The sequence below is a fragment of the Pinus tabuliformis genome, chromosome 3_1 (genome assembly GCF_031772625.1).
Source record: "Pinus tabuliformis cultivar Carrire ecotype Pingquan chromosome 3_1, CPIR1, whole genome shotgun sequence".
Classification (NCBI taxonomy): Eukaryota; Viridiplantae; Streptophyta; class Pinopsida; order Pinales; family Pinaceae; genus Pinus; species Pinus tabuliformis.
The window spans coordinates 754,631,186-754,775,364 of record NC_142301.1 but is presented as its reverse complement, the minus strand read 5'-3'; the positions used below and the strand labels follow the sequence as shown (position 1 = coordinate 754,775,364).

At 38.6% G+C, this 144,179-nt stretch overlaps 1 pseudogene; it reads right to left on the bottom strand.

The window, feature by feature from the left end:
- Positions 1 to 67,907: 67,907 nt before the first annotated feature.
- On the bottom strand, positions 67,908 to 141,030 carry LOC149189568 (uncharacterized; annotated as a pseudogene).
- Between the last annotated feature and the right edge of the window lie 3,149 nt (positions 141,031 to 144,179).

The window sequence follows — 144,179 nt, the reverse complement described above, 5'->3', positions numbered from 1 at the left end:
GAATGAATACCATGGGTGAATATATACCATGGGTGGATGTCACTTACAAGACCATTGGTTATTTCCATGGGTAGATAAATACCATGGGTTGATGAATACCATGGTTGGATGCCACTTGCAATACCATGGGTAAATTCTATGGGTGAATGTATACAATGGGTGGATGAATACCATGGGTGAATGCCATTTTCCATTCGGGTCATTTCTCCCTTCTTAAGAAGAAATGGTCCCCATTGCATGAAGTTCCTCCTAAGAAGCCTTTGTTGAATATGAAGAGCCGTTGAAGCGAATGATTTTGTGTGGTTAACCCATAACCATGATGAACAAATATCTGAGGATAGAGATACTCCATAATTCTTGTGACCAACTGTGATACTGACAATGTGCGACCTAGAAAATGGACTTCGATAAAGTGTGGGTTTATGGATGACCCATAACCATGAAAAATGAATATTTGAGGATAGAGATACCATGTAATTCTTGTGACCAACTGTGATACTAACAACGTGCAGCCTAGAAAATGGACTTCTATGACAAGGATTTTGTGCCGCTAACCCATAACCATGATGTTGACTTTAAATGAAGTAGCAGGTGCTACATAGCCTGGGGTGGGAGGGTACATCTCTAAAGAACCTAAGTCAGATGCTTCTATGTTGAAACTGATGAATGTGAATTAGGTGTTTACTAAAGCGGGGTGGGAGGGCATGTCTCCAATGGCAACCCACTCTAAATGCTTCTCCAGATTTAAAATGGACATAACTTGGTCAATATAGCTCATAATATTTATTATAACCTTTTTTTGGAAACAAAATGACCATTATGAATCTTCCCATATGTTTGAAATGCCTATAGTGACACTCTAGAAACTGAGATTCGCGTTGCAACTTTTCTGTCGTCACGAAAGTTTTGAAAAAATAGTTGATTTTAAATCAGCGATATCTCCCTCATCTGAACTTTGTTTCGACCAATGTTTTTTGAAACTGGGTGATATTTAGAGAGGAGCTCAGATCTATAATCATGTTTCTGATATTATTCACAAAAAGCTACAAAAAAATGATAAGAGATTCACCATCCACGAATTGTCATCAGAATTTTTTTTACAACATAATTGATTTTAAATTAGTGATATCACCCTCATCCAGACTCTGATTCAGCCGATTTTTTTTTTAATTTGGGTATTTTTTCACAAGGAATATAGTTCTATTATTTATTTTTGTAAATTTTACACCAAAAGTTTCAAATCAGGTCTACAAACTCACTGCCCAAAAAAATTCTTGCAAAAAAATTAAAAAAGAAAAATTCTCTCCTCTTTGCCCAAGAAAGTGCTATATGGAGGCTGTAGCACGTACCTAAAGTTTGTTGAATATTGCTTCAAAAAATTGAAACTTAAATATGCATAAAACCCTCATTCCCATGGAATCATAACCTGAATCTGATACCACTAATTTGGATCTTGGGGGGCGGACCCTAAGATCTAAAAAATTGAAATGGATCATCTTAGGGGGAAGGCCCCCAAGATCTGAAAAATTGAAATTCCAAAAGAAAATAGTAGAACACACATTAAACAAAACCACTGATATTTTTTTTTATTAAAATAGAGAATAACTATAAAAACTACATTGTGGTGGACAATATGTCCTTTTACAAAATGCAGCTTGCTACTTATAGCATTTTTTTGTTACAATAACACAGGGAAATTCCATGGGTGGGTAAATACCATGGGTTGATGTCACTTATAATACTATGGGTGAATGAATACCATGGGTGGATGTCACTTACAATACCATTGCTTAATTCCATGGGTGGATAAATAACATGGGTTGATGAATACCATGGGTGGATTCCATTTACAATACCATGGTTAAATGCTATGGGTGGATGAATATCATGGGTGGATAAATACCATGGAGGAATGCCATTTTCCATTCAAATCATTGACCTAGGTGTAGAAATAAATGTCATGACTATGGATATTATGAAAAAGTTGCAGTTATAAGGCTTGAGACCAACCCAAACACTATTGGAGTTAGCATACAAATCCATCCTTAAACCTACAAGAAGCCTGAATGACATAACAATCACACTAGCTTCCTAGGAATATCATGTGGACTTCTTGTGATCCATCTGAAATCTTCCAAACCTAGACATCAAGTAGTACTGGGCTGACCTTGGCTAGCCACAGTGGATGCCTTTATTCGATGTAGGACCAGAGAGATGATCATTTCCAATAGATGTAAAAGTAAAAAAATTACCTTATTTCCTCTTGCCTAGCCTGCTATAGACATCCCCTTATGGAGTGAGGATCTATATGGAGAGGAAGAATGTACTGAACCTTTGTTAACAGTTGAACAGTATAAAGGTCTTGAAGAACAAACTGAAGATCAAATCTTGAACTTGTTCTTAATGAGACATATTGATTTTCCATAATGTGAAGTCTATATGGATGACTTCACAGTATATGGGGAAGATTTCTAACAAGCTTTAGATAACCTAGAGAAAGTTTTAATTAGATGTCAAGAGACCAACCTTTCCCTTAGCAATGAAAAATATAGAATGATGCTTACAGAGGGTGTTGTTTTAGGCCACCATATTTCTGGGACTGGGATAAGGGTAGGTCCTATTAAGATCAAAATAATTGCTCAAATCAAAACTCCTAGATCTCAAAAAGAAGTTAGAATCTTTTTAGGACATGCTGGATATTATAGAAGATTTATTCAAAGTTTTACAACAATAGCCACCCTTATGTTCAAACATTTAACCAAAGATGTAGAATTCCAATGGGATTCTTAGTGTCAAATTGCCCTTGAAACTCTTAAACCAAAACTGTCAACTGCTCTAGTTATAAGAGGACGAAATTGGGCCCTCCCTTTTCACATTTGTACCGATGCCTCAGACACAACTTTGGGGGTTTCTTTAGGCCAAAGAGAGAATAAAATTCCCTATGCCATCTATTTTGTTAGCAAAAATATATCTCCTATAGAACTAAATTACACGGACATTGAAAAATAATTCTTATCAGTAGTTCATGCCATTAATAAATTTAGACACTATATAACCGAGTATGAAGTTTTTGTACATACAGACCATTCAACTATCATATTTGTAATGAATGAACCTGTCACTAATTCCTGTGTTACTGGATGGTTATTACTCCTCCAAGAATTTAATATTACTATTACTAACAAATCAGGAAAAGATATCTTGTCGCTAAATTTATGTCTAGAGTTGTCTATACAGGTGACAATGCACCAGTTACCGATGATTTTCCAAATGAAAATTTATTTACTATTTCTACTTACACTCCTTGGTATGAAAATGTAGCTAATTACCTGGTTACAGGAAATATGCCACAAAATTTGTCTTCAAGGGAAAAATAGAGAATCATACAACTTAGTGCTAAATATATGTGGCATGAGGATTGTTTATACCATACTGGACCAGATATGGTGATCAAAAGATGTGTATGAGAAGATGAGATGCAAGACATTCTAAAAGCTTGCCATAATGATCCATGTGGTGGACATTTCGCCAGCAAAAGAACTGCACATAAAGTGTTACAATCCAGGTATTACTGGCCCAGCATTTTCAAGGATGCAAAGAAATATGTGGCTAGCTGTGATGATTTTTAAAGGATGGGGAAACCTGTCCTAACAAATGAAATTCCTCTTCAAACACATGTAATCATCGAACCTTTTGATAAATAGGCATTAGATTTGGTAGGACCAGTTTCTCCTATGTCCAAAAAGAAGAAGTTTATTCACGTATGTATGGATTATGTAACCAAATGGGTAGAGGGTAAATCATTATATTTTTCTAATGCAAAATTTGTTACTAAATTTTTATTTGAAGAAATATTTACCCATTTTGGTGGACCAATTAAAATAGTAACTAATCAAGGAACCCAATTCACTTCCAAATTGGTCAAAGATACTTCAGAGCAATATCAAATCAGACACCGAAAATGTACACCTTACCAACCCTAAGCGAATGGACAGGTAGAGTCCACTAATAAAGCAATTGAATCCATTCTCACCAAGACAATACAACTGCATCTCAAAGATTGGGTTGATAGGTTACCAGAAGATTTGTGGCCCTATAGGACAATTTGGAGGAGCACAACAGGACATTCTCCATATGAGTTGGTTTACGAAAAATAGGTTTTGCTTCCTATAGAATTCCAAGTTAAAACCTTCAAACTTCCATGCAGCTGGGAATGGATATAGATGAGGCAAAAGAGCAAAGGCTAATGGAATTGAATGCATTGGATGATATTAGACAAGATTCTTTTCAAAGGATGATGATTGTTCAGGATCATAGAACCAAATGGCACAATAATTTTATTAAAAATAAACATTTTCAACCAGGTGACTGGGCTCTACTATATGACAACAAGTTTAAGGATTTCAAAGGAAAATTGACAACATGGTGTCTTGGACCTTATGTGATAGACACATTCTATGACAATGGCTCTGTCAAGATAAAAACTATCGATGTAGATCAAAATTCCTTTGTTGTGAATGGACATCGGTTGAAAGTTTATCATAAGAAATTGTCTAAAGAGGATTTCACCAATCATGTTCTTCAAAATTCTCAAAATGCAGTTGGTTAGGAGGGGGAGTTATCCTCTTGTTGATCCAGTACTATAAGTTGTTGTATAATTTAATTTGATTTTGTACATATATGTATATAGGTGTGTAGATAGATAATAAAGAAGGAAATTTACCAGGTGTAAGTTTATTCCTTTATCCAACCCTGGTAAATTATTTATGGAACCTATGGAGTTTTCTTTAATTTTTTCAAACTCCTTAAAATTTAAAACACTAGCAAGCACAAACTAGCCTGAGCTTGAGAAAAATCCACGGGTAAGTGAAATGGATTTCTCTTTAAGTTTTTAAAACTCCTTAAAACTGAAAACACCGATGAGCACGAACTAGCCGAGCTCAAGAAAAATCCACGGGTAAGTGAAATGGATTTTTCTTTAAGTTTTTCAGACTCCTAAAAAATAAAAAATATCGGCGAGCATTAACTGATCTGGGCTCGGGAAAAATCCACAAAACAATAGTAGTTAGGTTTATTTGTCAATAAAATGGAAGTGGCAACAGGAGCAGTGGTTAGTGTGGTTCCAAAAAGAGGTTTTCCACCTACATAATACATTCTTGTTACAAAGCTTGGAGCATGATCATTGAAATCGTTTGCCTCACTTTCTGACACTTCTGCTGCAATTTCAAAGTTCCTTTACCAGTGTCTTGTTTGTAGTTTTTCTAGTGTGATCCTTCCAACAGAAAAAATTCACAAGAAATATCAGTAATCACTAGAACCTACTCTAACTCGACCTTCAAAACATGTTAAGTTAAAAGGAGCAGCCTATAGGATTCCAATTTGAAGACTATGCATCAGGGAATCTTATTAAACTTTCATCCGGTACTGCAAAATTGTGTTCATCCAGTACTAGAAAGAAGTTACTGTGTGCATCTGGTACAAAAAAAAAGTTTTCATCCAGTACTAAAAATATTTCATGTGTAATCCAGTAATAGAGGTATGAGGTCAGTATTTTTTTCCGCTATTAGGATTCATATTAATCATGTAATGAATATCTATTTATCCTCATTGTTGTACCTTAAGAAACCAATTTCCTAGCTATAGAGAAATTGTCCTTAAGACATTAATAAATATTATTTACTGTCACTTGTTTGTCACTTAGATATATGTTGTGTTCTCAAATGAAGGACTTGGAGACTTGGTTTTTACTCTTAATACATGTGTTGGGAACCAAATTGGCATATCTTTTCCCTGCATTTCCACTCCTCTTTTCACCTTTTTTACATTCATTCGCATATATTTGTTGTGTAAAATTATGAGGTAATTCCCCTTTATGGTCTCTTGGGATATTTAATTAATGAAGTAGAGTCATGAAGGTTTCTACCTACACAAACCTCTAAAACTTGTGATGACCACAAATTATGGAGCATAGGTGTTGACCACACAACATATTGCAGCAGTTCCGTGATTCACAGCAGTTAATCGACCACGACGAAACAACATAACTGATTGCAGCTGCTCTCAACCCGTTTTTGACCATTCTTGTTCTTGGCTCTCTTGGCACTAGTGCTGCGATACAACTGATGTATAGCTTTGGGCATATAGTTGCCAAGTTTCGGGGAGAATTATTCTCCTTTGTATTGTATAAAAGATGGGTAATTCCTGTATCAAGGGGACCCCAGTATGGTATTGTAACAACATTATTCATATTAATAAGATATAAACCCTTTTTGTTGATCTATCACTCACTGTGAGTAACACAACCATGATCAGAGAGCTAGGCCCACTCTTTTGATCGGGTGTTGTGTGTTCCTTGTGTTGTGTGTATTTTCTATTGCTATGTTTTTATTGTTGTTGTTATCAATCTCTTAGATCACTGTGAATACCTTTTTACATTCTACAGTTGAGTTTTACTTCTGTCTCAGCAATGTTTTGATTGCTAATCACGAACCCTTGGTTGAGGGCAGATCGTAACCTTGCCCTTGCATATACCTTGCATGTGGCCTTGAAAATAATACGCACCTGGATTGATACATTAATGTAGGGAAAAGGAGTGGATGATTTGTTCATACATGGACACCAACAATTTGGCACCATTGTCGGAGAGGCTAATGAGGTGCAAGACACGATCTATGTTAACCAGAGGGTCAATCTCTTGTCCTGGGGGGAGAACAAGATTTCTCACTCTGCTCCAGGTACTGAGTGCAAGTATTTCGTTTATTTTGAGCTTTTATTGTTTTTTTGTTTTAGTAGGGCCAATCTCTTGCCCTAGGGAGGGAGGAGTCTTTTAACGCCCTGCTCCAGGATTTGAGCTTAGATTTTTCCCTAGCATTTTTGTTTTGATTTCGAGAAACCCAATCTCTCATCCTGAGGAGGGAAGGGTCCTCTGACGCCCTAGTTCAGGTATTGAAGTATTAAGGTTTTCTCATGTGTATGTTATTTCTTGATTAGGGTCTTGTTTCAGAGAGGGAGGAGTATTTTAACGTCCTACTCCAGGTCCTGAACCCTAGGTTCCTGTGTTCTTTTCTTTTATTTTTTTTGTTCTGTCATCAACTACCCTCTCTTCAAAGTGATCTCTTTTCCTGGGGAGGGAATGGTCTTCTGACAACCTACTCCAGTCCTTGAGAATTGTGGTTTGATTTTTGCCGCCACACCAACTTGTATGAATAGAGAGCCAAATAGAAGGGGCAAAGGGAGAGCCCCAAAGAAGGGAAGACAGTATTTGGGAAGGAACTCCTACATCTAGCAAATCATTGCAAAAGCTCAGTCGAAGGCATCTTCCCGTGTAGCTATGAGGCCAGGTGCATGAAAAAAATCAGAGGGAAAATCCATAGATCAACTAGTACTGTTCACAGCACCCCCTGCCGGGTCGATACAACAGACCCTTCCAGCAGCCAGAGAGACAAGCAACAGTACGCCTGCTAAAGAGTCCCATTTCTTGCAACAGAAGAAGGAGTTATGAGTAAAGCATCCATAGGAACTGTCCATCCTAGTAGGGAATAATAAATTGCAGAGAGGAGATCCAAAGGGTCTAGCCATTATGAAAGGGGGGGAAGAGATTGTAGAAACATTTCTATCACCAAAGGATAGAGGAAGTGCTATTAAGGCAACTCAAACCCCTGTGATAAAAGCCCTTCCTGCGAAGCCAACTAAAATCCCTAGTGAGTATTGGAGGATATTCATGGCACCTACAACCTCTACTATTGACTTCCCAATTGAGGATTTGGGGACTGGTGCACCAACAAAGCCCATCCCTTTAACAGCTTTACCCAGTTTCCATGGGCTTACTTCAAAAGACCCTAACATGTTTTTGTTTCAATTTGACATTGTGTGTCAAGGATATTATTACATAACGGATGCTCAAAAATTGAAAATTTTGCCTACTATGCTAAAAGGGACAACCATACAGTGGTTTATGGGTCTTGTGGGAAGGTCTATTACCACATGGGAAGCAATGAGAACTACTTTCTTAGAGAATACCAAGACTACTATAAATCACGGGATATTAAAGAAGAGATTTTTAAATTTACACAGAAAGAGGATGAAAATATGGAAGACTGTGTGGAATGCTTTAAATACACATTGCAGAGGTCAGGTCACTCTGACCTGGATAAAGATATTTTGAAAATTATCCTTCTCCAGGCCTTCCAAGAAGACTCTTTGGAATTGTTGAATATAGTCAGAAATGGGGATATATCAAAGGAGGCCTTTGATACCATCTGTGAGTTGTGTATTCAGTGCTCAAGAGGAGTTACAAGAAATAAACAAGGGATTCAATCAACAAAGGTATCTAGTGGAGGTGTTACAAAAGTAGAAATTGGGAACCTGTTGGACAACGTGAGGACTGATATCCTCAGTACCTTGTCTGAACAGATAGACACACTACAGGTAAAATAAAATAGCTAGAATTGGAAAGAACTATGGTTGTATTTTGCCCCACATGCAGAAAGAAACATCCACAGAGGGAATTTCCATTGAACTTGATAGAGGAGTGTGCAATTTGTGAACTGAAGCACGTGACAAGTTCATGCCCATCTTTGCCAGGGCTAAAAGTGGTTTTTTAGGGAACAGGAGAAGATATGGAGTATCTGTACTTTATGGGACCTAAAAAGTCATGGCAGCCTCAGTCGTCAATGGGAAATCAAGGTATGTTTCCAGATCCATCTCAATATTTTAGCAATTTCAATATGGGTCCCCAGACTATGCCTTATCTGCCTGTATGGCCCCAATACCAGTTTCCACCTTGGCAGCAATGGGCTCCTTAAGCTAGTTCAAGCTCCTCATGGGCTCTGAACTGGTGAGGACCTTCTCCTCCTGGTCAGTTTTCCCAGTCAATGCCACAACAATAACTTCAATTGCCCTCTAATGTGCCCCCTGACAATCAGTCTATTCATCCTAAACTCCCTATCTAACCCATTCCGAATCCTAACAATAAAGGGGTTCAACAAGCTGACACCCTCAACCTGCGTTCATACTGCATCTCCACTAAGGAATTCTATGAGATGCATTTACAATCTAGGCAGCCCATAGGTGCTCAGCCCTCACCAGTTATCATTGAGCAGATTGAAAGTGAGGAGAAAGAACCAGAAATGGTTGGAGAAGAACCAAACCAAGTTAACAAAAATCATACACCTCCTCAATTGTTAGCCACTCAGAAACACCAAGTTGAACTGCCATATCCCGAAAGGTCGGCTGTGAGTAAACCAACCCCTCAAATGGAGTTTGACTTGTTAGGGGAGTTATAGAATTTATTTGTCAAGATTCCCATGCTACAAGCCATGAAGGACAAACCTATATATGCGAAGACTCTTAGGGAATATTGTGCTAAGAATCCCAAAAAGAAATCGAGAGATCTGCTCACCATTCATGTAATGGGGAAACTATCAGATTTCATGATGGGAAGGTCCATGCCTGTAAAGTATGGGGATCCCGGGAACCCAATTTTGATTGTGCACATTAATGGGGTAGAAATTCCAAATGTATTGGTAGATTTGGGCATTGCCATAAATGTCATCACTGCTGAAACCATGCATGCATTAGGACTTCGTAACTTGAAACATACACCTACAGTGTTATAACTGGTAGATTGATCTACAGTCAAACCAGTAGGGAAATTAGAAGATATCACGATTTCAGTGGATTCATGGCACTACCCTGTGGACTTCTTAGTACTCCAAATGCAATCTTTAGCTGAAGGCCATCCCTTGATTATGGGAAGACCGTGGTTGGCAATGCAAATGCTTATATTAGGTGTCAGTCTAGGCATATGATCATATCAAATGGGCAAAACACTAAGATTCTAGTGTTACATCCTCTCGCAAAACCTAACCCATTAGCAAAACTAGCAAGCCACAAGAAATCTGTACACAAGAAAGAGTCTGAATCAGAAAAAGAGGAGTTAAGACCAGTTCTCACTATTGGGCAGGCCCTCTAGTTGAAAGACAAAACAAAAGATGACGCAATTACTACCTTTATTAGTGATCCTTGTTCTGATTCAGATTTGAATCAGCAAATCCTGGAGTCTGTCTTGAGTTGTGAGACTCAGGAAAGTATTGGAGCAGCGGATGGATTCGAGGAGCTACCTACAGCTACGCCCCATGACAGTGTTTCCATGGAAATAGAACCAGGAAAAACCCTGAATATCAATCCAGAGCTGTCAGATACCCAGAAAAAACAACTCCTGCATGTTCTTCAGAAACACAAAGAAGCCTTTGCCTGGGACTACTTAGATATGGAGGGAATTCTTGCTAATCTGTGCACTTATCACATATACATTAAGGAGGACTATCGCCCTGTAAGGAAACCCCAGAGAAGAATGAACCTTGCCCTGAAAAACATTGTTAAGGAAGAACTCTAAAAGTTGCTGGACATGGGATTTACCTACCCCATTTTAGACAACCAATGGGTTTCCCCATTGGTAATGGTCCCTAAGAAAAATGGTAAATGGCAAATATGTGTGGACTATAGAAAATTAAACAAGGCAACTTAGAAAGACCATTTTCCGTTACCATTCATTGACCAAGTCTTAGATACATTAGCAAAGGAAGAAGTTTTTTTTCCTTCCTAGACAGATTTAGTGGGTACAACCAAATCCAAATAGCTCCTGAAGATTAGGATAAGACCACATTTGCATGCCCCTTGGGGACATTTTTATACAGAGTCCTCCCATTTGGTCTCTGTAATGCACCTACAACATTTCAGAGGGTAATTTTGGGGATTTTCTCTGATCTGATGGATGATAGTGTTAAAATCTACATGAATGATTTCACGGCATATGGAGATTCATTCGAAGAAGAATTAGGAAAGCTAGAAAAAGTTCTCGAAAGATGCAAGTAGTCGCATGTCTCCTTAAGTATAGAAAAATTCCATATGATGATGAAAGAAGGAATAGTCCTGGGACACTTGCTTTCGGCTGCAGGAATTCGGATGGATCCAACCAAGATAAAGGTAATACAATATTTTCCAATACCCAGCACACCCACTCAGGTATGTAGCTTTATTGGTTGTGTTGGTTATTACAGGCGCTTCATAGAAAATTTTGCTAAAACAACACATCCTCTTTTTCAATTACTGATAAAAGATGCAGACTTTGTGTGGATAGATGACTGTGATGCAGCCTTTGTGAAGATCAAGAAACTAGTCTGTAGTGCTCTGATCCTTAGAGGACCAGATTGGCAATTACCATTCCATATTCATGCTGATGCTTCCCAAACAACAATTGGGGTAGTTCTAGGGCAGCAGGTGGATAAGGTACCATATGCAGTTTACCATGTTAGTAAGAACTTGGCCTCTGCCGAGTTAAACTACACAGTGACTGAAAAAGAATTCCTCGTTGTCATCTACGCCATCAACAAGTTCTCGCACTATATCACTAGTTACCCCACCTTTGTACACACAGATCATGTAGCCATCAGGTATCTAATGAATAAACCCATTACTCCTGGTCATATTACAAGATGGCTTTTGCTAATTCAAGAATTTGATATTACCATATTAGATAAACCAGGAAAGAACAATGTGGTTTTGGATTTTCTATCTAGATTAGAGAACAATACCAAAGGTACACCTATCGAAGATAGCTTTCCAAATGAATATCTTTTTGCAATTTCCGCTAACACTCCGTGGTATGTAGATATTGCTAACTGTCTTGCTACAGGAACGATACCTCGTCATTTGTCATACAAGGACCAATGGAAAATTATTCATCATAGTACCCGATATTCATGGATGGCAGGATACCTATTTCATACGGGAGTGGATCAACATATTTGGCGTTGTGTATCAGAGGATGATATCTATGAGATATTGAAGGCCACCCATAGTGGGCCTTGTGGAGGAAATTTTGTAGATAAAAAAATAGGCCACAAGGTGCCGCAAATGGGATACTACTGGCCTTCTATCTTTTGAGATGCTAGAGATTATGTCCGAAGATGTGACAGTTGTCAGCGTATGGGACAACCTAGGAAATCAGATGAAATACCATTACATCCCCAGATAGTCCTAGAACCTTTTGAGAAATGGGCCATCGATTTTGTTGGACCCATCAACCCACCTTCCCATCAGAAGGTTCACATCCTCATCTATACTGATTATGTGACTAAGTGGGTGGAAGCCATAGTGGTTGCAAAACCAACAGAAAAGGTGGTGGTAGACTTCCTTTTTGAAGATATTTTTGCCCGATATGGTACCCCGAGAGAAATTATTTCAGATGGAGGAGCACAGTTCACATAACACATGATAGAGAGGCTTATGCAGAAATATGGGGCCCAACACAGAGTGAAAACTCCTTACCATCCCCAAGCGAATGGATAGGTAGAAAGTACAAACAAGGTGTTGGAGAATATCTTGACAAGATTGTAGCAAATCATCGCTGGGATTGGTCACAGAAACTTCCAAAAGCTCTTTGGGCATATAGGATGACATGGCGAAATACAATCGGGTTTTCACCATTTGAGCTAGTCTATGGGAAATCTCCCTTGTTTCTGGTTGAATTCGAGATCAATACACTCAGAACAGCTTTGGAAGTGGGATTCAACTTATCAGAGGCCCAAAAACATCGGCTGGAACAACTCGATGAGTTAGACGAGATTCATTCAGAAGCTGTCCAGAGAACTATTGTTGTCCAACAACAGATAATGAAATGGCACAATAAATTTATCAAGAATAAGGTGTTTCATACAGGGGACTGGGCATTGTTATATGATTCCTGGTTCAAAGATTTTAAAGGAAAGCTTCGCACTCATTGGATGGGACCCTATGAAGTGGAAGTTGTATTTGCTAATGGCACAGTTAGATTGGTTACAGTAGATAAAAATCGCACTTCCTTCCTACTGAATGGACACCATCTAAAGTTATACTACTGTCCAACGTCTAAAGATGCCTTCATAAAACATATTTCTGATACATCAGATTTGATGGTTGTTGGTGCAGAGAATGCTCCCTCTGCCCTTTAAGAAAAATAATAATAATAATATGTTGTTACTACTTACTTGTTTGTCTTTTTTCAGGAATAAGAACTGAATTATGACAAGGAGAAACAGAGAAATTTTTCAAGTAACAGTCGATGTTGTTACTCCACTGGTTGTTGTTACTCCGTTGGTGCTATTACTCCACTGTTGCTGTTACTCCACTGGTTGTTTTTACTCCGTCGATGTTGTTACTCCACTGTTGCTGTTACTCCACTGGTTGTTGCTACTCCGTCGGTGTTTTTACTCCACTGTTGTTGTTACTCCACTAGTTGTTGTTACTCCGCCGGTGCTATTACTCCACTGGTTGTTGTTACTCCGTCGATTGCTATTACTCCGCTGGTGCTGTTACTCCACTGTTGCTGTTACTCCGTCGGTGCTGTTACTCCACTATTGCTGTTGCTGTTACTCCACTGGTTGTTGTTACTCCGTCGGTGCTGTTACTCCACTATTGTTGTTGTTGTTACTCCACTGGTTGTTGTTACTCCGTTAGTGCTATTACTCCACTGTTGATGTTACTTCATCGATGCTGTTACTCCGCCGGTGCTATTACTCCATTATTGTTGTTACTCCACCGATGTTGTTACTCCGCCATGTTGTTACTCCACCGATGTTGTTACTCCAACGACGCTGTTACTCCACTATTGTTGTTACTCCACTGGTTTTCTTTGCTGCTACTCCACCGCCAGGTAGGTCACCAAGTATGCCTTCATTGACTCTTATGGATTTAATTAAAATATTCCAAAAAGAGACTAGTACATGCCGCAGATGGCTGCATTTAAGTTGGGGGGGGGGGGGGGTCCCGTCATAAAGAGATGATAGCGTACCTAAAACTATTATCATATCACATCATTACTAAATCCAATGAAAATGGAAACCAAAAAAATTGTGCGATTTTGTAATCATGATTCCCACGCATTGGAATTTGAAATCGTACAGCAAGAAATTTACCAGTGATTTCCCCAATACACTGTATTCAATTTCCATAATCATTCACCTGTACTGCCACACCCTGCCATTAATTGCTGTATTTTTCGAGGTGTACCAGTCATTATTATCCTTTCACTCCATGGCCACCATGCTAATAATATTCTCATCATCATTTTGGTTGTTGTGACTCTCTCCCTACCAGTTGACTATACCCATCGTGTTGATCTAGTTTTTACAGCGATGGGTGGGCTGGTTGTGTGCCATGAGCCGGAGGGCACGACAATGGTCAGAAACAATCTAGAGGTATGGTAGGTCTTCGAAAATGTAGGGTGGAACATTTATTTTGATAGGTTGCAAGGATTTAATGAGGAAATTGCAATTGAATTCACACTCAATTTAGAAGAAGAGAGCTCTCGGGTCCGGGGGATAGAAATCCCTATCACAGAAGAAACCATTGTAGAGGTCAGTGGGCTACCCCAGTAGGGGCATAAATGGTTTTCACAGAGAACCACCCTTTCGGAGTTCCTCGAAGAATTCTTACAGGCTAGAGAAAATGTTGTTCAAAAGGGCTGGGGGTACGACCGAAACTCATTACCACACCCATGGGGTGAGGTAGTAGGTTTTGTAATGAGATACATAACCTGCGAGGGGAGGTATACCACCATGTTTAAATACCATTTCAAAATATTGGCTCACCTCTGGTTCCCACAAGCGGAAGCCTTCTCATTGAATATGCCTTTCTTCATATTAAGAAGTCTCCATCTGATAGCGTACTCTGCTCGGCGTTCACGAAAAGTGGCAACAGTCATTACCAACTGTGGCCTGGTCCAAGTACTAGTCATGCATGCAATTGTTCGATTTAAAATCTTGTGGGAAACATTCTGGGATTCTACAGAGGAAGAAATAATGGCTGCTAGAGTTGCTAGAGAGGAAGAGCAAGAAGAGATGGAGGAAGGAACCAGAGTAGGGGATGAATACATAGATCAAGAGGAGCCAGAGGAAATGAAGATGGAACTTGAAGAGCGGGAACAGAATTAGGAGTATGAACTAGGAAGGACAGTCAAGGCTACTCCACAAGAACTAGCCTCGACCTCGAAACCAATGGAAGAAGAAGTGTTGCAGCAAGAGGCCAATATAGAAAGGGCCACTAGCACCATGACCCAGGTTGTCCTTCAAGAATCAGCCTCGACTATAGAGCTAGTAGAGCAAATCAACACTACTATAATAAGCAAAGAGGGACCACATCAGGTTGAAGTGGAGGAATTCATTAATATTGCGGCTAGGAGTGTCCCACAAGAACCACCCTCAACTGTAGAACCAATAGAGGAAGAACTAGAATGAGAAGGGCCCGAAGCTGAAAGAACTATAGGGCCAACAGAAGAAGAGGATAGGGGTTTAATGGATGGAATCGATGTGATTATGCAATAATCCATCTGGATCAATGTTGTGCTGGAAGAAACAATGCCAGCATCATCTATTCAAGAAATGCTAGACATGGAAGGTGGTGTCCCACAAGAACCACCATCAACCTGTCTGACTTTGGAGACCACAGAGGAATTAAATGTCGGGATTGACGTTGTTCCACAGGAACCAACGTCAACCTCAAAATAGGGGACTGCATAGGCAGGGGTTTTAACCCAGAGTAGAAATGCTGTAGAAAAAGGGAAAAGAGCTCGAGACCACAATTGGGGCCGAAATAGATCAGGTAGGAGAATTCTTTCAATTTTCCTCTTACTTCTCCATTCCAAAAGGGGCAAGGGTGTCTCGCTCTGCCCGACATACAGAAGAGGAGGTGGTCATTCCGCCGATTTTGAAATATGATGGGTCGAAGAAGGGACCAACTGCCATAGGCTTGTTGGCCACAGATCTCCACAGAGACCTCTCTCAAGGGCCCAAAACAGAGGAAGAGGCAGATGTTTTTGAAACAAGGGAACTTGGAAAGGAAAAATTGGCTGAACCACCGATGGACGTTCACCGAGTAAGCTCGCCACCTATCGAGATAGCTTCACAATAGGGTGAGGTAGGAGACAGTAAGGAAATGGCCACTGCCCAAGAAGAGAAACCAAGCAAAGAAGCCCCATCGAGTAACCCTGTGGATACTCCCTCGAGTAAATCACCACTTTTTGAACCAACTGTAGTACTAGAGGAGGTGTTGGTTAAACAAGAATGGGTGGAGTTGTGTGATCAATGAAGGCTGCCTATGAAGTAGAAATATCAGCTTCAGTTTAAAGAAACGATGTGACTCAAAACATAGGTTAAGAGGCTGAGGAAACAAATGCACCGGTTGAAGAACCAAGTGAAGAAATATAAGCGGTGGGCTAAGAAGCCCAAAACCATGATGACTGAAGTAGGGACACAGGTAGATGAAGTGGCAACAACTTCTGTTGCCACTCAGACAGACCTGATAGAATATTTGTTTGAGGGTAGTGAATTTTCAAGGAATTTAGACTTCTGTGATCCATAACATTGTTTAGATAGTCTTCGAAAAAATCACATAACCAATCTTTTGTCGACGCGTTTCGAACCAGCCAGTGTGGTTCATCGTCAGACAAGTTGAAGAACCAATCCGGCTTAGCTGATTAAATAGAGTGTGCAGAGATTCCAACGGCTATATTGCTAACGGCTAATTTTGACCTAATGATCTTAGTCAACACTAATTTAATTATTAACATTCCTATAAATAGCAAAAACAGGTAAATAAATGTATATGAATAACTAAAATTAAAATTCCTTTGATAATAATATAATATCCATATTTATTATGGTCATTATATCTCGTATAATAGTTCATATTTATTATGGTAAATATGAACTATTATACGAGATATAATGACCATAATAAATATGGATATTATATTATTATCAAAGGAATTTTAATTTTAGGTATTCATATACATTTATTTACCTGTTTTTGCTATTTATAGGAATGTTAATAATTAAATTAGTGTTGACTAAGATCATTAGGTCAAAATTAGCCGTTAGCAATATAGCCGTTGGAATCTTTGCACACTCTATTTAATCAGCTAAGCCGGATTGGTTCTTCAACTTGTCCTGACGATGAACCACACTGGCTGGTTCGAAACGCGTCGACAAAAGATTGGTTATGTGATTTTGCCGAAGACTATCTAAACAACGGTAGTGAATTTTCTTTGTCGACTAAGGTACAGACCTGGAAATCCACCGCATCACGATATTGGAATGAAGCTAAGAAAGCCCAAGAGCAAGCATCCATGGTTATCTTTGAATATGTAGAGCGCATTGATATAATGTGACTAAGGCATGCGAAGCAGCAATTCAAGGTGGAGTAGCTAGAAAGGCAAGTAGCAAAATTAAAAACCGATAAAGAGCAGATGCTCCATTTAGCACAGGAAGCCATGGCATGTTGCCCTCCTGCTTCCTGTTACTCTTCATTTTTGCATAAGCGCTTCTTTTATTTTGTTTGGAAAGCATCTATAAAGAACTTAGTCACGAGATTGAGGATGGGGTACAGTTCCTCCAGATATTGAGAACCCATGATGTGCCAACTCAGCACTTGATGTGCGAGCTTTATATGCATGGGTATCTCTTGCGTGTTGAGAGAGAATTTAATCCGGTTCCATATGTGGAGGAAATTCATTTAAGGGCCCTCACCTATTACACTTTTAATCAAATAAGTTGGCAGAAGGCTTCTGACATGTTCGAGTCAAATCAGGCCACAAAGGCTTTTATGGTAAGAGGAGAACTCAAGAGATCAGTGACTATGTATAATAAGCATACTACATTTTTGGAAATTATGGAAAATAAGGAACAGATGCTGAGGACACAAAAGTGGTGCATCGATCTTCGTGTCAAACAATTAGTCACGTTTAATGTTGAAGCCCTGGATAGTTGTCAGAAGAGGTGGATAATGTCATCCACATCTGTTCGAAACAAAGAACCATTTGGAGCACCAAATTTTGCACGGGCACTCAGCAGGGTGCCAAGATATGTGGTGTGCATCCAAACATGTGGGGTCCGATGGATGGGAATTCGATTCCAGTACCCTATTCTATGGCTGCCAGTGGAACAATACACCCTAGCCTATAATGTACCAAATGATTGGTGGAAGGAAGTTCTCCTCTCAGAAGGATTCAAGGTTCCAGGAACAGAAATGGCCGAGGAATATGATCTCGCTCGGCTTCAGGAAGCACATAGCATATCCAACCCAGACCTGTGGAGACGGTGAGCTACACGAGGGTGTGCAGAAGGCTAGTTGGGGGGAGATGTTGGGCACCAATTGGCCTATCTTTTCCCTGTGTATTTTCTATTGGCCTATCTTTTCCTTGTGTATTTTCTATTGTTGTGTTTTTCTTGTTGTTGTTACCGATCTCTTAGATAACTGTGAATACCTTTTTACGTTCTGCAGTTGAGTTTTACTTCTATCTCAGCAATGTTTTGATTTCCAATCATGAACCCTTGGTTGAGGGCAGATCGTAACCTTGCCCCTGCATATACCATGTGTGTTGCCTTGAAAAAAATACACACCTATATTGATACATTAATGTAGGGAAAAGGAGTGGATGATCTGTTCATACCTGGACACCAACAACATGTATGACCAGAACATCTCAGAATGCCATTTGTTGCTAGATACAAATGATGAATGAAGAAAGCTTGAGGGAAAAGTTAAAGATAATATGCCGATCTTTCACAAAAACTATTATCCGTCACTTAGAAGAATTATGAAAATGAGAACTGAATCATAGACAATATGCTGCTTAACACAGAAACTACTATCTGTGACCCTTGGAGAAGTTAAAGATAATATGCTGGTCTTTCACAGAAACTATTATCTATAACTTAGAAAGGAAGATGGAAACTTCAAGTATAGGAGTGCTCTTTTAAGGAATTTTAACTTTATCTACATAAGAAAATAAAGACCTACAGCTTCATTACTATACTTGAAAGAAGAAAACACAAGATGACACATAATAGAGAGGGTTACAAAATTATACCCAACAATTCATGGAAACCTCTGATTCTTTCATTAATCGACAATTATATCAGGAATACAGCAGCCTAGTCTTTGGGTTCTACAAAGTTCGAACCCTTTCTTAGTAAATTTTCCTGTTTTTATACATTGTGGAACAGTTGTTGATTTCTGAAACTGCCCAAATTATCTAACTGCTTTTATAACTATATGAAGTAAAAACTATTATAGAATTTTACAAACGGTAAAAGACACCTAAAAGAACATGAAATAACAAGAACACAAGTGGATTCAAAAGGGTATGATAACTGCTGGCTTGCTCTGTTGATCCGCTACTGAATTCCTCTGTAAATGTGCTAATGATGCTTAATTCATTTTAGCCGTAATGAAACGCATTTAGTTTGTATAATCCTGGGCTTACATGGGCATTTTAATTGGCCAAAATACAAAGAAACATACCAGATTGTCTTCCTCTCCAGCTTCAGCTCTAACCCTGGTTTTCCACTTTACACAGCAAAATTAACGCGAACCTCTAATTAATACGGAACTCAAAAGAGTTAATTCTACTTTATAAACCTGTCAAATCTGCTCGTTCAGTGCTCCATTGACTTCCATCACAAATCTCAATCGGCCTGATATATCACTGCAAAATTAACTTTATGCACCCTTAAGCCACATAACTATGGTAGTGTTGGACTTATGCATAAATCCTTCATATTCACACTTTTCTATTATATACCTTTTATAATGAAAATATGCCATAAGCATGCTTTTTCTGCTTTTAATACAGACTCCGCACAACTATTGAGGCATACCTTTCCCGCGATAGATTCCTACCATAGATCTATGCTTAGCAGATCAGACGGTCTACAAAGATTTTGGGTGGGACATAAGCCCGGAGAATACCCGCACGAAATGGGTGGTTTTCTCTCTCGACCCAGCTGCTACATGTTGAACAATAAGTGGAATAAGGTGAGTTCCACTAAAAACCACTTACCCCTTTGCATCTGCCCGAAATTTCGCCTTTTAGCTTAAATTCCACCTTTTCATACATCTCGCAGACCCGTCGAGGCTTATAAATCATAATATATATACGCTTCAGGTCTGGCCTTTCTGTTATAATCCTTTATAATAGAAATACATATAAAATTGTGTAAACAAAATATATATGAAGGCATTTTGATATATCAATAAAAACCTTTACAACCCGTGATAAGACGGATGTAGCCATCAAACATTCCCAGCAGGTGGAACCTCTGCTAGCTCACAAAGACAAGAGCTCGAAAGACAACAAAGTGCAGACGTATCATCTTTCAGACCACCAGGAAAGGATACTTCAGATATCAAGAAGACATTTATGGAAATAAAAGCCAGAAATGATCCATTGAGGATTCAGGTTTATAATCAATATTTGAAAATGGCTCCTATAGTTAATCAAAATAGATTGATGTCAGCCTATGACATCGAGGAAGGAAAGATGATAATGATTTATTTCAAAACTAAAGTGAAACAACCTCAATCAGCAGCAGACTATCTTAGAATGAATTTTGAAGTCATGGCAAAGGATATTCATCCTTTGGATCAAATTGAATTGCATAAAAAAATTGGAGAAATTATTTATTCCACCTTGATTAGTAAGGCTATGATGGCCCAGAGGTTGGAAAACTCTTTGAATAACACAACTGCCCAACTACAACTGGAGAAAGCCTCCTCAAAGGCTAAAGGCAACAAGATCAAAACATTAGAAGAATTGATCATTGGGTTGGGTCATGATCCCAAAGATGTGAAGGTTGCAGAAGCCTTAATAAAAAATAAGGATGAACACATTGTTGCTTTGAGAAAGAAGCTGAAATTACCACCTTCAAGACACCCGCAAAAAACTGAGGTGATACTACAAAGAACTGAAGAAGAGCTGATGGACTTAGTCCTAAAACTTAATGAGCAGCTAAAGGAAACTGAACAAGAATTGGAGAAATCATTGAAGGATAAGTAGGGAGAGTCGACCTCTCAGCCTCCTAACGTGATTACAGTAGTTTCCACTACAATCCCTTCCACCCTTGGAACAGCTCTAGCACCTAAGGTTCCAACAGTCACAGCAGAGGCAATAACAACAACAACAACAACAACAGGTACAACACAAGTAGGAATTACAGGTCTTAGCCCATATGAATTAGTAAAATCAATGGAGGAATTGAAGCTCCAAGTTACAGAGCTGCAAAAGGTAAAAGAAAAATATGCTACCTTGGAGCAAAGGTATGATCTCTGAAAGATAAATGTAGCAGAAAGGACAAGGGAAATTAAAGGATTAGAACAGAGAGTAAAATCATTAGAAAAGGATCTCACATTTGAGAAACCTTTGACAGAAACTAGGAAAATTCTTTGGGCCAACATCATTCAGTCAATAAATGATGTTTGGCCATCAATCCAAATAATTTTTTAGCAAATTGATTTAGTAAAAGCAGCTCGAGAAGAAGTTCAAAAGGCAAGGGCAGAGTTAGGAAATATGCCCGAGGAAGCCACCAGGGTCATACAATTTTTGAATACCAAGAATAAGTACTAGCTTGAAGAACTGGTCATTCAAGACAGAACAGGAAAAATTATAGAAGTCAAAAGGGTTTTTACTAAAAGGACTCTGATGCAAAATTTAGAAAGAAGGTGCCATGACATGCAGGAAGAAATTAATGCTTTCATGAAAAGATTTGATATTTTGCAGAGTAAAGGGTTGCCTAGTCCTTTAGTTATTAATGACAAACTAATGAGGCATATAGACTATGTGGAGAAATTGAATCAATATGCAAGCAACCAAGCAGGTCCATCAACAAGTGCATCAACATCAAAAGCATTGCCTACAGGCAGAGTTCTCTATGACAGTCTAGAGAACTTATTCTATGTCGAGCATGAGATAAAGCACTTGTTTCCAATTCAGCCTACCTTTTTCAGGTACACCGAAACTGATGAGACCCTGAGAAAACTTCAAAGAACCAGAATACCAGAACCACAATGGTGGGAAGAAATGTTAGAAATTTTGTAAATTATCCTTGGGTAAATTTTGGTTATTTACTACAGTAAGTAATGGTAAAGAGGATAAACAGAGATCAAACAGGTCAAAGAGTATCAGAGCAGGTAAAGAGTATCAGTAAAAACAGGGCAGCCAAAATAGAATTACCAAGAATATGGCAACAAGCCAAATCATACGGCCTACCTCCAACACACTCACAAGAATAGGAACAACACAACATCATTTTGCCTTTTCTTCTATCTACGAGACCACCTGTCTCTATTTTTCTTGTAACTTATTCATAGTCATCCTAGAATATATCTCACTCTGTTATGAGATATTTTTGTAAAATTCTTTGTATAAATACTCCCTCAATTGGAGTATTGAGGGTGGATTCTTAGACATTGCTGTAATACTGATTATTTTGGAATAAAGTGTTGTTGGAAAAAAATTTGTATGGCTAGCTGGATGAAGAATTGATGCAAAGGACTTTTCATAGGATTCATGAGTGAGACACCGGATCAATAAGTCTTCTATATCTCATGTTTTAAAGTTTTATTGTTTATTATATCATCTGTGTTTCATATCTGAATGATAAACGAAAAAGAATAATTCAGAAAGTGCTTGAGTGCAATCTGTTTTCAATCGTTATTATTCTTAATGTTTTCCTCTAAACTGGCATAAACAGTGAATTCTTAATTTCTCCTATTTCCTAGTTTATTCATTTTGATTATTTAGTAAAGAATTCTTAATTTCTCTTTATTGGTAATCATTCAAGTTCCCTCTTTCAAATATGTTGAAGGATTCTTAATTGCCCTTCATCCCTTTTGAGTCCATTCCATCTTTTTTAAGTCTCTATTTGTTCCTTGTTTAACTATCTTTCCTTGTGAAACCATTCCTTGTTAAGAAACCAAATCTAGTTAAGCCATCTTCTTTAACTCCATTATCCCAATGGCCTAAACTACTTAGTCCTACCCCTCTGCTATTGAATTCCACCACCAAACACAATCAAAACCCCTAAACTTTCATAACTAACCTAATATCTTTCAAAACAAAGCTAAAACTTAAAGAGAGAACCCTCTCTGGGTACAGATTGGCTAGATTATGTACCTAAAAGTTGGTTTGTGGTTACCTCGGACCCCTTTCCTCTTCCCAACAACTTCAAGGAAAATTTGAGTGATAACATAGTGGCGACTCCACTAGGGACGAATAGTTTGTTTGTTACTATTGTTTACTTTATAAACTACAGACGGAGCTTGAAGTTAGCCAGGTAGCCTTTGAACTTCTCTTTCTTTGCAATTTCATATTAAACGAATGCTGATTCAGTCTATCTCTAGTCTATTTTATGGATTGAACATCTGGTTTCAAACACTCGACCAATTCCTCTTGTCAAATAAGTCTTTAAGAAAGTTCAAATCCCATATCTAAAACCTCTTAAAGGAATTGTTGAAGTTGTGCTGTTAATCTCATTTAGAGAAAAACCAAAAATACGCTTAGAAACCTGGCTTCAGAAAGGACTCATTACACCAGAGCTAATCCTGATCCAAATCCACCACCTATGTTTGAAAATCCTAATCTGATCCCCAGAATTCTTAGGAGATAGGAAAGCCAAGAAAGTTCTACTAGTTCTCGGCCCATCTACAAATCAAGATCCTGCCTTGTAAAGTGGATCTACCTTGAGGATGAACCCTTTGATGAGAAATTTGAGACCTCTTTATTTGTAACATTTTCTGACTCTGAGTTGGTCCGCTTGGTTCAAGACCCAGTATTTATTGAAGATTTACAACTTGAAGTTGTTACTTCACATCTTGATAGACATTTGCAGAACTCCATACAATCTGATCTTACCTTTGAAGGAACACCCAACCTTTCTGTGATCACTACTGCCTCTCCAAGTTCATCACCATTTCCTCAGACATTTCAACCTCAAACCACCCCTTCTACCCCTCCATCCTCCTCTCCAACCCTAGCTATTGTTTCATCACTACCTACTACAATGGCAAACAGATATACTCCCTTGGTGTTACCAACCAATCCAGGGGCTATGCCCCAAGGCTATCAAATTAAAATCACTCCATTCGATGGTTCTGGTACTTACACTACACATCAACATACCAAAAAAATGACTGATTACTTTGAAATATATGAAATACATGTAGATGATGTAAGAATGAGAATATTTGTTCAAAGTATGACTGGAGAAGTTAGAACCTAGTTTAGAGCCCTGCCTACAAACAATATCAGTGACCTAGAAGATCTTTATAGACAATTCTTGAACAGATGGGAAAAGAAGAAAGATCCTCTCCAAATCTTATTAAAATATGAAAACTTGAAGAGAGGAACACAAGAAACTGTGCAAGATTATTGCACTAGGTTCAATAATGTTTACAATGCTATTCCTCAAAACCTCAGACCTCCTCCAAATTTAGCATTAATCAAATTCCCTGATGAATTTGATTCTGACATGGCATACCAGCTTAGGGAAAGAGCTCCTCAAACTTTAGAAGATATGCAAAGTATAGCTGTCAGTGTTGAAGCCAACCTGATATCTAAATGAGCCAAGGCCAGAAGTGAAAGGAGGATATCATTGAAAGAAGAACCCTCAGCCTTTGAATAGAAACTGGATGCTATTATTAAAGGTATGGATAGGCTAGGAGATAGAGTAGAAAAAATTGAAAGGAAATCCTTTTGGGATGGTCAGCTGACCACTACTGGAAGAAATCCAAATTTCAGGAAAAATCAAAACCAGAACACTCGAAAGATTGGTCCTAACCAAAAAATTAGGCCCCCATTCCAGGAAAATTATGCTGAAGCCTCAAATTCTGATGAACCAATAGAAGATACTCAAATAAACTTGATGGGACTCAATAATGAACAACAAGTTTTCTTGACCCAAGAGGATCAAGAAGCTCACATTCTCAAACAATTCCAAACTCAGTAAGGTGAATCATTTGACTTCAGGGAGGAATATGATACAACCATTTATGATGTCCACAAGTAATATAATCTAAGGAGCAGAAGAATTGATGTCCCTGAAACCAACAAATAGAAAGCTACAAAACAACCCATCAAAGGTAAGACCAATACTACACCTGTACATATTCTTTCTAGATCAGATCCTAATCCTGCTAATCCAATTATTGAAGATGTGTCCGATAATCAACCTAATAACAGACAACTCTCCACTTCTCTTCCTCCCAAACGAAAAGTAGAAGAACCTCCAGAAGTTGATTTGAAAACAACTTCAGCTCATAACCCCACTCTTGAGAAGGAGAAAAACACAAAAAATACAGAAGATAAAGAGAATCCAACTATCCGAAATACAAGAACTCAGACTGAAAAACCTTTTAATCTAGAGACTGAAGTATGCAAATTAAAAATAGTTGTTCCATTGTCCGAGTTAGCTAAACATGATGCCTACCAAAGCCAAATCAATAGATCACTCAAAATCACTAGGAATGAAGACTCAGTAAATGTTTTTAATGACCAACCTGAATTAATCTTTGGCCCTGAAGTAAATGGAAAACCCTTAGATGGAGGAATTCCTCCTTTCTACGTAAGTTTAAACATACCTGAAAAAATACTTCATAATGGCATGTTTGATTCTGGGGCATCTCACAACCTAATGCCCAAGTCTGTAATGGAAAAATTAGACCTAGACATCAGCAAGCCATACAAAACCTATTTTCTTTCGATTCAAGTCAGGTGAGATGTTTAGGATTAATAAAAGACTTGTGTGTTTCACTGGTTCAATACCCTGCAAAGACAATCTTAATGGACATAGTAATAGCAGATATTCCACCAAAGTATGGCATGTTATTGTCCATATCTTGGGGTGCAAAGCTTCAGGGATCTCTTCAATTGGACATGTCATATGCTACTATTTCAGTTTTTAGCCAACCTAAGAAACTATACAGAGAAACTTTAATGAAATATGTAGTAAGTAGTCAAGAGAAACCCCAAAATTTCCCCATATACTCAGTACACTCTTATATGGATTCTTTCATTCTTTACAATGCAGAAATTGATCCCTCCAATGAATTAGAAGTTTTAGCAGCAGAACCAAAAGAAATTATAAAATAAAAGTCTAGTGTTCAAATCCAAGAAATCTCTAAGAAAAATGAAACATTAGATACCCAAGAGAGACCAGAAGAAAGTAAAAAACTAGATCTCACTATTAAACAAATTCTCGATACTCCTGATACCAATTACAAACATGAAATTCTCTGGCACTTAGAATTTGATGGTTCAGTCAACAAATTAGGAGCAGCAGCAGGAGTTTGGGTGTACAATCTTGAAAATGACCATGCTAAAGGCCATGCCTACAGATTATACTTTAAGTGCACCAATAATATGGCAAAGTATGAAGCTATTTTGCTAGGTCTTAAACTTGTAAAAACATTAGGGGCAATTAGAGTGTCTGTCATAGGAGATTCTCATTTAATCATTCAACAGATCAAAGGGAAGTATCTAACAAACGATCCCAGATTGAGATACTACAGAGGAATAGTTATAGATATTCTCAATACTTTTCTAGAAACTCAGCTTGCTAAAATCCCAAGAAAACACAACTTGCAAGCCCATAGTCTGGCAATGTTTGCCAGCACCTGCAAATTACCATTCAAGCCTAATCATCAGTTCATAGCTAAGGTTAGACACAAACCAGCCATACCTGACAATTTAAAGAACTGGAAAGTGTTTGATAGTGATAAGCAGATTAATAATTTCTTGATTTTAGATGAAGAATTTTCTAAAAGTCACATAGATGTAGATATAGTTATTGAATTTGATCAAACAAATGAGGTAGAAACAGACATTTCAGAAGAGAATACAATTCAAATGCTTCATCCCACAAAGTTCACCAACAAAGAAATGCAGGACCTTAAACAAATGGATGTTGATGAGATTATTGAAGGAGAATCTAAAGTCATTAATTTAAAAGACAATCATTTGCCTAAAGGATTAACTCCTTTAGAAGACCTCTTTAATTCTGATGACATTCCAATGAAACCTAAGATGGAACCAATAAAAGCAGATATTGAGGAATATAACTTGGGGACTGAAGAAAATCCAAAAATGATAAAGTTATCTAAATCTTTGCCCCCTGACAAAAAACTAAAATTTGTTGAACTAATAAGAGAATTCCAGGATGTCTTTGCCTGGAGCTATGAGGACTTGAAATCATATGACACCTCTATAATTCAACATACAATACCTTTGAAAGAAAATCAAAAACCATTCAAACAAAAACTCAGAAGAATTAACCCTGTACTGCTACCATTGATTGAAAAAGAAATCAAATGTATGAATGAAGTAGGGATAATTTCTCCTATTAGGTTTTCAGAGTGGGTGTCTAATCTAGTACCTACTAGGAAGAAAACTGGGGAAATTAGATTATGTGTTGATTTAAGAAATTTAAATAAGGTTTCTTTGAAGGATAATTACCCTTTACCTAAGATGGATCATATTTTACAAAGGGTAGTAGGTGCTTCTAGGATTTCACTTTTAGATGGGTTCTTAGGGTATAACCAGATTCTGGTTCATCCTGATGACCAAGAAAAAACTACTTTTACAACACCATGGGGCACATTCATGTACATCAAAATGCCATTTGGACTTAAAAATGTAGGAGAAACCTTCCAAAGAGTAATGGACATATCATTTGCAAAAGAAATTCATGATTTTCTTGTTATATATCTGGATGACTTAACTATTTTTTCTAAATCAAATCAGCAGCATTTGGATCATCTCAGACAAGTATTCCTCAAATGCAGAAAATATGGTATCTCTTTGAATCCAAATAAGTCCTTGTTTGTTCTAGAGGAAGGTAAACTCTTGGGCCATATCATTTCTAAAGATGGCATTAGAATTGATCCTGCTAGAATAGAAGTTATTCTGCAGATACCTCACCCAAGAAATATCAAAGAACAAGCTTTCTTAGGAAAGATAAATTTTTGAGAAGATTCATATCTAACTTAGCTGAACTAATTAGATTGATTAATGATATGTTAAAAAAGGATTCAAGTATTAAATGGACAGTAGAAGCCAAACAAGCATTTGAAGAAATTAAAATGGCTTTAACTAGAACACCGGTCCTTACTAGTCCACAATTTGATAGAGACTTCATAATATTTTCATTCGCATAAGAACACACTATAGCAGCTATTTTATTACAAAACGATGATCAAGGATGTGAGAAACCTATAGCCTTTTTTAGTAAAGCACTTAGGGATGCATCATTAAAATACAAAATCATGGAGAAACAAGCTTTTGCAATTGTAAAAGCCATTAAAGACTTCAGAGTCTATATATTGTACTCCCATGTGATGGCCTATGTACCAAATGCTATTGTCAAAGACATCTTAACCCAGGATGGAATTGAGGGTAAAAGAGGTAAATGGGTTGCTACCATATTATAATATGATATTGAAATAAAACCTATAAAGCTAATAAAAAGACAGGGATTGGCTAAGCTCATGACAGAAACAAATTATCAAGCCCTGGACATTAATGAACTGGATAACGAATAGGAGATGGCAACTCCACAAATCAGTCAGGTCTTCTTAGATTCACCTTGGTATGCTGATGCAATTTATGTACTATTAAACATGTAGGCTCCTCCAGGGTTATCCAGAACAAAGAAAAGGTTTTTAAAGATGAAAGCTTCAAAGTTTTGTATTTTAGATAATGCTCCTTTTTGGAAAAATCATGAAGGAATTCTATTGAATTGTTTATTAAAAGAAGAAGCTAACAAGGCTCTCCAAGAATTTCATGTAGGAGACTGTGGTGGACACCTTTACTGGAAATCAACTGCAGACAAGATCCTAAGGGCTGGATTTTATTGGCCAACCTTGTTCGCTGATGTAAAGAAATTTGTCACTGCTTGCCATAAATGTCAAATTTTTTAAGGCAAGAGAAAATTGTTACCTTTACCCCTGAGACCAATTTCCACTGAAAAACCCTTCCAACAATGGGGCCTTGACTTCATTGGAGAAATCCATCCTCCCTCTTCTGGCCAACACAAATGGATTCTCACTGCCACAGACTATTTCACCAAATGGATAGAAGCCATTCCTTCTAGACAAGCCAATGACACAGTGATCATAGGATTCTTAGAAACCAACATATTGTCTAGATTTGGCTGTCCTGATAAAATCATAACTGATAATACTGCTGCCTTCAAATCTAAGAATTTGATAAGTTTCTATAACAAGTACCATATCACCTTAGGCCATTCCACAACCTATTATCCTCAAGGTAATGGACTGGCTGAATCTTCCAACAAGAGCCTCATTAATATTATTAAAAAATTATTGGAGGAGAACAAGAAAAATTGGCACAAGAAACTGACAAATGCACTATGGGTAGACAGACTCACCACCAAAACATCTATTGGAACTAGTCCTTATGATTTAGTCTATGGCATGGAGGTTTTATTCCCTTCATCGTTAGGAGTTCCTATAATGAAATTACTTCAAGAAGCTCAGGTGGAACCTAATGATATTCAAAGGAGGATAAACCAGACCATCAATCTGCAGTAGACCAGAGAGGAAGTGTATCAATGATCCCAAGTGTTGCAGGAAAATCTTAAGAAGATATTTGATAAAAGAACCAAAGTAGATGATTTCTACCTTGGAGACAAAGTGTTAAGATGGGATTCTAGGAGATAGGATAAGGGAAAACATGGGAAATTTGACTTCCTATGGAAAAGACCTTATATTATCTATGCCTTACAAGGAAACAATACATATTATCTAAACAACTTGGATGGCACAAAAATAGAAGAAGGGCCAGTTAATGGTCGGATGTTAAAACATTACTTTGATCCTACTTATTAATGTATCCTGATTTTTAACATATACATACTATATCCTTTGTATTGTCAGAGTTTTGATTGGATAGTAACTTGTTGGAGTTGAAGCCCAAAGAGAAGGCCCTAAGCTTCAGAAGTATCACTATCATACATACAATAAAGAAAAAAGCAGAAGAAAATTCCATAGTTCAGTCAAAATCATTCGGAGGCCATCTGACCTATTGTTCTTGACTTTCCACCAGAAAAATCCATCCCCAAGTGGAGCTAGTGTTATGCTCCTATACCAATAGGTGTCATATTTCATGATTGACTTGATGAGCTATGAATATGTTCATACCTTTTCTTGTTGCAAAGTTTTTCCATATTTTCAAAAAATCAAAAAATTTTAAAAATGTAAAGAGGGTATACCCTAAAAGGAAAATCAAAGGGTGAAAAGAATAAGATGGTCAAAAAAGTGAAAGAAAATGAACCCCACCAAAATAAAGACCAAGGAAAATGTGCAAGTCTAAATGCCACTACTTTTACTCTTGTGCAATAAACAATTGTGTGCAGCTTGTAACTTATGCCACAATTGATGAACAGTGAAACAACTTAAGCTTGGCTAGTTCATATTTGAATTTTATGTTTTAGAGATAGAGAATAAAATCTGACCAAACTGTTTAAACTTGGCAGATAAGTAGATAGGTAGAGTGAATAAAAGGAGCTCAATAGTTTAATCTGAGCCCTTGGATGTAATAAGGTTAGACTTAGATAGATATCTACATGTAAAAGAAAAGAAAGTGTGATAAGGGTTTGCCAGTTTAAGTGCACCCAAATAAAGAAGAAAAAATGTTAGGTTAAAGTAGGTAGGGTAGGTAGATGATGTTGCAGAATTACATGTGATGGATAATGACTCTAAATGTGTTAATTTTTACTTTCATCACAAGTGTAAGGCAGACATTACACTGGAAGCATTTCAAGCAAGACAAGGTCAAATAATTAACTCCCCTTCTCATTTTTCCTAATTATTCACTAATTTCCCCCTAAGTACTAAGGTATTTGCTAAATTGGAGGGGCTCAGAGCATTTCTCTGACTTCTGGAGGGACTGGACCCTCGGCCCAATAATTTATAAGCCTAAGTACTTAAAACCATCCATAAATCAGCCATTCACATTCATAAGTCTTTTCCTAAGTAAAATCCTATTTTACTTAGAAAAAATACACAATATCACATAAAAGCCCCCCACTTTTTTTAAGCCTAATTTAAATGCACAATTCTAATGTTTTTACTTAGCGCTTTTTCATTACATTTTTCATATTAATTTCTAACTTATATTATATAAATCCCGTACATATTCACCCTTTTCCCGTATTATTTAAATATACTAAAAATCCCCAAAAGTCTATATATCCTGCCCCTTTGGTTAATTATAATCATAAACACATGTTAACCAGGATTAACTAGTTAATAGCCTAATCCTCTTGCTGCATGAAAAGAGATTAATTAACCCTCATGGTTAATTAATAACCTCCCTGTCCATTCACAACAACCCTGATATGATTAATTAATTCTTAATTGTGTTGGGCCCGCTGCTGTTAAACCCTGCTGCATCGCGCCTCCCGTCAGCCATCCGATCGCGCTCTCCACATCTGACAGTTATTAACGATATCATGCGACCCTTGGCGACCGTGCGTTAACACACGATCACCAAGCAATTTCTGCACAGTGCCTCCACCACGCGTCAAGCGATCTGTGGAATCGCTGGCTCCCGGCTAAATACCGCCCGTCCCCAAAAGCGGTGCGATATGAAACTGCTTACCGCCTTCCCACATACGACAAAAATGTCACTTCATTCCCCACTGACGTCATTCATCCTGAAACCAAAAAACCCCGCCAACCTATGACTTTTTTAATAAAACAAATGAATGTCGTTTTCATTGTTTTTTACCGTAAATCTCTGCTCCCATGCAGAGAATGTCGAGGTCAACTGTCTGAGGTTTTCAATCACCAACTTGCTCAAAAACTTGTAGCCTACGCAGCCCAAAACCTATTAGCCACTACTAGCACCTGTTAATTCACTGCCCATTCCCCAAACACAGGTATTTATCCAATTTGCACATAAACCCTGCAATTTCTCATTTTACACAATAAATTCCACATAAAAAGACCAAAATTGGTTACAATTTAGTCTTTTCCTTCATTATATATGTTCCCAGACCCTCTGTTTTGCCCATTTTTTAGAGAAATGTTGTTTCCATCTGAATCCACAAGAACCAGACATGGAAACCCCTGTGACCCTAAGTGTTGCACCCTTAAATGCTCCCCACAAAGATTTAGACTATTTGGCTTTGGTAGATAAAGACTTCCAGATAAAGGACCTCATCACTGATAAAAATCACCTGAAAATCTTTTGCCAAAGCAAATATAACTACCTAAATGGTTCTGATATCATAGGATTGTGGGAATCCAACCTTCCTATGTATTTTCTACCCTTAGTTCGTATTTTCCCAGAAATAATTCATCATTTTCATGCCAATTACGACCCTAATCGCTGAGCAGTCATGTCCCCGAGCCAAACAATCCTCTTTCCCATAATTGTTGAATCAATTCATGAAATGTTACAGTTTCATCCCAGTCAAGCCTTGACTCCCCTTTCCATGGGAGATTTACTTGAGAAATCAGTTAAATTATCCCAAGAGAAACTCACTCGCCTCTGTCAAATCTTCATGTCACCAAAGCATCAGCCTGATGTCCCACCTCCTTACATGCAAACTTTCTTCACAACTATGGGACAAATCATAATTGACATGATATCATCAATAATGGGTTTCAATACTAGTGAATTTGTTGATGAATTAACCCTAGTACTATTGTCAATTTTTACTCCTGGACAACCCCCTGCTATCAAATATGACTTTGCCTCCTACATTGCTGACAATATTCATGACCAATTCATGAGACTGGAAAATGAAATAGTTTTCAAGTACTCCACCCATATATACCATCTTATGCTCTTTTATTAGTTAGACAATTTCCCATTCCCTATCTTGAAACTTGACACCAGAGGAAAACCAAGGTCTATAATCTTCTGGTCTACAGTCTTCCATAGTTCCTTTTAAACTCCTTACTCCTACAATGAATTCATTGACCTATTTATTCACCCAACAACCACCTTGTTGATAGGGGTTTCCCCTCCTAGGATCAGTGGTGATATTAAAAAGACCCTTCAACTTTCCAAGCAGTATGAATTGGGAGACTGGTATCTATACCAGAACTTCACAGAATTCAAAATATATGGCTGTGAGCTTGCCCCCTTCAAGTTCCCAAAGTATGTTCCAATGCGACTGTTTGCATTGGAATACTATAGGTAGATATGTAATGCAAATTTGATCCATTTTACTAAAGCCAAAAAGAAAGCACAGCTAAGGATCAAACATAAAATAGGCCCTTTTGTCTGCAACAGTAGAGAAGCAGGAGAAGCAGCAAAAAGAATTCTAGAAGACTACCTTAGATTACAAAAGAGTTTTGGTTGGACCCCATATGACCCTCAGGGCTTTATCTATGATAGAAGAATGAAGAATAGGTTGTCCCCCTATATGCATCATAGGATCCCTGAAATTGAACAGTTTGCCAATATGGATGAATGGAGAGAGGGGACCTTAGTAGCTGCTGACAGTGAACATGTTAATATTGAAAATGTAATGAGAGATATTTAAAAGACTCTTGACTTAGATTCTTTTGGGCAGGTATCATAGGATCCCTGAAATTGAACAGTTTGCCAATATGGATGAATGGAGAGAGGGGACTTTAGTAGCTGCTGACAGAGAACAAGTTAATATTGAAAATGTAATGAGAGATCTTGTAAAGACTCTTGACTTAGATTCTTTTGGGCAGGTACATGGTAGTTCTCAGAAATCGTTATCAGGAATAAGTACTTCAGTAGCTAGGACCTCAGAAAGGAACTCATAGCAAACTAATACACCAGCCACAAAGACCTCCAAGGGCAAAGAAAAAGAGACCACTACACAAGCCACCAAGAAATTATAATGTCAAAACAGCCAGAAATTCCAAGGAACAGGCCCAAATGCAAACTCCCCCAACTCAGGGCAATGTGGGAGAACCTCCAATTTTGCAGACTCCTGTGAATGAGGAAAGGAATAAGAAAAGAGACAGGGAATTAGCTACCCCTATTAGTGGACCCTCAGTGCAGCCTGGTGCAAAAAGACAAAGGTTAAATCCTCTATCAAAGGAAGAATTTCTTGAAGAGACTACTGATAGTCAAAGGAATGAAGGAAAAGATAGCCATCAAACATTCCCAGTAGGTGGAACCTCTACTAGCTCACAGAGACAGGAGCTTGAAAGACAACAAAGTGCAGAGGTATCATCTTTCAGACCACCAAGAAAGGATACTTCAGATATCAAGAAGACGTTTATGGAAATAAAAGCCAGAAATGATCCATTGAGGATTCAGGTTTATAATCAATCTTTGAAAATGGATCCTACTAATCAAAACAGATTGATGTTAGCCTATGACATCAAGGAAGGAAAGATGATAATGAGTTATTTCAAACCTAAAGTGCAACATCCTCAATCAGCAACAGACTATCTTAGAACGAATTTTGAAGTCATGGCAAAGGATATTCATCCTTTGGATCAAATTGAATTGCACAAACAAACTGGAGAAATGATTTATTCCACCTTGACTGGGAAGGCTATGATGGCCCAGAGGTTGGAAAATTCTTTGAATAACACAATTGCCCAACTATAGGTGGAGAAAGCCTCTTCACAGACTAAAGACAACAGGATCAAAACATTAGAAGAATTGATCATTGTGTTGGGTCATGATCACAAAGATGTGAAGGTTGCAGAAGCCTTAATAAAAAATAAGGATGAACACATTGTTGCTTTGAGAAAGCAGCTGAAATTGCCACCTTCAAGACACCCACAAATAGCTGAGGTGATACAACAAAGAACTGAAGAAGAGCTGATGGACTTAGTCCTGAAAATTAATGAGCAGCTAAAGGAAACTAAACAAGAATTGGAGAAATCATTGAAGGATAAGCAGGGAGATTCGACCTCTCAGCCTCTTAACGTGATTCCAGTAGTTTCCACTGTAGTCCCTTCCACCCTTGGAACAGCTCTAGCACCTAAGGTTCCAATAGTCACAACAGAGGCAGTAACAGCAACAACAACAACAAGTACAGCACAAGCAGGAATTACAGGTCTTAGCCCAATGAATTAGTAAAATTAATGGAGGAATTGAGGCTCCAAGTTACAGAGCTGCAAAAGGTAAAAGAACAATATGCTACCTTGGAGCAAAGGTATGATCTCTTAAAGATAAATGTTGTAGAAAAGAGAAGGGAAATTAAAGGATTAGAATAGAGAGTAAAATCATTAGAAAGGGATCTCACATTTGAGAAACCTTTGAAAAAAATTAGGAAAATTCTTTGGGCCAACATCACTCAGTCAATAAATGATGTTTAGCCATCAATCCAAATATTTTTTGAGCAAATTGATTTAGTAAAAGTAGCTTGAGAAGAATTTCAAAAGGCAAGGGCAGAGTTAGGAAATATGCTTGAGGAAGCCACCAAGCTCATACAGTTTTTGAATACCAAGAATAAGTACTAGCTTTAAGAACTGGTCATTCAAGACAGAACAGGAACAATTCTATAAGTCAAAAGGGTTTTTACTAAAAGGACTCTGATGCAAAATTTAGAAAGAAAGTGCCATGACATGTAGGAAGAAATTAATGCTTTCATGAAGAGATTTGATATTTTGCAGAGTAAAGGGTTTCCTAGTCTTTTAGTTATTAATGAAAAACTAATGAGGCATATAGACTATGTGGAGAAATTGAATCAATAGGCAAGCAACCAGGCAAGTCCATCAACAAGTGCATCAGCATCAAAAGCATTGCCTATAAGTAGAGTTCTTTATGACAGTCTAGAGAACTTATTATATGTCGAGCATGAGATAAAGCACTTGTTCCTAATCCAGCCTACCTTTTTCAGGTACACCGGAACTGATGAGACCCTGAGAAAACTTCAATGAACCAGAATACCAGAACCACAATGGTGGGAAGAAATGTTAGAAATTTTGTAAATTATCCTTGGGTAAATTTTGGTTATTTACTACAGTAAGTAATGGTAAAGAGGATAAACAAAGATCAAACAGGTCGAAGAGTATCAGGACAAGTAAAGAGCATCAGTAAAAACAGGGCAGCCAACACAGAATTACCAAGAAGACAGCAGCAAGCCAAATCATATGGCCTGCCTCCAGCACACTCACAAGAATAGGAACAACACAACATCATTTTGCTTTTTCTTCTATCTACGAGACCACCTGTCTCTATTTTTCTTGTAACTTATTCATAGTCATCCTAGAATATATCTCACTCTGTTATGAGATATTTCTGTAAAATTCTTTGTATAAATGCTCCCTCAATTGGAGTATTGAGGGTGGATTCTTAGACATTGTTGTAATACTAATTATTTTGGAATAAAGTGTCGTTGGACAAAATTTTGTATGGCTAGTTGGATGAAGAATTGAGGCAAAGGAATTTTCATAGGATTCATGAGTCAGACACCGGATCAATAAGTCTTCTATATCTCATGTTTTAAAGTTTTCTTGTTTATTATATCAATTGTGTTTCATCTCTGAATGATAAACAAAAAGGAATAATTCAAAAAGTGCTTGAGTACAATCTATTTTAATCGTTATGATTCTTAATGTTTTCCTCTAAACTAGCATAAACAGTGAATTCTTAATTGCCCCTCTTTCCTAGTTTATTCATTTTGATTATTTAGTAAAGAATTCTTAATTTCTCTTTATTGGTAATCATTCAAGTTCCCTCTTTCAAATATGTTGAAGGATTCTTAATTTCCCTTCATCCCTTTTGAGTCCATTCCATCTTTTTTAAGTCTCTATTTGTTCCTTGTTTAACTATCTTTCCCTGTGAAACCATCCCTTGTTAAGAAACCAAATCCAGTTAAACCATCTTCTTTAAATCCATTAGCCCAATGGCCTAAACTACTCAATCCTACCCCTATGCTATTGAATTCCACCACCAAACACAATCAAAACCCCTAAACTTTCATAACTTGCCTAATATCTTTCAAAACAAAGCTAAAACTTAAATAGAGAGCCCTCTCTGAGTACAGATTAGCTAGATTCTATACCTAAAAGTTGGTTTGTGGTTACCTCGGACCCCTTTCCTCTTCCCAACAACTTCAAGGAAAATCTGAGTGATAACACTTTCCTTCATAGATCCACCTCACTCAACTTCGAATCCATCCGATAATCCATCTCAATCAAGACATGAGAACCCCATCACACCATGGCCATCCGAAAATGGCAAGGCTAGGCTAAAAACAATGCCACACCTGGAAAAACCCATGCCATAATAGAAAAGAACCATATGCAATACCATGCATGTCAAATCTAGTAAGGAAATCACACATGCAAATCAATACCCACAAAGAAACTTGTTGTAGCTGCTTGATCCTATTCTTCCTTGCTTTCTCCTTCCTTACTCTTTCCTTCTTTTCCTTTCTTGATCTAATGCCAAAGTGCTCCAAGAAAAATCTAAGTTCCCAGGAGTGAGAGAGAGAGAGAGAGAGAGAGAGAGAGAGAGAGAGAAATGAGATAGCTCCAAAACTAAACTAATAAAAGGTACCAACTAATCCTCAGAAGCCTTTTATTAATGAGGCCTCTAATTTCTTCAATTTTCCATCATTTTCCTCCTCACATGCAACATGTGACCTTTCACCTTCCTTTTCTCCTAATTTCCATTATTTTCATAAATAAATTTGCCAAAAAATGCCAATTTTCCTTTCCAAAGCCTTTGCCATTTCCTTAGCCATAATAAACCAATGAACACCCACATTAGGATGTCTTATCCAAAATTAAGCTTGGAATAAGTGTCCCATAACCCATGGTTATTATTTTTCCTTTATTAACTTTTATTACATGGAATTTTCACTAGGGATGTTACAAAACCTTCGCCCTTGGTGATCAACCACACCTATACCTCAACAAAACTACTAAAAATAAAACATATTGCCCATGGAGCTTTTTAACTTAGCTCGTTGCAATATTTACAATGATCACCCTACTAAGAATCAAACGAACATGACAACATAACATCATAATAACATGACACCCATACTGCTTTTTTGAGCTTTATAACTTAGCTCATGATGGAATTTACATCGACATACATATGTGTGTATATCTATATATATCAAAACATCACACACACATATGAAAAAAAATATACTAAACATCATACCAAAATTTCTTTTCTTCAATCGGCAAACAATAAAGGATATATAGTCCGCATTTGATCCTCCATCTCCCATGTAGCTTCATCAGGCCCAAAGTGCTTTCACTGCACTTTAACCTGCTCGATTGCTCGGTTTTAGAGTATGAGCATCTCTCTTTGTTATATACATTGTGGTTCTAGTTTGAATTATCCTTCTATCTCCACCTGCAATACAAATCAGTCAATCAAATGATCAACATCTTTAACATACTTATTAAGCAATGACACATGGACAACATCCTAGGATTTCACCGTCAGAGGAAGTGCAAGTCGATAGGCTACTCATGTGCTCCTCTCAAGAATCTCAAAATGTCAACAAAACCATGGTGCGAGCTTTGCAGATGATCCAATCCGCAAGGAGCTCTTCTTCGGTTTGATGCGTAAGTACACTTGTTCCCCAACTTGAAACTCCTTGAACACCCTACTCCAATTTTCATAGCTCTTCTGCTTATCCTGTGCTACCTTTAGATCCTTCTTGATTACCTACATTTTTTGTTACATGCTTGCCAACATGTTCAGTCCAATCAAAACCCTGTTCAACAGATCACTCCAATTGATGGGTGTATTCCAACTCCACCCATATAATGCCTCAAACAGACTCATCCTCAAGGATTCCTGATACCCATTGTTGTAAGCAAAGTCTACTAGTGGAAGATACTCCTCCCAGTTCCATTGTTGATGCACCACATAAATCCTCAAAACTTCCTCCAATATTCTGTTGACCCTTTCTGTATTTCCGTCAGTCTGTAGATGATAAGTTGTACTGAAGGCCAACTCTGTCCCTAATGCTATAAACAACTCCTTCTAAAACTTGGAAGTGAACTTAGCATCTCTGTCTGATACAATCTTCTTTGGAACATCGTGAAACCTAACCACATCTCTAATGAATACATGTGCTACATCGCTAGTTGAAAATGTAGACTTCATTGGAATGAAGTGCACAACCTTCATCAACCTATCCACCACAACCATGATGGAATCATGTTGTTTCAATTTCCTCGACAAACATATAATCAATTCCATGGAAAAGACCTCTCATTTCCATTCTAGAATCATAATCGACTATAGCAGTCCACCTGGATGCTTACACTTTGCCTTCACCTGTTGATAATCCAAGTACCTAGCCATGAACTCCTCTACATACTTCTTCAAAATCAGCTAATAATAAAAAACTTATTCACTATGGTCAATGTATCATGATAGACTGGGTGACCTAAATATGGTTTCACATGAAGCTCCCTCAAGATCACCATCTTGAGGTCAATGTTATCTGGAACATATATCCTATCTCTAAATCTGATCAATCCATCTGTCGTAACACAATAGTCCACATATTGTACACCTACACATGTACCTGTACCACTACATGTACCCGTACATGCATTATGTTGTAACATGTGCCTAAGCTCCATGTACTTGGCATCCTATTAACCCGCCTGCAATATCCTATCATGTTCTGTCCCATAGGAACTCCTAGCTGCTATATGATTTATCTGTATCCACCTGCTAAGAGCATATGCAACCATGTTCTCCTTTTCTTTGATGTATCTGATCTCAAAATCGAACTCACTGATCATGGTCAACCATCTAGCTTTCCTGGCGTTCAAATTCAACTGGTCAAATAGATACCTCAATCCACTATGATCACTCATCAATACAAGCCTCTTACCAAGAAGATAGTGCCTCCACATCTTCAGTGCATGTATGATCACTGCTATCTTAAGATCATACATCAGATAGTTCTGCAAGTGATCATTCAGTTTCCACGACTCATAGTACACTACTTGTCCTTCCTGCATAAGGACTCCACCAAGTTCGCTCTTGCAAGAATCTGTACATACTACAAATTATTTTTCCAAATCTTCGCTCTTTAACACTGGAGTATGTGTCAACAACTGCTAAACTGCTCAAAAATGGCCTCACACTCCTCTATCCATTCAAACTTCTTACCTTTCCTTTGCAATGATGTAATAGGATAACAAATCTATGATATGTTCTTGATGAACCTCTTATAATAACTTGATAATCCCATGAAGGATCTCACCTCTACATTTCTAGGCGTTGTGCACTACATGATAGCTCTTTCCTTTTATGGATCCATTGTTATGCCCTCATTGGAGACAACACATCCCAAGTAATGTACCTCAGTCTGAAATAAACTACACTTACTGAGCTTAGCTTACAACTGATGCTCTCTCAACAACCTCATCACTGTTGCCAAATGCTCAACATGCTCTTCCTCATTTTGAGAATAAACCAATATGTCATCAATGAACACTAACAAACTTGTCCAAATGGGGACGAAACACACTATTCATCAAACACATAAAGATAGCTGGAGCATTAGTCAAACCAAATGGAACTAAAACAAACTCACAATGCCCATACTTGGTCCCAAAAGTTGTCTTGTAAATGTCCTCCTCTTTAATGCATACCTGATGATATCCGGATCTCAGATCAATCTTCAAGAAAACTGTTGCTCCCTTCATCTGATCAAATAAGTCATCAATCCTCGGCAACAGATACGTGTTCTTTATGGTCACTTTGTTCAACTTCCTGTAGTCAATGCATAACCTAAGAGCACCATCCTTCTTCCTCATAAACAATATCGGTGCACCCTAAGGCGATATACTTGGCCTAATGTATCCTTTTTCAAGCATATATTTTAGCTGCAATTTTAACTTTACCAACTTCGGTGTGCTCATTATGTAAGGTTCTTTTGATGTTGGAGCTGCCCCTGGCACAAACTCAATAGAAATGTCTACTTCCCTGTGAGGTGGAAACTCTGAAATATCTACAAGAATTGCATCCTGAAAAATGTTGTAGAATTGGGTACCTTCTCAAAACATTTTCATCGTCAACTTCCTTACCTATGTCACTAGAGATATGTACTACAAATAACACACACCTTTTACTACAACTATGCTTGGCCTGCATAGTTGTCACCATCCTAACTAACGTGGCTTTATTATTTCCTTGTAAGACTCTTGGTACCCCATTGTCATCTAAGCATTCAATGGATTTGTCATAAAAATCCACCTTGGTCTTGTGAAGGTATATCTATTCCATATCCAATAGCATACTATATGATCCCAACGACAATACATTCAAGTTCATTGATGTAGCCATGCCATTCAACTCAAATGCACAAGCTCTTACCTAATGATGAACTCTTTTCTTTTTACCTATAGCCAACATCACTAACTAAGATTCTACATGTACTTATTTATTAAAACCACACTTATCCACCAAATCAGGACTAACATAGCTATAATTAGATCCATGATCAATCAAAATAGAAACAACTTGATAAAAAAGCCTACCATCCATCTCAATGATAGATGCTTGATGGTCTAATTGTCTGTTGTCTAACAATGAATAGATAGAGGAATGCTATGTCCAAAATCCCCAATAGTTTTCCCCTCTTTGCACTAAAGATCTGAGGCCTACCACCCTAATTTAGTGGACAATCTCTCTTAAGGTGTTCCTTACCGCATGTCCAACACTCCAACTATCCAGTACCATCACCTCTATGCTGCTCCTGTGATCCATGTCCTAGGCTAGCTACATTGAACTTCTTGTAAGGTTCCACATTCTTTTTCTCTTCTTCATTTTGAGGCCTTCCTCTTTTCGGTTTCCATTTACCCTTACCTTTATCATTATCCTTCCCTTTCCATCCTTGCTGATATTCATTCTTACGCTTTGACTATTCACAACAATGTTTCAATTTCCAAATAACCTCCTCAAGTGACTAATGCTCATCATACTCAATGCGATATTTAAATGCTAATGGCAACCGACTGACAAATCCCTAAATTTTTCTGTCTCATCTTTAAGATACTATAAATAACTCAATAGCTTTAGGAACTTGGGCATATACTCCTCACTTGTCATCAATCCCATCTTGAGGTCATAGAATTATTTGCCCTTACTATCACAGTACCTTTCTAACAAGTACTTCTTCCTGAAATTCCTATTGAATTCACACCAACTCTAGTCCTATGTCCTTATGTCTCTAACCCACTTGACATATTCCCACCAGATATATGCTTTACATTTTAGGCTAAAGATAGCAATTTTGGCCTTCATTTTTTTTGTGTACTCATGCAACTCAAAGAACTTGTTCATCCCAAATATCCAAGCCTCTGCATCTTGTAGTTTCTTCAAGTCTCCATCAAAAGTAGGTGGCCTTTCTTTCTTAAAATCATCTGGCAAGTATCCCCTATCACTCCTATTGTAAGGATGATAACGATGACGATCATGATGCCTGTCAAAACCAGAACTTGAATAATAATTGTATCCATCACCTCTCCTATCCGGAGTATCCAACAATATTCCATCTCTAACTGTGTCATCTCTATATGACCTGTTCCCACCATGAAATCTATTTCCATATGCCCCATTAGTTCTATCCTCCTGCCCATGGTTGATCCGAAGTGGCCCCTATCCCTGCAATTCTGACAAACTCTAAAGTATCACTGCATTCACCTTTTCTTGTTTCTCATGTTCCTATATGATTTTGTCATTATTTACTTTGCAACTCTTTATTTCCACCTTTAAGCTTCTCAGTGTATCTACTAATTCAAAAGTATTCCCAACACCACACTTCTCTCTTGACCTATAAGGAGAATCTCATGAACTATAGTTTACCATTATGTTATTTATCTTTGATATTATTCCTGCAAGGTATATAATGTCAGCTAAACCAAATCATAATAAACCAATGTACTTTAGCATAATTCAGGGAGGATACCTCGTCTAAAAGATCAACCAATCAACGTAATACACGTATAATATAACCATGACAACATATATGCATATAATACATAAGAATTTAACCATGTAACCATCATTCTAGCTAGGGTCCAGTCATCAGTGCATGATCATATCAACTACGCATACCATGACCTCATGCATGAAAGTAACAACCATATCAATGCACATTTGACAACATGTAAGCACTTCCACACATAGCAATGCATAACCAATCATACACTCATGATGACACACTTCACAACAACAACATCCTCTTTCACATGGTGACATAACTACAACCATGAATCAAACCACACATATGTAAGAAGCATATATACCACAGGGATGATTAACACATGTGCAACCAACGTGAATGCATGACCAGCACACACCACCCATCTAGTCCAAGAGGTGAACCATGCGTTGATACCAATCTGCACCCTCATCCCACATCTACCCAAGTAACCGACCAACCCGGGTAAATATGTGAGGAGAGGCCACTATAATGGGATTAATAATCCTAGGTCACCTTAAGGAAGTGGAATCAATGGAAACACACCACACAGACCTTCCACATTAGCAACAGAACTCCCAGGAGCCATCCCAACCACTTAGGTAACCAACCCCTAAGACCAACTGAAGTTTTAGTGCATCAAATGCCTAAACGCTCCCTTGATATGGACAAGGGTGAATTTTGGAGGCTCCAGAAGCTCCCAAAACAGGGGAAAGGGAGTTTCAGGGGAATTTTTTCCCCAGTGCTGTGCCCATGACTCTAGGATTTGTGCCACTTTTTTAGGCCCAAAGCCCAGGTCACTGCTCAAAACTCAATGACAGGTTCAGAAATTAAATTTCACATAAGAACAAAGATACATTTGCAAAAACATTGACAGGGAATAGACTAGACCCCTACTAACCATGACATGTATTTCGTCAAACATGTCACAAACATGAAAGCTACAAGTCTTAACAGTAGAATCGATCATAGGGGTCTTATACTTACCTGAAACTTACTATGAGGAATTATTTCCTGATCACATTAGCTGCATTATCATCTATTAGGTCATAGGTTCATTGCTCATTCAATTACAAGTAAAAATATGATGAGAACCATACATCACCACTATCATAATACATATTCATAACCAACATAATAACAATGGAAATACCAAGGAAACAACAACCATACAATCCACATATGAGCTAGTATAATACTTATGAAATAACAAGGAGAAATAACCTCATATTAATGAATGCAACAATCAACGAATTTTGGGACTTCCATGAACCGCCTGACCATAGATTAGTTAAACCAAATCTTTATTTTAGCTAATCATCCCCGTGCCATATTACAAGCATGAATGTGGAACTTAAAACCAAACAACAGATTTCCCTTTCAGCCTAGGTACAACTTCCTATACATCATTTTTCATTATTGATTCATATTCTTCAACCATAGCATCCTTCTAAACTTGTTCTTCTACAACTTCTTCAAATGTGGAGGTTCAACTTGAATTATAGTACTCATAGCGGAAACATATCTCTGATACCTGGATGGTTGTTTCCTTTCTCTGAATGATTTTCAAATGGGGACATTTCTTTTAGTATCCTGTAAAGTATCATAGATCCAAAGTGATCTCTTTTTAGAGGTAGGATCACTCAGAAGAGGATATAATGGATCCATAGGCTCTATGGGCTCATCAGCCATATTGGACTTAGGCATGGATGCACCATCTAGAATATCCCAGTCATCATTCTCTTCCTTGGGAGGAGGAGGTGGAGGAAGATATCTTGATTTTCCAAGAGTTCCATCTTCATCAAATGTTACATCCCTACTAATCTCAACCTTCCTTTGACCAGGAATATAAATTTTATATGCTTTAGAATCTTCACAATAACCCACAAATGTTACTTTACTAGTAGCTTCCAGTTTGTTCCTTTTGTCTTTCGGCACATGAAAATATACAGGGAATCCAAATATATGAAGATGGTTGATATCAAGCTTAATACATGTGAATATTTCTTAAGGAATATTTTTTTCTAAAGTTTGATGAGGCCCCCTGTTATGAACATATACAACAATAGATGTCGCTTCAGCCCAAAGGAACTTTAGCACCTTTTGATCACGAAGCATATCATGGGAAGCTTCTAATATAGACCTGTTATTTCTTTTGGCTAGACCATTCTGTTCAGGAGTATATGCCACGATTTTTTTCTTCTTGATTCCTTCTTTCTTGCAAAATGCTATGAATTCTTATGACATGTATTCTGCTCCATTTTCAGACCTAAGTACTTTAATTCTCTTTCCAGATTGATTTTTGATCAAGTATTTGAATTCCTTGAAAGTTTCGAAGGCTTCATCCTTGTGCTTAAGATAGTATATCCATGTCTTTCGTGAGAAGTCATCAATAGAGGTGATGTAGTAGAGATGACCACCAACATAATGTACATGCATCAGACCATATATATCATAATGAATGAGATGGAGGATGTCATTTGTCTTGTTCTTACTAGAGGGAAATTGTCCCCTTGTTTTCTTTCCACTTGCACAACCTGGACAAACTCCATCATGATGAGCTTGAACATCAGGAATACCAAAGACCAATTTCTTCAATTTTGGAAGTGCTTCATAGTGAATATGTGGTAGTCTGTGGTGCCATAATTCACTCAAATGATTGGTATTATGAACCAATGCTAGAATAGGTCTTCCAGTGATTCTATAGAGTCCTTCAAATATCGATCCTAATGTGAATTCATCTTTCATAGGTGAATCGGCAGGCTAGGTTAAAACATTTCCTTTGATGAAGGAAACCCTCACCCTTTTATCTTCCAAAGCAGATATAGACACAAAATTCTTCATTAATCATGGTACATACATAACATCATGTAGCATAATTGATTTCCCCATATTCAATTGGAATTTGATGGACCCAAAGCCTTTCACAGGATGTGTAGAGTTGTCTCCAGGAATGATCTTTAGCTTAGTATCCCTCTCTACCAGATTAGAGAGGACTTCCTCATAACCAGAGAAATGATGAGTGGCCCCACTATCAACCAACCAACTATCCAATGAATCCAATGGAGAAGAACTAGTAAGACCAAAAATAAGAATGTATTCAATTTTGTTTACAATATTACTTTCATACGTGGGAGCCTTCGATTTATTTTGAGGAGGACGATTTTCTTCACGGTCACTTGAGGAGTCTCTTCTTCTCCTTTCATATCTCTTATCATGGTTCTTCTTTTGATAGTCCTTTCTTATTTTGTTATTAAAATTGTCTCTAGTGTTGTAGTGATGGCTTTTGTTCCTTTCGGGATAGTCACGAGCGTAATAACCTATCTTGTGACAATTGAAGCATTCAATATGAGATAACGATTTGTCATATCTTCCTTTTGAATTCTGAGAAGGAGGCTTCCTTGATGGACCTCCTTTTTCTTTCTTCCTTTTTCATAAGAGATATATGTAGTGGGTTCCCCCTCTTCATGTTTTTGACTCCTTCCTCTTGCAATCATTCTTGACTCTTCTTGAGTGATATTTCCAACAATTTCATCAAATGTCAGAAGGAAATTGTTGTTACTAATTGTAGTAATGGATATTTCCCAAATAGGAGGGAGACCTCTAAGAGTCACAACTATTAGCTCCCTGTCAGGCACATTTTCTCCAACTCTCTACAGTTGATCTTTGAGGTGAGAGATCCTCATAATGTAGGATTGAACAATTTCCCCTTTGTTCATCTTAGTTTCCTTGAGGTGATGTTTTAGACTGATTGGCTCATTCAAGTTTTTCACTTCATACATGTCGACTATCTTGTCATACATATAATTGGACTTTCTTAAATTCCCTACATATGCAAGTAGATGATCTTGTAAGCCATCAACTTGTTGTAGCGGCTACAACCACCCTCCAAAAATTTTCCTTAGCCTATTTTGGAGCCTCCCTACCAACCTTACATAGCATCTTTCCTTGCTTCATTGAGTCGTCAAGCTTCAGTGTCTTTCTTGCTCAAAGGCAGCCTATCGATCATAGTTTGATCTTTTCCTTTCACAGGCTACTCACCCAGAATTGGTCTAGCTGCAGGCTAAGGAGATTCCCAGTGAAATTTGTGCATTTCTAGAGGGAAACTAGCCTTTCCCTCCAAGAATTGCACAATTCCCTCTGAAAGCCTTCTGGGCTAATGGATTGCGCAATCATGCTAGCCAACCCTCTCAGCAGGAATTATGCAATTTTTCCCATCAACAAGCAGTTCAGCCTAGGATTTACATAAAACTAGGCAGCAGTCAGTTGTTGGGCCTACAAATTGCACAATCCCCTTGGGCAGTCAGCCCAACTTACAGCCAGGAATGCTCATTTTTCCCAAGAAGTTGAGCACTGGCATGCATGGACAGTCTGGTTGACCAGCTCCACCTGAGACCGAGGAAACATGACTTGCATGCATGCGTGACTTGATCTTCCCTAAATATTAAGAGGCAACATTCAAAAGGCATCCCATGATTTAGGGAGCTATTTTTATCAACCAGGGGTTACATGCAAAGTTGTTTTAGAAGTTTCCCTCCAAGTGTCACTTTTTCCTAGATTTGTGGCATGCACGTCTTGAGACCAAACTTAGTTATTAGACGCAATAGAGCTCATTCATTCACATCAATCTTGGAGCTCTAACATCCCACAACACATCTAGAACTCTTTAACACATCCATCTTAGCTATTCATGGGTAAGTGGCATCAACTTGTCTTTTTCAGCATTTTTGTCGCTTTTTGTGTATTCGCTTGTGTGAGTGCTTTTTGCTTGATTTCTCTGAATGCATACTATCGTTTACATATATTCTATCTTGTCCTAGCTCTGTTTCAATTTCAGTTGCTATCTCACTACTGTCGCATACACAAAACTATTTTGCACGGACGTTCACCCAACTGACGAATGGCCTCACCCACATGCATGTTGATCTATTTGCTCAATCTTTCATTCATGTTTTTCATGCACTGTTTATCACTTCTTCTATCACTTAGCGTCGCCATGCATTTCATCGACTTACTCGCTTTCAGTTTCCCGTCAGCGAGTTGGTCCAACCGTGGTCTGGTCTCTGCCTTCACCAAGGTTGCATTGCACAATCCGGAGAAGGAAGATTCACCTTCCTCTCTAGATTTGTGCATTATGGCCCAACGCTGACCTCCTGGACTGAATTGCACATTTTTGGAGGTCAGTGGCTGCTTGGCCCAAAAATTTGCACAAATCTGTCCCTGGGCCAACAGTCTTTCCCAACTGGAATTGCGCATTGCGCAATCCCAGCAACCAACTTCCCAACTGGACTGTGCATTGTGTAGTTCCAGTAGTTAGTTAGTCTCCTAGTAGCCTGGACTATGCCTTGTGCAGTCTTGGCAGTCAGTCTCCTGACCTCTTAGCTGAAATTGCGCAACCTTCATGATCATTCACATAAGTATGTTTCAAGTCAGTTCGCATGTTCATTTTGGTTTTCGACTGATAGATTGCTTGCTATGAGTGTTTCCATGTCCCCAGGTATCACAGGTGTTCATCTGCCTCTCAAAAGTACAGGTACAATGGTTTCCAAGAGAGAAAATATGAAGACACCATTCAGAGAACACTTGGGGATGCAGTTGATCAAGTCTCCATGGGATTACCTACTCACGAAGACATCAAGCTATTTGTGGACAAGGACATCAAGTAGCAACATCACAATGAGAAGCATCATGAACAAAAGATGAAGGAAACATACCGAATGCAATGAATGCAACAAATGAAGCAAGCGCAACGAATGCAAGAGGAAGGTTGTTAACAACATAGAGGCAAAGAAAAGTTGCAAGATCAAGTAGATCCACTGATAATGAAAGCAACTTTGGAGACTCAGGCCATGAAGTGACGACGCAACATGAAGATCGTGCGAAGGCAGAAGATGGAACAAAGAAGGAGTTGCATGTGCTGAAGTAGCAACTCTAGAAGAACATGAAGCTTCATGAGTTGCCGTAGGAATAAGAACAACAGTGGGCACAACATTCACTCACAGATGAAACTGAGCCAGTACAAGTTAGGGATCCATCCCAACAGTTGACACAGAGCAAACATGGGGAGTAGCGTTGTTAATCACATGCAAAGGATCCAACAACATGCATGTCATTGAGTGCACTCATGCAATCCAACCCATTCAACACACTCACCAAGGCGAAGATAAGAAGCAAGTCCAACTGGGGCTAAACATGTACTTCGACAAGTTGATGCACATGACCACCAGAACACACTTGGAGATCAGCATGGACACTATGCATCAGTGTGTTGCCGGTTCAACCATACCCAAGAAGACCATGCACATGTTAGCTGATGAGTTAGATGAAGGGGCCAAATCAATGCACCGGTTGCAATGGAGGCAAGAGTTTGCTTGAACAAGATGTCACCATGAGATGCACACACATCATCATGGACAACCAAGCTTGGCATCAGCTCACCACCTTCACCATCACAAGCATGTCAAAGAGTTGTTCTCAACACAACGAACTGAGTGTCAGTGATTTCTTGCAAGTCTTACTCAAGCCATGCTGCCTCACATGAGTACATGTGCATTGTGATGTTGAGTCATGTCAAGTGTAAATCAAGTGTCAACAATTGGATGTAACAGTCATAGAGTAGGTGAAGAGTCATGAGGGTAGTTGAACTTTTCGAAAGGGGAATGTCAAGGGTCACCCCACCCTTTTCTATAAACAGTCCCTCATAAGTCATTGCAAGGGATTTTCATCAGCCAACATTCTACTAAAACTATCTTGAAGAAGGCTTGGACAGTATTGTAATGCACCTTGGCTTCTGCACTACACGGAGCTAGTACATATCTTTGGAGGAGCAGGCGGATGTGGCTGTAACGTTCCACTGATGGGGCTAGCAGGTTTACATGGTGTATTGTATGATTGTGACTTACATTTCTTTATATAATAAAAGCCAGCACATATTCATGCATATGTTGTTATTGTAGTTGGACTGCTCCGGTTGCCTTAATGATATATGTTGTTTAACTTACGTACTTGTGTATGAACTGATTCACATGCAATTATATGAATCTTGTTGTTCATGTGTTGCATATGTTATTAATGTTATCACCATCCGTGTCGAATGCTCTGTCGTAAATTAGACAGACCTTTCTCTGAACCTTGTTATATCAACCGTCACACTCATCTCGAACTGATCTATGACTGGTGTTCGTATTATCTTACCTTGTATGTTGGGACTGCCGAATCCATGTCAACCGCTCTGCCAGAAGTTGTGCATGTCCTTTGTGTTGTGTGTTCCTAGCCAAGTTGGGATTGATCCCTTTCAACCTGGAACTCACCTTCACCTTCCTCTCCCTTTGAAGTGTTGGAAACTCTCATACTCATTCCTTGAATCACTGCATTAGTCACACCTTTTTTACTGATAGAGTTTTCTTACCTACCTCTGTGCAACATCGCGGTCAAGGAATTACCTTACGACCCACTGCTAGGACTCCTACACCAAAAGGTCTGAGGTCTAATTGGGACTTCTTACCGAGGAGATCCATTTGACATGTTGGCAGGTCTAACAACGTCAACACAACTATGATTTTCTTTTCTTTGTACTCACCTTTCTTGTACCTATTATTGAGGGAATCAGAATCATTTTTTGGAGACTTGAGCATTCTTCCTTGGATGTATTCCAGCACATCATTGTTGTCAGCTATGATGTCCAATCTGAATTTTCATGCAACAAAGTTTGATGCATCACCCAGCTTTTCATGCTCCTTGAAGGTAGAAGATGACATCTTGACCTTGACCCATTAATTTTCTATCTAAAAGAGAGGGCTTCAATTCTTGTCTTGTTTTGGGCTTGTCCTTCACCTTAGCTTTGATACCATGTTAAATTTTCTGATTGTTCTGTGCTATATCAGTTACTTTAGCCCAATATATATTTTCATTAACAATGCATCCAATTATTAGCAGTATAATCAATCATAAAGTATCTGAAGAAAGAACAATGTATGCAGTGACAAAGAAGACAACAACACAACCATAAGAGATAGCAGATTGGTCCAAGACTAGGGAAAAACCCCACTAGGGGGAAACCCTTTCAAATATTCTTCTTTAGTAGATCGTCATAAAAATATTTCAGTGGAGAGTAAAATGAGCCAAATACATGTAATTGTAGTGGATAATAACAAATTAGATCTACAAATCTATGTAATGGTAGATAGAAATCTAGATATACCAGATCACTGAAGTTGACTGAAGCCAAGATGTCAAAACCCTAGATCTGAACTGGGTCACCCTCCTCAACACTATCTGTGAGCGACTGAAACTTTGGGTCACTCTCACGGATACTGTATGCCAATGAATGTAACTACTGAGTCACTCTTAGGAGGCCTTCATGCATGTGATTGTGGCATAATACAACTCAAACCCAAAGTTGCTACCTTCTTGTTGCTATGCGTGCAACCGAGATGTCAAGGTCACTCCTAGGGCTACTATGTGCGAACGATCGAGGATATGAACCTTCTGATCTACCTTTGAACCAAGAGTCACTCCCACTGAGCTATCTCTGAGCGATCGGAGAGCCAGAGTCACTCTCTTACCTACTCTGTGCCTGCGACCAGGGATGAAAATGTCCTGATCTATGCCAGCGACTGACATCCAGAAAACCCAAACTAAGAGCCAACCTTTCACCTGTAATTTCAGACCCTGTGCAAACTTGTTCCGACATACCTGTGCGATCCAAGAAAAAATAGACGAATAGACTGATGATGATGATGTGTTGAAATGAACTTGAGTTCGCTTCCTTTTATAGGCTTCCCTGAGGGTTAACTTGCGGTTAAGATTGACCCAAGAAGTTACCCACGTGGTTAGGTTTGACCCATTTCATAATGTATGCATGAATAAAATAATTCAAAAATTCATTTCTAATGAGATCTATGCTCCCCTTTGGTCAAGGATCGAGGCATTCTCAACAATAAAATCTATTCATCTAGAAGAAATATGGAAATCAAAGTAGTCTAAGAAGTTCAATAAGCTCTTGGAGAAATCGATCTCACAGCCTAATGAGTCTAGTTTCTTTCATGGTCTTTCGAGGAGAAAAATTAATTCTAATCAAATCTCTGCTCTGCGATCTTGGGTTGACGGTGGCCATTGAGGGTGAAGCTGGAACGTTCTCATGTGAGTCAGATTCCCTCAGGTTCTTTTTCCATTAATTCTTCTTTGGTTTCTATTGGTTTCGAAAATAGTGGAAGTGGTTCTATTAATAATAATTTTTATAGTATTCAATTGAATAATAAGAATAATAATAATAATAATAATAGTGACTGCATTTTCAATTCGGATAGGAATAATAATATTAGGAATATCAATAATAATATCAATCTTGATGATGAGTCTTGTTCTAGACTCAAAGCATAGACAACTTGAAAATGAAGACTCTGGAATATCTGAATTCAGAATCTCAAATAGCAATAATACTTTATGTTTTGATAATAATAATAACCAAAATAATAAAAATTTGTATAATAATAATATCACTAGGCTTAATAATAATAATAATAATAATAATAATAATATTAATAATAATAATAATAATATCAATGAGGTTAGTGACTCTGTTTTCAATTCTGATAATTGTAATAGTATTAGGATTGGTAATAAGGCTCTAGGTTTAGATAATAATGTTGGTTCCAATTTTCTTTCCTCTTTTAGTAATAAGGTTGTCAATCTCTCTAGCTTTTCTTTTGATCCCCTTGTCTTTAGTCTTTTGGAGAAAGGTTTAATTTTTTCTCTTGCTCCTAGAAAGATCCTAGTCGATGATATCATTTGTGACGTTAAATATGGTATTAGAGACTTACTAGATGTAACTAAAGATATCATTTGTGAATATTGTATGGTTGGCCTTAGAAAGGCAAAGCCCCTCAAGAATAAAATCAACAAACCTGAGTTTGATGCTCTGAAATCGTTAAACAATAATAAGAATATTGTTGTTCTCAAAGATGACAAAGGTCATGCTATGGTTATTATTGATAAAGATGGTTACTATCAGAAGATGTGGACCACCTCCATAATAGAAGGAACTACACAAAACTCAACAAGGATCCCCTGAAGAAGATTTCCAAAAGTGTGGCTCTTGCTATAAAGGTCGGCAACTTGGTCAGCTTGTTCAGTCATAATATTATCGAAAGTTTCCCTCTTACCCCCAGAATATATGGCCTGCCAAATATTTATAAGGAAGGGGGTCCTCTAAGACCCATTGTCAACACGATAAGAGGGCCAACTTATCTTCTTGCTAAATATTTAATCTAGAATCTTAATACCCTTGTTGGCCATATAGAATCCTTCGTCAAGGATTATCCATCGTTTTTCAATGAGTTAAAGAGTTTCAAGCTTGATCCGAATGAAAATATTGTGAGCTTCGATGTGGTCTCCCTCTACGCTAATATCCCTATCAAAGAGGCCATTGAAGTCACCAAGAACATTATGAATCTTGATACAGCTAATTTAGTTGATATTTATCTTACTTCTACTTTATTTTCATTCAATGGGGAATTCTATGAGCAAACTTGTGGTGTCGCCATGGGTTCCCCCCTCTCCCCTGTCATAGCTAATCTATTCATGGAGGATTTTGAATCAAAGGCCTTATCTTCTTCTCGTCTTCTACCTAAGATGTGGAAGAGGTTTCTGGATGACACTTGTGTCATCTGGTCCCATGGTAAGGAAAAGTTGGAACTGTTTTTCCTCCATCTTAACAATCAATCTAGTTCCATAAAGTTCAGCATGGAATTTGAAATTAATGATAGTCTGCCCTTCCTTGACGTCCTTCTCTCAAGGAATGATGATGGCTCTTTTTCTCATTAGGTATTTTGTAGGAAAAATCATACGAAACAATATCTTCATGCTAATTCTCATCTTTTCCCTTCTCAAAATCTTGGTGTTCTCAATGCCTTAGTGACTAGAGATTTAAGAGTTTTTTATGACAACCATCTCAATGAAAAGAAATGACATCTCCTAAGTGTTTTATTTAATAGTAAGTATAGTAGACACCAATGTACTAAGTCTTTCCCTCATAACTGAAAAAGGTCTAGTGCTAAGAAATATACCAAGGATCGATTTTCTGGTGTTCATCTTCCTTTTATCCAAGGGATCACTGACAAGATTGTGAGGATCCTAAGGAAGCATAAGGTGGCTTCAACCTTTAGGTCGTTAAATACCACATGGAGCTCCCTTAGATCTGTAAAAGACACAGTGGACACCAATAATATGAAGGGTGTTTATCTTATCCCATGCTCTTGTGGGACTCCCTACATTGGTGAGACATGTCACTCGATTAATCAAAGGATTCGTGAGCATGTCACTGACATCAAGCATGGTAAGACTTGCTCCTCTTCTTTGGCAGAGCATGGAAATGAATCTAAGCATCACATCTACATTGAGGAGGCCCTAGTTGTTTATAAGGTTAGTCATTTCCATCATCGTAAATTGAGGGAGGCCCTAGAAATTGAAAATAACCCAATAATTTGAATAAAGACGATGGTTGGATTATTAGTAGAAGTGGGGTCCCTGTCCTGTCCTCCTAGTTTTTTAGGTTTATTTTTGGGATTTTTTTTGTTTGTTTATTTATCTATGTAGGTAATAGTGTCATTTTTATAGTATTTGTTGTTGGTTTATTCTTCATTTGAGTTTATATTCTCGATCCTTCGTGTTTTCTTATTTTATCATCCTATTCGTTCTTAACTCCTTTTAGTATTTATTGAATTGAGGCTTCTGTGATCCATATCAAATTTTTGAGACAGGTTTTTGATGATAATCACATCAAAATTCATTTGTCGATGCGTTTCGAACCGACAAGTGTGTTTCATCGCCAGGACAAGATGAAGAACTAGATCCAGGCAACAAGTTAAATAGAGAGACCGATCATTCAAACAACTAGAAAAAAATAGTTATTATTGACCAAAGGGAATGGGTATAATTGATAGGAAAACAACTATATTTGACTAGTCCAAGAGTTACGGAGATTTTAGTTAATTAATTAATTAATTATTTAATTAATTAGTTAATTTGTTACATATATTTATTTCTAAATTCACATATAACTAAATATATCTAATTGTAATTTTTTTTATCAACTAGGAACTATAAACCTAATAATTTAATTATCCCCTTTTTCTTTACTAATAATAAAAAACTAAATAAACTCATAATAATATAGGGAATAAAATATTTTTTCATTCATTAAATAAATAATTAGTTAATTTTATTACTAGGCCTATTTATATTTAACCAAATATGTATAATTTTCTATTAAAAATAAATAAAATATATAAAATCATAATAATACCAACCTATGAGGTATTATGGTACAAACTAGAATAAATTTATAAATAAATGTTTATTAATTACTAAATAAATTAGTTAATTCGTTTATTCAAATTATTTATTTATATTTAAATGAAAGAAAAATATTATGGGAGCAGTAATGATTAAACCTAAATTTTTATCGATAAATCAATTAATTAGTTGATTTGTTATCTAAAATAAATGTTTATAATTTCAAACTTATTTATTTATATATCAAATTAATAAGTAAAAATATACTAAATTTTTTTAGAACTTAAACTAAGAGATTAAATAAATGATAAGGGAGGCTTTATTATCCTCTTATTTTCAATACAAAAAAATGAAATATAAGTAAATTTATATGAATAAAAAAAAATGTCATAAGTATCAAAAAACAACAAAAAAATAGAAAGGGAAATTCAAACAATCCAAAAGACGAGGGAAAAATTCAGAAAGGAAACAAAAAGGACAAAGAGGGGTAAAAAAGGAGGGGGGCTAAGAGGAAAGGGAAAGGATCCAACAACTTCTAATCTTCCAGCCGCCATCCCCATTGAGATTGCTCGGCCTCCTTTCAATTTCTATGGCCTCCCTAAACTTCTGGTGATGAAGATGAACAATCTTAGAAATAACCTTGGCCTCCTCAATACATATATGATGCTTAGTCTTCTCCACGTGCTCTGCTAAGGCTGAAGGCAGGGTCCCCCATGCTTGATGTCAACTGAGTGCTCATGAATCCTCTAATTAATAGAGTTTCCAATTTCACCAACATAGCAGGTCTCACAAGAACATGGAAAAACATAAACACCTTTCATGTCTTTGGGGTCAACAGTGTCTTTTACAAATCTTAGGGAGTTACGAATGGTGTTGAGGGGTCTAAAGGTTGAGGGAACATTATTTGTTATTTGTCTAATGCACCTCAGCCCCATATTTATTGTTGACCCTATTGTATTTATTGATTACTTTTCTTTGAATATATATATAAATATATATATATATCTTTTGACTTGTGTATATTTTTGTTTTATTTTATTTATTTTCCATTAATTAGTTTTATTTTAGTTTGTTTAATTTCCATTAATTATTTTTATTTATTAAATGATCTTGTCTCGATTAGGGTCTTGACTCCTTTTTATAACTTTTGACTTCCCTCCTTGTTTGGAGTTTGATTTTTTTGTTTTTGTTTGTTTTCCATTAATAGAATTTTAATAATATTTGTTTAAATAATATTTTTCAAAAACTAGCCGTTTAATATACTTATTACTTATTAATATTTGCTTTTAATATATTAATAGCTTAATATCATAATTCCAATATTATTGTTCAAATATAGTTGTTACTTGAAATTATGGTCTCTACATTGCTCTCTATTTAAGCCTCTACCATGGTCTGCCTCTTCATCTGGTCCTAATGATGAACCACACTTGTTGGTTCGAAACGCGTCAACCAAAAATTTCTCTTATGTGATTTCTACTGAAAGGCTTTCCTTAATTCATTATGGATCACAAAGCCTGAATTCAGAAACTTAATTTCCATTTAACCAAATTAGGTTATCTTTAGGTTAATTTTGGTCCTCTTGAAAACAGGAATTTAATGCAGACATCATCTTGGTCATCTAAGTTGTCCAACGTGGAATTTGATCGTAGTTTCAAAAATTAACAATTGGTATGCCTTAAATGGGTTGACTACACCATTAAATTTAGCAAGAGAAGAGAGGACATGGTCATGCCTCTCTTGGAAAAAATTGTAAGCAAGAAAGGACACAAAAATTTAAGAGGATGGATGCATTGTTGGGAAGGTCTCTAATGGTTGAGCGCACATCAAGGAGCTGGAATGTCCATTGTAAAAATAAAAGTGGAGAAATGTTTTGAGAGAAGACGAGATAACCATGTGGTAGCGTAGCAATGGCCAAGGAATTCGTGATAAAACAAGAAAACAAACTGACAAATATATTTCAGGAATGAAGGGGGAAAAATCATGGGGGAAGGGGGAATTGGAAAAAATTAAAATAAAGGGAGAGTTATAAGAAAGAATATGGGGTGGAGGCATTCAAAGAGAAGGGAGCACAAAAAATGAAACACATGAGCCATCACGTTGTATCACGACCTGTACAGAGAGAGTAAGGCCCAGTGAAAGATAACTAAAAATAATAATAAGGCTCTATTATTGCTAAGAACGCATGAAGATAAGAGAATAATTCCAATGGAGCATTAGAAGAGTTGGGCAGGCATATCTCAAGTGAAGGGAAATAGTCTCTAGATTCCCTATTGGTTGGATGGCGGAGATGGTTTAATCTTTGGATTCCCTCGAACAACTAAGGTGGAGGCCTACTCTTTGGATTGCTAATAAGGAGTATCATAGAGCCTTCCTTGCCTTTTTGGTTTATTTTAGGATGTTATGGACTCCCAGTTTTGGATGGAACCATTAAGAATATCTATCTAAGGGTGGTGATGGGGTAGCATCTAGATCCCCTTGTTTGGTGATGGGTGGAGACTGGGTAGTCTTTGGATTGTTTGTTTTAGCCAAAAGGGGTGGAGGTGGTGTAACCTTTTGACTCCCTTTATTTTTGGAGGGTGGAGATGGTTTAATCTCTAGATTCCCTATTTCACCTAATAGCACTAGTTTAATTCCTTTGAGCACTCTTCCTCAAAATTTGAAATTTGATAGAATGTAAGAAAGACTACAATGCAGACTAATATAAGGTTGGGTAGAGAGTTGAAGTCCCAATCTCAGTTTTCAAGCTTATTTTATAGAGATAAGTGCCCTTTTATGCTCTTGTAGATGGATCGTTATGTGTATGCGTACTGATTTAATGGCTATGCTAATGCTAAGGAATGTGATTTCCTGTATGAATGAAGAATGTTAATTTCCTATGTGATTCTTGAGTAAATAGTTGAATTCCAATAACTGCTTATGAGCTTGAATTGTGTTATTTTCCGGTCTTGAGAGACATGTAAATCTCTATTAAATATTTAAATGTATATTTTAAAGGGATTTGAATATTAGGCATGGTATTTATTTATAATCTAGGTTTGGACAAACCTATATATATATATATATATATATATATATATATATATATATATATATATATATATATATATATATATATATATATATAGCATACCACACCAAGGGGAATAAGTGTCGGAAAGAGATGGAGTTACCATGTTATGATTAGCATCATTGATGCTTGGATTCACCAAAGTTGTGGGATGGATGACCCTAGGGGATTCCCCTTTGTGTGCTAAATGTTTTTGCCAGGGAAAAAGGGCCAGGGTAATAAACCCCTTGAAAATTCCAAAATAAATTATAATGGGGAAAATACGTTTTGCAAGGGGCCAAGATCCTAGTGGGAACCAGGCCATGGTGGCAGATGCCGTGGAATAGAGGTGATGTGGTGCTAAGGTGGTGAGATACGTGGCACACAGGAATAACCTTTTGGTAGGGCCAATTGGGCCATAAATGATTGACACATGGTACTAAGCAAAAAATGATTGACTCATGGCACTTTAGGAGGATGCCACATGGATTGGAACGTAAGAATGACATTGCCATGGGGTGATGTCACCCCAACAGTTCCAAGGGGGAGCATAGCAAAAAACCTTGAGAAGTTTATGTTTCAGGGAATGGAGATATTCTTATCATATGACATAATAAGATTCTGTTTTAGGGAATTTAAATGGTGACATCAGTAAGCAGAGGTCCCTCCATCACAAAACGTAAATATTATCATCCATGGCATGGTTCTGAGAGGATGGAATGTTGATGAGGGAACCCCCCTTCTGTGTACCTAATGGGAATTACCAGCCTCATTCTATCAATATACTTCAAACGAGTATCTATCATTGATTTGGGGGAATTGTTATGAAATCAGCTCACAAAAAGATAGAAAATATAGATAAACACCTTCAAAATAAGCCTCTTATAGGGGGAAACCTCCTTTACATTACACAAATGAACAATTCTTGGATGCTACAAATGACAAGACCTCCTTTTTATACATAGGAGTCTAAGGGGTCATAATATAATCAGAGCTGACATAACAATAATAATGTAAGGGCATAATAATAACAATAGTGGGCTTCTATGGGACACAATAATAACAATATGGGGACTATATGGGCACAAGAATATAATAAGGGGGTTGTACTAATAACAATAAGGAGTTACACTAGTAGTATAGGGACCTAACATGCCCCTCTCCTTCAAAAAGTGTTGTCCTCAACGCTTGAGTAGTTCTTTATGCTTCTGTATAAAATTCTTGTCCTCCCATGTGGAATCTTCAATGGTTAAGTTCTTCCACTTGATGAGATACTATGAAATTAATCAATTTTGTAGATGTCAGGTTCTTGTTTTTGTGACTGCTCCAGGTTCCAATATGATTTTTCCTTCCTCTTCAAGTTTTGGCAATCTTGTTTGAACTGGGATCTTTTGCAACTTTTGAATGAGTGGCCACACTTCTTCGTCCTTATTCCATTCATCTCTTGCTTCATTTATCCAATCTGGTTGGATAATAGAAATAACACAAAACAATGCTTCCACATCCTCATCCTTTCTTGAGAGTGCATATGCAACAACATTTTGCTTCCCTTTCTTGTAGATGATTTCAAAGTCATAACCCAACATATTTGTGACCCATTTTTTATGTTCTTCTAAAGATAATCTTTTTTCTAAAAATTATTTAAGACTATCATGATCCATTTTTACCCTGAAGTGTCTTCCCATTAGGTAAGGTCACCATTTCTTAAGTGCATGTAGTATTGCCAACATTTCCTTCTCATAAATATCTTGCTTGAGATGTAGCTATAAAAATACCCAATTGCCTACATCAAAACTTCTTTCACTGCGATGTTGATCTGCTTATTGTTTCATTCGATTCTGCACCAAAGTGACATTATCCTTTAAAAGTAGGAGAACTTGTTTTTGGATTCATTAGAAGATATGGTTGGATTCATTTCTTGATGCTCGATGTGATCTTTCACTTCTTGAACATTTTTCTTCTTGATATGTCCTTCTATCTTGTTAGTTTGAGGAGTGGTAATTTCATCCAATGCATTACAAGATATGGTCGGATTCATTTCTTCTTTCTCAATGTGATATTTCACTTATTGATCCTAAAATGGATCCTGGATAAACCTCTAACTCTAAAAGACTTCATGCAAGAGGTAAAAGGTGCCAAATGGCACAAAACCTTTGTAAATCATAGGAAAATGAAAATCGCAGGCTCAGTCTCATTACAGAGATCTTCTCATTCTGAATCCAATGAAACTTGAATGGGCAAAAATGGACTTCAGATGAAGAAGTTATCATGAAGAGAAGCTCCCCTTGTTCCTTGAGAAAAGAGGCTAAAAACATGAGAAAATAGAAAAAAGTGAGCCTATCGAAGGTCAAAGAGGTAGTGAACAGGAACTGTTGGATCTGGCAAATCAATGGTCCAGATGTGATCAGCAATCGCAATCGGTGGTGGTAGTTGGCAGGAAGTCAGAAGCATAACATGTGAGGGGACTAGGCCGATGCGATACTGCAATAGCCAATATCGGTGGATCACAATCGGCGATATCACAAGGCAGAGGCGAGACCCAGGAAATGTGATGGTGTGATCACCGAAATCAGTGGATTGCAATCGGAGCATTACAGAGGAACGACCATATGTTGTATATATATATATATATATATATATATATATATATATATGCTCGATGCGATGGCCGGACTCGATGGGGATCTAAGCTAGATTTAATATATTTTGAAGTTCGTTCAATGGCATTGTTGCATTATTTTACATGTATTAACGTATTTTAAAAACACAAAGGGGAAACCTATGGACAAGCCAATTGCAATATGCGATAGCGACTCCCAAGTGGACCCGATAGCGCTATAAAGTGGGGTTATGGGAATTTCAAGTTCGGATGAACAGTGTTCTGTGGATTCTTCTATGTTTTGCAACATTTTCTTGTGCTAACAGAGAACGACTGCTTCAAAGGATTGCAAGCACCGATTGCCCCTTCCATTACAGTATAGGTGGCATCCATCCCCAAGAGCGTTTAGCAATGATTTCTAATGCTCAAAGAAGGGATTCGAGTGAACCAGAATAGGAAGGAAAAACGACCAGTTTCCCATGCACCGGTCCCTTTCCATTGGAAACCGCCATTACACCTGTGTGTTATGAACCTCAGAGAGCCACAGAGGCACCAAAAGAATGCTTCCTCATGATTGCAAGAAGAGGAACAGACAGGGAGCCGCAGAGCCGGGAGGATTCCTCAAAGGCCGAGAGTCGACAGTGCAGAGAAAGGGAGGCTGACAAAAATGTAGCAGCCAGAGTGCTAGACCGAAAGCAGAGAGCGAGAGCTCACGCTGTCACATCCCTAGCTGCAGAGAGCTGAGTAGAAGAAAAATCCACCAGAGGTTGGGGCGATTGCAAAGGATGTGTCCTCAAGATGAGGAAGGGATAGCAAGTAAAGGGACAAGAGCCTGAGAGCTTGAAGGCCAGAGAGCCAGAGAGAGACAACTATAGACAGCCAGAGAGCGATAGCTGCAGAGAGCCAATAGCTACAAATACCTAGAGATTGATGGCTGTAGAGAGATCAATTGAGAGGAAGCAGAATGCTGGAAGCAGTATCAGAGCTGAGAGGGTCGAAGAGCTACTATGCTAAGCAGCTGAGGAAGCCTTTGGGGTCACTTGAAGTTCATGTGAAAATCCAGGGAGCTGAAGGTTGGAGAGGGCCAAGAAGCCAGAGCCAAAGAGCTAAGAGCCAAGATCCAGAGCCAAAGAGCCAGAGTCAGAGCCAAGAGCCAGAACTAGAGCTAAAGAGCCAGAGTCAGAGCCAAGAGCTAGAACTAGGAGCCAAGAGCCAGAGCCAAGAGCCAGATCTTCAAGAGCCAGGGGATAAAATGGTGTCTAAACCCACTATTTTTGTGTAGAATAGCAGGAGTTGAGTCAAAGACTTGTAAAAAAAGAAAGATTTATACCATAATCCCAGAGAGCCTAGTTGAATTAACTAGAGCTCATGGAGATGTAGCCCAAGAGTTGTGGGTGAAATCCTAATTAATTTGTTGCCTTATGTGTTTGTTTTTACTGCTGCATTATTCACTATTATATGCATTTATATATCAATTTAAGCACATTCACATATCAGCACAAACAATAGATTTTAAAGAAAATAATCAGCTGAAAACAACTACAAGCATACACCTATATTTTCAAGCATTTCTTAATTATGCATTGGTTAATCATTAAAGACTTGGGAATATTCAAGCTTTGGAAGTGGGATAGGTTCTTGTAAGCTAGACAAGAAGCCTAAGTGCCCCATTTTCAGATCACTTCTTGAACATTTCTCTTCTTGATATGTCCTTCTATCTTGAGAGTTTGAGGAGTGGTAATTCTTGCCAATGCTTTACAAGATATGGTTGGATTCATTTCTTGTTTCTTTGGGGTCGGTTCTTGGTGTATATCATCTTATTTTGATGTTTCTTGATCCTTTTCTTCCTCCTCTTCATAATCTATGTAAAATAATTTCTTCTCAACACACTTATGACCTTTAGTGTATTTGCTATCACAATTGTAACAAAGCCCTTTTTCTCTTTTTTCTTCCAACTGTTGTGGTGTAAAACTTGTAGGTTGAGGAAGGCTAGGAGAAAAAACACTTCCATAATTATAGTCGTGAGTGGTGGGATTCCTTGTTTCCATAATTTCACTTTCAATTTTTCTTGCCAACCTGAATGCCTTCTCCAATGAATCAGGTTCTCAAAGATAAACCTCATGTTGAATGTTGTCCTTTAAAGTCCCTATGAAGACATCAATCCTTTTCTTCTCTAGAATATCATTTACCCTTATCTTCAATTTTTGAAAGTCCTCAATGTGCTCTGCCATTTAACCCTTTTGTTTGAGATTTATCAATTGGCTAAAGAAGGTGTTTCTCTTTGTATCCTCATAATGTGCTATCATTTCCTCCGTGAAAATTGACCATGTGACAAGTGGTTTATGAGAACAAAGCCCTTCATGCCATAAAAATTGATTTAGTTCTAAATATAAAGATGCAATACATACCTTTTGTAACAATTTTACCTCATGTATATAAAAATGTTGCTCCATCTGTAGTATCCAATTTAACGGATCCTTGCCATCAAACTTCTTCATATCGCCTTTTCTTGATTTTAAGAGATCGAAATTGAAATGACTATAACTCTATAATTTCAGATCGCCAAGTTCTAAAATTGCGTCCTACTCTAGACCTCTAGGTCCTCTTTCTAACCTCGCAAGTTTGATCAAGATTGGATTCTGCAAGGAAGAGTTATGTCAAATCTCCCACGATGACTTGATTATAGACTAGTTCCATAGAGAGAATTTGTATGAATTTCCACGTGTCACTATTTCAACCTTAGGACATGATACCTATACAAAGAAAACTACAATCCATCCTATTTCTATAGCTTCTTACGACATTTCAATCTGATTCTCATAGAGAAAGTTATTACGATTTTCCCTAGGTCACTTATTTGGGATGTAATTCAGGAGTCTGCAGAAACCCTAACTGTCTTGGACTGTATCTACGAAAATATAACAAAACAAGATCTGAAATTCAAGCCCGAGCTTCACCAAGTTTTTGGCTCACATGGGTTTTAATTTCAGAGTTTGAAACTTTGCAGAAGAAAAGTTAAAGTGAAAATTCCACGATGACCTGTTTGAGATGGAATTCTGGATCTTGCACAAACCCTAACTTCCTTAGATCATATCTCCAAAATTATAGCGATACAAGATCTGAAATTAGGACCCAATGTTCAGCGAGAGTTTGTCTCACATGGGTTTCTTTTTTAGCTTCTAAAACTTCATAGAAAAAACGTTATAGTGAAAATTCCATGATGACATGTTTGGAGAAGTGAAACCCTAGAATCCAAAGCTCTGATACCAAATGTTATGAAACTAGCTCACAAAAAGATAGAAAAGATAGATAAACGCCTTCAAAATAAGCCTCTTCAAGGGGGAAATCTCCTTTACATTACACAAATGAACAATTCTTGGATGCTACGAATAACAAGACCTCCTTTCTATATATAGGAGTCTAAGGGGTCATAATATAATCAAAGCCGACATAACAATAATAATATAAGGGCACAATAATAACAATAGTGGACTTCTATGGGGCACAATAATAACAATATGGGGACTACATGGGCACAACAATATAATAAGGGGGTTGTAATAGTAACAATAAGGGGTTGTTATGTGGATTGATGATTTGTGTTGCCTGTTGTATTGCTTGCAATATATGCATATAGTATGTTAGTACTGATTTTGACATGATCTATTATTATGGATGAAATAATATGAGGTGTAATATTTTAGCTATACTTTCACTGATAGACTCATAATAACGAGCCAAGGTGATGATTTGCATTATGCATCTATTCATTGTTTAATCTAACAGTCATCTGTGTGTATGAAAAAAATTAAGGAGACATTAAAGGACAATAAAAGAGAAAGGCATGAACTGTAGAATGGTGAAATATAGAACTGACAGGTCATAATGTGGACATGAAGAGGAAGAATTAATTAAGGAAAGAAGAGAGGTAGACTGTCCTAATTTGAGGGATACCTTAAGGAGTATAAAGGATAAAATAATGAGTTGCAGAGCTGATAATGAAAGGTTGGTTAGGGCACAAAAGAGTCAAGTTGAGGTAAATGTAGTCATATTGCAAAGCCTCTCAGAATTATAAAGAAACAAACATCATGATTTAGGAGCTAACCATAGGGTTGGGTGGAGCTCATTAACACAAGGAATACAGGAAGAAAGGATTGATGGAGAATATGGAAGTGTATCCAAGAAAAGGTACTCACCAGAAAGTGAATACATAGTAAGGGGTGGTGCTCCACTGAGTAATCTAGGGAGAAGGACAAGCACCCATGGGTAGTGATATGGAAATACTCATAGAAGGTATCATCATCATCATAGGAGAAGGAGGGAAAAGGACCATATACTGGAAGAATTTAAGAAGGAAAAACCTCCTACATTGTATGGTGAGGTAAACAAGGTAGGACATGTTGAGGCATGGTTGCTTAGAATGAAGAATTTCATAAAGTACATATATACTCTGAGAACATGAAGGAAACAATGGTCACTTTCAGTTCAAAAGGGAAGGACGATATCAAGTGGGAGGATTTAAAGAATGTGAAAGGCATATGAGAAGAATAATTGTATTGTAAATAATTTGAGGGGTATTCCATAGATAAATACCTATTTGGTAGATACTTTGACAACAAGGCTAATGATTTCTATCAACTCATGATGGAGAAAATGTCGGATGAGGAACACACCACCAAATTTCTGGAGATGCTAAGGTATGTTCCTTATCTCAAGGACAAGAAGGCAAATGTTCAGAGGGAAATTAGTGGGCTTCAACATTAATTTAAATACCAAATTGAGTTTTATAAGCCACATACCCTTGAGGATTCAATTAGGAAGTTAAAGCACTAATATGAGTAGTCAAGGCATAAGATAGAGTTTAAGAATGATGAGAAGGCAAGAGGCAATCTTAAAAACAAAGGAAAGGGTCATAAGAAGGAGTGGACTAGAAGAGCCCTATCTCAAGATATATTCTTTTAAAAAATACACTGCATAGATTACATTTTTGATGTTTAGTTATCCATTTTATGGGAATTTACCAAGATTTCTTCCAAGAATCCAAGTAGTTTTCCCCTATCTAAGTAAATATTATGAATTTTTTATTCCAAGTATGGAAGATTTCAACTAGAAAACAGTCAACAAGAGACATAACATAGTTGTTCTATCTTTCATCTAGCCTAGTAAATGCAAAACAAGCTTGCATCAACCTCTTCAATAGAATTTCCACTAGCTCAAGTGTTTTTTAGTGAATCCAATAACACTTTGCCTAAAATGTTATGTGAACATTTTTTCCTTCATGTCTCCATTTCGTAATCAATGATTTTATTCCTACATATAAATCATTAGTACGTATGCAATAAGATCTAATGCTTGTATGTAGGTTCTTAGATGATATTATGTAGGTAATATGATGAACCTATATCTCCCAGTTTCATCGGATAATCTGACGAATTTTTTGTCGTCAAATATCTGACACCATTTCATTAGAAATAAGCATTAGATATTCAATGAACTTTCATCATATTATCTGATGAGTTCTATTGTAACTTTGAAAGAATTTCCGTTAGATATTTGACAATATTTTATCAAATTATCAGACGTTCTCTATTGGAACTTTGATGGACAATTCGTCGCATATCTAACTTATGTTAGACAAACATTCATCTGATATCTGATGCTTATATCTGAAGAAATTTCATCGATGAAACTAGGAGCTATGGTTTGTTGAATATTTGACGAACCTGTAGCTATTTAAAAATTAACATTATGTAATATTATGTATTTGGTTTCCCTTGTGATTGTAAAAATTTGTTATATTTTTGGTCACGAGTTTCATTATAATTATACTTGACTCATTGTAGTCATGACATTTTCTGCACATGATGATATGTGGTATTAGTTCCAGGCTTGTTGAGCATTAGTTAAGGAATTTGATGATCTAATTAAGTACTGATGGAGGCAAAAATGATGGACCCAAACCATCCTCAGGATGAGGATGGTTTGGGTCCATCCTTTTTTCCTCCATCAATACCTAAGATCACCCAAACTCTTAACTAATATTGAGCAAGCATGGAACTAATACTACATATCATCATGCACAGAAAATGTCATGACTACAATGAGTCAAGTAGAATTCTAACGAAAATTATGACCAGATATATCACAAAATTTTACAATCACAGAGGCAACCAAATACATAATATTGAGGAGAGACTAATTAGTTTCATAAACTATATTACGATGTTTTTGAAATTAAATTAAATGCAAACATATTATATCCTTTGTTTAAATTGTGTTGAATTATGCAATCACAACCATTTGAAATTACAAAATATAGCTCACTTTGAATCCCAAATTATTGATAGCCCCATCAACCCACTCACAAAATCATCTATACACATGAATTCCAATCCAAAGAGAGAAAACTTTGACATAGAACACTTAATTTAGTAACCATAGTTACTATATATTGACTTTAATTTATAGAGAATCTATTTGCTAGGGCCTTAATGTCAACATGCAGTTACATTTGAACCTTCATGAGATTCAATAGCTCAAAATAAAAATCAAAATGCAATGCAAATTTTTGGCCTTATTCTAGGGCCTAGGCTATGAAGACAAATCTAACTCAGGCCAACATAGGGAACCAAAAAGTTAGAACATCTTTCAATTGCACTTCTGAATTTAAATTGCATAAATAAAACTGGAGAATGCATGAAATGTTTTAGGATAAGTAATATATCTCTTGAAAGAAGCAAGAATAATGAACTAAAAGCTATCATTTTCAACATTGATTGTAAAATGTTTTAATATAATTACAAAAGATAACAAGTTGTGGCATGATAGAAAACATATCTATTGCTACATCAAAAGTATATGCATCATTTGTGTTCAATACACAACATAAACATCCTAAGCAAATGCATTTTGACCTCTTCTTAGGAATATTGCAATGGCCTTAAAACAAAGTACAGTGGTGAAACTATCCTACATGCAAAGTTACATGCGTCTTCCTCTCTTTAAATGAACCAATGTAATTTCTTAGGTAAGATTTGAAAGGGGAGAAACCAAAGGAAATTTCATTTTGAAATAATGTCTAAGCCTATGCATGTAATTCTTCTAGAAAGAGCATTTAGAGATGTCTTTTATAAAACCATATCCTTGTTTTGGAGAAAGTGTTAAGCTTCAAGGCTTATTTCCAAACAAGAAAGGAAATTCCAGATTATGCTAATTTAATTTTAGCCTTAGAATATCTCTTCAATGGTTTAAAAATGGGTTTTTCAGGTGAAATAACGTTTTGCATGTCATATTTAATAGCAAAAAATGAACACACCATGGAAAGCAATATTGTGGGATAAACATACCCAACCTTTTCTGGAGGAGTGTTGACATGTTTTCCATGTAAAATCTCTTTGATCATACCTCAAATTATAAGAATAGTACCAAACATACTCATCACCTTGGCTTCAATATGGCTACAAAAGCACCTACAGCTATGAAGTGACTACTTTCTAACACTTCAAAGAAAACATGGAAACTTCCATTAACATAAGAAAAAATGATAAAATACTGAGGTATACAACACAAAAATACAATTGATGTGCATATGTGTCATGTATAAACTTAGGTACTAAGCATTTAGCAAAGATACACATCCAAATGAGATCATTTGAGACAAGGTGGCTATCATAAAAATATAAATGTTGCCCAATAATTAACTCAACAAACTTACTACATACATCCATTTTGTTATATCGTCCTAGGAATTAAAAAAATAAAGAGTAGCTTACAACAACATACATCAAGGTGCTAAAGGTCAATGTATTCCAAAGATAATTGTCCATTGGTTGAATTGCATTGCATTAATAAGCCTTCCCAACTTGGAAATGACAAGTTGGTTGCAACAATGTGAACAAACACACCAGGAAAGAGAAGACTTTCACTACAATTATTTGGAAATATGTCACTGGAAATTAACTCACAATATGTTACTACCAAAGGTGTTGCACACATCCGATACCTACACTGAACCCTAAAAACAAGGTCATAGTCAAACAATAAACTTATATCACAACTAAAAGGACCAAAACTTGAAAAACATAGTAACTCGAATTTCAAGTATTTGGATTGTTTCATAACATGAAGCATAAACTATTTTACATATTTTTATATGTGAACCGAAATACTAATGCTTCACCAATTGACACAATTATATGATTTCTAGATTCAAGAAGAGGATCACTCGAAGATGAATTTAACGAGAAAAAGAATCTTGATACATTATTAGACATATAAGAAATGGGAAAGGAATTGACTACCATTATTTTTAAGAGTGTGTGTGTGTGTAATGTATGAAGTCTAAGAAATGATAAAATAATAATCAAAGTCCAAGGGTGTTCGTGTGCATATGATTGAATAGTAACTGATAGGTAATTTTGGAATCAATATCATTTCTAGAATTTAATGCTTGAAATTCTATAGATGCAACTAAGGTATGATTCTGCCCTTTTCACCATCCCATTATCCTATCTGGTCTACATTAACCTTTGTTGGCCTCCTGACACCCACCATAGGGCCTAGAAATTTTTGGCTTTAGCAATGCCCAAATATAGATCAATTGATCCATGTTCAACTTTGATAGAAAATAATAACTATTTCATTGAAGTGGCAAACACAATGGTTCCCCCAATGGCACCACAAAAGTTAGTGCTAACGATATAGCATAAAGTAATGACTATATGGATTACTGTATTGAAATCTATGTTTCTAAATATGATAACTTATGAATGCTATAGAAAAACACATTTCCCAGGTACTATGTTAGCTGCATGCCCGTAGAGGACACCGACACATGTGAATGGTGTATGACAACCACATGGATTGCACTGCATAACACCTAAGCCTAGCCAAGAGATTTTTATTTTTTTCCTTTTCTAAACGAAATGAATGCACTATCATTTCTAAGAGACTTAGTTTATAACTTTGAATGACCCAAATAAATCCAAATAAAAAATAATCAACCACGTTGTGGTACACCTAGTATAACTTTTAAAAGGGAATCAAAACAATTCTTAGAAGGATTATAGTGGATGAAGGCCTATCTAAGTCTTGATTGAAGCAACACTCTTGAACCACTAGATTATATGTTTATTTATCTCTTTTGGAGATGCAAAGATGAATATGCACAAGACCTGTTTTCTCCTTAATTCTTACCATAAAGGTTTGTAACCTATTACCTGTCTAGTGTGAACACATTTGGAATTTTTTATTGGAAGATGTTGTTTCTTGCAATTCCTCCTTTGAGGGGACATGTTAGCATATTGCCTCAGTTCATTGAAAAAATCATAAATCCATCAAAGATCAACTTAAGTAGGTTGGCAAACATCTACAAATCAACCCCTTCGATGAAACATAGGCCAAGGACACTAAGCTTCAAAATATTCCCTAAATTGAGGAAGCTAGAATTAATAGAATTAGTGAAAAATATAATGTCAAACTAGTGAAAGAGAATAGATGATTTGCAGGACACTCTCTAATTTTGATAATTAAAAACACTTTGAATAACAAGCATGATACTTACACTCATTTCCATATGCTAATTAGTTTTGCTGATAGCTTTGAGCTTAGAAAATGTGTCCTTTACCAGTTTCCCAATGTGTTATCTAGTCTTGTGCTTGCAAAACATAAGTTCATAACAAAGTTATTTGAAAGGTAACTAGCAATCACTTATAGTAACTCTAGAGCAAGGGAAAATTATAACATGTATACAACAAATTTGAAAATTATAACTTAGAATAACTAATTGAAAGTAAACAAATAATATTCCAAATTTGAGCCAACGCTTGACCAATAGTACTCCACTTTATTTATCTACTCCAATAATATCCAAAATAACAAGAAACACACCCACAATTTCTCACCCTATCCTATCTAAATAACATAATAGAGCATATCCATTTTGGTTTGTCTCAATAGTTCCATTCCTGCTGGGTGGACAAGGTTCTATGATCATGATGATAGTTAGTGCTCTTATAATTTTGGCTTGCTCCTATGTGAAGGATTATTGTGCTTCAAATTTAGAAGAAAATAATAGAATAGATAAAAATCATCAATCGGATACTGAGAATGTTGAAGTAAGTGTAACTATGTTTGGTATTTACAAATGTAATTTTGATCTTTGTACTTATCAAGAAAAAGAAATATTATTTTTGTAAATTATAAGAATGAGTTTCTTGCTCATTCCATAGGTCTAGGAAAGTGAAAGAGTCAAAGACATGTGTAAAGAGATCTTCTTGAGCATATTTGTAATGAATATAAGTCTACCTAGTGACTAGATTAGCCCTCCAAGATAAGCACAATCTTCTTGAAAAGAGAAACAAACAAAATGATGCCAAATACAGTTAAGTTGGCCAGCAAAATGACATAAAGACTAGTCATGCTGGCTCAAATGAAGTGACTCAACACTTCATTGTCACGTTGACTTATTTATAGAGACGTGACAAACATAAATAGTCTGCTGAGGTCACCACATAAGCTCAGATTTTTGGATAAGTCTCTGCAACTATAGATGGGTACATGAGGTGCACGAAGATAGTTTCGGATAACGTTTTTTGGAGGCATGTTCATAAGTTCGCAACTTCGGATGAGGACAAAATCTTAGTCTAGTTATAGGGTCACAATGATACAGTCTCATCGTAGTTGTAGCAGAACACAGTGCAAGGAGAATTTGATTACAGTCTCAGTGAAAGTGCAGGAGAAGACACGGTCATAGTCTCATGTTAGAAGAAGGATCTCAGGGATAATTTGTCTCGTCATAAACACAGTCACATAGATCACTCTCTCACACTCTTGATGTGTTCATGATGAAGAGGATCTCTATGATCATCCTGTCTCAACATACCTACTAAACACTGTCATGATCCAAATTTTAATCATGGTCTTTGTGGTGGTCTAAAGAAGATCTCGGTGGTAATGTAGCAAGGGTGCAATAATGATGCAATAGTAATGATGGTGTAGTAGAGATGATCTTAGTAAGAATGCATTGAATATGGAACAATGATGAAGCATCAACAATGAACTAAGTACAGATGGAGATATGGTGCAAAAATCATACTCTATTGTCTTGAGGGGGCTTGGACCCAGGTTTAGTGCTAGATGCGCTAAGCAACAAAACCCTACACTAAAGGGCCTTTCAGCAACAACCCGCATAGCGCAGGCTGCATTCTCACCTAAGGCAGTATTGGGGGATGCTAGAATCAAGTTTTTGCATCCAAAGTACTACGTGACATGTTTATGTTAAACTTAGGGCTTTATCCTGACCCTCACGAACCCTAACCCTTACAACCAATAAATTACAACAACCAACAATTAACAACTTTAAACCCTTCACCGATTACGCTAAACATTCATAAAATCATGTAAATAAACAAATCTACCCCTTTGTGGATCTATTAAGTACTATTCATGATGAATTGCATTAAACAGATCAAAACATACAGTAAATTCATAGATAAGCAATGATACACAGATACACATATAATTCTTCAGAACAATCTTTATTATGCTTAGATCTTCAATTACAGACTCTTCCAACCCTATGCACATAGCTACAGGGGCCCGTACACTCAGTTGTCGACTTACCAAGGTCTCCGTGCACACAGTTGCAGGAGCCTTCCCCTTCGCCTAAGTATATTAAAAAACCCAAATCTCTCACTTCTTGCTTAGATCATTCCTTGATTGATTTATATAACTCTCTATTAATCCTTTTGTACAATTTTCTATTACAATACCATGGTTCGCAAACCATGGGCGGGTCACAAAACAACTTGAATCTTAACAAAATAAGGGGCTTTGACCGTCCTGAAGCCCCTTTGACTCCTATCGACCTACGCTACTCGCACTCCGTTCCTCAAAATGCGGATAATTTACAATATTTACCAAAGCATTACAAAATTTGACCCCAAGGGACCTCATCCCAACAGGCCCCCAACACAAAGTCATGACTCATCCCGAATCACTTTGCTGGTGTTGCCTTGATATTTTCCTGTAGATCGCAGAATTCTATCTTCAATGCTTGAATATCTGTCGTTCCCTGCACAATGGCCTGATGAACTTCTTCAACCAGTTTCTCTGTGGTTGGACTTCAACTGTAAGGCCCATGGTCCTCTGTATCTGCTACATAACCTTGAAGTTGCTTTGCACTATCTGTGAGAGTTGGCTTGCCTCATCAGCCCAGGGATGCATCCTTGAGGATATGATGGAAGCCTTCCAATGCATCTCATCAATCTGGGTCTGGATGAACTTTCCCTCCTCCAATTTGGTAAACCTTTCCACTGGTGCTAAGGTCTACACTGTTGCCCTGATCTCGTCAAACTGCACCCATTTTTCTCAAATGTCTGCTTCAATTTTCAGCAAGTGTGGGTCCTCCTACAGTGAGGTCCACATCTCCATCATTTTCTCAAACAATTGGCTGCAATCCTTGACTACAGATCCTAGAGTAGTCATATCCTCTTTAATAGTAGCCTCTCACTATTCTCTAACTTCTGGAGGAGCGGTTGGACGCAGCTTAAGTTGAAGCTCGTATATCTGAAGCTACAACTCAAAGTGGACCTTGCCAATTTCCTCCGTTGACTCTTTCACCATAGTAGCTAACTTCTTCATTTTCTCGGTGGAGGACACTTCTGCTGGAATTAGGAGCTCGGGAAGCTCAGCGCAGACTTGCACTATCACTGCTTCTAGTTGCTAACTATGCACAACGACCTCTTCTCGTTCTTTGAGTGGTTGTGCCTTTTCCTCGAACATTTGCTAGTTGTTAGGTTTGACTTCACTGATAACTAGTAATACCCATTGCTCTCAGACCCTGAGCTCATCTGATACTCCTTGATGCAACTCATTCAATGACTGAATGGGGAGCACCGCAAGGTTAAGGCTCAAATTATTTAGCTGCAATAGGCGCACCCTGTCCTCTGAAGTCTCAATGTGCAAGGATCCCTATGGTAACTAAACTAAGCGGAGGTATGTGGTGATCTCTGCAATTGAGGTTGTCACACTCACTTTCTTTAGGCTCGCTTGTCCTATGCTCACTTGAATCACCCATGTATGGACTTGAAATTCCCTCAGGCCTTGCTATACCTTGTCCAATGCTTGATGGCATTGGTCCTAAATGTGTCCCTAAATAGTTTTTGTGGTGTCACGGATCACATAGCCGATCTCATCTAGGCCCCCCTCTCTGAGGACCAATGGTGTCGCACTCATAGACTTGTTAGACTTTTGCTTCTTGTGAGGTCCCATGGAACTTCGCTTTTGCCTCCTCTTGGGTATGAAGGGGGAATCCAAGTCTGCAGCCCCTTCCTCTTCATCTTGAGTCTTGACCTCCACATCGGTGCACTCTCTTTCAAGTTTGTTGAGGTCAATAGTGTCCTATGATGTGGTTGCAATTTTATCCTTTGGCGCTTCCTTCTCTTTCATAGCCACCTTCTCTTTCAATGCTTATTTATCCTTTGTAGTGGCATTTTCTTGATGCTCAACTTGATCTTTCTATGCGGCCTTTGCAAAAGCCTTATGTGCTTCTTCCCTCTTGTCTTTCTCTATTGTTCTCGTAGTTGTGGTTTTCCCTATTTCACCTTCAACAGCCTTACTGGTTCCTACACCTGCTTCAAATGGGGTGAGCCATTTGCTCAGCAATTTATTGATGACCCCCATAAGATCATCTTCTATGACCAAGTATGGAAACTTATGCCATGTGCCCATGGAATCCTTCTTTGTGCAGATAGATAGATTGTGAAAATCTACCTTGAAATTTGCAATATTAGCATTTTGTGCATGTAAGCTTGGTGATAAATGCGGTCATTGGTTGATCACCACCAGCAACTCCAACTCAAACAAGACCTAGAATATCTTTGTCTCCATGATGCATTTAAGATCTTTCATCACCCATAGCGAGATGGATTTCACAGCCTCGTATAAGTCAAGATCATGTTGCGGGAACTAGCTTTCCTTATGTATCCTCCATGCCACCAAAGCAGTCAAAAGAAGTAGCCACGCATAGTGGAATGCCTTGCCATCATCCTAGGCTTCGCGGAAATATTCCAAGAACTCATGACAGAGATACTTGGCCCGATCATATTGGGACCCTTTTCTACACTGCACAACCAAAAGTACTATTGGTGTCAAAACTTCATCAGCGTGACACTTCCTCATTATCTTCCCAGCCAATATTTGTGCAACAAATTGCACAGTGCCATCCAATATGGAGCTAATTGCATAGTTGTGCGACTTCTTCACTAACTTGAAGTCACTCTTCATCTGGTCTTCTAGATTCTTCTCCTATGATTTCCCCACAAAAGAATCTGCAAGGTTCGGTGGATTAACATATCGGTAATTGGAATGGGCCCTCCCAACCAAAGTCACCCATCGTGAATGAGCGTTAATAATTGACGCACACAGACAATGTTAATGGTGTTGTGGATAGAATGTGGCACCCATGACATATTGAGAAATCCCGCGTGCTCAATTCTGGTTGCCCACTTCATTGTTTCAAGCCATGTAACATATGACTCCTCATAGTAGACCTTCTTCAGATATTTTCTTGGTTCCAATTGTGGGAACTTTACATGATCACACAAGTCCCTATCCTCCATCTTCAAAAATGGTATCTAGGCCAACAAATTTCCCTCAAAAGATACCTCCTCCTGTAGTAATGGTGTGGAGACCTGGAATTTCCCTAAGTTTGGGTCCTTAGTCACTTTGGTTGTTGATTTCATAAGGGGTACATAAGGTGGTAGCCGAGTAATTAACACTTCTTCATCAACATCAATCTCTTCAACCCCCATAGTTAACTCTTCCTCATCTAAGTCCAAGGGTTTCATCAATTGCTTTCTCCTATCCATCCGACCCTACTGTCTGACCTTTGTTGGATTCTTGTGTGATGATTTCCACACCGATGCTTCCTGGGGATTCTTTTGCTTCTTCTCTCCTGTCGCAGAGATAGTGGATTTAGGCCTCGATGACCTATGCGATGTGCTATGCGCTAGTTGTTTAGCAGTCATTCTTTCCCAAAATATTTCCTTCTACCACTCAGTTAAATCTTCCTCCCACCCAAGTCCTTGTTATAAAAAATTCTCTCGAGTCACCTTCCAATCCCCTCCAAATATGCATCAGTTGTCTTGGCACACACTTGTTGGAATTATGGCTAAAGTGTTGTCCTTGATGGCAACCCATTCAGGTGATAGATCACAGTAGCAGAGATTGATGATCAGCTATCAAATATTGAAGAAAATAGGGGGTACGCAGGTACACCTTACAGAAGGTGCGTACACGCAGGCCAATGTTACATAAAGTGCGTACATACCCGCAGTTATCCCGTTCAGGAGGTGCGTACCCCCAGTGCACACATTTCAAGGCAAAGAAATTCACATGTGGGGTTTCTTATGTTTTACCCTTGATATTTAGCCGACAGTATTTGTGTTATTATGGTGTCGGCCCGTGGTATTGATCCATGATTTAAGGAAGAGCTTTCCTATATAAAGCAAAGGAGATCATTTGGCTTGTGCAAGTTTTGGGTTGAACATCTTATGAGAGCTAGATCTGAAATATGATGATCTCTTGGGAGTAATGTCTAGATCTAAATAAGGCGAATCTACTGATGGATTGAGATCTCTTCGGCGCATGATTAGATCTGTAGATCTGACTGTCTAGGTTATTCTTGAAGTCTTGAAATCATCTATGCCCGAAGGTACGTAGGTACAGTGAAAGAAAAGTGCGTACATACGCAGGAACGAAGCATTTCAGGTGCGCCGGTACACAGGCACAAAAGGGTTGCAGGTGCGGAGGTCCGCAGGCAGTTCAATGGACACAGAGCGGAGTAAGCAGGCGAGCAGTTGAGCAGGGTGCGTACGTAAGCAGGCGAGCCGTTGAGTAGAATGCGTACGTAAGCAGGCGAGCAGTTGAGAAGGGTGCTTACGTAAGCAGGCAATACATGGGTGAAGCTGCTTACTTCTCTTAAAATCTCTGTTTATCATTTTTATGATCTGGGTTGTTGAAGTGATGTTTGGTTCTAGTATTATGTTCAGATAACATCAGTGATTGAGTGAATGATTATGATTAACTTCAATTTTGTTGGATGAATGGATCGGTTTAAAATGACTTATCTTCATGTGATCTGATGTACTAGATCTGGTTGATAACTCTCATAATATTATTGTATATGTATGGATTTGGTGATTGGGTGATTCAGAAGGCTGTTTGATTATGAGCTTCAAAGTTGTTGTTGGGTCCAGTATGAAAATTGGATGAAATGTGGCCTTTCAGATTATGTGTTGTGCTTCAGTGTATCCAGTCTGAAAATTGATGAAACGTGGTACCTGGAGGAGAAAAGATTGTAGGTCAGCACCTACGTACTAGTATCTAAGCTAGTACAAGAGCTAAAGGAAATCTTTGGAGCATTGTAGCAGGTAGCAGCCTGTGTACTAGTAAATGGATCGGCTAGTACAAGAGCAAAGGGGGTTGTAGCTCCCGTACTGGTATAATACTGCACCAGTACAAACATTGTAAAAGGATTTTCTTATTAAGAAGAAGATTGAGATGACTTGCAGCAGGTGGTTTTCTCCCGCATTGGGTTTCCACCTTATATCATGGTGTTCATGTGTGTGCCTTATGTGTGATGATCTATTCTATGTTACTGCATTTGTTAACTGATAATATGGTTGATAAGTTCTAATGCACTCATTGAAGATTAATTAACTTAATCATAAGGAGTTGTGGAAGTAGCATATATGAATCTGATTATGAAAATGAAAAAGTTTTATTAATGTGATAATACTGATTCACCCCCCCCCTCTGAGTATTATTTCCAACAATTGGTATCAGAGCAGGTCCTTTGATAGAAGCTTGATCGCTTGAAGGAGATCCGTGGAACAATGGGAAAGAAGCTTAAGAAGAAAGCATCTAAGAAAAATAAGTCATCTCAGAAGAACTATGACAGTGGGAGAATCGATTGGGGATTAGGCATAAGAGGCTCTTCAGATTCAGAATCAGATTCAGAATCATTATCAGGTATGAATGTCTTATCCTCTGATGTTCCAGATATATTCCCTTGTGAAAGAGATGGAAGTGATAGTGAAACTACTGAACTTGCTCTTATGGGTGAACAAGAAAGATACTAAATTGAGGCAGAATTTAAAAGTCTTATAGACAAAGTTAGAACTCAGCAAGATCTGTTGGACAAACGAAACTGTGCTTTTGAAAGGGTAAATGCCGAACTAAAAGCTCATCTAGACAGAGGAAGCAAGGTAAGAAAGCTATTTAAGGACAAATATCAAAAGTTGTTGGATGAAGCAAAATCTCTAAGAAATGAAGTCATTGAAAAGAACACAACAATCAAGGAGCTCAAAGATCGATCCAGTCATTATGAAAGTCTTGAAGCCATGATCCTCTCACTGAAGGAATATCTTGAAGAATCAAAGAAGCAGAATGAAGATCTACATCAAGCAATTGAAAAACAAGACAACGAAGTCATCAGCTTAAAATCCCAGCTGGAATGTGCCTTCAGAGTTCGTCAAATGCAGCAGGATCTGAATGAAGAACAAGAAAAGGAGATACTCAAACTAAGGCAACAAATGGAAGAAGGGAGAAAAGCTGAAGAAGACATGAAGAAGCAATCTCTTGAAAAGGAAGAACAACTTCAGGTTGAGGTAAATATCTTGAAAGGTAAAATAGAAGAAAAGGATAAGCTTTTACGATTTCAAGATAGCTCTAAAGTCTTGGATGATATTATTAATAGTCAAAGGTCTCTTGCTATAAAGACTGGTCTTGGTTTCCATGAATCTATTGAAGGTGAATCTAGTTCACAAGGTGAAGCAAGGAACTCTAAAGAGAAATCTAAAGTGATCAACGAAGAAATGAAAGATCCATCTCATCATCAACCAAGGAAAGAGATTCCTCAAAGAAAATCTTTTACTCCTCCTATGAATAATGTTGAATGTTATGTATGTCATAATCTTGGACATGTTGCAGCTAGATGTAGAAGAAGAAGAGTTCAAGACCATTATGCAGAAAGGTCATCTCAATCAAGGTAATTTTATGGATATTGCTTTGCTTGCAATATGTTTGGTCACAAAGCTGCTGATTGTTACAGGAGGAATATGAAACATGTAAGATGTTATGCATGTAACAAGCTTGGACATATAGCTAAGGAATGCAGGAACAAAGTGTGGGCACCATATCAAAAGGAGAAAATGACATCATCACACTTGAAGATATGGAGGAAAAAGGAAGTACAGTCAGAAAAAGGCAGCACAACACAACGTATAGACATACCAGAATCAGAGGGAGCTGAAAGTACAAAACTTCAGTGTCCTGAATCTCATATGCAAACCCCATAAAGGGAAGTCGCGTATATACGCGAATTGGATACTGCACAATCGCGTATATGATTGTTTGAAGAAAGGCAGTAGGGAAAGTGAAGTTGATCTATGAAGTATGATCTCTAGAGCACATGAACAGATCTGGGCATCCGTCTAACTGTGGCACACCTGTATTCGGCCCTAATCAGAAGTACGCAGATCAGAAGAAGGAAATCTGCGTGGGTACGCAGAGCAGAAAAAGGCGAGCTGCGTGGGTACGCAGTGCAGAAGAGGGAGACCTGCGTGGGTACGCAGGGCAGCAGCCGAAGACCTGCGTGGGTACACAGGGCAGAACACGGAGACCTGCGTGGGTACGCAGAGCAGAAGAAGCTAAGGTGCGTACGCACAGTAAAAGTACGCGGTGCGATTGGTTCTATGGGTGCGTACCTCTTGTAGCAGTGTGCGGCATGATAGTGTCTCTGGGTGCGTACCTACAGTAACAGTACGCAGCACGACTGAAGAAGCAGTGCGTGGGTTCACAGTGGAACAGAAGGCTCTCTGCGGGTATACGCAGGGGAGGAGATGGAGAAGTGCGTGGCTACGCAAGACAGATAAAGCACAACTGCGTACCTGTCTTAAAGCACTTATTGGCTGACTCTTCTTATTGATATGCATGATCAGATCTGACAAATGGCACAGGTTTAGGGGAGCATATGTTCTTAATGCATTGTTGGCATTATGGTCCTTGGTGATGATGATTATGATTCATCTTGCTATGGTTATGAGTTGGTCACATGGTTCTTGGATCAGATTTGTGGTTGATTCTCTAATGGTGCTTGCATGGAGTCTTTATTGTTCTTGGTACATATATGGATGAAGATTGTTGGCTGGATACATGGATGATTATTCAAAGTTGCATTATTGGAGACATGATGATGATGAGATCTTACCTATATGATGATAGGTTTCATTCATATGTTGATTGATGCAGATACTCCCATTTGATGACTCTTAGTTCATGCAGATCTGGATGGCTATGGTGTTTCTCATACCTTGGAGATTCATGCACTAATGCAAGTTGATGTTGACAGATACTATGAAGCAGATCATACAGTGTTGTTGCTGATGTTTATCTTAGGTGATTGGTCTTTATGTAATAGTGTGTCTCTATTGTAGTTATCTCTTCAGGTCATGTAACGGCCTATGTTTCCCCACTATGCCTGGGATGAATGATGAAATAATATGTAAACTTTTGATGTATCACCATTGTGATGAATGTATGTATTGAAGTCTTTTGGTGATAGGAAGGTCATTTATGATATATAGAGTCATGTTCTTCTTGTAGAACATCCTTTTGCAGTCCTTGCTTACAGTCAAGGGGAGCCTGAGCATGAACAACACTATATATAGCAGAGCAGACATTTCAACTTGTTCTCAGAAAGAGCATGATCAGATTGGTGCACCATGGCATATACAAAGGGGGAGCTCATTCAGAGATTTCAGCAGGTACTCAGGGAGAGTGATTTGGTGGATTATGTTTCTTCTCTACAGATCTGGTTCATATTCAGGGGATCATGCTCTTAGGGGGAGCATAACCCTTTTCCCTTGATGTCAAAGGGGGAGAGTGATTTGGTGTTGTTGCCATCAAGTCCAAAGGGGGAGATTGTTGGCATTATGATGCATGTGTTGTACTTGATGGCAACCCTCTCATAGAAGATCATCTCACTTATATACATTCAGATGAATCTACAGAAGAGATATCAGATGTGACATAATACATAGATGCAGGACAGCTCAAAGGAATCAAATGGCAAGTTCTTAGTAAGATTTGCCATCAAGTCCAAAGGGGGAGATTGTTGGCATTATGGCTAAAGTGTTGTCCTTAATGGCAACCCATTCAGGTGATAGATCACAGCAGCAGAGATTGATGATCAGCTATCAAATATTGAAGAAAATAGGGGGTACGCAGGTACACCTTACAGAAGGTGCGTACACGCAGGCCAATGTTACATAAAGTGTGTACATACCCGCAGTTATCCTGTTCAGGAGGTGCGTACCCCCAGTGCACACATTTCAAGGCAAAGAAATTCACATGTGGGGTTTCTTATGTTTTACCCTTGATATTTAGCCGACAGTATTTGTGTTATTATGGTGTCGGCCCGTGGTATTGATCCATGATTTAAGGAAGAGCTTTCCTATATAAAGCAAAGGAGATCATTTGGCTTGTGCAAGTTTTGGGTTGAACATCTTATGAGAGCTAGATCTGAAATATGATGATCTCTTGGGAGTAATGTCTAGATCTAAATAAGGCAAATCTACTGATGGATTGAGATCTCTTCGGCGCATGATCAGATTTGTAGATCTGACTGTCTGGGTTATTCTTGAAGTCTTGAAATCATCTATGCCCGAAGGTACGCAGGTACGGTGAAAGAAAAGTGCGTACATACGCAGGAACGAAGCGTTTCAGGTGCGGCGGTACGCAGGCACAGAAGGGTTGCAGGTGCGGAGGTCCGCAGGCAGTTCAATGGACACAGAGCGGAGTAAGCAGGCGAGCAGTTGAGCAGGGTGCATACATAAGCAGGCGAGCAGTTGAGCAGAATGCGTACGTAAGCAGGCGAGCAGTTGAGCAGGGTGCTTACGTAAGCAGGCAGTACATGGGTGAAGCTGCTTACTTCTCTTAAAATCTCTGTTTATCATTTTTATGATCTGGGTTGTTGAAGTGATGTTTGGCTCTGGTATTATGTTCAGATAACAACAGTGATTGAGTGAATGATTATGATTAACTTCAGTTTTGTTGGATGAATGGATCGGTTTAAAATGACTTATCTTCATGTGATCTGATGTACTAGATCTGGTTGATAACTCTCATAATATTATTGTATATGTATGGATCTAGTGATTGGGTGATTCAGAAGGCTGTTTGATTATGAGCTTCAAAGTTGTTGTTGGGTCCAGTATGAAAATTGGATGAAATGTGGCCTTTCAGATTATGTGTTGTGCTTTAGTGTATCAGTCTGAAAATTGATGAAACGTGGTACCTGGAGGAGAAAAGATTGTAGGTCAGCACCTACGTACTAGTATCTAAGCTAGTACAAGAGCTAAAGGAAATCTTTGGAGCATTGTAGCAGGTAGCAGCCTGCGTACTAGTAAATGGATCGGCTAGTACAAGAGCAAAGGGGGTTGTAGCTCCCGTACTGGTATAAGACTGCACCAGTACAAACATTGTAAAAGGATTTTCTTATTAAGAAGAAGATTGAGATGACTTGCAGCAGGTGGTTTTCTCCCGCATTGGGTTTCCACCTTATATCATGGTGTTCATGTGTGTGCCTTATGTGTGATGATCTATTCTATGTTACTGCATTTGTTAACTGATAATATGGTTGATAAAGTTCTAATGCACTCATTGAAGATTAATTAACTTAATCATAAGGAGTTGTGGAAGTAGCATATATGAATCTGATTATGAAAATGAAAAAGTTTTATTAATGTGATAATACTGATTCACCCCCCCCCCCTCTCAGTATTATTTCCAGCAACACTAAAGTGCAAAATCTCAAGGAAATTTATCTCGAAGAAAAGTATTTGATTATGGATAGGGATGTGTTGAGGGCCCGGAAATTGGGTCGACAACAAGGGGGATACCCACCCGGTCCGGAACTTGGTTGGCAGCTCCTTGTCCGTTTGGTATAGCGGGTCCCACTGGGGATAATGGGACCAGTTTCCCAATCTAAGGGGTGTGTGTGTGTGTAGAGTTTGATGATGCTGATATAGAAGTATATTTTTAAGCTAATTTAATTCTAACTTCTAAACTGACTCTATGCTATTGTAATCTAGTAAAAACAACACATCTAATCTACGCTAACCCGGGGTAGATTTCCTCTATTATGCGATCTAAAAAGATTTCGAACAATAACTGGTAATAAAGATTATTCAGCTATCATAAGAATAGAAATCAATTAAGATAAACCATTTTGCATAAAAAGTTAGACAAAACAGTTGTGAACAGCATATCGCATAATAAGTTATTCATATGTCAAGCACAAATAAATGACTCCACCGTACAAAAGTGCCAAATGGTAACCCACACATTCATACATTAACATACAAACAACTCAGCTGCATATCACTCTAAGAATATAAGCAGAAATTGGTCAAGAGATAAAAGTACCATTTATGACTGATTTCACTCATAAACTTCAAGCAATAACGATTTATCTCTACTTGTTCTAATATCTACTAAGAGTACAGAAGTGCAACATCAGTAGCAGACATTAAAATGCAAACATAAATAAATCTTGATCCATCCATTCATCAAAAACCCCCTCCAAGGGTGCAAAAGTGCATGTTCTGAGGACAAGTTTTTTGACAAATTTCCGGACCCTTCTCCAAATGCCATGAGAAGGGTTAAATACTACTAACTAATTAATCTTAATTACAAAAATTCAGGAAACGGCTTCAAATGACCGCCCTTTTACTAAAACAAATTTATTTCTAAAAATTGAATCTAATTTCTAACCGTTTCTGTATCTGCTCCTTAGTGCTGTAAGCAATGCAACATTCGCCTGGAAAGAGTCGGCTGGTTGTCTTTTCCTTTCATTCGAGTGATAAAAGTAGAAATAACAAGAGCTGGCACCTCTTTCTGACAAACTAGGAGATATTTTTGAAAATCTTTCTCTGGCTGGGTGTATTCGCTGTGTGTATACTTAGTGTAACCCAGATTTCTTTCAAACTGATTGTGCTGTTGCTATTTCGGTTTCTGGCCGTGCGAATGACTCAATGAGTTAGGGATTTCGTTGCCTGAAAAATCTTCTGTATTGAAACTTGCTTCCATTCTTTGTTCCAGGCTTTTCTGGAGCGTCTTCCCTCTTTAGCGTTTTTCTTTTTGCTTTACCCAGTCTGAGCTTCAGGATCTTTTGCAAACATGCTGCTTTTGTGCGCCTTTGACTCTGAGTCTTGGATAGTCTATTTCCATCAGTATCTGTTGAATGATACTCTGGAATCTGCGGTCGTGCTGCATGTGGCCACCATTTGTGAAGGCATCTCCTCTCTGTTCTCCTAGTATTGGCGCTTTCCCCTTTTCCTTAGATGTTTCCTGCATATTGATTTATATTAGTTGCTGCCTTACAGTTTACGCAAAGGAAAAGAAGAATTACGAAAAGATTGACATGAAAGCATTAAGTTCTAATGAATGCATAATCATGACACTCATAATGACTTGACTCTTCAAAAAACACAACACAATCATTCTTGGATATTCAGGCGTACAATCATTAGTTTCCCTTAAGGTGCGCGCTCAATTTTGGGTTTACAGACTATGTCGAGGAAATCTTGCGATGAGTGGTTCTGCGATTCACATCGCAGTATCGAGGATTGTGATGTCATGAAGTGTCATCGCAAGGATTGATAGTCTCATTCATCGCAGATCGCAAATCGCAGGATCCCAGATCGCGAGATCGCATTTTTCATTTAACCACTGTGTGTTGCTTATGCGATGTTGCGATATGCGACGTCGCATATCGGCCGTCGGCGATTCCTACAGATTTTTCATTTAAGGGTGCTTTCAATATATGCGATGCGATGAATTTCGCGTCGCTTCTTCGCAGCTTATTTATGCGCATAGGAAACACTTCACTCTCTCTTCGCGTGCGATCTAGCTTTAGGGAGTTAAAATACAAAAATTTGATAAAAATATTTTTTGGATTTTTTGCTAAGGGTCCCCCTTTGCTTGGTGTTATTGCTAATATCAAACAAAGAGGGGGGTTGTTGGTGACCACAACAATGGCGATTCACTGTGAAGAACCAGTTATCTCTGCTTTTCTATTGAATTTCTACTTCCGAAACAGAAAAATTTTCGTTTGTCTAAATTTTGTTATGGACAGATAGAGTACGTTACCCCTTATCCTGTCAACGATACTTTGTCTCAACCTTTTCATATTCCAATTGTCTGCTTCCTCAGGTTTAGTTCTTGCATTCATACCAGACATTAATTGGTCTTATTAAAGATAAAATAAGGTCTTCTCTGCGTACTGGCTTTTTAAAATATGTTCATTTGTCGTAGGTAGAGCCTCTGCTGCCCGCAAGCGTCCATAGCCTCGACAGGGTTACCATGTTATCCAGCAATGATCTTTTTCCTGCTTGAGGTTATTTATAACATTTCAGAGAAAATTCCTTTTTGACACTTTTTCCTTTTTTATTCTCTAAAGAACAATGTCTTGGTTTGGTGGCCAAATTATGACACAGTCATTCACTTGATTTACACTTTTGTTGAACAAGCTGGCTCGTGATGAGACCCCTTGTCTTTTGATTGCAACAATCTTGAGTTGTTGCCCTGTTTTGATAGACAATATTGGAAAAGTCAGCAAGTTATAATATCTGTGATCATGATAAGCCGGCTTGTGATGAGACCTCTTATTCTTTGAGATATAGTGTTTTATCGGATTGTTCCTCTGAATGCTACGATTTCCTTTAGCAGGGAGGAAGTCATTGTTTTTCCTTAAGAAAGATCTGGACGACAATAATAGAGTTTGAAAACAGCAGCTTTACAGAGAATATTTATTTTATTATTGATGATACCTTCCATTGTGCTGACATGAAACAATTTTTTACCAAAGGTTGCTTTCATCAAAGTTTTTCTTTTAAGGTTGAAACTAACATCATATTCAGGCTAAAGTTAACTCTACTTGTCAATAATAAAAATCAGATTTTTCGAAAAGTTTTGCTATTTGTACAAGCGAAATCAAAATCTGATAGAGAATTGGTGTGCTCTTTCATGAATCCTTTTTAATGATCATTTACAACCGGTTTTATTTATAAGAAAGAGAAAAACAAATCAAAACTAAAACTATCCTACAAAAATAGAAGAATGATCTTCTATGGAAAATACATTTTAAGAATCTGTCCATTCACAGGCAAAGAATCTCTTCTTCCTGCCAAATCCTGCAACACAAACGTCGATGGGCCTATGACTTCTACAATCTGAAAAGGACCAAGCCACAGCTTCTGAAATTTCGTATGTTTGCCCTTTTCTTCATGAGCCTTATCCCATTTCAAAACTAAATCTCCCATCTGAAAGTTTTTTCTGGTCATTATGCTTGAGTCAAAAGAGGATTTTATTAGCGCTTGGTGGTGAGCATGGGTTTTCTTAGCTTGCTCTCGTCGTTCTTCTAGTTTGATTATTTCCATTTGTCTCAGCTGTAAGGAGGAAGTAGGTACTTCATCGATGTATTGTACTAAAGACAAAGAGGGAATGACTAGGTGAGTTGGAAGAACCACTTCTTTCCCATAAACTAAATTAAAGGGAGAAGTGCCGATTGAAGCTTTCTTCGTAATTCTATCTGCCCATAAAGCATTTACCAGCGCTTTGTGCCAATTCTTTTGGTTTTGGTCGACTGTCTTTTTAATAATCCTGATTAGGTTCTTGTTTGTCGATTCAGCCAACCCATTACCTTGTGGATAGTAGTTGGAAGAATACTTCAGTTTGAACCCTCTTTTAAGTGCAAACTCAGTCATTGTATTTCCAGAAAAGTATGAGGCATTATCAAACATTAAGGCCGTTGGCAATCCAAACCTAGTGATGATAAATTGATCTATGAATTCAATAATGTTTTCAGAATTAGCTGTCTTGAGAGGAACTGCTTCTACCCATTTAGTAAAATAATCTGTTGCCATGAGGATATACCTATGCTGCTTAGAAGAGTGAGGAACGATCTCACCTATTATGTCCAAGCCCCATTGGCTGAATGGTTGCTCGATGTTAACCGGCTGCAGTGGCATGGACGATTTCTTTTGTCTCCCTGCAGCAGTCTGGCAGACTTGGCATTTCCTTACGTAATTGTATGAGTCTTTGAACAGTGTGGGCCAATAATATCCTGCACGTAAAATTTTATGTGCAGTAGCTTCTCCAGCATAGTTTCCACCTGCTGGTCCATCGTGGAGTTCCTGCAAAACCTTTTCGGCTTCATTTTTCTCAAGACACCTAAGAAGTACAGAATCGTAATTCCTTTTAAACAGAACATCATTTATGAGCTGGTATTGTTTAGCTTTCAATCTCAGAGCTCTTTTCTTGGTGTGGTCCAGGTGTGATGGAGCATACCCGTTCTTAAGATAATAAATGGTGTCAGCATATAAGGATTCTGCGTCGTTTAGGCTTACCTCATACGTATGTACCTCTTCAGATGAGTTCTCAGGAATTTGCAATGCTCCAGCTAACATCTTGCAGAAGCCTTGACCTCTTACGATGTTTGCTGGCTTGATCTCAAGATCATATTCTTGTAAGGCGGTAATCCAATTTGCTCTCTTTTCGCCCACATCCTTCTGTATCAGAAGGTTTCTTACCTCTGGAAATGGCACTACGACTTTGGTATGGGCTTCAAGTAAGAAAGGTCTGAAATACTTGATCGCTTTGCAAATAGCATATGCCTGTTTCTCCACGTCTGAATAATTGAGTTCAGCACCTTGTAAGTTCGAGCTAAAAATGCGATTGGAGCTTCCGCCTTCTCTTGATTTGCTTGAGTTAAAATCGCGGCATAAGATTTCTCTAAGGCAAATGTGTATAAGATAAAAGATTCTGAAAATTTTGGGGTCGCTAAAGATGGAGCGTTGATGATAGCTTGTTTGATCAAATTGAATGCTTCATGTTCGTCTTGACCCCATTTAAAATTTGAATTCTTTTTTATCATATTTTGTAAAGGAGAAATAATACGTGAAAAATCCGGGATGAACCTTTTTACAAAATTGATTTGACCAAGGAAAGATTGCATGGCCTTTTTGTTATGGGGCATGGATATTTCGGAAATTTCTTTGATTCTGTCAGGTTCAATGTGAATACCAGATTTTGACACTATGAATCCTAGTAATTTCCCTTCACTTAATGCGAAAAAAGATTTCTTTGGGTTAAGTGAAATCCCATACCTTAAACATCTTTGAAAGATTTGTTTCAAGTCTTTGAGATGGTCGCTTCGCTTCTTGGAGTACACTGTTATATCATCCAGGTAAATCACTACAGATTTATTGACTAATCCTTTAAACGCGATGTCCATGGCTCTCTGAAAGGTAGCGCCGGCATTGATCAGACCAAATGGCATCTTCCGATATGCATATGTGCCCCATTTGGTTCAGAATGTGGTTTTTAACTGATCATCGGGATGTACCAACACTTGATTGTATCCTGAAAATCCATCCAGAAAAGACATTAATTCTGAGCCTGCTACTGCCTGTAATATTTGCTCCATAGGTGGGAGGGGAAAATTGTCTTTTTGACAGGCTTTGTTGAGATTCCGGAAATCGATACAGATCCTAATATCTCTGTTTTTCTTTCTAACGGGCACCATATTGGATACCCATTTGGAATGTCTGACGGGGAAAATTATTCTGGCTCTCAACAACTTATTTAACTCAGTCTTTATCTGATTTTCTAAGTTGGGGTGGATTTTTCTAAGTTTCTACTGGACAGGTTTTTCATTGTCAATCGTAGGGATAGTGTGTTGAATGATAGAAGTGTTGTATGTCTTCAGCTCATCGTAATTCCAGGCAAAAACGTTTTTGTATTGTCTCAGAAGACGGATATATGCTGATTTTTCTTCAGGGGCTAGGTCATGGCCTAGATTAACGTTTTGTGGCTTCTCATCGGTTCCTAGGTTCACTAATTCATAGTTCAGAGTCGAACTGCAGAGTTTAGAATTGGCAGACCTTTTAAACCGACTTTTTAGATCATATAAGTCTTCTAACTTAACCACCGATTTAGGTATAGCATTATCAGTGCTATTTTGTTGTATTTGGTGATCATGATGGTCTTCGTCAATTATTTGGTTTGAGTAGGATCCTTCAGAAGTGAGGAAGTTTACAATGTCAGGATCGTCGTTGAATACTCTCCAGTTGGTGATGTTGTCAGGGATGGATGGTCTAAAGATTAATTCTATTGAGAATCTATCTGGACTAAAATCTTCGGAGGGAATAAGTCTAGAGGCTACGTTAGCTAACAGGTCTGCGCTTGCATTTTGGAGTCTTGGGATTGACGAAATATTGAATGCTATGAAATGTGTAGTCAGATCTTGTACTAAAGATTGATAGTGCTTTAAATGACCTGATAGGCAATGTATGGTGTTACGTACCTGTTTGACGACGATCTCAGAGTCTCCAAAGACTTGAAGATACTTAACGTTCAACCCGATTGCTTTGTATAGGCCTTGCACCAAGGCCTCGTATTCCGCTGTGTTGTTAGTGCAATCGAACTCGAGTCTGCACGTAAGCATGGTCTTAGTTCCGTCTGGGTTAATCAGAATGCATCCTGCTCCTGCTCCCTCATTAGATTTGGAGCCATCAAAATATAATTTCCAAAACAAAGATGTATTTACAGGGTTATCTAAAAAATTAACACATTTTGAATTATCAGTCTGGGAAAAATTTTCAACTTGGGACAGAACTGAATTTTCTAAGTAAGGTGAGATATGAGCATTGAAATTGCCGAGGAAAGAATCTACCGAGTAATTGCCTATGATACTGTTGTTGTATGCTATTGCTTCATTTTCTCCTTCCAATTCCGTCACTATGTATTTTTGGTGCAACTCTCGTTCAACCTTTATTTGATTCGGTTTACCGTTGTAGGGTAACCACATGTGCGACCAGTCGGTTGCGAAATATCCGTGGAGTTTTTCGGACCAATCCCTGCTAAGAATCAAACCATAGAATTCAGGGATATCAGCTACTAGAATGTCGATAACCTGGCATACCTTCGGGTTAGACGACAATCTTATGGTCACTTGATTAAGTTCACCAATCACTTCGACTTGAGATCGATCAAGTTGAACTATGCGCACTGCGGATTTTTGTGGTTGAACATTCAATTTGGCACATATTGATCTGGGTAAAATATTTGTTGAAGCACCAGAATCAACCAAGCAATTGTGCACGTTTTTATTGAAAATTTCATAAGTGAGAAGAAAAGGAGGAGTATGAGATCTTGATCTTCCTCCAATCAAGGCGATGTAATTTGGATCAATCTTATTGATCGTGTTGGTTGGAGGTCTTCCCATGTTGTGGGAAGCTACGGCTGTAGGTAAAGATGTAGTAGGCACGGCATGTAATTATTTCATCATTATTTTCTGTTGGTGTTTCAATTTGCTCAACTCGTAAAGAGTGATATTAGCCCTAGTCTTTTTCATGTCATCGATAATGTTATACTCCATTTCATCTGACACTATCAGTGTTCTTGATGGAGGTGCTTGATCTGATTGGACTAGGCTAAATTGGTTCGCTCTAGCGGTTGTTTTCTTTGTTGCGACCTTATCTTTTGTTGCAGGGCTTGCGCCCTTCTGTTTAGGGGTAGTTTGGGGAGGATCAAGCTGGTTTTTGCTTCGTGTGCTAACCGAGAATGCTTCTTGATCTTCTTCTTGTGGGAGGATGAAATCCCACATTCCTTGTAGTTCCACAACTTCTTCATCATCGGTCTGCCCTTCAGTGGTATTCTCTTCTTCTTGTTCTTCTTCAGATTCGACGTTTGAGACAGCATTGGGTGGTCTGACATCCATGGGAGGATTTCTTTTAAAAGCTCTGTAGGGCTTTTTTGAAGAAGTTTCTGCTACTTGTTTTTTTATGTCAATCATCTCATTGGACATGGCCTTTAACACTTTTTGTAATCCTTCCAAATCGAAAGGATCTTTCGTTTGTTTCTTCTTGGTGTCTTCTTTGAAAGAGATTTTCTTAGATTTGCGTTCTTCTATTGCAGATCTATTTTCTAGGGCCACTAAGCGCTTTTCTACTGCTAACACCTCCGTCAAGTTTTCAACTAAGGTCGTCGTGTTTGCCCTATCTACGAAGATAGCCAAGTTTGATGGTAAGGCCGTGATATACCATTCACATCTTACTTCCTCGCTGGGTTGAGAAGCAGCGGGAATTTTGTTGAGGATCTTATTGAACCGTAAATTGAAATCTTTAATGGGTTCTCTAGCCTCAGCTTTAAGATTGGATAGGTCATTAATCAATGTCGCTGTTGATCTGTCATCACCGAACTTGGTAAGGAATTGACTCTGGAAAATGTCCCAACTTGTGATAGACCCGGAAGGTAACGAAAAGTACCATGACCCGGTTGTTCCTTGCATTGTATAGGGAAAAAGCCGGACAACAACATCTTCGTTGGTAACTCCATTGAGATTAACAGAAAGCATGAAATTATTGATATGCTCTTCAGCTAGCATGCCTGTTTCTGGATTGAATTTAGGTAGCCATTTCTCAGGATGGGCCAGTATTGGGCTCAGGGGTGGAGGCATTAAAACCGCCCCAGGGTTGTTCCATGGAGACTGGGCCATCGTTGAGCTGCTAGTTAATGAAAGTGCAGGGGATGATCTCTGATGCTGAGAAGATGAAGATATTATGATCTTTGATGATTGAAGAGGAAGGGTTGTGGAAGATGGATGAGTGATTTGGGATGAAGATGTGGGTGGTTGACTTCGCGGTGAGGGAGTTGAAATGGACGAAGTAGATGAAAGAGTCTCACTGTCAGACTCTGGTGGTGTTTTCCTTGCTCTTTTCCTTGTGGGGAGAGGAAGTTCAGTTGGCTGGATGCCAAACTTTTCACTCTTCAATCTGGTCAGGGGATGAGCAGGATTGTATTGCGAAGTCACGCTGCTTTGAGATTTATCAGACCACTGATTGAAAATAGAGAATCCCTGGAGTTTACGAATCAGAGTTTGAATTTCAGGGGGTTCAATGATAAGTTGGTCTGATATATTAGGGTATGTAGCAGTGGTGGATACTCGAGCGACTTCTAACTCCGGGTTTAACTGTACTGGAGAAGTCGGGGGAGTTGATGAGGGTGATTTACTCTCGAAATGGTATTTAGATTTTGATTTAGGTGCCATTCATAGTTCGTGCCCTCCTTCTAGCGCCAAATATGTTGAGGGCCCGGAAATCGGGTCGACAACAAGGGGGATACCCACCCGGTCCGGAACTTGGTTGGCAGCTCCTTGTCCGTTTGGTATAGCGGGTCCGACTGGGGATAATGGGACCAGTTTCCCAATCTAAGGGGTGTGTGTGTGTGTAGAGTTTGATGATGCTGATATAGAAGTATATTTTTAAGCTAATTTAATTCTAACTTCTAAACTGACTCTATGCTATTGTAATCTAGTAAAAACAACACATCTAATCTACGCTAACCCGGGGTAGATTTCCTCTATTATGCGATCTAAAAAGATTTCGAACAATAACTGGTAATAAAGATTATTCAGCTATCATAAGAATATAAATCAATTAAGATAAACCATTTTGCATAAAAAGTTAGACAAAACAGTTGTGAACAGCATATCGCATAATAAGTTATTCATATGTCAGGCACAAATAAATGACTCCACCATACAAAAGTGCCAAATGGTAACCCACACATTCATACATTAACATACAAACAACTCAGCTGCATATCACTCTAAGAATATAAGCAGAAATTGGTCAAGAGATAAAAGTACCATTTATGACCGATTTCACTCATAAACTTCAAGCAATAACGATTTATCTCTACTTGTTCTAATATCTACTAAGAGTACAGAAGTGCAACATCAGTAGCAGACATTAAAATGCAAACATAAATAAATCTTGATCCATCCATTCATCAAAAACCCCCTCCGAGGGTGCAAAAGTGCATGTTCTGAGGACAAGTTTTTTGACAAATTTCTGGACCCTTCTCCAAATGCCATGAGAAGGGTTAAATACTACTAACTAATTAATCTTAATTACACAAATTTAGGAAACAGCTTCAAATGACCGCCCTTTTACTAAAACAAATTTATTTCTAAAAATTGAATCTAATTTCTAACTGTTTCTGTATCTGCTCCTTAGTGTTGTAAGCAATGCAACGTTCGCCTGGAAAGAGTCAGCTGGTTGTCTTTTCCTTTCGTTCGAGCGATAAAAGTAGAAATAACAAGAGTTGGCACCTCTTTCTGACAAACTAGGAGATATTTTTGAAAATCTTTCTCTGGCTGGGTGTATTCGCTGTGTGTATACTTAGTGTAACCCAGATTTCTTTCAAAATGATTGTGCTGTTGCTATTTCGGTTTCCGGCCGTGCGAATGACTCAATGAGTTAGGGATTTCATTGCCTGAACAATCTTCTTTATTGAAACTTGCTTCCGTTCTTTGTTCCAGGCTTTTCTGGAGCGTCTTCCCTCTTTAGCGTTTTTCTTTTTGCTTTACCCAGTCTGAGCTTCAGGATCTTTTGCAAACATGCTGCTTTTGTGCGCCTTTGACTCTGAGTCTTGGATAGTCTATTTCCATCAATATCTGTTGAATGATACTATGGAATCCGCGGTCCTGCTGCATGCAGCCACCATTTGCGAAGGCATATCCTCTCTGTTCTCCTAGTATTGGCACTTTCCCCTTTTCCTTAGATGTTTCCTGCATATTGATTTATATTAGTTGCTGCCTTACAGTTTACGCAAAGGAAAAGAAGAATTACGAAAAGATTGACATGAAAGCATTAAGTTCTAATGAATGCATAATCATGACACTCATAATGACTTGACTCTTCAAAAAACGCAACACAATCATTCTTGGATATTCAGGCGTACAATCATTAATTTCCCTTAAGGTGCGCGCTCAATTTTGGGTTTATAGACTATGTCGAGGAAATCTTGCAATGAGTGGTTCTGCGATTCGCATCGCAGTATCGAGGATTGTGATGTCATGAAGTGTCATCGCAGGGATTGATAGTCTCATTCATCGCAGATCGCAAATCGGAGGATTGCAGATCGCAGATTGCGAGATCGCGTTTTTCATTTAACCACTGTGTGCTGCTTATGCGATGTTGCGATATGCGACGTCGCATATCGGCCGTCGGTGATTCCTTCAAATTTTTCATTTAAGGGCGCTTTCAATATATGCGATGCGATGAATTTCGCGTCGCTTCTTCGCAGCTTATTTATGCGCATAGGAAACACTTCACTCTCTCTTCGCGATGCGATCTAGCTTTAGGGAGTTAAAATACAAAAATTTTGATAAAAATATTTTTTGGATTTTTTGCTAAGGGTCCCCCTTTGCTTGGTGTTATTGCTAATATCAAACAAAGAGGGGGGTTGTTGGTGACCACAACAGGATGCTATATTTATAGCCCATTTTGAATTCAAATCCATCTGTTCCCTCTAGATCTCTATCATTAATGTGATTTTCGCGATAGATTTCCAAAGGTATGCTCCTTAAATTCTCCCCCCTGCTCCCTTTAATGGGAAAATAGCCATCCAATCATCATCTACAATTCTTCCAACAGTTACTTTTTGGATAAGCTATGCATGACCCACCATGCTAGCACAACTCCTTAGTCACAACTTCCCTCTCCACCTTTCCTCTATTCGACACACAGCCCATTCACTTTGTCAAAATATCCTTTTGGCAGTGTAGTTTATAGTCCCGCACTTCCTTGCAACTGTCTGAAGTACTAAGACTGACCTACATTCATATAGTCATTGTGTAGGGGTGGGATTGCCCTTATACAACTTTAACTGGCTCCCATTGATTTTTCCTGGAAACAACTCCCCGTTCAGCTTTGCGAGTTAAATTGAAGCTCCATCCATAATCTCTTTGATGATATATGGCCCTAGCCAATGCATCTAGAACTTCCAAGGAAACTTCGTAAATTTTCTATCATATATCAATATTAAATCTCCACTTTTAAAGGTGCACTATTTAATGTGGCAGTCATGGCACGCCTTTTCACGAGCCTTCTACACTTGCTGATGAAAACCTACTAGGAAGGGATCTTCTTCCAACTCAAGTATCTATGTGAGGAGTTCTTCCATGTTATCCCGATCTTTCATCTCTGTGACTGCAACAATCTACAAACTAGGCACAATGTACTCCATTGGCATTATGGCCTCTTATCCATTAACCAGTCTGAATGGTGTATGTCCAGTTAAATACTTACAGGTAGTTCTATATGACCAAAGAACAACTGGTGTGCACACATCCCAAAAGTTCCTATTTGCATTACAAATCTTCATCAAAGAATTCTCTAGGATTTTATTAAAGGCATACACTGTTTCATTTTCTTGAGGATGGCATGATGTGATATTTTGATGATACATCTGAAACTCTTCAAGGAAATCAACAATTGTTTCGTTTAAGAAGTGCCAACCCCTATTTCTCATCAAAATCTTAGGGTAGCCAAACCAAGAAAAAATGTATTCAAATATGAACTTTGCAGCTATAGCCACATTGTAATCCTTCACGAGCTACACCTCAGCCCACCTGGTCAAGTATTCAGTCACCGAAATGATGCATCTTGCTACGATCTTCTTTCCTAGTGGCTTAATTGGTCCCACAAAGTCTATTTCCCACTTATCGAATGCCTGTAATGACACTTGCGGGTTCTGTTGGAAATAATAATGAGAGGGGGGTGAATGAGTATTAGTCAAATCAATAATATTTTTCATTTCATACTCAAATTTATATACGCTACTTCAATGAAGGTAACTCGTGTGTACATGCAACTGTATTTAAGGTAACTAGTGTATATTCAACAAACTTATGATTCAGTTAATTCATCATATGTTGATCTTTAATCAGTGCATTAGTACTTAATTAACCATATAAATAGTAACCAGGTGCAGTAATAATATAACAAACCATCACACATGAGAAACACACATGAACACCAAGATTTAAGGTGGAAGCCCAATGCGGGACCAAAACCACCTGTTTCTGTCTTCTTTTAATATAAGAAAAAACTTGTTTACAATCTTTTACTGGTGCATACTCATACTAGTACACAAACACCAACCTACAGAAGGCTACAACCTTCTCTCATTCTCCAGCTTCCACTAGAAGGGAGCTACAACCCCCTAGCTCTTGTACTAGCCGATATGTTTACTAGTACGTAGGTGTTGACCTACAAAAGGCTATGACCTTCTTTCTTCCTCCAGGTACCACGTTTCATAAATAGACTGGATACTCCTAGAACACAACACCATAATCTAAAGGCCACGTTTCATCCAATTTTCATACTAGACCCATCAACAACATTGAAGCTCAAAATCTATCACCACTGCAATACAACCATCAAATATATCTGCATTAACCAATCATTGAAACTTAATCATCAATCTCTGAATCACCCACAACTGAATCACTGAAGATCCATCATCACTGAAGCAAATCACAATCAACCAATCTGAACATTCAGAATACTGTCATCAAAACACAGTCACCAGAACACAGAACAGAACCCAAAGCTCTGCAACAACAACCAGATCCAACTGCAACTTCAATACCATATTTTATGATGTATACGCTACTTATATTTGTCGAACTAGCGTGTATACAAGCTTTTATCAAAGCCAACTAGCGTACATATCTACAAATATTAATTCATAATTTTGCAGCTATTCCAGACTTCAATCATACCCAGATCATAACATTTACAGAATAACACATGTGTGAGTATTCAGACCTAGACTATACATGATCAAACCACATAATGATAATTCATTTCAAGCCTTAAGATCTCGATCCATCATCAGATCTTATCCCTCATTAACCACTAAGGTTCATCCTTGGTTCAGATCAAGCAAAGCACCATAAGCCGATAACTTGCTATTGGCATTATGGCATAGGTTTGGAGCTATGGCACAGGTGTTGTCCTTGATGGTAGCTCTCTTTGGTAACAGATCTCAGTTCAGGCTTTCAGGATGAATGAAAAGACATATACGCAGGTTCATCTAGATGAAGACATGTATACACGCGGGTTAGATGTTTCAAAGGCGCGTATGCGTATACACGCACTTTCATGCAGAGAAAAGTGCATATATGTTGGAGAACTTACTTTGGTCCGTGGTAGTTAGTCCTCGGTATTTGAACCTATGGTTTTGGACCATGGTATCTCGTCAGAAGTGTTGACCCCAGGTATTGGGTCCTTGGTTTTGTTTATTATGGTTTTGGACCGTGGTATTGTGGAAGGCCTAAAACTATAAAAGAGGAAGGAGATCATGTGGCAAAGGATCATCTAAATTATTATTGAATATCTGATAAAGTGTGAGATCTAAAATATTGGTGATTAGCGTTGTGGAGCAGATCTGGATCTGAATGAAGGAGGAACCTTAGTGCAAAGAAGGATAAGTTCTATTGATGGGTTATAATCTCTTGGCTTGAATGATAATATCTTTCAATGATTTTGATCTGTTATATATGGCGCATGTGTGATCTATAAATCTGATAATCTGGGTTAATCAGTGTCTGAATATTTGAAAGAGTGAATTATCTTTTGTAGATCGGTACGCAGGTTCAATTCAGTGAAGGTGCGTATATACGCTGGTTCAGTGAAGGAAAACAGCGTATACTCAAGTTGTTCCATACGCAGAGGCATATGCACACAGGTTTCAGGCTGTTAAAGTAGCGTATATATTTTGAGATGTGATCTTGCTGCTTCTGTTTATTGCTGCAGTGTTCTGGGTTTAGATTTGGTGTGTGGTTACTGTTACTGTGATCTGGGTACAGTCGTCAGAGAAGTGTTTATTTTGATTCAGTTTTGATTGGTGAGAAGGTGATTGGTTAATGCAGAAATTCTTGATGTTTGATTGATGTTATTTGTGGATCTAGTTTGAAAATTTATGAAACGTGGTCCCTAGAAGAAAGAGAAGGTTGTAGCCTTCTGTAGGCCAGCACCTACGTACTAGTATCTTGACTAGTGCAAGAGCTAAGGGGGTTGTAGCTTCCTTCCAGGTGAAGCTGGAGAACAAGAGAAGGTTGTAGCTCTCTGCAGATTGCAGCATGTGTACTGGTAAAGGACTGCACTAGTACATTGTAAAAGGAAGTTTCTAATTAAAAGAAAATAGAGACGAATTACAGCAGGTGGTTTTCACCCACATTGGGTTTCCACCTTATATCTTGTGTTCTTGTGTGTGATTGTCTTCTGCTCTGTTTTTACTGTTCCTGGTTACTGGTTACTTGATTCTGATACATAGATTAACAATCAACATCTGACAGATAAAGTAAATTATAAGTTTGCATTGTATACGCGGTTTTATTTCGACATAGTTGCGTATATACGTGGTTTTAATTAACTCAAGTAGTGTATATCATCTGAATTTGAAAAAGGGATTATTTGGCTTGATAATACTGATTCACCCCCCCTCTTAGTCTTATTTCCAACAATTGGTATCAGAGCAGGTCCTTCAGAAGAAGCTTGATCGCTTGAAGGAAGATCGTTCATCATGAGCAACTACGAGAGGGAAGCATCAATTAGACCACCGATTTTTGATGGGACAAACTTCGTATATTGGAAGGTAAGAGTTACTACCTATCTTCAATCTCTTGGTACAGAAGTCTGGGATATCATAGAAACAGGGTATACTTTTCCATCAGCAACTCCTACAGATCCGGCTGAGAAGAAGAAATATGAAACAAATGCAAAGGCGGTCAATACTCTATTAGGATGCCTATCTCAATCAGAATTTGTCAAGGTTATGCAGTTTAAATCCGCAAAAGAAATATGGGACAAGATTGTACTGAGCTATGAAGGAGATGATCAGGTAAAACGAGCAAAACTTCAAACCCTCAGAATTCAGTATGAAAATCTCAGAATGTACAATGATGAAAGTGTGGCTAACTATTTTCTTCGTGTAGATGAGATTGTTAATTATATGAAAAACTTGGGTGAAGAAATAAAAGAGGCTGTTGTGGTTGAAAAAGTTCTAAGATCTTTGTCACCTAGGTTTGAATCTAAAGTTTCTGCAATAGAAGAAAAAGAGAATCTACAAAACCTTAAAATGTCACAGCTGCATGGAATTCTAACTGTTTATGAAATGAGAAAAAGAGGTCCATCAGAATGTAAATAAGAAAAGCTATTACACTCATGAAGATAGTGATGGACTTTCAAACAGTGACGAAGATGAACGAGGTAATGATTATAAACTTTTAATGGCTTTTGAAGATGATGATTACATGGATGCTATAGATGAAGAAGGTTTTTATGAAGAGATTTCGAATCTCAAAATTTGCTTAGAAGAGAAAAATGTGATTATTGATTCTCTGCAATGTCGACTGGCTGAAAGGGAGAAACATCTTGAAAAAATGGAATGTGAAATTGTTGGTCTTAGAAAAGAGATTGAGAAAACAAAAGCTCTTAATCTTAAATTTGTTAAAGGATCTGAAACTCTGGATGAGATTATCAATGTGCAGCATTCTCCACTAATCAAGACAGGTCTGGGATATAATGGAGAAGCATCTCAAGCATCCACCTCCAAAATTTATCTTGATGCAGCAAGGAGGAGTGAGCAAAGGCCCAATAGAAATCATCAGGTAAATCAGGGACAGTTTACCTCAAGAACGAACAAAGACTATCAAGAAAATCGGGGGAAAACTACCTTAAGGACAAACAAAAGCTACAACCAGCCACAGGTAAAATCTTCCCAATTTGCCTCAAGAATGGATGTTGGTAGAAACTACAATCGGTTGGATGATAGATTTGATAATCGCAGAAGTTTTTTCAATGGGCAATGTTTCTCTTGCCACAACTTTGGTCACATAGCAGCTCAATGTGTTGCCTATAAGATAATCATGACTAGAAAAGCTCAAAAACAAAGAAGTATGTATGGAATCACGAAGAGGACCTATAACAATTTTTCTGCCCTTGAAAGTGAAATTGAATGTTCTATTTGTAATAACTTCGGTCATGAAGAGTCTGAATGCAGGATCAGGTTTCAGAAGACAACTCAGAAGGAACAAACCCCGAATGCCAGAACATGGATAATGAAGGAACCACAACCAGAAAGATGTGGGATAGCCTTTTATGCAGAAGGACAGGAAAATCTATGGTACATCGATAGTGGATGTTCGAAGCATATGACAGGTGATAAAGAAAAACTTGAATCATATAGTTGTTACACAAAAATATCATCACCATGATTATTTGCAGTCAGTATGGGTCAATCATTACTTGTACTGTCCTCCTAAGCAAGTCTCAGACCTCAGTTCTTCAAATCAAGCTTTGGAAATGAGAGAAAGACATTAAAAATCAATGTAACTCTGGTTCCGCACTTTCTCTCATGGTCACCTGCAGTCCCGCACCTTCTGTGTACAAAAATTGCAGACCTACCCGCTCTGTCCCTAACGGTGTAGGTGCGGACCCCTGTGAAAGTCAAAAGGCGCAAGTTTTATCTTAAAAAACTCACTTTGGGTTAATTCTAGAGGTTTCTAGAAGGAATTTTGACGTGGATTGTTCGCTCTGAGGTGGTTCATGCATCCCAAAAGAGAAGGAGCTAATCCCTTGATGAGAGGAGCTATCCCTTTGAAGGAGGACCTAGTAACCTCCCTCCATTGCACTATAAATACAGGCATTGGGCTGGTTGCTAGAGAGGTTAGAAGCTGAACATTTTTGAGGGTAAATGCTGGTGAAATCAAGACTTCCTAGTTGAGCTTAAGAGGAGAGATCACACATCTTTTTGGCTTCATTGGGGAGTGAGTGAAACTTGTCAAAGTAGAGGAGACTTCTTGTTGGACCCTGGGAGGAGCTTGTACAACGTCAAGGCAAAGGTTGTAAAGTTCTTCTTCTTTTGAATTAATACAATCAAACTCATTTTTCTCAACAAGTATCTTATGTTATTTGTTTCATGGACTCCTTGACTTTCATGTTAAATATGTTTTATGCAATTGGCTTTTCAGGTGCTATTTAATTTGTTTGCCTTGTTTTTGTTTGCAGATTCGCGAAAAGGAGCTCATTTGGATCGAAGGAGTGAGGGCATCCACAAGCTAGCGTTGGACCTAAGGTAGGCCCTAAAAACACTTGTCTGCTATTGTTTATCAAAGCATATTTAGAGAAAGATAGTGTCTGGTTGGTTTGCTTGTCATTAGGTCTTCTTTAGATTCTAGGAAGGTCTATCTTGTCCGCAAGATCGACTTATTCCACGTGACAAAATGGCGACTCCACTGGGGACTTGATTGTTTTCCTTGTTTTTACTTTGACCTGAGAAACTCTGTTTTTGTTTCTATTTTTGGCTTGTTGTGTGTAAAAGTGGGTAGAGTTTGTAGATCCAGGGTTATTTTTCGTTTTTCATAGCTTTGGGAGAGGACCGCACCCTAGCCGTTTAACACAGTGCGTACTTACCCGCAGCTTGGCTTTTAGCACAGAGCGGGACCGCACCTGTGCCAACTGAGGACCTGCGGACCCTGTCAAAATTTTGAAAACCCTAAGATTTCCTCTGTTAGTCAGCTTAGTTTGTTTTTAGAAATTGTTATCCACTGCCCAGACCTGCATATAACTTGTCAGAAGCTTTCCTTGGATTGATTTCGTTAGTGTTAGTGTTTTAGGTGAAATTCCTAGGAGTTTTGCTTGTTGGGTTTGTTTTTCATTTTGGTTGTGTAGTGGCTCTGATCTTAGAAGCTATAGGGACTTCAGATCACCTTAGTGTCTACCAGCTTTCTTATGAGTCTGACCATTTATGAAATCTCCCCTTGTTTGAGGAATCCGCTTTGAGTTTTCTCTTTACAAAACTTTGAAAAGCTTGTGTTTGAAAGTTTGGATTTTCATTTTCAAAAAGAAAACGAAATTGGTTGTTCTTGACTTATTTGTGATTCTGCATAAATTGGTCCTTAGCTTACATCTAGCTAAGTAAAACATCCTTAAAAAGACTTTTAGTAGGCTTTGACTTAAAATAGGTTTTTATAATTTGTAGATCTCAAAGTTAGTCATTTTCATTAGTTTTAAGTGTTTTATAAAAAATATAAAAAATCTCTTTTGAAAAAAGTTTGTTTTTTGTAGTGATTGAGTGTTTTGAAACGAAAAAGGGAAATTTTTGTGAAATAACTAGTTGCCTCGTTTTGAGTGCTTTGGAAAGGAAAAACTCTTCTTTTAATTTTTTTAATTGAGAAAGATTTGTGTTTACAAAGTATTTGCATTCTCAAACTCTTTCTTAGTTTAGAAGTTCATCGAAGAGAAAAAGATTGTTTAGATCATCTTAGGTGCATTTTTAGTGATTTTGAGTCGAGTCTTCATACCACAAGTTTCATCTCCGCACCTTTGGACTTAAACAAAAACCACTAAAATTAACGCTTAAAGTAAAATTCACCTAGTAACATTTTTATTTCTAAGGCTCTGATACACCAACTTAGCTTAGGCTAGTGTCTTGGAGTAGGAGAGTAATTAACTCTCCAAGACAGTAAAAACAAACAAGTAGCTGTATCTTGTGGTAGGGAAGAAATCCAATTGTTGCATTTATGCTCTGGGAAAGCTCCTCTGAAAGGAGAAGCATGATATTGTGTCCGAACTAGTGTGGGAATCAATCCTTCCTCATTGGGAACGACGCCAGATATTCACGTATTAAAAACGGTAAACCTCATATTAACCATTGTCGAGGAGCCTGGGGTCACTTGTTGGTAAACCTTGGATTATGTCAAGGAGCCTTCAAGGGGATTGAGCTTTCTACTCTGCCCTTGCGTGCGTATTGGATCGTAGACTGTACCCCCAGGTGTATTTGTCTCAGTTGGTAACCTTAGTGGCCATATTCTTTAGGACTCTTCCTGAGGTGACAGTGGTGGGAAGATCCCACTGTACCTGGAGCAGACGTCGGCTAGACTCACTTGGATTTTCTGGGGGGTTCTCTTCACTCGAGACGGTTAAGTGGAGGAACTTGTGCCAGTCTATTCATTAAGCAGGTTGCCGGGGTAACTGTTCCAACCGCCATTTCTGTATTGAACTCTGCGACGTTGGATTTCATCACCAACTAGTGTTTTCAGTCCGGAAAGTTACTGTTTGTGTGTGTTTGATCTCCTAGATTCTTTAGGCGTGTGATTCAAATTTTTTTGGTTCTTTAGAGACTTTAGGTGCTTTTATTGAGATTTTACTTTGTTTGCGTGTGAAGTAGTTAAAAGTTTTCAACTGTGGCTGAATTACCAAGACAGTCCCGTAGACTTCGGGGCCAGTCTCCTGAGTTTGTAAACGTGGCTGAGTTACTGAGGAAGTCCCGTAGACTTTGGGGCCAACCTCCTGAGGAAGTACCAAGCCAACTTGAAGGCTTAAAAGTCCTCGTAACTCCTAGAGACAGTAGAGTTGGGTCACCTGAAGAAGGAGAATCTTCTTTGATAGTACATCCTGATTTTCAACCATTAGTAGCAGATTATAATCCGCAGTCAGTGTTTGTTTCCGAAATTGCTGGTAGCTTTTCATCTACTAGTGATATAGGTGAAGAACCCGAAATATCTGAGCCTGAAAGTGAATTTGCTGCTACTCCGACATCGGGGTTTGTTTCTCCAACTTTTAGTGGTCCTGGTTCACCTAGGGTAGAAAGAGTAATCACACAAGATCTTCCTTCTGGACTTATTGCTATTGAAGAACTTGCTCCGGAAGAAGAAGTAGGCATCCCTATCCCTGAAAATCAACCTGTTATTGAACTAAGGGAGCGTGAATCAATTTTTTACAGCCCACCTAGGAGTAGTTCTTGGTATCTTTCTTTGACTAATTTTCTAGAAAACTCAGGGTTAAGTTTTTCACCACCTCGTGCTCCTTATCACCCAACACCTAGAGGCTTTTATACTCCCGTCAATATGGCAGGATAGTCATCCATGTTTACTCAATCGCCCGAATCTTTTTGTACGACGGTCCTTCTTTTCCCTCCGGGTATCAGTCACTTTCTGGTACTTTTTCGGGAGCATCTCCTCAACCCATTGAGCAAGGGTTATTAATTGGAAACCATGGTACTAAGCCGTTGAGCGTAGAAGACATTCTTATGATGTCAGGTTCTATTCCCAATCCTCAACCTCAAGGTGGCCAGTTACCACCTGGGGGCAGCCTCAATTAACGCCTGGGGGGCAACCTCAAGGTACACAATTTGCATCTGGGGGGCAACCTTAAGGACAGTACATACCTATGGGACAGTACGTTCCTCAAGGTCAACCCCAGACTCAATATGTACCCCAAGGTCAACCCCAGTATCAATGTATACCTCAAGGTCAACCCCAGTATCAGTATGTGCCTCAAGGGTATCAACCCCAAGGTCAATACGCGAACCAAGGTTTCCAACCACCCCAAGGTCAAACGTTTGTTCAAGGAACGGGAAATGTACCTTTCAATTATCAATCCTACCCTCAACCGGGTTATGGTCCTCAGTATTCTCAACCAGTTATGGGTCAGTACCCCAGAATGAATATAGTGTGGGATCCATCGCAAACCCAACAGGTGTTGCAGCCAAGTTTACAGTTGTCATCTCAAACTGGACAACCCTTAGTTTCTGGTACACCCCAGCAACCAGTCCAGTCTAACATTCAAACTTTTGTACCTTCGGTAGTTTCTCAGCCTCGGCCTAGTACACCTCGTACTCCACCTCAAACGACTGCTACAACTGCCACAACATCTGTTCAATCTACCCCACCTACTTCTGGAGTATCGACAGCTCTGGTTTCTACTGTTCCTGTATCTACTCCTCAGACATCTTTACCACCGTCTGGATCTACGATTCAAACTTCGGTTCAGATGCCTATAGGACAACCTGGTTTAAGTATGGTTGTCACAAGTCAACCACAATTCACCTATCAACCGTACCAGGGACAGTACCAATTCGGTCCTGCTGTCCAGCAGCCAGTCTATCAGTATCAACCGTATCCTGGGTACACTTATCAACAACCTCAACAACCCCAGTATGGTCCAGTTAATCCTGGTTTTCCGGGAGGATACAATATCCCGAACGCCATTCCCATTCCTATTTATCCTGGATATCCTCCTCCTGGGGTTGGTCTCATGACCCAGAGTTTTAGGGATCCTAATCGGCAGTTACCGTTTATCGCAACTTTGGACTTACCTGACTTGTTGCGCCTAACGAACGATCCCATTAATTATCTTCTGTTTTGGCCGCCAATGCTGAATAAGTTGCCCAGTGACATTCCCAAGTTCAAAGGTAAATCAGGAGAGGACCCGTCGAACCATGTGATGACTTACCACCTCTGGTGTGCGTCTAACTCCATCAAAGATGATTCAATCCGTCTCAGACTTTTCCAGTGCACTCTAATTGGTCTTGCGGCCAAGTGGTACATTGAGTTACCGCGAGGCACTTTTTATAATTTTAGTCAGTTAGCTACCTCGTTTTTAACTCATTTTCAGTTGCCAGTCTGATATGACAATGGCACGGAATTGTTAACTTCGCTAAAACAATCGACATCCACTTACATTTCAGATCATATTCATGAGTGGAGACGTCGACGTCGTTTAGTGAAGGTATTTATTCCGGATCAAATCTTGGCTGAGTGGTTTGTAAAATCTTTGTTACCAAAGATCACTGAAGATGTTGCCAAAGCCAGAGTTGTTACTGAGGAGCAAGTCATTGCTCAAGCACAGTACCTTGACTTGGTCTATACTCAGTCGGGTTTGTTACACGAAAAAATCCCCGATCTTCCCAGGAAAAATCAAATCACTGCAGCTCCTTCGGGATCTCATGCCGCCGATGGTATGATTGGCACGGTTAACACTAAAAGTAAGAAGAAGTCTTCCACGAATTCTTCTCCCATTATAACTTTGCCTGATTCCCCAACAGGAGATTCTTCTGCAGAGATTTCCGCCGATATTCACGTTGTAGAGTCATCTACAGCCAAATCAAAATCCAGTGGGAAGAAGAAAGGAAAGAAGAAGAATAAAATGGACAAAAGTTCAAAGGAGAAACCTGAAAAGGCGGAATCCAATGATGAAAAGCGCAAACCTCGTTATCCTTGTCTCATTTGTGACGATGAACATTTTACAAGAGACTGCCCTCATCGTGCAGAGGTTGCGAAAATTGTCAAGGGTTCCCAAACTCCTGTTGTTTTGAAGGATCCTTTTCCGGCTCAAGACAGTAAGATGATAGGTTCATCCTCGAGTGCCAATGAAGAACCCATACTGATGATGTCCCATGTTAGGGTTGCGACTCGATCGCAAGATTATGGTAGTAAGAGTCTTGTTGATGGTAAAGAAGCAGAATCTTCTCATTCTAATCCATCAACCTCAGCTCCCAGTTTCGATCCACTACAGATCGAGAAACCTAATCCAGACTTGGTAATCAAACCGCCTGCCAAGGGTATACTTCGAAAGTTAGCTTTCAATCCACATGCGAGAGCGGCTCAGAATTATAACATTGTTGAGGATTTAGCTGTTTCACCCTCAGCAATGTCGGCTTTGGAAGTGCTGCAATCATGCCCAGCACAACGTAAATTACTTTTGTCGGCTATAGGAGCTGTTGATGTTCAGGACCCGAACCTAATAATTTTCGATCTAGAAAATAGTACACCGCGGTTGCCTCATCAAATGGCTTTCCAGATTCCAGTGATAGTAAAAAACAGGCCTATTCATCGGACTATAATTGATGAGGGAGCCTCAACGTGTATTATGTCGATACAGTGTTGGAGATCGCTTGGTTCTCCTACGCTAAATCAATCCCCGACAATTCTAAAGGCCTTTGATGGCCGTGGGTTTCATCCTTTTTGCATTCTACAGGATTTGCCTATAGGGGTTGAAGGAAAAACCGTTAGTCTAGATGTGGAGGTGGTTGATGACCCTCTAGATTACAACCTTCTCTTGGGTCGAAGTTGGTCTTACGCTATGACAGCGGTTGTTTCATCGGACTTTCAAGTAATAAAGTTTCCACACAATGGAAAGATCATAACAATAGACCAGCTGGCTTACTTTTCATCTGACCCAGCCTCTTCGGAGAGTATTCAGCATGTTGGTAAAATGACTATCCCATATAAGGATGTTGGAGTAGGATTAGTTAAAGATGCCGATTTACTGGGAACTTTTCCTTTTCCTCCAATCAACGCATCATCTTCATTTGCAACCATTCATATGATTACATCAGACACCATTATTTATGATGATCCTTGGATCGTCCCTTCTGAATCTGAGCTAGACTCATTTGGTAATGCCATGCCTTTGAGTCCATATGAAATTGCCTATGAAGCCGTGCAGTCTTTTGCCGACCCATGTTCAACCGAAAATGACTTAATGAATGTGGTCCGTGAGGAATCACTTTTCACATCAACCTCGGATTTAACTACGTTTTCTGAACTTGTTCACTCTGATGAGAAAATTCGTGAAATCCTATGTGTAGATGATTTACCATGGGAAGATCTCCATCGCAGATCTTCGTTTTTACCTGAGGATGATCATTTTGAAAGTGATTTCTCATCAATTTTTACAACTGAATATGTCAAGGAACCTCAGAATCCAATGAAACATCCTGATTCAGAGTTAAATTTGGGAACCATCTCTCGAACTATTCCTATTAACATTTCGGTTAAGCCTGGAATTGTTCAGAACATTCATATAGGTGCCTCGTGTACAGATGACGAAATTCAATTATATAAGGCCCTATTTCAAGAATTCCGCGACGTGTTTTCCTGGTCCTATGAGGAAATGCCAGGAATTGATCCCGCGATTGTTGTTCATGAAATCAAGACTTACCCGAACGCCAAACCCATCCGGCAACGTTTGCGTCAGATTCACCCACGAAAAGCTGCTACAATTAAAGCAGAAGTTGAAAAATTATTGAAAGCAGGTTTCATTTATCTGATCCCGTTAATGGATTGGGTATCGAATATTGTTCTGGTTAACAAAGAATAGGGAACAATAAGAATATGCATCGACTATAGGGACATTAATTGAGCCTGTCCAAAGGACAATTACCCAACTCCCTATATCGATCAAATCATTGATGATTGTGCCGGCAGCGAAATATTCTCCTTTATGGACGATTTTTCCGGATACAATCAAATCAACATTCTACCTGCCGATCAACCCAAAACGGCTTTCATTTGTCCATGGGGGACATTTTCTTATTGCAAATTACCTTTTGGGCTTAAGAATGCCGGAGCAACTTTTCAAAGGGCGATGTCTTATGCGTTTCATGACATCAAGCACATTGTGCAACCCTATCTCGATGACTTGCCTGCTCATTCATTACATCGAGCTGATCACCTCGTCCATTTACGAGCAATCTTTATGAGGTGTAGGCATTATCGTATTCGGTTGAACCCACACAAATGTGTCTTCTGTATAGAAACGGGTCAATTGCTGGGGTTTGTAGTTTCGAAAGCCGGCATTCGCGTTGATCCCTCAAAGGTTGAAGCTATCATCAAATTGCCTCCTCCTTCGAGTCTTCACCAACTCCAAAGTTTGCAGGGGAAAGCAAACTTTTTAAGACGATTCATTCCCAACTACGCCGAGGTTACAAAGGGTTTTACCTAGTTGTTGAAGAAAAACACTCAATTCTATTGGGATGAGATAGCTCAGAAATCTTTTGATGCACTCAAACACACGTTGACCCATTCACCGTTGTTGCATCCTCCCAACTACAACCAGGATTACTTCTTGTATCTCGCCGCTTCTCATTCCACCATTGGAATGGTCTTAGTTCAGGAACTGAACATGTGATATATTACCTTCGAACTTTAAATCCTACTGAGCTAAAATACTCACATGTGGAGAAATTGGCATTGGCAGCCGTTCAAGCTGTCCAACGTTTCCGTCACTACATTCTACTACGTAAAACTACGGTAATTTCGGATTGCAACCCTATGATCTACATTTTGACCAAGCAATTTCTAGGGGGCAAGTACTCTAAATGGATCGTTATCCTGCAAGAGTTCAACTTGGAATTTGAGAAATCTAAGTCTAAGAAATCTTTAGTTTTTGCAGAGTTAATGTGTGACTTCCCACGTGCTGACACGGAAACTGTGGCGGAGGAGCCCATTGCGGACGAATCCTTGTTTCTAATCAGCACTTTAGATCCGTGGTATGGGGATATCATCATTTATCTCCTGACCCAATCCTTTCGGCCAGAAATTTCAAGGTCAAAACGTCGAACAATTCGATTCCAATCCCAACAATTGAGGATTATTGGAGATACTCTTTATCATCGTGGGGCGGATTCTGTTTTTCGACGTTGCTTAACTCACGAGGAAGCTGAAAGGGTTCTAAATGACTGTCACTCTGGAGCATGTGGCGGTCATATGTCTGGGTTTGCCACAGCCCAAAAGATATTGCGCGCTGGCTACTTCTGGCCGTCTTTATTTAAAGATTGTATTACGGCGGTCTGAAAATGCCACAACTGCCAGATTTTTGATCGTAAAATGTGCGCTCCACCTGCTCCTCTCCACCCTATAATCGCCGTTGGTCCTTTTTCCAAATGGGGTATCGATTTTATTACATGTAACCCTCACTCGGCCGGGGGGCATGCGTATATCATCCTTGCGGTAGATTATTTTACTAAGTGGGCCGAGGCGATGCCTACATTTGAGGTAGACGGCAAGACAGCTGCAATTTTTGTGTTCAATCATATAATTTCTAGGTTTGGTGTCCTGCAAGCAATAATCACTGATCATGGGCGCCATTTTCGAAACATTATGATGACCGAACTTACAGGCCAGCTTCGTTTACGTCACGATAGTTCAACCCCTTATTATCCACAAGCGAATGGTCTAGTTGAATTCATCAACAAATTTTTAGTAATCATGATCCGACGAATCATTGGGATTCATCGGTCGAATTGGCACAACATGCTATTTTCAGCGCTTTGGGCATACCGAACTTCAGTAAAAACATCAACAGGGTTCACTCCTTTCGAACTAGTCTATGGTTTGGAAGCCGTGTTACCCATTGAATGCGAAATCCCATCACTGCAAATGGCCATCGAGTTACTTCCAACCACTTCCAAAGAGGAAAAGCGTTTGTTATACTTGGCTCAATTAGATGAGAATCGACGTGATGCTGCATTGGCAATCGAGACTCACACAAAACGAATGAAAGCTCAGTATGATCGAAATGTGACCCCTCGAAATTTTTCGGAAGGAGATCTAGTCTTAGTTTATGATCAAGCTAATGATAAATTAGGCGCTGGAAAATTCGTTCCTATGTGGCATGGTCCCTATGTTGTCAAGCGAAAGCTAGCCAAAGGGGCTTATGAATTGGTAGACTTTGATGGGGACTCTTTGGGTAAACCCAGAAATGGCCTTTACTTGAAGAGGTATTATGCTTAAAAGAATGGGTATGGAGATTTAGTTAGGATAGTTTTTTCTTTCTAGCTGGTGTGTTTTAGTTTAAACAGTGTGCTTAGCTTAGAGAGTGTTTTTTTTGTCATTATTCCTGCTCATCTTGGTTTTACTCTTGATATTGCAGATGTCGATGCCTCTCCAAACATACATTGGTTTCGCTGATGGTGCTTGTCGTAATACACGGAACATCTCTTCCGCAGCTTGGGTTATCTATTCGCCCTCTGACAAGTTAGTATCTATGCATGGGGTAAGCCTCGGTCAAACAACGAACAACATTGCCGAGTATAGTGCAATGATTGAGTTATTGTCTGAATCTATTTCATTTGGGATTCGGAGTTTGATAGTGAGGTTAGATTCTGAACTCGTTGTATTATAGCTCAATAGAGTGTATGCCACTAGAAATCCAGTGTTATTAAGATTATTTTTGAGAGTGCGTCTCTTGGAACATGAATTTGATTATATTGAATATCAGCATATTCCAAGGTCTTTAAATACATTAGCAGATGCAATTGCTTCTCGAATGTTAAATAGACATTTGCAATAATCATACAGGTAAATTTAAAACCATTCCATAACATGATTTACAAGATAAGCAGGTAATAGTGATATATATATATATAGGAGTGTGTCAAAAAATACATCGTCTTCGATCATAGGTTGAAAAACACCTTATGATCGGCAAAAATGATAAGTACAAAAAACAAAAATGTCATATGTGCCCACAATAGGAGATCATCCTATCACTGGTGATGATCTCTATAAGAAACCACTGCACGGGCCACCTTGCAAAGGAACCTCCTAAAAGGTCCCGGGACTCTAGTCACATAGCGCTGAAGTCGACGAGGAATGTCGTCTATAGTGGTCTCAGGAATATCTCCTGTCAAGCGCTCAAGATGACCCTCCAACTCGGCCAAAACCTCTGTTGATTCGTCCTATGGGGCTGGCACGGGTGCAACTGGTTGCCTCCTCTCGTAAGGCCGGAGAGCAGTTCGTCGCTATGGACCCACATCTGCATTTGAAATTTTTACTATCAGTTTTGAGACGATGAAAAAATAACAAAAAATTAAAATAGAAAAATGTTGAAAAGGATTTTACCTGACTCGTCCCATTTCTCTCCTGGTGGAAGAACCATGTCTGGGTCACCACGAAAATCTATCCCAGCATAAGGGAAGTCTTGAATAGAAAAGACCTGGTTTTCCAGTCATTGGAAATACTCAGGTTTGAATCGAGCAACCTCTGTCCTCTCATCCGGGTGACGGGCCATGACTGCGACCCATCGCATCAGTTTGGGCTCTCGAGGAAGCCCAGCTCCAACAGTAAGGTGTTGTGGGATCAGCATAGGAACCCTCTCCAGGCCAAAACTCATGACTAAAGCCCCATAACCAAAGGTCTTTAGTCGTCCATTCTTGGCCCTGCTCAGTTGGCCTTTCACATTGGCCAACACGTCATCGCACCAGTTGAAGATGGTGCCTCGAAAGTAATCAACTACCATATTCATCTGGGATCCGGTGGCAATATGTAATGCGGCAGCTCCGTAAAGTCTGGTGACAGTGAATGCAATCACCATGAGCTCAGGGCGGGATATCATCTTTATGTCTATCCCTTTGTCTCTAGCCTGGTTGTTGCAATACTCTAGCCGAAGGCTATCGACAGACTGGCCACATGGCCTAGGAGTCAAGTCTTCGCCTCTCTTAGGCAAGCCAGTCAAGAAATATATGTCCGCCAGCTTGATTTCAAGCTGGTGGCTGCCGATGAAAAAGCACTAGTCCTATATGCTCCATCTGTCAACCAGCAATTGTAAGAAATCCACCTGAGCCCTCATGCCAGGAATGGCCTAGAATTTGTACAATCCACATGCCCTCAAAGCATCAAGTGAAGGCTAATGATTCCATGCGGCAGCATCCACGTCCTCATGCTCTCGTTCACGCCAATCTAGCATGATGTACTCTCTGCGTCAAGTATAAAGACAAATTAAAATGCTAGAAAATATTTTGTGTGGTCCATTTTTGAGAATTTTTGGGTTCAAAACCCTTGCGGCGAGGACCGCACCCTACAGGTTAGACACAGTGCGTGGGACTGCACTTTGTCTACACGGAAGGTGCGGACCCCGAGCTTTTTCCCAATGGAGAAAAAGTCGGGGTCCGCAGGAACGCAATGGTAAACCTGCGGGCCCCCGCGCTTGGGTTTTGCGCCTAAAAACCCTCCCAAAAATGAAATAAAGGACTAAAACAAAAATTAAACGGTTAAAAATGAAGAGTGGGATGATGTGGATTACCTGGAGAAGACGGCGTTCGATTCCGACAGTTGGATTTTCCGCAATCTTCAGGGAAAGTTTTATGAGCAAAAGCACTATTTTCTCACCCAAACTCAAACGGTAAAAATGAATTGACAAAGGCCCTTTTTATAAGTTTTTTGAGTAAATAAATTTCAAATTTGTTTATGTTTCACTTTGAAAAGGTATTTTACGATATTTTAATCCATTTCAAACAGGTATGAGTAATGTTTGTGTTTTTGTGCAGAATAAAGGATTGTTCAGGCGAAATCTATCATTTTCGACGAAAAAACATGTAGAGTCATCTTTAAGCTCTTTTCTGACTCTTAAAACATGAAAAGATCGCCGGATTTTTGTTGTTTCAAATTCGATATCGGTCATAAAATGACGTGTCCTTGATCGCTTTTTTACTTTTTCGGGTCAAGGGCACTAATGATGAAAAGTACTCCTTGGTCGTAAAAGATCAAGAGGTTCTCTCAAGTATTATTTTATACTTTTTCGGGCTTGAGAGACACAAATTTACGAAAAAGGTCAACCGTGGAGTCTTCTTAAGTTTTTTTAGACTCTCTAAAATTGAAAAACGCCGAGTTTCTCCTATACTGGACTCGTTAAAAATTTCACAGTAAAGGACCTGTTAAATTACAAACAGGAACGAACCACTCCTTCTTAGGGTTCGAATTTAAACTAAGTTGGACTCATCCGAAGGATGAGCTTATAATCAAGCAAATGTTATCCTCCTCAAGCTTATCAAAAATAAAGAGGTACTTGCCAAAAATGGTGGGGGAAAAGAGAGGAAAATGAGCCTGTTTGTCATACTTTGTAACCACTCTTGAACACGACACTTTTATTCACCTGGGTTGGGAAATCCTTTGCCTAACAGTTGATCAAACCACATTGAAAGTCTTCAGCGAGTTTCTGGGTATTAACTTTGGGTCAATTGTCACCAAGCCATCTGTCGTGTCGTTATGTGTTCTAGAGGTCACTGCCAATAATCCATTCATCTACAAAATATCTGTCATCCATCTTGACCATCCCTGAGTCAGTCCTTGCAACTAAATTTCTTCAACTTGATCTATGATTTCGTGTTGTGGGCTTGCCTACGACGGATCGCTTTATATCGACATCAGCTCATTATCTAGAAAGATGATCTAGGAATCGTCAGTACCTTGAAGTCTGCATTCCTCAATGGCAGGTTTCTCGCCTTTGACGACAGTTTACATCATTGACTTTCGATCAAAGGATTCCGTGACATGTTCGACATCAACACATTTATTCGCATCTCATGGATTGTATTGGGTACTTTGAGAGCAATTGACATCATTGGTGGTTTCTCTCACACTTGTTAACAGTTTACATCATTGACTGGTAATCAAGTGGTTTCTACCATGTTCGACATCAACACATTCATTCGCATGGATAGAATCGTACTATTTCGGGAAGTAGAAATGAAGACCCTGGATCTAGTTTCCACAATCCAGGCTGCGACGAATTTTGTATTCATTATATAATGGACTATTCATAAACAGATGGTTGCATCCATACTGTGTCCACATGAGTCTATACTTGTGATGTTTTACAAGATCATTCCTATATCAGAGCAGTAGTTAGTTTTTCTAGTCAGTTTTGATCTGAGCATGGGAATGCCTACCTCAGCGATGATATGATCTCATATATATATCTTGCATTGAATTTTTTTACAGGTTCCAACCGGGTTCTCCACAATATGATCCTTGAAATGATAAAGTACTTCACTCTTCCTAAATAATAAGAAATCCTCATCTACTACAGACTTCACACTTTAGGGGGCAATCTGTTACACAAAAATATCGTCACCATGATTATTTGCAGTCAGTATGGGTCTATCATTACTTGTACTGTCCTCCTAAGCAAGTCTCAGACCTCAGTTCTTCAAATCAAGCTTTGGAAATGAGAGAAAGACATTAAAAATAAATGTAACTTTGGTTCCGCACTTTCTCTCATGGTCACCTGCAGTCCTGCACCTTCTGTGTACAAAAACTGCGGACCTACCCACTCTGTCCCTAACGGTGTAGGTGCGAACCCCTGTGAAAGTCAAAAGGCGCAAGTTTTATCTTAAAAAACTCACTTTGGGTTAATTCTAGAGGTTTCTAGAAGGAATTTTGACGTGGATTGTTCGCTCTGAGGTGGTTCATGCATCCCAAAAGAGAAGGAGCTAATCCCTTGATGAGAGGAGCTATCCCTTTGAAGGAGGGCTTTATCCCTTTGAAGGAGGACCTAGTAACCTCCCTCCATTGCACTATAAATACAGGCATTGGGCTAGTTGCTGGAGAGGTTAGAAGCTGAAAATTTTTGAGGGTAAATGCTGGTGAAATCAAGACTTCCTAGTTGAGCTTAAGAGGAGAGATCACACATCTTTTTGGCTTCATTGGGGAGTGAGTGAAACTTGTCAAAGTAGAGGAGACTTCTTGCTGGACCCTGGGAGGAGCTTGTACAACGTCAAGGCAAAGGTTGTAAAGTTCTTCTTCTTTTGAATTAATAAAATCAAACTCATTTTTCTCAACAAGTATCTTATGTTATTTGTTTCATGGAATCCTTGACTTTCATGTTAAATATGTTTTATGCAATTGGCTTTTCAGGTGCTATTTAATTTGTTTGCCTTGTTTGTGTTTGCAGATTCGCGAAAAGGAGCTCATTTGGATCGAAGGAGCGAGGGCATCCACAAGCTAGCGTTGGACCTAAGGTAGGCCCTAAAAACACTTGTTTGTTATTGTTTATCAAAGCATATTTAGAGAAAGATAGTGTCTGGTTGGTTTGCTTGTCATTAGGTCTTCTTTAGATTCTAGGAAGGTCTATCTTGTCCTCAAGATCGACTTATTCTGCGTGACAATAGTGTTTTAGAAAAGGGAAAGAAAGTCTCTTTTGGAAATGATACCCCTGTAGTCATAAAAGGAAAAGGCACTGCTCATTTGAAAGAAAGGGTCAAAGCTGGAAACGTTTTGTATGTTGATGGCTTGAAGCATAATCTCCTGAGTGTCCGTCAGATGTGAAATCAAGGAACCGAGGTAATATTTCGATCAAATGGATGTAGTGTTCGTGATCTTGATACAGGAAAAACAGTGATCGAAGGCAGAAGAACTCCAAATAACTTATATATATTTGAAGAACGACAACAACAATGCTATTTGAGCAAGGATGATGAGCACTGATTATGGCACTGGAGGTTGGGGCATTTAAGCTTTTCACAAATAAGGAAAGCATGCAAATATCAAGCAGTTCGTGGTCTCCCAGATATCAAAATTCCAGACAACACCATATGCAAATCATGTTAGTTTGGTAAGCAAACCAGAACCAACTTCCCTGAGAAGGAAGGCTAAGCCAGCAGGCCTCTTGAACTAGTCGATACAGATGTATGTGGTCCATTCAGGACAGGGTCACCTCGAGGAGAAGAATACTTTATATTATTCATTGACGACTTCTCCAGGATGGTTTGGTTAGGACTTATGAAACACAAGGACGAAGCATTCAAAAAATTCAAATCTTTCAAAGCCTTAGCTGAAAATGAATTAGATCACAAAATTAAGTGTCTCAGATCTGACAGAGGTGGGGAGTTTACCTCAAATGAATTTTTCGATTTCTGTGAAAAACATGGAATAAGAAGGGAATTCTCTATAGCTAGGACTCCTCAGCAAAATGGAGTAGTGGAAAGGATGAACAGAACGGTTCAACAAATGGCTCATGCTATGCTTGATGAGTCTGGAACTCCCGCAACCTTCTGCGGTGAAGCTGCATTTGCTGCGGTTGTTATTCTCAACAAAACAAATGTCCGAGTGAACAACACTCAAACTCCTCATGAGCTTTGGTATGGTGAGACTCCTTCAGTAAAGCATTTCAAAAATTTTGGAAGCAAATGCTATATTAAGAATAATGATGAACAGCTTGGAAAACTTGAACCTAGAGCAGATGAAGGCATTCTCCTTGGTTACTCTCCCCACAACAAAGCATATAAGTGTTACAATAAAAGAATTGGAAGAATTGTTGACAGCATTGATGTAGTGGTTGATAAAAAGGGTACATTCCTCAGCAAGTAAATTATAAAAATATCGAAGAGGATGAAGACTACTCTCCAAATAAGACTGATGATGAAGAAGAAACTCAAGAGGCACCAGAGGAACAGATAAGGATAGAAGAGAAGACTCCATCCAGGTATGTTCAGAAGAATCATCCATAATCTCAAATTTTGGGGCGGAAAGAGGCAGGCATACAAACAAGAAGAACAATTGCAGAAGCTTCAAGCTATTTGGCATTACTCTCCTCCACTGAACCACAAAATGTAAGAGAGGCATGCAAAGATGAATGTTGGGTCAAGGCAATGGATGAAGAACTTGAGCAGATAAAAAAGAACCACACTTGGGAGTTGGTTCCTAGACCAAAAGATAAGAATGTCATAGGGACAAAATGGGTCTTCAAAAATAAGTTGAATGAAAACGGGGAAGTAATTAGAAACAAGGCCAGACTTGTGTGTAAAGGATATGCTCAACAAGAAGGAATAGACTTTGAAGAAACTTTTGCTCCTGTTGCAAGACTTGAGGCCATCCGAATGTTCCTTGCTCTGTCAAGCTTTCAGAAGTTCAAATTATTTCAAATGGACGTGAAATCAGCCTTTCTGAATGGAGATTTAGAAGAAGAAGTATACATTGAGCAGCCAGATGGTTTCATTCTTGGGAATGATCCAAATCTTGTATGCAGAATGAAAAAGGCACTCTATGGTCTTAAACAGGCTCCAAGGGCTTGGTACTACCGTTTGGACAAATACCTTCATCAACAAGGTTTTCAAAAGGATCAGCAGATAGCAATCTTTATATAAAAATTGAAAATGACAAATTGCTAATAATTGTTGTATATGTAGATGATATTATCTTTGGCAGCAATGAAGAAGCTATGAGTCAAAGCTTTGCCTTGGTGATGCAGAAAGAATTCGAAATGTATTTGCTTGGAGAACTGACATACTTTCTTGGATTGCAAATCCAACAAAATGAAGGTGGTATCTTCTTGTCTCAAACCAAGTACCTCAAGTAGATTCTCAAGAAGTATGGCATGGAAGATTCGAAACTAGTATGTACTCCTATGGTTACAGGATGCAGTCTCAGTGCAAATGATGAATCAGCAGCGGTACATCAACCAACCTATAGATCTATGATTGGAAGTCTACTTTATTTGACAGGTACCCAACCAGACATCATGCATGCAGTGGGAATAGTTGCAAGATTTCAGGCAAATCCAAAGGAAACTCATCTTCAGGTAGTGAAGAGAATTTTCAAGTATCTTCAAGGAACTCAAAACTATGGCTTATGGTATCCTAGAGATACAGATCTCACTCTTCATGCTTATACAGATGCAGATTGGGCTGGAAGCATGGATGACAGGAAGAGCACAAGTGGTGGTGCATTCTTTATGGGTTCTAGATTAGTATCTTGGTTCAGCAAGAAACAGAGTTCGATTGCTTTATCTACAGCTGAAGCGGAATATGTGGCTGCTGCATCTTCTTGCACTCAACTTCTTTGGATGATGCAAACCTTGCAGGACTTTCAAATCACTTGTACACCACCTATCTCCATCTTATGTGATAATACAAGTGCAATCAGCATTTCAAAGAACCCAGTCATGCATTCAAAGACCAAGCACATACCGATCAAGTATCACTTTCTCCGAGAACAAGTGTTGGAACAAAAGGTCAAATTGGAGTATGTTCCTTCTAAGGAACAAGTTGCTAATATTCTCACCAAACCACTGCCCAGGGAGACATTTGAATACCTTAGATAGTAGCTGGGAGTAGTTGATGCATCATCTTACTGTTAAAACTTGTCTATTTCAGAGAAAAATGGGTGTACGTGCGTTGCCTGAGGAGGATTCGTGTACATACGCCGTTTTGTGCAGAGACAGTCGCGTATATCGAGGTTTGATGGATATCAGTAGGGACATGCTCTAGTTGAAGATATTCTGCTATGGGTCTGACAGAGACCATCCGACACAGGTTCAGGGGGAGCATATAATCTTCTAATAATGCATTCTTGGCATTATCTTAGAAGCTTTTGGTTCTAGTTCACAATTGTTGTTGGTTTTAGGTGGAACAAAGGTAGAGGAAGAACAGAAGGAAATATTGGTTGCTGATCTGAATGGTGATTGACAGATGCTGCTGCTATCAGTTATTGGTGACTTTCATAAGTCTTGTTCTAGATATTTCTTCTCTATGTCATGTATCTCTTTTGTGGTATCTCTTTTATGGTGTCAAGGTCATGTAACGGCCTATTTTGGTTTCCCCACTATGCCTGGGATGAACATGCAATGAACTTGATTGTCATATGTAAATTTCTAATGTATCCCCACTTGGTTGGGTGATGGATGTATGTAGTGAGTCTTTTGGTGATAGGAAGGTCTTTTATGATGCATAAGTCATGGTTCTTCTTGAAGAACATCTCTTGCAGATCTTGCCTACAGTCAGGGGGAGCATGGTCAGCACAGCAGGGAAGAAATTTCAGCATGTACTCAGGGGGAGCACAACCCTTTGCCCTTGATGACAAAGGGGGAGAATGACTTTGAGGATTTTGGGTTGCCATCAAGTCCAAAGGGGGAGATTTTTGGCATTATGGCACAGATTTGGAGCTATGGCACAGGTGTTGTCCTTGATGGCAACTCTCTTTGGTAACAGATCTCAGTTCAGGCTTTCAGGATGAAGGAAAATACATATACGCAGGTTCATCTAGACGAAGACGTGTATACACGCGGGTTAGAAGTTTCAAAAGTGCGTATGCATATACACGCACTTTCATGCAGAGAAAAGCGCGTATATGTTGGAGAACTTACTTTTGGTCCGTGGTAGTTAGTCCTCGGTATTTGAACCTATGGTTTTGGACCATGGTATCTTGTCAGAAGTGTTGACCCTAGGTATTGGGTCCTTGGTTTTGCTTATTATGGTTTTGGACCGTGGTATTGTGGAAGGCCTAAAACTATAAAAGAGAAAGGAGATCATGTGGAAAAGGATCATCTGAATTATTATTGAATATTTGTTAAAGTGTGAGATCTGAAATATTGGCGATTAGCGTTGTGGAGCAGATCTGGATCTGAATGAAGGAGGAACCTTAGCGCAAAGAAGGATAAGGTCTATTGATGGGTTATAATCTCTTGGCTTGAATGATAATATCTTTGCATGATTTTTATCTGTTATATATGGCGCATGCGTGATCTATAAATCTGATAATCTGGGTTAATCAGTGTCTGAATATTTGAAAGAGTGAATTATCTTTTGTAGATCGGTACGCAGGTTCAGTTCAGTGAGGGCGCGTATATACGCTGGTTCAGTGAAGGAAAACAGCGTATACGCAAGTTGTTCCATACGAAGAAGCGTATGCACACAAGTTTCAGGTTGTTAAAGTAGCGTATATATTTTGAGTTGTGATCTTGCTACTTCTGTTTATTGCTGCAGTGTTCTAGGTTCAGATTTGGTGTGTGGTTACTATTACTGTGATCTGGGTATAGTCGTCAGAGAAGTGTTTATTTTGATTCAGTTTTGATTGGTGAGAAGGTGATTGGTTAATGCAGAAATTCTTGATGTTTGATTGATGTTATTTGTGGATCCAGTCTGAAAATTTATGAAACGTGGTCACTGGAAGAAAGAGAAGGTTGTAGCCTTCTGTAGGCCAACACCTACGTACTAGTATCTTGACTAGTGCAAGAGCTAAGGGGGTTTTATCTCCCTTCCAGATGAAGCTGGAGAACGAGAGAGGGTTGTAGCTCTCTACAGGTTGTAGCCTGCATACTGGTAAAGGACTGCACAAGTACATTGTAAAAGGAAGTTTCTAATTAAAAGAAAATAGAGATGAATTGCAGCAGGTGGTTTCCACCCACATTGGGTTTCCACCTTATATCTTGTGTTCTTGTGTGTGATTGTCTTCTGCTCTGTTTTTACTGTTCCTGGTTACAAGTTACTTGATTTTGATACACAGATTAACAATCAACATCTGACAGATAAAGTAAATTATAAGTTTGCATTTTATACGTGGTTTTATTTCGACATAGTTGCATATATACGCGGTTTTAATTAACTCAAGTAGCGTATATCATATGAATTTGAAAAAGGGATTATTTGGCTTGATAATACTGATTCACCCCCCCTATCAGTATTATTTCCAACACTTGCATACTAGATTTCACACTTCACCAGATATTCAATCCTTGCACGCTTTGCCTAATGATCTTCTCCTCCTTATATAGTTTTAGGCCTTTCTCAATACCATGGACCAAAACCACTTAGGACCAATACCTTGGACCAAATACCTAGGGTTAATACCTCGGACCAAATACCTTGGACCAATACCTTGGATCAAAATACCTTGGACCAAATACCTCAAACCAAAAACTTAGTTTTCCAAGATATACGTGCTTTTCCTTCTGTGAAAGTGCGTGTTTATGTATACACTACTTGTGTTCAGTGAACCTGTGTGTATATGCAGCTTGGTCAAGGTGAACCTGCATATACCTCTCTTTCTTCATTCTGCTTATACCTCTCTTTCTTCTTTCTTTGTAGTATGATCTGTAATTCTTTGTTGTTGACATGTTGTACTGTGATCTTTCATCTAAGTGAGTTGCCATCAAGGACAACACCTATATCATAATGCCAACAATCTCCCCTTTTGGACTTGATGGCAACAACAACACCAAGTCACTCTCCCCCTTTGACATCAAGGGCAAAGGGTGGACCAAGATATTTTCTCCCTTTTACATACATTATGTTGTACATGCTCCCCCTGAGTACATGCTAAATTCTCTGATTGAGCTCCCCTTTTTTCCATGCTGAGATGCACTGAAACCGTCCATGCTCCCCTTGAGCACAAGCAAAGTCTGCAAAAATGTTTTCTAAAAGAATAACATGACTCTATAACTCAACTATGTGAGGATGACCTTCCTATCACCAATGACTCATACATACATCCATCTCCCAACCAAGTGGGAATATACCAAATTTGACTCATCCACCCAACCAAGTGGGGATATACCAAATGTTTATACATGACTGACATAGAAAATATTACATCATCCTTCTCATGCATAGTGGGGTTACAAATTAGGTCTTCTCATGACCTTTACATCAAATGATATACATGATATTTATAACAAGGATAACCGATCTAAACAAGACCATGATAGTTATCAGCAACTATCACATGATCTGCACCATCAGCAGCATCAGGATCAACAGCCTATATATTTCCATCATCAAAAGAGTCCCCTAAATCAAAACAACTATGTGGATCTGTACCAAGATCTTCTAAGATAATGCCAACAATGCATTATTAGAAGCATATGCTCCCCCTGAACCTGTACCAACTTGTGAGCACCAACACATTTCTACATATCATCAACAAATTATAACCATCATCAAACAGAGAAAATAAGTGACTGAACCATATCAGACTCCTTTTCCTGAGTCTATCCCGCTTCTTTTTTCTCAAAACACCATATACGCAACTGTGCAGCTTCTAACTCACATATATACATGACTTATCTTCATAATAGCTGCGTATGAAAATTGGAATACTGAAGTTTTACACTTTTAGCTTCCCCTGGGTCTGTTATGTCTGCAAACTGAGCTATGCCACATCTTTCTGACAAAAATTCCGTCTTCTTCAATACCTTGGATTGTGATGACATATGCTCCTTTTGGTTTGGTGTTCGAAATTTGCTCCTGCATTCCTTTTCTTTATGTCCAAACTTGTTACACACATAACATCTTACATGTTTCATATTCCTTTTATTGCAATCAATAGCTTTGTGACCAAACATATTGCAAGCAAAATAATATCCCTTAAAGTACTTGGAACGTGATGATCTTTCTATGTGATGGTCTTGAACCATTCTACTTCTACATATGGTTGCGACATGTCCAAAATTATGACATATAAAACAGTCAACATCATTCATCGAAGGAAATAACTGACTATCACTTCCACAGTTAGGAGTAAAAGATTTTCTTTGAAGAATTTATTTCCTTGGTTGTTGATGGGGTTGAATTTTTATCTCCTTGTTGAGCATCTCTTTTCTTAGACTTACTACTTAACATTCTAATACTTCATTGTGTTTGTCCTTTTCAGTGAGTTGATGTGTCACTATGTTTATGACTGTATCCTTTTCTGCCAAACTGATTTTAAGTTGATTGATTTATTTAAGGAAATCTTCCTTTTCTGAGGCATTATTTTCATATTCCAAGAGTAGTTTAATTACTTGATCATCTTCATCACTATTTGACAAGCCATCACTATCATCATGAGCATAATAACTTTTATTAACTTCTTTAGACATCTTTCCTTTGACATGAGGACATCTAGCAGCGTAATGACCAACTCTACCACAAGAAAAGCATTTGAAAAGTAGCTTACCTTTGAACCTTCCAGAACCCCGTTGAAGCTTCTTCACAAAATTTATCTCATCTTCTTCTTATGAAATGTGTCCTGATTCATTGTGTTTTTCTTTTTCTTTTCCCTTTGTTGATGCTTTAAATGCAGCTTCTCTCATATCTGATGGTCCTCCTTTTCTCATCTCAAAGGCAATTAATATTCCGTGAAGCTGCGTCATAGTGATATTCTGCAGATCTTGTTTTTCTTCTATGGCAGACACTTTGGGTTCAAATTTAGCAGACAAGGATCTCAAAACTTTCTCAACTAAGGTAACTTCCTTAATTTCTTCACCTATATTCTTCATAGAATTAACAACCTCATCTATACGTAGGAAGTAACTACCTATGCTTTCATCACTATGCATCTTAAAAGTTTCATACTGAATTCTAAGATTTTGAAGCTTACCATGTTTTACTTGAGAGTTTCCTTTGCAGCTTAGAACGATTTTGTCCCATATTTATTTGGCGGATTTGAGCTGCATGACTTTGACAAACTCTTATTTCAACAAACTTCCCAATAAAATAGTGACATCTTTGGCATTGGTTTCATAATCCTTTTTACCTGCCGTATCTGTAGGAATTGTTGTTGGAAATGTATATCCTCCTTCCACAATTTCCCAGACATCTATTCCAAGCAATTGTAGATAGTTTGTGATTCTTATTTTCCAATAAACAAAATTGCTCCCATCACATATTGGCAGTCTGATGGATCCCATGATTTCCTGATTATTCATGTTGACGAATCTCCCTTCAAGTGATCAAGCTTCTTCTAAAGGACCTTCTCTGATACCAATTGTTGGAAATAATACTGAGAGGGGGGTGAATCAGTATTAGTCAAATCAATAATCTTTTTCCTTTCATACTCAAATTTATATATGCTACTGTTACACAAAATATTGTCACCATGACTTTCTGCAGTCAGTGTGAGTCTATCACCACTCATGCTGTCCTCCTTTGCAAGTCTCAAACCTCAGCTCTTCATGTCAAGCTTTAAAAATGAGAGAAAGTCTTTGAAAATCTATAAAAATATGGTTCCGCACTATCTCTTACCATTACCCTGTGGTCCTGCACCCCTTAGTCATGTTACCTGCGGACTTGCCCACTCTGTCTCTAAAGGAGTGGGTGCGGACCCCTGTGAAATTCAAAAAGGCGCAAGTTTATTCTTAAAAACTCACTTTGGGTTAATTCTGGATGCTTCTAGAAGTAATCTTGACGTGGATGGTTCGCTCCTAGGTGATTCATGCATCCCATAAGTAAAGGAGCTAAACCCTTGATGAGAGGAGCTTATCCCTTTGAAGGAGGGCTCTATCCCTTTGAAGGTGGACCTAGTAACTTCCCTCCTCTGCACTATAAATTGAGGCATTGGGCTGGTTGCTAGAGAGGTTGAAAGCTGAACATTTTTGAGGGTAAATGTTGTTGGAATTGAGACTTCCTAGTTAAGCTTGAGAGGAGAGATTACATACCTTTTGGCTTCTTTGGGAAGAGAGTGAAACTTGTCAAAGTAGAGGAGATTCTTGTTGGACCCTGGGAGGAGCTTGTACAACATCAAGGCACCAAGGTTGTAAAGTTCTTATTTGATTAAAGTTAATACAATCAGATTCATTTTTCTCAATAAATTGTCTTCTATGGTTTATTTCATGAATTCCTTGATCATCATGATAAATATGGTTTATTATATTGGCTTTTTAGGTGTTATTTGATATGTGTGCCTGTTTGTGTTTGCAGATTCTTCAAAAGGGAACTCATTTGGACAAACGGAGCGTGGCTTCCACAAACTAGCACTGGACCCGAGGTAGGCCTAAAACATCTATTAGCCTTTATTTATAAATCGCATATTTAGGGAAAGATAGAATTTGTTTGGTTTGCTTTTCGCTAGATATCATTAAATACTAGGGAGATCGGTCTTGTCCGCAAGAACGATTTATCCGCCCGACAAAATGGCGACTCCACTGGGGACTTGAATTTTTTGGTTTTTTGCATTTGCTTTTACTTTGACTTGAGAAACTATTTCTTTGTTTCTAGTTTTTGCTTGATGTGTGTGGTATTGGGTAGGTTCATTAGATTTTGAATTATTTTTTGTTTTTCACGCTTTTGGAAGAGGACTGCACCCTCTGTTTGTAACACGGTGTGGACATCCCTGCACTTTTGCTTTACATACAGAGCGGTACCACACCTGGGTATACTGGGGGCCTGCGGACCCTGTCAAAATTTTGAAAAACTTAAAATCTTTTCATTCAGTTAAGCCTAGGATTTGTTTATGTGTTTTAGCCTCTGCCCAGATCTACACGTGTCTTGTTGGAAACGTTTCATAGATTAATTCCATTGGCATTTAGGTTTTAGGTGAATTTCTAGAAGCTTTGTGTGCCTGGCTTGATTTTTATTTGGTCTTTGTAGTAACTCAGAGCTTAGAAGCCTTAGAAACCTCAGATCACCCTAGTTTTTGCTGGTCTTCTTATGAGTCTGACCGATTTGTAAAATCTACCTTTGTTGAGGAATACATCTCATTTTTCTCTTTGCGAAGCTTCGAAAGAACTTGTTTTGAAAATTTTGGATTTCATTTTTAAAAAGAAAACAAAAGCTGGTTGTTTTTTGATTAATTTGTGATTCTGGACAAATTAGTCCTTAGTTTGCTCATAACTAAGTAAAACATCCTTGAAAAGAAATCTTGTAAGCTTTTACTTCAATTAGTTTTTTAGAATTTATAGATCTCGAGATTAGACTTTTGAATAGTTTTGAGTGTTTTATAAAATTAAAAAAAAAAAAAAATCTCTTTTGAAAAGTTTGTTTTCTGTAGTTTTTGATTGTTGAAGAAAAAGGATTTTTTTCATGAAGCATAATTAGCAGTCTCGTTTTGAGTGTATTGAAAAAGACAAAAAGTTCTTCTTTTCATTTGATTGTTAAGGAAAGATTTGTTTTACAAGCATTTGCATTCTCAACTCTTTCTTTAGCTAGAAGTTCATTGAAGAAAAAGGATTGTTTATCATCTTAAGTGAATTTTTAGTGTTTTGGAGTCGAGTCTTCACACCATAAAGTTTCATCTCCGCACCTTTTGACTTAAGAAAAAATCAATAAAAATAACGCTTAAAGTAAAATCTATCTAGTAATATTTTTATTTCTAGGGCTCTTTATCACCAACATAGCTTAGGCTAGTATCTTCGAGTAGGGAGTAATTAACTCTCCAAGATAGTAAAACAAACAAGTAGCTGTATATTACGGTAGGAGATAAATTCAAATTGTTACATCTATGCTCTGGGAAGCTCCTCTTAAAGGAGTCAAGCACGAGGTCATATCCGAACCAGTGGGGTAATCAATTCCTCCTCATTGGGAACGATAGCAGATATACACGTATTAAAAACGGTAAACCCTGGATTAACCATTGTCGAGGAGCCTGGGGTCACTTTTTGGTAAACCTTGGATTATGTCAAGGAGCCTTCAAGGGGATTGAGCTTGCTACTCTGCCCTTGCGTATGTATCGGATCACAGACTATTCCCCCAGGTATATTTGTTTCCATTGGTAACCATAGTGACCATATTATATAGGCTTCTTTCCTAAGGTGACGGTGGAGGGAAGATCCCACTGTACCTGGAGCAGACGTCGGTTAGACTCACTTGGATTTTCTAGGGGATTCTCTTCACTCAAGACGGTTTAATGGAGAAACTTGTGCCAGTCTATTCATTAAGTAGGTTGCCGGGGTAACTGTTCCAACTGCCATTTCTGTAGTGAATTCTACGATGTTGGATTTCATCACCAACTAGTGTTTTCGGTAGAGAAAGTTACTGTTCGTGTGTGGTTTGACCTCCTAGATTCTTTAGGCATGTGATTCAAAATTGTTTGGTTCTTTAGAGACTTTAGGTGGTTTTCTTTGAGATTTTTCTTTGTTTACGTGTGAAGTAATTAAAATTTTTTAATCGTGGATGAATTACCGAGACAGTCCTATAGACTTTGGAGCCAACCTCCTGAGTTTTCACCAAGCCAGATAGAAGGGCACGAGCCCTTGTAACTCCTAGTGACAGTAGAGTTGGGTCACATGAAGAAGGAGAGTCTTCTTTAGTTGTGGATCCTGATTATCAAGTTCAAGCACCGGAGTATATTGTTGAACCTGTTTCATTTTCTGAAGTTACTGGTAGTTTTTCTTCTACTAGTGAATTAGCCGAGGAACTTGAAATTGAACCTGCTGCTACTCCATCATCAAGATTTGCCTCTCCAACTTCCAGTGGTCCTCGTTCACCCAGGGTAGAAAGAGTCATTACCCAAAATCTTCCTTCTAGAGTTATTGCTATTGAAGAACTTGTTACTCCCGAAGAAGGTATACCTATCCCTGAAAATCAACCAGCTATAGAACTTAGGGAGCATGAATCGATCTTTTACAGTCCACCTAGGAGGGACGCTTGGTATCTTTCATTGACCAATTTTTTGAAAATCCCGAGACTAAGTTTTTCACCACCTCGCATTCCTTTTCATCCAACACCTAGGGGTTATTATCCTCCTTTGAATATGTCGAGACAGTCATCCATGTTTTCTCAATCTCCAAAAACATTTTTATATGGTGGTCCTTCTGTTCCCTCTGGGTATCAATCACTTACTGGTATTTTTTTGGGAGCATCTCCTCAACCTATTGAACAAGGGTTATTAACTGGTAATAACGGAACTAAGTCGTTGAGTGTAGAAGATATTCTTATGATGTCAGGTACCATTTCAAATCTGCAACCTCAAGGTGGCCAGTTACCGCCTGAGGGGTAGCCTCAAGGTCCTCAATTATTTCCTTGGGGGAAATCTCAAGGTACCCAATTACCGCCTAGGGGGCAACCTCAAGGACAGTACATACCTACGAGACATTACATTCTCAAGGTCAACCCCAGACTCAGTATGTACCTCAAGGTCAACCCCAGTATCAATATGTACCTCAAGGTCAACCCCAGTATCAGTACGTGCCTCAAGGTTATCAACCTCAAGGTTAGTATCCAACCCAAGGTTTCCAATCACCTTCAGGTCAATCATTTGTCCAAGGAACTGGAAATGTACTTTTGAATTATCAACCCTACCCTCAACCCGGTTATGGTCCTCAATATGCTCAACCTTCTATGGGTCTATACCCCATAATGAAATTAGTGTGGGATCCATCTCAATCTCAACAGATCTTACAACTGAACGTGCAGTTGTCATCTCAATCTGGACAACCCTTGGTTTCTGGTTCAACCCAGCAACCTGTCTAGCCTACAATTCAAACTTCTGCACCTTCTGTAGTTTCTCAGCCTGGGCCTAGTTCACCTCGAACTCCACCTCAAACGACTGCTGCAACTGTTGCAACATCTATTCCATCTACCCCACCTACTTCTGGAGTATCGGCAACTCCGGTTTCTACTGTCCCTGCATCAACTCCTCAAGCATCTTTACCTCAGTCTGGACCTACAATTCAAACTTTGGTTAAAATTCCTGTAGGACAACCTGGTCCAAGTACGATTGTCACAAGTCAACCTCAATTTACTTATCAACCGTACCAGGGACAGTACCAATTCGGTCCTGCTGTGCAGAACCCAGTCTATCAATATCAACCGTACCCTGGATATACTTATCAGCAACCACAACAACCCCAGTACAGTCCGATTAATCCTGGTTTTCTAAGAGGATATAATATCCCAAATGCAATTCCAATTCCTAGTTATCATGGATATCCTCCTCCTAGGGCTGGTCTCATGACCCAGGGTTTTAGAGACCCTAATCATCAGTTACCGTTCATTGCAACTTTGGACTTACTTGATTTGTCACGCCTTACAAACGATCTGATTAATTATCTTCCGTTTTGGCTGCCAATGCTAAATAAGTTTCCCAGTGACATCCCAAAGTTTGAAGGTAAATCAGGAGAGGATCCGTCGAACCATGTGATGACTTTTCACCTTTGGTGTGCATCTAACTCCATTTCAGATGATTCAATTCATTTACGGCTTTTTTAACGCACTCTAATTGGTCTTGTGGCCAAGTGGTACATTGAGTTACCGCGAGCCATTTTTTATAACTTTAGTCAGCTAGCTACTTCATTCTTAACTCATTTTCAGTTGCCTGTGAGATATGACAATGGCACGGAATTATTAACTTCATTAAAACAGTCAACGTCCACTTACATTTCAGATCACATTCATGAATGGAGACGTTGATGGCGTTTAGTGAAAGTTTTATTATGGATCAGATCTTAACAGAATGGTTTGTTAAATCATTATTACCGAAAATCACTGAGGATGTAGCTAAGGCAGGAGTCGTTACTGAAGAGAAAGTAATTGCTCAAGCTTAGTACCTCCACCTCGTTTATACGCAGTCGGGTACCTTACACAAGAAAATCCCCAACCTTCCTAAACAAAATCAAATAACTGCAGCTCCTTCAGGGTCTCATGCCACTGATGGTATGATTGGTATAGTTAATACCAAAAGTAAGAAGAAATCTTCCAAGAATTCTTCTCCTATTATAACTTTACCAGATTCCCCGACAGGAGACTCTTTCGTGGAAATTTCTGCCGATATTCATGTTGTAGAGTCATCAACGGCCAAATCAAAATCCGACGATAAAAAGAAAGGGAAGAAGAAAAATAAAACAGATAAAAATTCGAAAGAGAAACCAGAAAAAATGGAATCTACTGATGAGAAACGCAAACCTCGTTATCCTTGTCTCATTTGTGACGAAGAGCATTTTACAAGAGACTGCCTTCATCGTGCTGAGGTTGCGAAAATCGTCAAAGGTTCTCAAACACCTGTTGTTTTGAAGGATCCTTTTCCTAGTCAAGACAGTAAGATTATAGGTTCTTCCTCAAATGCCTCAAAAGAACCCATGATGATGTCCCATGTTAGGATTGCGACAAAATTGCAAGATTATGGAAGTAAAAGTCCTATTGGTGGTAAGGAAGTAGAATCTTCTAATTCGAACCCATCAACTTCAACTCCCAGTTCCGATCCACTACAGATCGAGAAACCTAACCCAGAATTAGTAATCAAACTGCCCGCCAAGGGTATACTTCGAAATTCAGCTTTCAATCCAAATGCGAGAGCTGCTCAGAACTATAAAATTGTTCAAGATTTGGCTATTTCACCTTCAGCAATGTCGGCTTTGGAGGTGCTGCAATCATGTCTAGCACAGCGTAAATTGCTATTTTCAGCTATAGGAGTTGTTGATGTTCAGGACTCGAACCTTATAATTTTCGATTTAGAAAATAGTACACCTCGCTTACCTCATCAAATGGCTTTCCAGATTCCAGTGTTAGTCAAAAATAGACCTTGCTATAGGACTATGATTGATGAGGGAGCTTCAACATGTATTATGTCGATCCAGTGTTGGAGATCGCTTGGTTCTCCTACACTTAACCAATCCCCGACGATTCTAAAGGCTTTTGATGGCCGTGGGTTCCATCCTTTCGGCATTCTACAGGATTTGCCTATAGGGGTTGAAGGCAAAACTGTTAATCTAGATGTGGAAGTGGTTGATGCCCCTCTAGATTACAACCTTCTCTTGGGTCGTAGTTGGTCTTACGCTATGACAACTGTTGTTTCATCGGTCTTTCGGCTTATAAAGTTTCCTCATAATGGAAAGATCATAACTATATACCAACTAACTTACTTTTCATCCAACCCAGCCTCTTCTGAAAGTATCCAACATGTCGGCAAAACAACTATCCCTTATAAGGATGTTGGAGTAGGACTAGTTAAAGATTCTGGTTTACTAGGAACTTTTTCCTTTCCTCCTCCTAACGTATCGCCTTCTACTGCAACCATTCATATGATTTCATCAGACACTATTGTTTATGATGATCCTTGGATCGTACCTTCCAAATCTGAGATAGATTCATTTGGTGATGCTATGCCTTTGAGTCCATATGAAATTGCGTATCAGGCCGTACAATTGTTTTCCGACCCTTCTTCAACCGAAATTCACTTAATGAATGTGGTCCATGAAGAATCACTTTCCATATTAGACTCAGATTCAACAATTTTTTCCGAACTTGTTCACACTGATGAGCAAATTCGTGAAATCTTGTCTGTTGATGATTTACCATGGGAAGATCTTCATCATAGATCTTCATTTTTACCTGAGATTGGTCGTTCTGAAAATGATTTTTCATCTATTTTTACAACTAATTATGTCAAGGAACCTCAGAATCCATTTCAAAATCCTAATTCTGATTTAAATTTGGGAAATATTTCTCAAACTATTCCTATTGACATTTCGGTTAAGCCTGGAATTGTTGAAAACATTCATATAGGTGCCTCTTGTACGGAAGATGAAATTCAAACATATAAGGCCCTATTTCAAGAATTCCATGACGTGTTTGCCTGTTCATATGAGGAAATGCCAGGAATTGACCCAGCAATTGTTGTTCATGAAATCAAAACTTACCCGGATGCTAAACCTGTCTGGCAACATTTGCGTCAGATTCACCCGCGAAAAGCTGCTGCTATTAAAGCAGAAGTTGAAAAATTACTTAAAGCAGGTTTCATTTATCCAATTCCCTTAACGGATTGGGTATCGAATATTGTTCCTATTAACAAAAAGCAAGGAACAATAAGAATATGCATCGATTATAGGGATATTAATCGAGCCTGTCCAAAAGAAAATTATCCAACTCCCTATATCGATCAAATCATTGATGATTGTGCCGACAGTGAAATATTCTCCTTCATGGATGGTTTTTCCGGTTATAATCAAATCAATATTCTACCTGCTGATCAACCAAAAACGGCTTTCATTTGTCCATGGGGGACATTTGCTTATTGCAAATTACCTTTTGGGCTTAAGAACGCCGGTGCAACTTTTCAAAGGGCCATGTCTTACGCGTTTCATGACATCAAGCACATTGTGCAACCCTATCTCGATGATTTACCTGCTCATTCATTACATAGAGCCGATCATCTCATTCATTTACGAGCAATCTTTATGAGGTGTAGGCATTATAGAATTAGGTTGAATCCACATAATTGTGTTTTCTGTATAGAAATGGGTCGGTTACTGGGATTTGTTGTTTCAAAAGCCGGCATTCGTGTTGATCCCTCGAAGGTTGAAGCTATTGTCAAATTGCCTCCTCCTTCGACTCTTCGCCAACTCCAAAGTTTACAATGGAAAGCAAACTTTTTACATCGATTCATTCCTAACTACGCTGAGATAACAAAGGGTTTTACCTGGTTGTTGAAACAGAATACTCCATTCTTTTGGGATGAGATAGCCAAAAAATCTTTTGATGCATTAAAACACGTGTTGACCCATGCACCGTTATTTCATCCTCCCAACTACAACCAGGACTACTTCTTATATCTCGCCGCCTCTCATTCCACCATCGGAATGGTGTTAGTTCAGGAAGATGAATTCGATAGTGAACATGTGATTTATTACCTTAGTTGCACTTTGAATCCAACTGAGCTAAAATATTCACATGTGGAGAAATTGGCCTTGGCAACTGTTCAAGCTGTCCAACAATTTCGTCATTACATTTTACTACACAAAACTACAGTAATTTCTGATTGCAACCCTATGATCTACATTTTGACCAAAAAATTTCTAGGGGACAAGTATTCCAAATGGATTGTTATCCTGCATGAATTTGACTTGGAGTTTGAAAAATCTAAGTCAAAGAAATCTTTAGTTTTTGCGGAGTTGATGTGTGACTTCCCGCGTGCTGATACTAAAACTGTGGCGGAAGAGCCCATTGTGGACGAATCCTTGTTTCTAATCAGCACTCTTGATCCATGGTATGGAGATATCATAGTTTATCTCCAAACCCAATCCTTTCAGCCTGAAATTTCAAGATCTCAGTGTTGGAAAATACGATTCCAATCCCAACAATTCAAAATTATTCGAGATACTCTTTATCGTCGTGGGGTAGACTCTGTTTTCCGGCGTTGTTTAATTCATGAGGAGGCTGAAAGGGTTCTAAATGAATGTCACTCTGGAGCGTGTGGCGGTCATATGTCTGGGTTTGCCACAGCCCAAAATATATTGCGCGCTGGCTATTTCTGGCCATCTTTGTTTAAAGATTGTATTCATGCGGTCTGAAAATGCCACAACTGCCAAATTTTTGATCAAGAGATGCGCGCTCCTCCTGCTCCTCTCCACCCTATAATTGTCGTTGGTCCTTTTGCGAAATGGGGTATCGATTTTATTACATGTAACCCTCACTCAGCCGGGGGGCATGCGTATATCATCCTTGCGGTAGATTATTTTACCAAGTGGGGCGAGGCGATGCCTACATTTTCGGCAGATGACATAACTGCTGCGATTTTCATTTTCAATCATATAATTGCTAGGTTCGGTGTTTCACAAGCGATTATCACTGATCATGGGCATCATTTCTGAAATATTATGATGACTGAACTAACAAACCAACTTGGCCTGCGTCACGATAGTTCAACTCCATATTATCCACAGGCTAATGGTCTAGTTGAAGCCATCAACAAAGTTCTAGTCATTATGATCCAATGAATCATTGGAATTCATAGGTCGAATTGGCATAACATGTTATTTTCAGCGCTTTGGGCGTATCGAACCTCAGTTAAAACATCAACCGGTTTCACTCCTTTCCAACTAGTTTACGGTTTGGAAGCTGTGTTACCCATTGAATGCGAAATCCCGTCATTGCAAATGGCCATAGAATTACTTCCAGCCACTTCCGAAGAGGAGAAACATTTGTTGTACTTGGCTCAGCTAGATGAGAATCGACGTGATGTTGCACTAGCAATCGAAACTCATGCCAAACGTATTAAAGCTCAGTATGATCGAAACGTTACACCTCGTAATTTTTTGGAAGGAAACCTAGTCTTACTGTACGATCAAGCAAATGATAAGTTGGGCGCTGGAAAATTCGTACCCATGTGGCATGGTCCTTATGTTGTCAAGAGAAAGATGGCAAAAGGGGCCTATCAATTGGTATACTTTGACGGAGTCTCTTTAGGTAAATCCAGAAATGGTCTTTACCTGAAGAGATATTATGCTTAAATCTGGGTGTGGAGATTTTTAGTTAGGTTAGTTTTCTTTCTAGCTGGTGTGTTTTAGATTAGAAAAGTGTGCTTAGTTTAGAGAGTGTTTTTGTCATTATTCCTGCTTATCTTGATTTTACTCTTGATATTGCAGATGTCGACATCTCTCCAAACATACATTGGTTTCGCTGATGGTGCTTGTTGTAATACACGGAACATTTCTTCTGCAGCTTGGGTTATCTATTCACCCTCTGATGAGTTGGTATCTATGCATGGGGTAAGCCTCAGTCAAACAACGAAAAACATTGCAAAGTATAGTGCAGTGATTGAGTTATTATCTGAATCCATCTCATTTGGGATTCGGAGTTTGATTGTGAGGTTAGATTCTGAACTTGTTGTGTTACAGCTTAATAGAGTTTATGCCATTAGAAATCCAGTGTTATTGAGATTATTTTTTGAGAGTTCGTCTCTTGGAACGTGAATTTGACTATATTGAATATCAACATATTCCAAGATATTTAAATACATTAGCAGATGCAATTGCTTCTCGAATGTTAAGTAGACATTTGCAATAATCAAACGGTAAATTTAAAAACATTCCATAAACATGTTTTACAAGATAGCTAGTAATAGTGATATAGCATAGCATAAGAGTGTGTCAAATATACATCGTCTTCGATCATAGGTTGAAAAACACCTTATGATCGGCAAAATGATAATACAAAAAGCAAAAATGTCATATGAGTCTACAACAAGCGATCATCCTATCACTGGTGATGATCACGATAAGAAACCACTATACGGGCCACCCTACAAAGGAACCTCCTGAAAGGTCCTGGGACCCCAATCACATAGCGTTGTAGCCTAAGAGGAATGTCATCTATGCTAGTCTCTATAATGTCTGTTGTCAAACGCTCTAGATGGTTTTCCAATTCAGCCAAGGTCTCTGTAGATTCGTCCTGTGGGGTTGGTGCTGCTACAGCTAGTTGTTTCCTCTCATAGGGCTGGAGAGTGGTTGGTCGCCGTGGACCTACATCTGCATTTGAAACTTTTTACTATCAATTTTGGGACGATTTAAAAATAAAAACAAAAAAAATTAAATTAGGAAATGTTGAAAATGATTTTACCTGAGTCATCCCATTGCTTTCCTAGTGGAAGAGCCATGTCTGGGTCACCACGATAATCCATCCCAGCATAAGGAAAATCCTGAATTGCAAAAATTTGGTTTTCCAACCAATGAAAATACTCAGGAGGAAATCGAACAACCTCTGAACCCTCCTCAGGATGACGGGCCATAACTGCAACCCAACACATCAGTTTGGGTTCTCGGGGAAGTCCAGCTCCAACAGAAAGATGCTGTGGGACCAACATTGGGACCCTCTCTAAACCAAAGCTCACAACTAAGAAACCATATCCAAGGCTTTTCAGTTGTCCGTTCTTTGCTCCAGTCAGTTGGCCTTTTACATTAGCCAACACAGCTTCGCACCAGTTGAAGATGGTGCCCCGAAAGAAGTCTACTGCCATCCGCATTTGGGATCCAGTGGCCATATGTAGTGATGCGCTTTCGTAGATTCTGGTGTCAGTAAATGCAATTACTTTGAGTTCAGGATGGGAGATGGTTTTGATATCAATCCCTTTGTCCTTGGTTTGGTCGTTACAAAACTCTAGCCGGAGGCTATCGACAGACTGGCCACCTGGCCTAGCCCCGAATAGAGTCAATTATTCACCTCTCTTAGGCAAACCAATCAAAATTTAAATGTCTTCCAGCTCCATTTTGAGCTGGTGGCCACCAATAAAGAAACACTGGTCCTGTACATTCCACTTGTCTACCAGCCACTGCAAAAAGTCCACCTGGGCCCTCATGCCAGGTATGGCCCAAAATTTGAATAAACTGCATGCCTTCAATGCATCAATCGAAGGTTGATGATTAATCGTGGCGAGGTCCACATCCTCGTGCTCCTGTTCCTGCCAGTCAAGCATGATGTATACCCTACATTCAAAGAAAAGGCAGATTAGAATATCTTAAATCAAAGTTTTTGGGCAAAATTTGAAAAATTTGGAATTTTAGAACATATGCTGCGGGGACAGCACCCTCTAAGTTAGAGACAGTGTGTAGGTTTGCACTTTGCCTAAACAGCAAGTGTGGGCCCCAGACTTTTTTCTGCATGAGAAAAAGTCGGGGTCCGCAGGTTTCGCATGTTGCGCTTGCGGACCCCCGCACGCAGTCTTTTAACCTAAATATTTCCTAAAAATCAAAATAAAACCCTAAAAACAAATTTCAAACGGATGAAATGCAAGAATAAGATGATGTGGATTACCTGGAGGTGACGGTGTTCGATTCCAATGGACGGATTTTCCGCAATCTTCACGGGAAGTTTCTTACCAAAAGCTCTCTTTTCTCACTCTAAAATCAAACGGTAAAAATGAATTTAAAAAAGCCCTTTTTATAATCTTTTTTGAATAAATGAATTTTTAATTTGTTTATTTTTCACTTTAAAGAGGTAACTTTTGAAGCAATTTTATTTATTTTAAACAGGTATGAGTAATGTTTTAGTTTTTGTGCGGGATAACAGAATTTTCAGGCAAAATTGATCATTTTCGACAAAAAACATTAGAGTCACCTTTAAGCTCTTTTCTGATTCCTAAAATATGAAAAGATTGCCGAGTTTTTCTTTTTAAGCTCGTTAAAATAGAATTAAAAAGACGGTCTCCTTACAGCTCTTTTCTAACCGTAAAAACAAGAAAAGATTGCTAGATTTTTGTCGTTTCAAATTCGATATTGGTTATAAAACAACGTGTCATTGATCGGTTTTTTACTTTTTTGGATCAGAGACACTAATTATGAAAAGTACTCCTTGATCGTAATGGTAAAGCAGTTCTCTCAAGTATTATTTTATACTTTTTCGGGCTTGGGAGACACAAATTTACGAAAAAGGACAACCATGGAGTTTTCTTAAGTTTTTTCAGACTCCTTAAAATTGAAAAACGTCGAGTTTCTCCTATACTGGACTTGTTAAAATTTAACAATAAAGGACCTGTTCAATTACAAACAGGAACGGACCACTCCTTCTGAGGATTCGAATTTAAACTAAGTTTGACTCATCCAAAGGATGAGCTTATAATCAAGCAAATGTTATCCTCCTCAAGCTTGTCAAAAATAAAGAGGTACTTGCCAGAAATGGTGGGGGAAAAGAGAGAAAAATGAACCTGTTTGTCATACTTTGTGTCTCAGAAAAACGTTTAACCACTCCTGAACACGACAGTTTTTGTTCACCTGGGTTGGGAAATCCTTTGCCTAACAGTTAATCAAACCATATTGAAAGTCTTCAGCAAGTTTCTGGGTATTAGCTTTGGGTCAATTGTCACCAAACCATCTGCAGTGTCGTTATGTGTTCAAGAGGTCAGTGCAAATAAACCATTCATCTGCAAAATATCTGTCATCCATCTTAACCATCCCTGAGTCAGTCCTTGCAACTATATTTCTTCAAACTTGATCTATGATTTCGTGTTGTGGGCTTGCCTACGACAGATCGCTTTCTATCGACCTCAGCTCATTATCTAGAAAGATGATCTAGAAATCATTAGTACCTTGGGATCTACATGCCTTAATGGCAGGTTTCTCGCCTTCGACGATAGGTTGCATCATTGACCTTCAATCAAAGGATTCCGTGACATGTTTGACATCAACACATCTATTCACATTTCATGGATTGTACTGAGTACTTTGAGAGCCATTGACATTACTGGTGGTTTCTCTCACACTTGTTAACAGTTTACCCAGAAAGCGAGTGGACAGAACCCAAGAAGAAATTGGACGAAAGGGAAAGGAATAAGGTCGGCACGAGATTCAGTAGATCATTCGGGTGGAGGTACTACCAAGACATGGCTGAAGCATGGGCATCGAGGCTAGAAAACCTACCTTTTTTAACCAACGCAGGAATAGCTCTCCTTGCGATTGAGGCAACCGAACCGCCCTCAGATTGGTAATCAAGTGGTCTCTACCATGTTCGACTCCAACACATTCATTCACATGGATAGAATCGTACTATTTTGGGAAGTAGAAATCAAGACCCTGGATCTAGTTTCCACCATCCAAGCTGCGAGGAATTTTGTATTCATTATACAGTGGACTATTCATAAATAGATGGTTGCACCCATACTGTGTCTACATGAGTCTATACTTGTGATGTATTGCAAGATCATTCCTATATCAGAGCAGTTTAGTTAGTTTTCTAGTCAGTTTGATCTGAGTATGGGAATGCGTACCTCAGCGATGATATGATCTCATATATATATTTTGTACTAAATGTTTTTACAGGTTCCAACCGGGCTCTCCACAAGATGATCCTCAAAATGATAAAGTACTTCACTCTTCTTAGATGATAAATGAAATCCTCATCTACTACAAACTTCGCACTTTAGGGGGCAATCTGTTACACAAAATATTGTCACCATGACTTTCTGCAGTTAGTGTGAGTCTATCACCACTCATACTGTCCTCCTTTGCAAGTCTCAAACCTCAGCTCTTCATGTCAAGCTTTAAAAATGAGAGAAAGTCTTTGAAAATCTATAAAACTCTGGTTCTGCACTTTCTCTTACCATTACCCTGCGGTCCCGCACCCCTTGGTCATGTTACCAGCAGACCTGCCCACTCTATCTCTAAAGTAGTGGGTGCAGACCCCTGTGAAAGTCAAAAAGGCGCAAGTTTATTCTTAAAAACTCACTTTGGGTTAATTCTGGATGCTTCTAGAAGGAATCTTGATGTGGATGGTTCGCTCCTAGGTGGTTCATGCATCCCATAACTAAAGGAGCTAACACCTTGATGAGAGGAGCTTATCCCTTTGAAGGAGGGCTCTATCCCTTTGAAGGTGGACCTAGTAACTTCCCTCCTCTGCACTATAAATTGAGGCATTGGGCTGGTTGCTAGAGAGGTTGAAAGCTGAACATTTTTTAGGGTAAATGCTGTTGGAATTGAGACTTCCTAGTTAAGCTTGAGAGGAGATATTACATACCTTTTGGCTTCTTTGGGAAGAGAGTGAAACTTGTCAAAGTATAGGAGATTCTTGCTGGACCCTAGGATGAGCTTGTACAGCATCAAGGCACCAAGGTTGTAAAGTTCTTCTTTGATTAATGTTAATACAATCAGATTCATTTTTCTCAATAAATTGTCTTCTATGGTTTATTTCATGAATTCCTTGATCATCATGATAAATATGGTTTATTATATTGGCTTTTCAGGTGTTATTGGATATGTGTGCCTGTTTGTGTTTGCAGATTCTTCAAAAGGGAACTCATTTGGACAAACGGAGCGTGGCTTCCACAAACTAGCACTGGACCCGAGGTAGGCCTAAAAAATCTATTAGCCTTTATTTATAAATCGCATATTTAGGGAAAGATAGAATTTGTTTGGTTTGCTTGTCGCTAGATATCATTAGATACTAGGGAGATCGGTCTTGTCTACAAGAACGATTTATCTGCCTGACAGCTACTTCAATGAAGGTAACTCGCATGTACACGTAACTGTATTTGAGGAAACCAACGTATATTCAACAAAACTATGATTCAGTTAATTCATCATATTTTGATCTTTAATCAGTGCATCAGTACTTAATTAACCATATAAATAGTAACCAAGTGCAGTAATAACAGAACAAACCATCACACATGAACACCAAGATTTAAGGTGGAAACCCAATGTGGGACAAAAAACATGTGCTACTGTCTTCTTTTAATATAGTAAAAAACTTGTTTACAATCTTGTACTAGTGCAGACTCATACCAGTACGTAGGCACCCACCTGCAGAAGGCTACAACCTTCTCTTGTTATCTAGCTTCTATTGGAAGGGAGATACAACCCCTTAGCTCTTGTACTAGCCGATATGTTTACTAGTACGTAAGCGCCGACCTACAGAAGGCTACAAACTTCTTTCTTCCTCCAGGGATCACGTTTCATAAATTTTTAGACTAGATACTCTTGGAACACAACACCATAATCTGAAGGCCATGTTTCATCCAATTTTCATACTGGACCCATCAACAACATTGAAGCTCAAAATCTATCACCACTGCAATAAAACCATCAAATACATCTGCATTAACCAATCATTGAAACTTAATCATCAACCTCTGAATCGCCCACAACTGAATCACTGAAGGTCCATCATCATTGAAGCAAATCACAATCAACCAATCTGAACATTTAGAATACTGTCATCAAAACATAGTCACTAGAACACAGAGCAAAACCCAGAACTCTGCAACAATAGCCAGATCCAATTGCAACTTCAAATATCATATTTCATAATGTATACGCTACTTAGATGTGTCAAACCAATGTGTATACGCACTTTTATCAAAGCCAACTAGTGTACATATCTGCAAATATTAATTCAGAATTTTGCAGCTATTCCAGACTTCAATCATACCCAGATCATAACATTTACAGAATAACTCATGCGTCAGTATTCAGATCTAGACTATACATGCTCAAACCACATAATGATAATTCATTTCAAGGCTTAAGATCCCGTTCCATCATTAGAACTTATCCCTCATCAACCGCTAAGGTTCATCCTTGGTTCAGATCAAGCAAAGCACCATAAGCCAATAACCTGCATACTAGATCTCACACTTCATCAGATATTCAATCCTTGCATGCTTGGCCTAATGATCTTCTCCTCCTTATATAGTTTTAGGCCTTTCTCAATACCATGGACCAAAACCACTTAGGACCAATACCTTGGACCAAATACCTAGGGTCAATACCTCGGACCAAATACCTTGGATCAAAATACCTCGGACCGAAAACTTAGTTTTCCAAGATATACACGCTTTTCCTTCTGTGAAAGTGCGTGTGTATGTATACTCTACTTGTGTTCAGTGAACCTGTGTGTATACGCAAATTGGTCAAGGTGAACCTGCGTATACCTCTCTTTCTTCATTTTGCATATACCTCGCTTTCTTCATTCTTTGTAGTTTGATCTGTAATTCTTTGTTGTTGACATGATGTACTGTGATCTTTCATATGAGTGAGTTTCCATCAAGGACAACACCTGTATGATAATGCCAACAGGTTCAGATGAAATTCATCCCTTCGCGGTGGCCTCCCCATTCTCTGACAGACATCGCATGCCCAAAAATATTCCTTGGAATCCTTGTGCACATTTGGCCACCATATCCCCACTCGTAGGATCTTCTATGTGGTTTCCCTTCCCACATAATGTCCTCCAGCAACTCCTCCATTTCCTTCAGCGAGGATGCTTTGTCATTCATAATCTGGGACATACCTATGCAAAACATCATCTGATTCCATTTTATATAAGTTCCCTACAATGATATAATAATCCGTAGCCTTGACCACCAATTCTTTCTTTCGTTGTGTCATATAAATTTTAGGATTTGTACTCGTGGATAGAAATTGGACTATGTCTGCAAAATGTTAATCTACGACACACACAAAAAAGAGGTGCACATCGGGCAATCCTTCATCTAGACTTGTAGGCTCATCACTATTCTCAATCCACGAGAGGTGATCTAGTCCAACATATAATCACCCTAGCTTCACAATTACCTTGAAGTCATACTCCTAAAAGAGAAGTAACCATCTACAAATTCCCCCCAACATAAGGTTTTTGACGAGGTACTTCAAAGATGAATGATCTATGTACATCTTGAAGTGCGCACCCAACAGGTAATGTCTGAACTTCTGAAGTTCATATACCATTGCCAATTCTTCGCACTCTATGGTCGAATAATTCTTTTCTTCCTTAGACAACGTTTTGCTCACGAACACAATCATATGATCGCTATCACCTACACTTGGTTGGGTTAATACAACTCCTAATGCTATGCAGGATGCATCTACATGTACATGGAATTCCTTCTTCCAGTTAAGGAACACTAGAATAGGCGATGTAACCATTTTTTCCTTCAACACATCCAAGATTTCATGACAATCATCATCCAAGAAAAATGTCACATCCTTCTTCAGTAATCTCTCGATGGGTGTATTGATCTGCATATGCCTTGATGAACTTCCTATAATATCATATATGGCCTAATGTCATGTGTAACTATTTTACATTCCTTGGAGGCTCTAGATTGATAATCACTACAATTTTGGTCGGTTCCACAATCAACCCCTACTTACAAACAACGTGGCCCAAGAGTATCCCATATGGTATGCAAAATATGCACTTCTTCGGATTAAGGGATAATATCTAATACTTCTGACAAGTATACAACATTATGTAGAGACTTGTAATGAGATTTTTCACTAACCCAAACACTGTCCAATCATCAAAGTAAACCTCCAAAAACTTATGAATAAATTCTTTAAAAGTTGCGACTACCACCCTAGAGAATATTGTAGGGGCATTCTTAAGTCCAAAGGGCATAACTGTATACTGAAAACAACCCCATTCTATGGAAAAGGTAGTCTTACTTCAATCTTTTGGCACGATCTTGATCTAGTGATACCTCGAGAACCCATCTATAAACGAGTAGGCTTGTGAACCACCAACATTCTCCAATACTTCATCTATGAATGAAGTAAGGAATGGGTTATGTACACAAGCATCGTTCAACTTTCTTAGATCTACATAGATTCAGATTTCTCCCTTCATCTTCTTTTCCTGAACCATCATAGGACTAACCCAGTTTGATTCGTCTATATGCTCAATAATCCTTGTTGCAAGCATCTTATCCAATTCTTCGCACACTTTTTCTTTATACTTAGGATTTAATCGGTATCGGCGCTACTTCATTGGCTTCGCACATGGCTTCAAATTGATTTTCATGACACCCATATCACCTACTATCCCCTTTAGATCAAAGAACTTTGTGGGAAAAAAGTCCTGATACTCCCGCAATAACTCTGCAACTTTGTCAACTCTGTCCTCATCCCAGTAATCACCTATATTAGAACTTCGGTTGCACTTCTAAACCAATGTTCACCTGCTTAGTTTTCAAGGGTTTTAAGATGTTAGGAACTTCTACCTTAGGCCCTGCGACTTTGCACTTTCCCTCTGACTTGGGGATACTGATATTCCTGGGATATTCCTCACCATATTCTGCAGTAACATTGTAGAATTCCAGGGCATGGTATAGTTGCATACTCCAGTCTGGTTGTACCCATGTGAAATGTTCTACATGCATTCTGAATATTGCAGCCTTGATCTCTTGTAACACTTCATCAATACACTCAAATCTGTCCTCAAAATTGAACGTTAACAGAAAGCTCTCCTTCAAAACATCTCAATCTACGGTTCGGTGTCGTAACTCTGCTTCTAGATACCAGTTCATCGGAATAGTATCCATAGTGTGGTAGAATATGTGAACCCATTATGGTTGTGGTTCCTCTCCCCATGCTTTCGTCCATAGAGCCAAATTATCGTGCAAATCATCCTTTCCCATATATTTTTCCATAATGCGGGTATTGGCATATCCAAACCGCAACTTCATCATCCTTCGGTACTCCTTCTAGTCTGCAAAAATATTCTTATGTGTACCCCACCATCTGGCAGGCGTAACTCTCAGTGCGATGTCTAGTGCCTGGAACTAATGTTCCTTCTGTACATCCCTTTCAAATTTATCTAGAAATAAATTTACATCTTCTAAGCCATCATAATACGGTAAATTGTGTATCTCAGTAGATATACACCAGAGTGACTTAGTAATCCTGTTGCATCACAGCATCGATACCTCATGTAATCTATTATGGCAGTGCTTGAGCTCCTCATTTGAATCAGAGTTGTAGGAGTTTCCCTTCTCCCAAGTAATTTTCCCATCCTTCATACGCTTGATCCAATCCTCATCTTGCACAGTAAGCTTATAGATCTGTTCAATATCATCCTCCTCATAGTAATCCCTGACTGGTTCAGTATATTTCTCACCCTCGAACGGATCCAATGGAATGATAACCCTCAGTTCCTTCTTCTCAAATGTCATGTTGCGCTTCTTTAGGTTGATGACCGCATTCATATCAAATGCCCAATCAATTCCAAGCAGCGTCGGGTATGGATTACTGTCATCCACTATTTTGATTACTTCAAAATCAGCTATAGCACGTGCCCCTTCAATATCCACTTTTACTCCATGTAGGCACCCCATAGGAAACATATTTTGCTGATTCGTCATTCGCAGCTAGATTGGGGACCACTGTAGCACCGAATTTCCCATTCATTCCTAGGTTTGTCTAGGAAAAACATTTGCATTAGATTCTAAATCAAGGATCACTTAGCTAATTTCAAATTCTCCAATCAGTGCAGTCAATCTCATCTTGAGACCAACCCTTTTCTTACCCTTGTCCACTTTGTGCACTGCACACTATTTAGGCAGTGGTTTACCCTTGCCAGCGTAGTTCTCTATCAACTGTTGCAGTCCATCTACTTATTTTTGGTCCCTTAGGAGCTTCATGCAGGTCTGTAAGAAAGATGTTAACAAGGAAGGATCTGTTTCCTGTGAATTACTGACTTCTTCAGGCTTCTCTGTTTATGCACCCTGAATTTTTGATGTGGAAGCTCCCGAATCTGC